This window comes from Rhamphochromis sp. 'chilingali' (genome assembly GCF_963969265.1).
Source record: "Rhamphochromis sp. 'chilingali' genome assembly, chromosome: 12".
Lineage (NCBI taxonomy): Eukaryota > Metazoa > Chordata > Actinopteri > Cichliformes > Cichlidae > Rhamphochromis > Rhamphochromis sp. 'chilingali'.
The window spans coordinates 8,355,601-8,491,365 of record NC_137939.1 but is presented as its reverse complement, the minus strand read 5'-3'; the positions used below and the strand labels follow the sequence as shown (position 1 = coordinate 8,491,365).

The 135,765-nt window shown below is 39.3% G+C and overlaps 1 protein-coding gene across 4 annotated transcripts; it reads left to right on the top strand.

Annotated features, from left to right (window-relative positions):
* The first annotated feature begins 32,013 nt into the window (after positions 1–32,013).
* Positions 32,014–125,651, top strand: sema3b (sema domain, immunoglobulin domain (Ig), short basic domain, secreted, (semaphorin) 3B). 4 transcript variants are annotated; one of them, XM_080898116.1, is made up of 20 exons: positions 96,112–96,504; positions 96,609–96,662; positions 96,765–96,853; positions 103,629–104,147; positions 106,186–106,343; positions 108,012–108,074; positions 114,072–114,191; positions 114,525–114,618; positions 114,751–114,870; positions 114,991–115,133; positions 115,225–115,339; positions 117,725–117,794; positions 117,915–118,059; positions 119,386–119,605; positions 119,695–119,786; positions 120,168–120,209; positions 120,581–120,738; positions 120,862–120,917; positions 121,749–121,888; positions 122,109–125,651. In XM_080898116.1, the coding sequence occupies exons 4-20, from the start codon at positions 103,958–103,960 to the stop codon at positions 122,598–122,600; spliced, it is 2,418 nt and encodes an 805-aa protein (XP_080754242.1). In that variant the 5' UTR covers positions 96,112–96,504; positions 96,609–96,662; positions 96,765–96,853; positions 103,629–103,957; the 3' UTR covers positions 122,601–125,651. The 4 variants fall into 4 exon arrangements, with proteins under 4 accessions (XP_080754244.1, XP_080754243.1, XP_080754242.1 ...); XM_080898118.1 differs by lacking the exons at positions 96,112–96,504; positions 96,609–96,662; positions 96,765–96,853 and adding exons at positions 32,014–32,408; positions 38,232–38,324; XM_080898117.1 differs by lacking the exons at positions 96,112–96,504; positions 96,609–96,662; positions 96,765–96,853 and adding an exon at positions 54,550–55,050.
* The last annotated feature ends 10,114 nt before the right edge of the window (positions 125,652–135,765 follow it).

The window sequence follows — 135,765 nt, the reverse complement described above, 5'->3', positions numbered from 1 at the left end:
TGACAGTGATATTGCATTTTCTGTTTATAGTTTAAGTTACAAAATACTTTAGTTGCTCAGAATTGAACTTGGTAAATTCTATTTTTCATGAATGTTGCATCCATGGATGTTTTTATGGATGCACTTGTTTTTAACACCTGAGAGAACAGACACAGAGATCAGTTTATCAGAGTGACAGATGAATTAATGAATTAAACCACTACCCAGTGGATGGCTGACAGAGGTGGAGGTAAGAAGTTGTCTTAGATGAATGGATATATTAAGAGACAAGTCCCACCACCCCTGCCTTCTTCGGGTCCTGGGTGTTGGGGCTGTGGCACCTACTATTAGACACTTACATGGTGTCTAATTGTGAACACAAGCACGCTTATGCACACAGGTATGCACACAAGTACTCACAGACACACACTATCTTGGGCTGCTACTGCCTCTAAAAAAATCTTGTATTATTAGTACTGTGTGCTGTTCATTAACATTGCCATTGTTATATGTTGCATATGTTGGTTGTTGCTGTGGTCGCTCTTCTGTTTTGTTTTCTCAACAGGTGTTGAGATGTTCAGATTCTTTCCTCTTTTTCTGGTAACTTTCTCCCCAACTTCACTTTCTTTCTATTTTTTCTATTTCATCCCACAGTCTTGTCCAATATGGTTGTAATAATCCAAAATAAGAGATGAGACTGAATGATGGAAGGGGAGCCATCCTGTATGAGGACAGATTAACTGTGAGGTTAAGTAAAAACTCAACACGCTTCTTCTTCTTTTTTTTGACTCAGCTTATTATCTAAAAGGCTTTAGATTTATGAGAGAACCCAACCTGCTTGTCGCTTGCTTTCATGATGCCCTTTCTTTCTTAGTTTAATTCAGCTGATGCTACTGCTCCTTTGCACGCTGTCCCTTCAGTGAACTCCTGCTTACTCCCAATGATCTTTCCCAGAAGATAAGCTTAAGGCTGGGAGTCCAAAACCCTGCCAGGGGCAGTTTAATTGTAAAGTCATCACATCCAGTAAATTAAAGACTTTATAAATATGTGATTTTAAAAGTCAGAAAGCAACCTGAGTCATTAGACTCTCGTGATTAATTTCCAAATGATGTGATACATTTTTTTTTAGACCTGTCATATTTACGATGCCCATCTTTTAAATTTATGGGCTTCAGACCCCTCCCCCCCCCCTTTTTTTTTCTAACAGTGCCTTTAGGTGGTCCTGTGGTATGCAGATAATTTGCTAAAGTGCACCAGATGTAGTATCTTTAATCTTGCCAGTGATACAGATTACGTAGAGTGTCTGAGAATTGGTGCAGGTGATAGGAATCAGGTCAGGGCCATACAGGTAATCCTCAGATGCACAGAACACAAAGCTTTACTTTAACTAAAGCTGATTGTCATGCACAACAGATCTTCTAGAGACATTGAACTGATGCTTCAGACACTGTTTGCCATAATTCTTGCAGTTGTTGTCACACTTTTCTTGACCAGAAAGCTGCGTAGCTGAATGCCTACTGGCAACCATACTAACTCTTTCTAACAGGGTAGGGGAAAAAGACTGATACAAAATAGTATCACAACATGTTGTGTGTCAATATTGTATTGATGCAGGGATACCAAATATCCATATTTTATTAAATAAATTTAAATATGCTGGAAATACTACAAGAGAGCCCATCTCATGCACCACCATCCAGAGATAATGACTCACATTAGACACAGTTAGCTTGACAAAACTACCTCCTAATTTCTGTCTGTGTAGACAACAACAAACATGATTTTTAACAATTTATCACTGGTAATTGCTTTTTTTTAGCAGAAACATATTGCATGTAACTGCTAGCTTGTTCCCATAAGACAGAATCACTCTATAACGCTATCAGTCTGCAGTTGAATTTTAGGAATGAGGTCTACTTCATCTTATTGGAAAAAACGGATGACAAAGTTGAACTTTGTGGATGTAGTTTGCGATTGAATAAAGGCAATAAATTGCAACATATGTTAGTGCAGTACTCAGCGTATCACAAAAAGCGGGTCTGGTGATTCCCACCTGTAGTTTCTAACCAAGGTGCTTTCTTCAAAGCTACTTAAACCTTGTATAAAAGAGCCTGAGTGGACCTTTCCAGTGCATTTCCATCCTTAGATATATTAACAATGAGATATACTTTTTAGAAGCTGCCAATCAACATGTCAAAAAAAAGTTCTAATAAGTGTAATAGTTATTGAACAGCAAAGTCCTGCTGCTAGCTTTGATGTGGATATTTGGACCCTCAAACAGATATGGATGGGTTTTAGAGACTGCCATTTCCTATCAAGTAGAAATTGTATTTTTAATAGTTTTCCTATGCATCAAATGAATATCACATACATCAGTTACAGTAAATAATCAATTTAAAAGAGCTAAAAACAGACAAAGAAGTTCCTTTTTCTATCACATTCTCCATACATGGCAATTAGTTTCAAGCCCAGATGGTCCTTGGGGGCTTGTCCTCTTCTTGACTCGTCTTCTGTCATCTGTTACTAAGCAAACTCAAATGCAGTTAGAAGCGAAAGAAATTTCAGGCCTTCGGCCTGGCCTATGTTTAAACCATATATGTCTGTAAGCGTGAATGCTGCTTAACCTTCTATTGCTCCAAGTCACCTACAATAGTTTGTGAAAACATCGCGCTCCACAAAGCTTGAGACCTTTTATTGACTGAGCAGAATACACTTCTTAATAAGCCCAAATGCAATGTGTGTATACAATGATTATAGTTGTACCTGTAAGAGAAAGGTTAATCTGAGGCCAGCAACTTTAATAAACATCTTAATGCAATATCAATGCTGTGGGCTATATTATTAATGCAAGGTTAATGATGAAAGTTATATTGTAGCTGTAAAGTAATTTCTGTATTCCCACACTGTAAATGCCAGAGACCAAGAGCAGCCAAAGGTTTTGTGTATTACATTTCATTTTTGTTTCATCTGCAACTTTTGCTTCCAGTACAGTTTAGTCATTTATTTTATAGAGTTCATTTTTTTTTGTTTAAAATTTCGTCAGTTCATTTTTATTTGTTACAGAAGTTTATTTGTTCAAATATGGGAAGTATATTGTTAATCGAATTCCAGTCTTGATCGTGATTTTGACTTACCACAATTAAATGAGCATGACTGGGTGGCATTTAAATTGCACAGATGCTCCTTGTACTGCAGAGAAGCTTGAAATTTGCTGGACTTGTCCAGATGAGTAAAACTATGTTAAAAGACAGATGTGCAACAAAACTTAAATATCTGGCACAGCAGGAAGTGAAGAGCATCCATCAAAACCATCGAAACAGATCATCAGCTCTTTTTTGGAAATACTTTGCTTCATCCATCCTCTTCCACTTATGCTTGTCAGGGTCTGGAGCCCATCCCAGCTATCACAGGCCGAGAGATAGGATACACCCTGGACAGGTCGCCAGTCTGTTGCAGGGCTAACACAGAGAGACAGAAAACTATTCACACTCACACCTATGGGAAATTTTAGAATGACCAGTTAACCTAACCCCACTAACTCCATGTCTTTGAACTATGGGAGGAAACTGGAGTACCTCCCACGTAGACATGGTGAGAACATGCAAACTTCACACAGAAAGACCAAAACCTAGGACCTTCTTGCTGTGAGGCAGCCATGCTAACCACTGCACCACTGTGCTGCATACTTTGCCATTGATGTTAATAAAAAGAATAAAAATCACACACAGGGCAAGGCCGCACAACTGACTTATTTAACCACCTGAAAGACACAAACACCGCAAAGTGCAGCATAATTGAATAACATCAAGGCCAAGAAAAGTGGTTGTAACGGGAATAAAACCCAACACCAGTTCGTCCATAAAAGCGCAGCTGTACAGTGTTCACTGAAATCACCAACCAATCGCTAAAGATATGTATTCAATAAAATGCGGCGAATGATAAGGGCCTCAGGAAAACGATCAACATACTTTGTCACTATCATATAGAAATGAAAGGTTAGTATAGTGTATACAGTGAGGCTTACAGGCAGGTGCATGCATACAAACTCACGCACACAACCACACCCTGCAGGCTCACCCTCATGCTAATCACAGATGCCTGTAGCAGAAGTGGAATGCAGCACTTTGGCTGTAAACAGGATGCTGACCCACATAGTGCTGATTACAACACTGTTCGTGCAACCACTGCACAACCTGTCCACTTGTGCACAACTACCTGCTCTTTTTTTCATACACTATTTCGCTTTGCAGGCTCCACGCGTGAAAATGTATCGACTTTTGAATATTTGCTTTGATCTGCTGATTTTGCTCATTACATTCATTATTTGATGAAATTCCTCGACAGCCTACTGAAATTCAAAGCATGCCCACTTAACCTTGATCCTCAGGTACACATCTGAGCTTGACTGATGCCTGATCAATTAGCCATTCATTTTTTATTTACACTTATACTTTGACAGATTCAACTTTAAATATACACTACCATGACAGCTTAATGTATTTTCTCTGTTTGTAGCTTCTCACCACTGCTTTCATTTCCACATCAAAGCCTGTCTGCACTATCTCCGCCTGCATCTGACGTCGTGCCAACAGACACATTGTGCTCGTTTCCTCCATTCATCTATGTGCTCATGTGGTTAAGGACGAGCAGTGCCTTCCTGACTGGATCTAAAGTATGTTTTTGGTATTTTTTAGGGGAAATTGGAAATAACTTGCTGGCATCTGTGCACACATGACTCATAATAGACTTCCAAAGTACACGTTCCCTTTATTTAAAATACAATTCCACTTCTTTTGTGCACTAGATGTGATGGATGAAGGGGTGTGTTTGGTTTTGTTTGCTGTCACACACACATATACAGACACACACATAGGGCCCCACTCTTCTGTGCTCACATCATTGATGCACAAGGCTTGATTAAAGATGTGTGCGTTCATTTCTATTTATGACCACGTGAAATCTGTATCGCCAAATGCGCGTTTCTGTGTAATTTTATGTCTGCCGACTTCGATCTCCGTGTTTTCCAGGTTCTGATACCCACCTGCGTGTGAGCACTGTAACTTGACTCCATACAGTAATTTTGTATAGAGTTTCCCCAGTTATTTTCTACGTTACTGACAGATGCTCTTTGTGCTGAGACGGAACACCTGCCAAGTCAGGAAAGGAGCTTTTCTACCGTCACTCAGCTCCACTTTATCTTCTCCATTTGTAGCATATCACACACCTTGTTTGTGTTGCGGCTGACTTCATGTGTGGGCACTTAGACGTACCATGTGCGCATTTGGTGGGTGGGAAGTGTGTAGCAGAATTATGTTATCAGGTTTCATGTTTTTCATTAAACTTTACATAAAACTTACACAAACAACAAAAAAAAGACTAAAGCGATCGTGTTTACAAGAAGCAGTTGTGTCACTGCTCTCGTGAAGGCACTTGGCCACACTGACTGTGGAAACTCTAAAAGAAGCACATAAACATAATGATCCACGTTAGCTTCCCTGTGCATTATATATGAAAATTCCCTGTTTAAATCTTGTTAAAGTTCTTGATTAAACACTAAAAAAAATTCCCTTTGGTGACTTTAAAAGTGCAAATCAAGACAATCTATTGAAGCTTACAGTGTATCATCATCATCATCATCATCATCATCATCATCATCATCATCATCAGTACTGCAGTCTTATTAGAGACTGTCATGGTGACCTGGGAGATTTGGAAACAGTGCTCTCCATCCCTCCTGATCCTTGGCTCTTCGTAGCATCTTGCTTAGTTTGATTCCAGTCCACCGAGTGATAATGTCCACCCACCTCTTCTTTTGTCTCCAGATACAGAGCCTAACAAGATGGCCATGTCAAGCTTTAATGGGCAGGTGGCATGGCTTCAGTTCCCATTTTAATGTTTGTCTGATTTTCAGCACTCACTCAATGCATTTCCTGGATCTGTGGCGAGATTGTCTCTCTTTTGGCTCCCTTTTTTAGTTTCTTCATCAGATGACTAAAATTGGATGAAGAAACCTTTTTTTAAAAGCTTGGATCCTTTATTCCATTTCAGCAGTTAATGCCCAGCTTTCTGAAGGCATAAAGCAGAGTGGAGATTACAAGCGACAGCATTAGTCTGATCTCGATTTTGAGAGTCATCTTCTTATCAGTCTGGATGGGTTTCAGTCTGTCCGTAGCTGATGTTGCTTTTGCTATATGTGCCAGAACTTCATGTTTAGAGCCTTTGTCTAACATTTTTGCTCACACGTACTTAAAAAATGTGGCAAATTCTAGTTGTTGGTCATTGATCTTCATGCAGCGCAGTCTAATATCTAAATCATCAGCCAATCAGCCAATCATCTGTCATTTTTTCATCATTTTAAAAATAAAAACACTCAAGATCAGAGAGTAGAATTATTTAGCTTCAGGAATACAAGCATGCACATGATGAACTTTCAGCAGTGAAACCAGATCTACCACAACTTCTCTCTCTGGGAACAGCACTGCTTCAGTAAATTTGGTTTCATTTACTTTGCCTTGGCTACAAAATAATAGGCTGTCTGTGTTGATCTTGCTATGCATCCCACAGTGCTTCACAAAAGGTTATAGCACACAAAGATAATAAGATGTTAACATTTACTGAATATCCTATTATTACATGACAATGGGCATCCTCCAACAATAACAACCTCAAATGTGGGGTGACCGCGGTATTATCAAGGAAAGTTTATTCAACTTTGAAACATGTTACTCTAACCCACCATCACTGGGATCCTTGAAGCACCACAGCGAGTGTGGCAAAGAATTGGATAGGTTAGCAGTCAGTGAAGGAAATCAGTAGAAGGTCAAACACAAGAAGGATGTAAAAAAATGTAGAGATACATCTAAAAGAGGACTAAAAATGAGAAAGATGTTTAAAAATAATGAATTTAAACCTAAAATTAATTTCATGAACAACATGCAGTCACTGACAACAAAGGTTTAGAATCTTGCAATGTTGCTTTCCAGCTTAAAAATCTGCTGTGGCAATCAAACTGATGACTTTTCAGTTAAGCAGATGAATTGAGATTGTTGAAAGAGGCAGTGGGATAATGAAAGGAGGAAGGAGGAAAAGTGTTGGGAGAAAGAGGAATGCGACAGAAACAGAAAACAGTTGTTGCTGCATCTTTGTGTCGGAGCTGGTGGAGCACAAGGACAGGTAGACAGAAAAACACCTGGAGACTGATGGTCATATTTAGTCAGGCGAAAGGTGTCATCACGTGTTTGCGTGCACACAAGCATTCATACGCTTGCTGTTACAGATGGGAAGGCAGGGAGTTGTGTTTGTGTGTTCCTGTTGGTGTGTTTAGAGATGGATGTCAAACCTAAAGACATTAGTGGAGGAACAAGGCTTTAGTTAACAGACTGTGACCAGCCTGCCACAGTTTGTCCTTGGGATTCAGAGACAATGAGAAATGAGATGAAACGTTTGATGGCTGGTATTATCGCAGGAAAACCAGTTTCTTTCCATTTCTCTCTCTCCTGCTTTCTTGCTACATTAATTTTACACTCAGGAAAACATCTTAAAGCCATACTACACTGTTGCACACATTTCAACTCTATATTGACATAAATTTATACATAATTAATTAAATAAATTTGTGTTGTAATAAGTTATATGGATAGATAGATATATTATAAAAGCATATTCTTTCAGTTTCATAAATCTTTGAAACCTTTACTGTAATTTCACTTCCTTTTCCCAGATCAAGCATCAGTCTTTGCAAGGAAGCTGCATGTAATGTGAAACAATACACAAACTCGCACAATTACTGTTGCATAACCGTTGTCTAATTCAATTTGAAAAGTATTGGAATATATCGATTTCCAGTATTCAATATACTAATTGAGCCTAACTGTTGAAGTTCAGTTTGACTGAATAAAATCAACATCTTTTTTTGGGCTTATGCAGAGGCTTTGACAGAATTCTCTTTACCAGCGTGCAGCTCAACCTTAACCAGCACCGGCTGCTGGTCAGTCTATCTACCCAGTGCAGAAAATGAGGATTTAGGAACTTGTCTACTCAGACTAACGTGATGCTGTCCTGGTGGAGAGAGAAAGCAGCCTTGTTCAACAACTGTGTCAGAACCATGATGTTAAAGCTGAGGATAAGTATAAGAGTAAAGCATGAAAGGTAGACCATGGGGTCATGCACGTACTATTCAGGAGCCTTAACTAGGCATCAGATTTACAGCAGTTGAATATAAAAATGAATGATGTATGGTGAATTAATGTTTTAATTAAAACTAGTACATGCTAATGCTACACAGTTATTTGTTCTGTTCATGCTGCTGACTGAAATAAAAATAATAGTACAATCAGCAAAAATAGATAATTGTAGCTGATTGCTAGGTGGTTGCTAGGCAATATGACAACAATTGTGTATTCAGCTTTTGTGACTATAAATTTGATTTTATTTCCTTGATATTAAAAAGATAGGATGATTGCACAACAAGTTAAATGTGCATAACACTAAAAAGAGGGAATTTTAACCCATTGATAGGTAGTTGTTGGGCAACCTGATAACATCATTTTATTTTACATAGATAAGAACCTTCAAGGGCCTAAGATATACTGTGTGCCAAGTTTGGCGGCTTAATTCTTGACCATATAGGACGAGTTGGCGGCCAAACAAACAAACAGACAGGCAGACAGGCAGAGATTTTGTGTATTACATTAAAATAATTATTACAAGGCCAATTATGAAATATTTTGATATTGTCTGTACAATGCAAAAAGAATGACCTGTTGTTTTTAGATTTTTTACTGATAAATGAAAACAGCAGTCAAACAGATGGGATGATAAGTGCACCTGCACTGTATAAAAAACATAAAAACAGAGGCGGTGTTGGCATCAAATATGAATTACATGAACAAACATGCACTTTGAAGAGATTTAGTACTTGATGCTTGTGTTCAAACTCGTGAATAAATCTGCTGAACTCCACTTATTCCAGCGTATAGCCATAGGCTACATAAGATTTTTTTGAACTTTTGAAGGGATTACAAACTTAAAAAGAAATTTTTATGCTTTTTTTTTAAACTTTTGACTTTATGTTTGTGCTTGAAAGTAATTTGTGTGTTTTATGAATGAATGCTGTCCGTTAGGGAAACAGTGAAGAGACTTTTCCCACAGTACAAAATCTTCCTACTATAAAAGAATTCAAAATGTTTCAAGTGTCTTCTTTCTTCAGCTCCCAAAATGTGGTAACCCATCGATAGGTACATTACAGTGCTGTGGTGGTAATAGTAATGTAGTAATGTAGCAAACTAGTCAAGCGCTCTTAATAACCTAATTACCAAGAAAGTGCTTTCCCAGTATTACTGGATGGAAGCTGGAATAAAGGAATTATCTGTCTAATTCAGCATGGAGATAAGGGCACCCGTTAAACAAAGAAGTCATAATAACATAAAGACAGTTTCTTTGGGCAAATTCTCACTAAGCTTCTCAGAATCCGATTATGCTCCATCGTAAGAGTTTGTGGAGATTTTCTGGGAGCAATTTCACCTCCTCCTCCTCCTCGTTCTCCTCGTGTCCTCTGGCCACCACATAGCTCCCATGCTGTACTTTCCTCTGATTGGATCAGCCCACCGTCTGGCTGGACGGTGACCTTGTGTGCTATTGGTCAGTTTTGGGACGCAAGGTATGAAACCACCAGCTGAGCATCATTAGGACTCGGATCAAAGTAACAAGTATTTCACTCTCTCTCTCTCTCTCTCTCTCTCTCTCTCACACACACACACACACACACACACACACACACACACACACACACACACACACACACACACACACACACACACACACACACACACACACACACACACTAACTCACTCTTGTCATTCCTCCGTTTTTCATAGAGCTTAGTAGAATTTAAACACTTGGGATTAGTTGAGACATGAAGGATTTTTAACCAGCCAATAATCCTTTTCTGTGTGGCATGATCCTTTTCCCTTTTGACAGGAAGGAAGGAAAGAAAAAAGAGTCTGGACAGAGAATGAAGGACAGTGGAGGATAGGGAGGGGAGGAGAGAAGTAAATAAAACAGAGGCATTTAATTTAAAATTTGAACCTCAGAGCACAGTGAAATGTAGGGTACACAGGCTAGATAAAATATGTGCAGTATACTAAAAAAACAAACAAACAAAAAACGTGTTTCTAAACAAAGCATCAGAAATGCCTCAATTCTTTATGGCATACATTCAACACGGTGCTAGTAGCATCACACTGCAGATTTGTTGGCTGGTCATCCATGATGTGGTTTTTCCCATTGTACCACATTCCAAAGGTGCTCTACTGGACTGAAATATGGTGAACACTGACATGTTCAAAAAACCAGTTTGAGATGATTTGAGTTTTGTGACATGGTGCTGGAAGGAGCCATCAGAAGATGGGTACACTGTGGTCCCAAAGGGAGGGACATGATTAGCTGCAATACTCAGGAAGGCTCTGGTGTTTAAGCAATGCTCAGTCAGGTGCCCAAAGTGTCCCAAGAAAATATTCCCTACAACATTACACCAATACTATCAGCCTGAACCACTGATACATGACATGATGGGTCCATGCTTCCATGTTTGAATTCTTACCATCTCCAGCAGAAATTCAGACTCATCTTCTGTTGTCTGATGTTGGTGATCTCATGTGAAATGTAGCCTCAGTGTGGTTCATGTCTAAACACTGGTGTTGTCTGCTGATATAGTCCATGTGCTTCAGGGTTCAATCTGCTGTGCATTCAGAGATTCTCTTCATATACTTTGGTTGTAAGGAGTGTTTTTTTCAGTTACTGTTGCCTTCCTATCAACTTGAAGCAATCTGGCCATTTTTCTCTGACCCCTGGCATCAACAAGGCATTTTTGCCCACTGTCACTCACTGGTTATTTTTTCTTTTACAGACCAGTGTCTGTAAACCATAGAGACGGCTGTGTGGGAAAATTCCAGTAGATCCACAGTTTCAAAGGCTCAGCTGATCTGGCACCAACAAACCCGTGCCACTCGACATCACTGCATTTTGTAAAGTCACTTTTCTTCCCCATTCTCATGCTTGGTTTGAACTTCAGCAGTGAACAAACGGTGCTTTACTGCTTTTATCTGCCTGTTTAGGATTATATTGGTATACAGTCTTTCAAGTACAAGGTTTGAAGATATGGCATGGATACATGGTCAGGGTAAACCAGGGCTTTGCTGGTGAACACTACAATCTCCCCATTGAGCTCTATGGGCTCGTGTTTTGTTGATCCTTTATCTCAGACATCACCTTTTCTTTAGTAGTTCAGGTATGCTGCAAGAACAACAGGCCCATTAACAATTGACCTTACAAACATTAAAACCCTGTGTTAAACCTGATGTTACCTTCTCGCTTCAGTCAGCCAACATGTTTGCAGTGTGTGCGTGTCAGATTTTAGTTTACTTGGCCTGTATCATCACTCTCAGGTGTGTCTGTTCTGCTAGGTTACTTGGCCTTTGTGTGTGTTTTTGCGGGTTGACAGCTGTGTTTGTGCGGAAGCACTGGCAGAGATTGCTACATGTGGAGATGAGCCAGCTTGTGGTCTGTCTGCTCTAAGGGCGAAGCCTCATGCAGCTCGCTGCGCCTTATGATAAATACTGCACTCACTCTTCCTCACCAACACACAAACACACACAGTGACTAATGTTTGTATATTCGAACCGAAACTATAAGTCCTAACCAGTACGTGCCTTAACCCATCACTCGCCTCACACTTAATCTTAATTCTATGTTGGGCGGTTCAAACAGTTTGGCTGCCACCCTGTATCTCTCTAAATTAGCACAGTTAGCACATTTAGGAGCTCCTAAATCATGTGTTATTGTAGCTCTTAGTTCACAACATTACATGCTTTTCTAACAAGTGGTAATTGGGTAGTATTTAGCAAATATCACCATAACAGCCAATAAAATTAAAAGTACAGTGCGTAGGAGGTTATTAGATTTTAAAAAGTGGATCTGAGCCAAATGTTGTTCTTAGAGATATTTTATTCCTGTCATTGTTTAAGTATAGAGAAAAAGGACATGGATGCAGATGCTATAGTTAATAATTCAGCCATTGTTGAGACAAAACGGAGGTGATGGTAAAATGTGATTGGCAGCTTATAAACTGACTTTTGAAAAGCTTTTTATAATCCCCACCATCTTCCTCTCTTCTTGTCTGAAGCCACATGAGTCATCAACCTGAGCGATGTATAAACACACTGAACAACTCAGAGTATACACTGAAGCGAAGCACTGCATAATCACACATCAAGCAGGAGGGATATCGTGGATTGATTACTAATCCTAGCCTCATTGTGCGCTTAATCCCTCTCTGGATCTCAGCATGGAGCGGCTCACTCACTCACATTTCCTTATAGCCTGTCTATCACCATGTGGCAGTTACTATGGTGATGGTGTCTGCGCCTGTCAGTTGACTCAGTTAGGGTGCTGCTGTCCCGTCAGTCACTGCTGTTTTCTCAGTCATGGGGATCAGACTAAGTGTTTACAGCCCCCTTATGGTCTCCTAGAGACGGTGACCTTTGGCATTTTGCATCCTAGATGTTTTAAAGCAAAACAAATGAAGTTTTTACATGTTTCTGGTATCTATTTGTTGTGTCTTTGGGCAGATTAGTAACTTTTTTATGTTTATGTAGAACTTTATTTATGTAATCATTAAAAAAAAAAGAAAACTTGTAAAGTCTGCCTCGGTTAACTATAAGAATACTTTTAAACATCTGTTTTGAGTGGTGTGTCTTGTACATCTATGTCAAATGAAATGTGTAAGGTTTTTCTTGGCACTCTTGGCTTGTTCTCACATTTGTAGCTACAAGACCTTCTTGCGGTTAATGCTACACGTGTCAACTTGTCAGTTTTATGAGCGAGATTGTTGATACTGTGTGGGTTTTTATAATGTATGGGTGGATGTCTGTGCATATACAGTATGGGTATGTCTGTTCCATGTATAGAAGGTCTGTTCTGACTGCTGATTTACTGACAGGCTCCAACAACAACACTCACTCTGCAAGGGCGGAGACACTGTGGAGGTTTCTCTTCGTCTTTATTTATAATTTATATAGATAATTTATATACATTTATATATTATTATGAAGCTTGTGGCTCATTCACACTAGATGCAATTGGGAAAACCGGTTATCAGATTGCAAGTAGCCGTGTGCAACATCATCAAGCTCTGGGCAGCCACCTGTCTACACACAGTTGAGATCTGTCTGGAATTGACTAAACTGGGTGCCAACTGGTTGTATCTTGGTTATATTCCTATTTAAAAGTAAAGTTGCTCAGCACATATGTCATTCTGCAGTTAAATTGCCACCCTACCGCAATTACGTCACTATTTGTGGATCAATGTCTGAATTTCTGTTTCAAATTTGTGCCTGTAATCTGGACGTAATCAGATGATGTGAAATTAAATTGATAAAAACACATTGCATGCAACTGCCAACTTGACCCCATTCAGTCACAGACCAACAACAGTGTTATGGTTATAAAGTGTTACCGTAGTTGATATCGCTTTCTTGATGCACCAAAGTTGCTTTTAAAGAAGCAAAAAATTTCACTGAGACCCAGACACAAGTTTACTGCACACAATCGTAATAGCTTTGGTCATGCTGTTGTTTCCAACCACTAGCAATACACAAAATAAAAGAATAGAAAGACAATATTCAGTAGAATATTAATGAGAATCCTATGCTTCCCATTCACTGAATGCAAGAAAGCTGTTCCATGGAAAAATTATTTTAAAAAGTCTATTTTTGTTTTTGCTATTTCCTATTATGACCTTACCTACTGGAGATCGGAAGCCTTTCTGGATCAGGAAAAAGACACTGTGGAGGTTTCTCTTCGTCTTTATTTATAATTTATATAGATAATTTATATACATTTATAAAATGTCCCACCATGTGGGACATAAAATGAACCAGCATTTTGGTTGTGCGCAAAGCGCCACGTGTAGAGTGAGTAAAGTTGAAATGAGAAGTAGAGACTAAAGAAAACAGAGCCACAGGTGTTTCGGATTCTTAGACAAGGGCTGAATTCCTCCAAGTAACACTATAGCAAGTGTGATGTAGGTCATGGAGTTGTGTTAGAGGTCATGTGGCTGTATGAATATGAGGCTTATGTGTTTGCACTTTCCCTTTTTTGTTTATACCCATTTGTATTGTGTGCGTCTGGGCACTGGGCCGTGCAGTGTGTACTCTGTCTGTGCTCCACATGCTGTGTTTTAAGGATAAACATGATATCATGCCCTTGGGGTGTAGCGACAGGCTTGGGCACATCTCTCTTTACAGCACTGCTCATCCCTCTGGCCCCTGACCTTCAACCTTTGACCTTTTATCCCCTCACAATATATGCGCTGACAGCCACACAGTGGGTTAACCTCAGGGACTACAGAGTGAATGCCAAGACAGAATATTTTAAGCATCTTGGCAAACATGAGAAAGAAATTTGTTCCCATTTCGGGACATTCTGTGCTTTAGATGAATTATGATCACACGTTCAAACAAAACCACTGATCTCAATTTATTTTTTCACATCACAAAATCTGGATAGCGTTCAGCCCGCATTTGAGCAACATGAGCATCGACTGCAATGTTGACACAACATGGATCAAATGTCGAGTGCGACCTGAAACTTTTTTCTTCCCAGTTCTTCTACACTGTCCCTCATCCCATCATCTTTTCTACACAGCCCCTGGTTCATGTGAAATGAGTTGTGACCACGTTGCCTAAGGCAAGATGAGGTCATGGGTTACCTAAGACCCCTTCCTTTCTTTCTCCTTCTTTCCTTCCTGTTAGTAAAACAGGTTTCTACCTGTCCAGGTGAGCCAAGAGCCCCATCATTTCTGCACCTACACAATACTTTTAAATCCTCGTAGAGCTTCGTGCATATGGTCTTGGCTTGAAGTATTTCATCTGTATACTTAGTAATGTAATGTTTCACGTGGGTGATCTTTAAGATCGTTAATTTCCCTTGCTGGTAATGTCAGAAAATAGAGGCAAGAAGAACCCTTTAAAGCCTGAATCCTGAAATAAGAAAATTACATTTGTTTGAAAATGGAGTGTTCGTTGAACCTTCTGATAATAATTAAAAATAAGAATATTCATTTGCACTTGAGTTTTGATTTGTTTCGTTTTCGTAAAGGTGAGCATTCAGTGTAATTACCGTTTTATCCTTGGTTATGCTGCTTTTAGACTGTAGTCAGCAATTGTTCACATAAAGTTACTGCAATTCAAGAACAGTGGCCAATTTCCTCCGATCTGCTTTTGAGTCTGAGGAGCAATTTGTATAACCTCCTATTAAAGTTTTCCAAGATTATAACCTGATATTTTCCCTATTTAATTATTTGTTAAAAAAGCCTGGGGTTATGTTTCCAAATCTATTTTCTAGCTGTGCTCAAGATCTTGTTACTAGATCTTTTGCTTCACAATGGCTGTAACGGTGCAATTAGATATATGTTTGCCAACTGATGTGTGACGTAAATTATGTGTAAATGTATCCCCACTCTACCTTAATAACCCATGTCTGCAACTAAAAAGTGTTATAAATCTTTTTTGTTGCTTTCACTGGTTCCACTCTTGGTTGCTGTTTCACATGAGCTCAAACTTCATTCAGAGGAGTATCAGTAACATCTTTGAGTGATTGAGGTAATAAAAAAAATGTATTTCCTGTGTTCCGGTTGTGCGCTTTGTTTTAATGGCAGTGTTAAGAAAATAAGTTAAGAAATAAAGCAAAAAAACCCAAAGCCTGGGAGGAAAATCATGCACACAATAATGCTGTTTATGAAATAAGTATGCTAATATTCTAACAACCATCTTTCTAGATGATTGCACCGGGAATGAATAGTTCCAAGATTTGTCTCAACAGTTGACCATCTACAAGTTCCTCTAGATGTTTACTGACTAATTAGTACAGTGAGCTATTATTTATCCAAAGAGGGACAATATTTCAATGCACATGTGTGTCTGCTGAAAGGCTGAACCTTATCAGTAAACATCTGCGTACCCAAAATTCTGCCCTTGTGTCAAATATGCTAGTGCTTCCACATTGGACTCAATACGTCCTTTTACGCAAATCTCTGATGTCCTGGACTTTTGTCCAACTCACACAAGAATAAAAACAGGATGCTATGACAATGACAAACTAGTTTTTGTGCAGTAATGACATTGAAAGTTTTTTCTGTTGGAGACTAATAGCAAATACTTACAGTGACCAACTGTTCACACCCTCAACCTCTGGGCGACCACTTTTGATTTTAAGTTGATATAGCAGGTTGACTTGTGGGAGGCGACCTGTATACAAAAAGTCACTGTCAGACAGATTGGTGATGGTTTGCAAATTATTGCCATCAGTCAGTCTGAGTCACTCTTGCACAATGAACTTTTTGCAATAGGGCATTCGAATGAACAAGTGTCTTTGCCATTTTCCAGAAAAGTCCCTGGGTTGCATTTTCAGTTTCTCTTTTAAATCTACGAGGTTCTGTCTGGATTCTCATTGGATTTGCTTTACCACTGAGCAAAGCTGAACATTCAGGACACAAAGTTCCCAAACAGGTGAGGAGCTGCACTCTGTTTGGCAACAGATTCTGAAAAAATCACCGACACCCCCGGAGGCTGTTCAGTCAGACTTTGGTGCTTTTTAAAAGAGGATCATTAACCTGCAGCCTACAACATTGTCATGGCTCGTGATTCAAGACATGGATGCCAAAAGACGCCTTGTACATAACTTGGAAATTATAGCCAGCAGCATCTGAAAACATGAAAACAGGGGCCCGTTCTTCGTACCTCGCTAAGTAAGTTAGCTGGATTTGATTGTTGACGATTTCGCCTGATCTTGGATCGTTCGGTTCCCCGAAGCTCATCCGGGACTTGCTGTCATAGCAACAGAGCCGTAAGCGTAAACCTGCTCGGGAGCAGGTTTACTTTATGTAAACAGGATTAGATCGCGGCCACGCAGGTATGTCCGCTTCATTTATACGAAAGCAACAGCGATATTCCACCACTGTTTCACCATAAATAAATAACATCAATGTAACTAAAGACAATGCAGCACTTGATCCATTTATTGATTTCACACAGATACATACAGGTCATTTCCTAAAAAAGGGAAATGTACTATTAACATTCTATCACATGTATGTGATTATTACAGATGTAATTCATATTTCAGAGTAGTAATTGTAAATTACTTCGTGTAATCAAGATGAGAGACCACGGCTATAAAAGCCAAGGTGGATTTGGGAAGCCTGTCGCAGCCATGTCCTGTCCGTATACGCGAGCCACCCATTGCGGAAGGTGCAAGATTGATAAGGAGAGTTTTCAGAATTCAGCGTATATTGCGGGACAGACAGGATCCTTTAGCTCAGCGCGACAGTGTGCTCATAGAGAGATATCGATTTTCCCGTGAGGATACTATTTACTTAACCAACTTGTTGACGAGGGGGTGCAGGACCACCACCTGTCTTTTTTTTTTGCTCTGCCCTTTTCTTGGTTGCTGTTATAAACAAACAAACAGATTATTTCAGGGTCTCTTTCCAAGAGACGAAAAGCAATATAAGTGATAAATATTACCATTCTGTAGAATATTCTTATATTTCACTTTTACTTGTTCCCATGTTCTAGTGGGTCCTGTTGTGGCTCTAATGTGAAAGGGGATATAATATAACATATTATAATATAATATAATGTAATATAATATTGGATAATATAGTGTGATATGATAAATCTACCCTACCGCCTACTGGTGTTGGCCAGAGGGGCCGATGGCGCGATATGGCAGCCTGGCTTCTGTCAGTCTGCCCCAGGGCAGCTGTGGCTACAACCGTAGCTGCCTCCACCAGTGTGTGAATGTGAGTGAATGAATAGTGGCATTGTAAAGCGCTTTGGGTGCCTTGAAAAGTGCTATATAAATCCACTCCATTATTATTGTTATTATTAAATTACTTACGAGTTTAATTTGTCAGCAACTTCCTGCCAGCCCTCTCTCCTTGCTTTTGCAGCCTTTGCAGTGTTCCCTTGCGTTCTGATTAAACTCTGAAACTCCTGAAATCCCTCACTCAAGAGTTCTTGCTCTGCTGCCGAAAAATACCGAGCCGAGCGCGCTCCGTCGACATTTTCGCCGACCAATCAGAGGGTTGCCGATCAATGTTTCCACTATCGATGCGTAGCCCCTTTTACGACACCCAGTGATGTCACATTACTGCGTCCAGCTGTACTAATCGTCAACAGCAGGTGTGTTCGGGGAACCGGATTAGCGAGCTCACGGTTAGCGCGATGGTTTGGTCTTGGATGTGTCATTTGATCTTGGATGTAGTGAGCGACGTACGAAGAACGGGCCCCAGGAGTCTGACATCACATGTTTACTATTTTAATGTGTTTTGCACCCAGTCAAGCGTTTTTTTTTTTAAAGTCCATCATAGCCTGAGAGATTTCTAGAAATAGAAATCAATTATTTAATTATGTGTGTCTGTTAGTTTCTTACAGAATTATAGGCAGAAAAAAAACTAAATAGCTGTGTTAACTCAGTGTATCTAAGAGGTGACTTTTGTGTCTTTTCTTTAGAAACAACTCTAAACCAGTAGTCATATCTGCTTGTGCCATACATGTGCCTTACAAAAGCATCAGGATGAACTCTTAACCTACTTCCAATTCATCTTTTAAACTAAAAGTAAAACCACAATCTGAAAGTAACAGAGGTGATTTACTTCATCTCAAAACGTGATATGCTTCTCTCTGTCTTACTACAGTTTCTGCTACATCTTTTATTTCCAAAACAATCTGCTCATTGGTTTGTTGCCTGACACATCTTGGCTGTGATTACACATGCAGATTTTAAGTTAATGTACTTGAGCAAGAACTACATCACTGCTATCAATTATTTTCAAACCCCCCCCCCAATACTGCAGTGGGATTTATAGTACTGTCAGTGATGACAGGTTTATGGAGCCTCATGACTCTGCCCGGTTCATTCCACAGCAAAAGAAGTTGGATGAGTAAGAGGGTGTATCTGAACAGGGTCATCGAGAAATAGGAGGGGCCCTGTCTTATGCAGGTATACACAGGCAAAGATATGCTCATTCTCATAAACACAAAGGTGCCTAAACACATGCTCAAATACTGTACAAATGCTAAAACGTATAGCCATTGCACACACACACACACACACACACACACACACACACACACACACACACACACACACACACACACACACACACACACACACACACACACACGCACATACATGTTGCAGCATGTTTGGTTACACATGTAGAAGTCTTTCTGTACAGAACTGGTATGAATGATATGATAACTGAAATGACATATTGCTTAATTACTTCAAATATTTTATTGAAATATATTTGTATATATATATATATAAGGCAGCACGGTGGCACGGTGGTTAGCACTGTTGCCGCACAGCAAGAAGGTCCTGAGTTCAATTCCACCATCAGGCCGGGGTCTTTCTGTGTGGAGTTTGCATGTTCTCCCCGTGTTTGCGTGGGTTCCCTCCGGGTACTCCGGCTTCCTCCCACCGTCCAAAGACATGCAGCTTGTGGGGATAGGTTAATTGGATAATCCAAATTGCCACTAGGTGTGAATGTGCGAGTGAACGTGAGTGCGAATGGTTGTCTGTCCCTGTGTGTTGGCCCTGCGACAGACTGGCGACCTGTCCAGGGTGTACCCTGCCTCTCGCCCTGTGACAGCTGGGATAGGCTCCAGCGCCCCCCGCGACCCTGAAAAGGATAAGCGGAAGCGAATGGATGGATATATTTGTATATATCATCTGTCCACCGTGTACCTGCGTGTCGCCCTAAGGTAACTAGGATAGGGGTTAGGGCTTAACGCCCCCATGATCCTGATAAGAATAAGCGGAAGTGTATGGATGGATGGATGGATGGATATGTACATATTTGCTTTCCTTAGAGTGAGTGTATGTGTCTCCCTATTAATTCTATATTGATTCTTATTCTTTAATCCAGGCTATACCCCAAAATGCTCCTGTATTCATCTGATGTTCTGTGCCTCCTTCTTTTTCATTTTTTTCCCTTACTCCATTTTGTTTCCGTCTGTCATTTTTGAAAGGCTGGGCCGACTGACCTTGGGGTTTATAGTAAGGGAAAAGAAAGAAAATAAAGGAAAGCGGTGGAAGCAGAGGGAGAGGAAATGAGAGCAGGAAAAGTAAAACTATAGTTTTAGTTTCAAAGTTCAGACAGGGGACTCTTGATGGTTGAGGAAAGTTGAACTGTGACACTTTTAGAATTAAAAATCATTTGTTGCTGCACACAGACAGCTGAAGGTGTGTGTAAACATGCTAATATTGTTATAAAATGATAACAAATGATAACATTAAACTGAAATTCAGCCAGAACCAGATTTGAGACAGCAATTGTTAAATTCCTCCACAAAGAGTAATGTTGTTGCTGCAAAATGACAAAGGCACTTGGTAACCTTGCTTTTATATAGGAGTATAACCTGAATACAACCAGCTGAGTAAAGTCCACTGTTGCAAAGAGACACATCACAGGTGCATCAGTGCAGCCCGGGGCAGTTTACTGACATGTGCAACCACCCATTTTTCCTAGTTCCTATTTTTACTACAGTATGACGGAGCCATAATATGTGAGAGAAAAGGATTGGGTTAATTATGAGTTGCAATAAAAAAGTGAAAACAACAACCAGCAACTTCCTAGTCAAAGTAGACAGTTCAGAATAGTCAGTGTTAATCAGAGCCGAGCCTACAGAAGAGTCTGCATTAGAGGTCATAGCCAGCTTGGATGAATGCTCACACAAGAGAAACACACCCATGTTGGAGAGAGTGACATTTTGATTCATAGACTGTTGCCAGAACCGTCACATGCTGTTTTTGTTTGGCCTAAAAAGTAGTTTCCAATCAGGTAATCACACAACTTTTCTGGAGTTCTTATAGAAATAACTGAGCTTACTCAAATCCCTCGGTGCTTAATCCTGCCAGGCCAGCAGGACTCTTTGTGTACAGCGAGCTGTCGCAGTGCGAGAAAAGTATAGGAGGAAAAATAACCTGACATGAATCTTGATGTAAAGTGCTTCGTGACACATGTTTACACAGGAGGGCCTGTCCACTCCATCGCCATTAGGTCCAGAAATCTGTGTGCGTGTGTGTGTGTGTGTGTGTGTGTGTGTGTGGGAGAGTGGGATAGAGCGAACTCAGTGCTGACTCTGCTAGAAGTGCCTGACCTATATTTAAAGTCATAAGGAGTGATGCCAAACCAAACCAGACTTACCAGTGAGTGTGTGGTTTCTTGCTTAGGAAATCAGGATATCATTTAAACGTATAACATTCAGATTGTCAGATTCTTTCCAACTCTTTCCTCTTTGCTCTTACATACTTATTGTCCTTGAAATTTTAGACCACTGCAATGCAAATGCAAGGGAGGCTGTATTTTTTGATGTGGTACTAATGATAGCGTTCAGCAATCTCCCATCTTCACAAATATTGACCTTAAATATCAAAGGAGACAGAGTACAACGCTTCATTGGGAACTGGTACTCATACAGATTTTGTGAGAAGAAAATGCTCTGAGAAAAAGGTTCTGTGGCAGAAAGAGTGGGCTTCTGGGCTTTTCTGAGCTTTACAATTTGCGTCCAGTGCATACTCCTCAGTAATAAACCTCAGTACCCAATGTTAAAGGATGTATCAGTTCCTAAACATATATCTGGGGGTCAGCGGAGAGAGAAGGCTGACTAGAGGAGCTGTAATTAAAGATGCACAGGTGAATCCTTTGGGTGTGTTTCTTTCCCTGACAACAAAAGATGTGTGGCACACAGCTGGAATGTGGAGGGAAGATAAGCATTTCTTTGTATTCAGAAGATGTTTTCTAGCTTGATACAGTTTTCCATTTATGTGTAAGATCAATAAAGAAGATCTGTAATGACTCATCCGCCTGCTTTCCTGGGCGTTAGGCTGCTTTTCTGTTCTCTACATCCCTACCTCTTTCCCACGCTGTCAATCTCAATACTGTCATCATTACTCTTGTCCAATCATCTTGCTGTTCGCCTTCTTTGGGCCAATCAGCCTCCACTTTCCATGGTTTAAATCTGTGCTCTCTGTCATTCTCCCTTTCAGACTCTTGTTTGTGCAACGCACCTCCTACCCATCTCCACCTCACAGACACCTCCTCAGTCTTCATCTTCACCACCAACAACATTTAGACTCCAGGGGATTCTGTCCTAAATCCTATCACCGCTGGGATCCTGTTCTGCCATCATGGGTCATACATTAATTTCTTTATCTCAATAAATCAGCTTCAAATTCTTCCAAGTGATCTCTCCTTAGTGAACTTAGATCAGTTTAAAATGATGGTTCAGAACATAATCATCACAAAAAGATAGCCCCCAAGAACCTGAAGAGGGAGCCTATTTATTAGGTGGCCGTTGCTCTGTTATCTTTTCACTGTGGTATATAACACAAACCTGCCTGTGGTGCCTCATCCTGCCCATCCACCTCTTGAGGATCCTTTAATCAGATCTGATCCTAATTAACATTATTAGTGAGATTTAAGGAGGCACCTTTATTCTAATGGCATGTTCATGTTTAAGCTAAAAACCTTCAGAGTGTTTTGTCGTGCAAGCTTTCATCATGAAACAATGGTTCTTTTCCAATGATGTTCCACCAGTTGAAATAGACACTACCTAGCTTTTGGAATTGACCAGAGGCCTCTTTCCATATGGTTTTGAAGATTCTTACTGGGGAGCATCACTGGTGGAATATTCCACTTTACAGTTTTTACCGAATGCCTAAACACTAACTGTGAATCCTGTAGCACAATTTCTAAAACTAGTCAGACTTATAGCAAAACCACTCACTGAGTTTGCAAAACTAAAAGCACAAAAACTGCTTTGCACTCAGTTTGCAATTTTGTAACACACACTTTGCAAGACTGTAGGCACAATTCACTGCACAACAATCAATTTCCAAATTTCCAACACACTCCTAGCAAAAGTATACACATGTATGGCTATCATTAACACTAATTTGCCAACTGTCTGGCACACTTTCACATGTGAAAACTTTCTTAGATAATTCGTTCACTTTGCAATCAGCCTAAGCACTATAATACAGGTAAGCTGTGTGTGCGGAGTACAATGGAGGGAGCAGAAAGAGTGAGAAGTAGAGGAGGCCGAGGAAGAGGACGTGGAGGTGAAGAAGTAGGATGAAGAGGACGACAAGGACAAGGAGGAGCAAGAGGAAGACGAGGAGGGGGCAGAGGAAGCATGTTCACTGCAGACCAAGTAACCCATATAGTCATTATGGCGATTGCAAATAATCCTATACTTGGAAATAAACACTTGTGTTTGTTTTGATGTGTTTGACTAAACACCAGTACTTGAAGTTTGGATCCCTCCATGCTTATGGATCTATGACAGAAGTATGAGCTCAAACTGACATAGCCTACCTTGTGCACAGGGAAGGCAAACGCCAGATGTGTTTTGTATTCATACCATCGGTGTGCAGTTGGCGCATTGTGTGCTTAGTAGATGATGGCTTGTGTGTACTGTTTGATACGGAAACACCATTTTTACGAAGGTGTGAAGAGTTAATCTAGCTGTGTTTGCTTTTGCAAGAGAACTACAATGTTTTGATGATTGGGTGACAGGTTTTCTTATTTGTGTGAAGAGTTTTGCAAAATTAGCCAATAGTTACAAAAAATGTGCTTAAGCAATCAGAAAAAACTGTAACTCTAGGTGGTATTACAGTTTTTCTCAAATGCTAAAACACAAAAGCCAATCCTGTAACCCAAATGACCAGTAGTCTAAACACATTTACTAAATGTAGCCACCATATTCCAGTACCATAAACACATGTCACATGAAGACACAATTCACAAAACACAACCCTCTGTACTCATAAATCTAAACACATTTTTCCTTGCTAAAACACATGTTGCAAAACAACTCTGCTCATATTCTCAAATGAAAGCCCATGTGATGCAAAATGCTTGCCACAGTCACCAATCTTTGAACACAGGGAACACACCTGGCGTCAGTCACTACACACAATGACTCAAAATTGAAGACACTTGTTGCTAATGCTGTACCCACATGTAAAAGCAAGTTCAGAGTGCACAGTATGCTGAAGATTCCAAACAAACACAATGGATGAAGGCAGAGTCAGGGGAAGAGGAATTTGATGCAGAGGAGGGAGAAGAGCTGGCCCTGGAAGAAGAGGAGCAGGCCAATGAGGAAGAGGAGTTCAAATGAGAGGAGGAAGAGGAGCGACCAACGAGGAAGAGGAGAAGGCCAACATGGGAGAGGAGAAGGTCCAGGAGGGAGAGCAAGACAACCTCGCACCATCATTACGGACGAGATGCGAGCAACAGCTATTGTGGTGTGTGTGGTGTGAATAACGTAAATAAAAAAACTTCACACCCTGTTCATGTTTTCAAGATTACTGTTGTGTGCAATAGATTCTGTTTTTGCATTGAGTTGTGTTACAGTAGTGTACGTACATGCAGGATTTTCTATAGATTTATACTACTCATATGAAACTCACAAATCTAAATGCCTAATCCTCTGCAGAGATCTACGACGATCCGTTACTGTATAGTTTCTAAAATATGCATTGGCAGTTATGAAACAAAGAACCTTCTCACAAATTGAGCATTGTGTTTTCAATTGTTTTGCTGTAGTGTGTAATGCTGTGTATAGTGTTTACAGTTTTGACAGCTTCGAGCTGCTCTCTTGGTGTGGGAGTTTGAGTTTTGCAGTGGGAAGGTGTGGTTGTGTTTATGTAGCTTTAGAGAAGGGTGTTGTGTTTGGACATTGGGGAACATGGTGGTAACATTTGTGACATGTGTTTTAGCATTTGGGAAAAACTGTAATAGAACGCCACTAGAAGGTTTCCAGTGCTTTAATGAAATCTGTTTAACTCCCTGATGGAAGCTTGTACATCAAAATGTGTTGGACTTCTTCCAGGTGACTGTGCCGTGAGAACAAAGGCATTTTAAATGTTATTAAAAAAAAGAAAAAGAGAAGAGTGCTCTGGAATTTCTTGTGATGTTGTAGCCAGTACAGCAGGTATTAGGAGGGTGGCAGTCTGCTCTATTTTCTTTTGTTTTTTTACCATCTCTTTCTTTTTGCTGCTTGGTAAGCCTTTGATACTTAAATACAGTTGGTTACATTTATTGCAGGTCAAACCTGCAGAGCCATACTTTGCATGTTGAAAGAAAAATGATGTTTAAGCAATGTGTTGAGGACATAGGGTCCTTCAGTGTCCATATGGCAGTGGTTTAGCTCACCAGTGCGCCGTGACTTTCCCTTAAAAAGCATCATAGTAGCTGTATCATGTCGTCTGTGATAATACTACGGTATGTTCTATCGGTGGTTCAGTATTTATTAATTTTTTTGGTGTAGTATTGCTACTATATTGCCCACCAATAGATGTTTTTTAAATGAGAACGGGCCGCTTCTTCTCACTGGACCTCACTGAAGGCTCGGTCAGAACTTCACAAGAGTTTAGCTCAACTTCAGGTTTGAGCTTCTCCATCTGTTACCCAGGAATTCAGTGTGTGGTGTAATGCAATCACTTCCAGTGAATCTGAGTTCTGAATCTTCACCTGCTCCTTTAAAGCATCTGTGTTTAAGACTTCAGTCTATAAACAGTAGGGGTTGGCATCCTAAAAGGATCAGAAATGCTGTTTTGCTGTAAAATAATCACAAAAACATTAACAATGAAAGCATGAATGCACGCAGGTGTAGCTTTTACTAATTGGACATATTGTGAGCCATTTGCGGTTCACTGCTCTCTTCCTCTCTCAGGCATACACACAGCAGGGTGCACACACACCTTGAATAGGCGAAGGTTCTTTGCAGAAATGAACGCTGTTTGTTTGGAAAGGAAACTTAGCCGAGCAGAACTGCAGACTGAATAGCAAAACAGAAAAGAGAGAGTGGAGAGGCGAAAGCGACGACAGGAGAGGAAAACAGCGTGTGATAAAGGAGAATCAGAGATGTGTGTTTAACGGGTGAGAGCAGGAGCTCAGGGTCAGACCTCCCCCGAATGCTACACAACAGGAGCACAGGGCAAGCAGATGGTTATCGACCACACGTAGATCCTGACAAATCGCATCCTTGAAATTGCTTCCAGTTTCAAAAATGGATGAGCTGGTTGGCTATTTAGCGCTCCTGGTATGCGGTATTTTTACTTCTGAGGCTGCCTGAGTAGGAGAATAATTCAAAGACTCCTTCAGTACCATTTAGCCTACAGTGGAGGGCACATTAGGTCACAAGTGCCTGCTTGGCTTCACTCTAAATAAAAACCTTCATTGACTTCTTTCTTTCTTCTCTAACAAAGAAACTGCTGAAACAAATACAGTGCAGCTTGTCTGGATGAAGGAGATTTAACAATACAGCCTTGAATAGAAAATTACTCAGAGTATTTTCTCTTTTGTCTGATTTCCCTACAGCAGTTAATACTCACCGTTTTTAACCAGTAAGTCTCAACCGGAGCGTCATACTGAATACAAGGGAAAATTTAAAAACAAATAAATGAATTCAAATAACACAAACGCAGCATTTTTGTATATTTTGATACACAATGGCTAATTGTATTGACACCAGTTGCTAGATTACTATATTAAAACATTACACTTTAATGTAATTGATTAATCTGTATTACTATAGATATGATTACCGCTGCTGCCATTGGTGCTTGAGCTTGTACTAGACAGGTTCAGGGAGATTTTGGTGGACCTCCTCCTCCTGTATGAGCATTATGCACATGTGATGGGATTGGTCTTTTTTTCAGTTTGTGTCCTCAGCTAAAATATCTGAGTCTGGCTTGCTGTTTGTCTTTATTCTAATATTTATAGTTCACACTCTTATGAGATTTGAGGGTTTGATTCTTTTGTTGGTTTTATTTTGGTTCTGGTAATACTTCACAGTTTTTTTCCTTTATTTAATTATGTTTCCTGCCTCCCACATATTCCTCGGTATTATGTTTTACTGTGAGTTCCTTGTCTCTGTGTTTACAGGTTATCTTCTGGGTTATTTAAGATTTAACTTTGATAGTTTGACACAAGAGTGTCTTGTTCTGAGTTGTACTTCCTCCCCTGTGATTGTCTTGATTCAGTTTAGCTGTGTCATTTCCCTTCTGTTCCCAATTCCCGATTACTTGCGTGCATAGATGGTGCTGTCCTTCCCCTTAGTCTCGTTCTTGGTATCTATGTATTTAGCTCTGTGCCTGCAACAGTTTTGCCTGTTGCCTGTAAGAATTCGGATCTGATTAATCACATTTAATCCTTTGTTATGAACTAGACTTTCGGACTTTACATTTGGATCTAAACGTAAAGTTTTCTTCGTGTTGTTCAGCCTACTTTAAGTGCTGACTTTGTTTCCTTCTCTCTGTAATATGTAACTTTCCATCTAAAATATTTCTTTCTAGCAGGTCACTGTGACCTGTTTTGTGTGCTAATGGTTAAAAAAATAATTACATCTGAAAACTACACATTGAGTCCTTTGATTATTGACATTAATGTTGCAGTAAATCCTCTTCTAGTCTTCTATTTTAAGAAAACACACAATTTAGTACTTCATCGTCCCAAATACATCGTGTGTGGTCTGAATATCTACACCTGCACAGGTCATTCATTCTCTTTGCGATGGGCAGTTAACACTGAATGAACATTACTGAGCACGCATGCATTGTGGACACCTGCTTATATATATGTCTGTGTTAGCGCTCTCACTGCAGCAGTGTCTCTATTCAAGGTCAATTATGTGAAACGTTTTGTAGCAACAGAGGCAGACGGAGGTTGTCTCCACTACACCGTTACAAAAAACTTAAAGCAAACCAGCGCCTTCTTTTTGTTTCTGATTTCCAGTCAGAGTTTACTCGAGGTTTCCTCTTCTGCTAGTCATTGCTAATCATGTAGTTGCAAAGTGAGTGGCAGTCCAACTTTAAAGCCTCACGGAAAAGAGAGCCTTAAAAAAGATGAATTTATCAAATGAGACGTGGGCAGTCAAACATGTATCCACCATTCCCGTGTATTAATGTGATTTAATAATTAATTTATGTCTGCTCTACATGCAGCACAAATATAGCCTTGGCCTTGAATGTGGAAGTGGTAGAGATACAGGAGTATACATCATTGAAAGGGTAGCAGGTTACAGGCTGAATGATGGAATGGAAAGTAGAAGTAAAAAGAAGTTTTTCAAACCTGTACAGCTGAAAGAGTCAAATGGGGCTCGTGGAAGTAAGAGTGGGGTTAGAGGTGCAATGAACAAGTGATTTCAGAGCTGAAAACGGGGAAAATGTGAAACTGGGCTGAGGGCAATACAGCAAGGAAGTCACCCTTATCGAAGGGAAAGGAAACAGGATTAAAATTGCTGCAGAGCCAACACACACACACATACACACACACACATACACACACACACATGCTCACTCTCTCTGAAGTCGAGATGGAATTATTTATTTGTAAGATTGTTTGTTGAATGTCAGGGGTCGTTGTTCAGTTGTAAATGCACACGTGGATTTTTGCAGGAAAGAATTCTCTCGGCATAAAATATTCAGTTATCACATACATGAGTGTGTCTGCATGTGTGTGCGCACTCAGGCAAGCTTTCAAATCAGGCAGCAAGCATGTGCTTTTTAAAGCCTCATGCTTATTATTACATCCACACTGTAGCACGCTTTTTAACAAGAGGTGTGGTGTTTAGTCAAACCTCTAAGTTTGTTAACCCTGAGGTGAGAAAAACTCTTTATTGGAGAGTTAACTGAAACAGATGTTTTGGTTTAACAAACCCAGAGTTCTGTCTTCCCTCCTTGCTGAGCCTGAAGCAGGTGTTGGGCACTGGCCGTTGTTGTCTTCCTCATTATCTGTTCATTGTTAAAACTGAACACAAATTAATTCAATTCAACCTCTTAAGCCCCAATGCCCACAGATACGGGGGCAAAAGGCAGGAGATCGGTTAGGCGTTGGGGCTTAATAGGCTAACTCGAAGGCATAAAAGTTAACAGGACTTACTGCCCCACCACGCCTCCAAATGCAGACTTTTTCATGCCGTTTGATAAGAACATGTAGGAGCGGCCTGGTGAAAAATTGCATTTGGGAAATTTGAAGAACACAAAAAATCCACGAGAAAATGCTATCAAGTAATGCAAATCAACGGGTCACAAGTGCATCACAAACTGCTGTGATATAGTCAAAACCAAGCGTGTCACAAGTGAATAGCATCTAATATTGGGGTTTTTCATGAGTCTGTTTGTTTTTCCTTTTTAAATCTCATAGTTTCAGTTACATTTTATGTCTTTTAGTCCATTCATCCATCCATCCATCCATCCATCCATCCAAGGGCCTGATTTCAGCACTGAATTTTTCATACTCCAGAGAGCCCCGAAGTTTAAACTGACTATATCCCTGTAACTTTAGGACTCATAATTCACCCATTTAAAAATGAGTTTTTTACTATGGAACCAAATGGACATGACTCACTCCTGTAATAGTCAACACATGGTCACTGGTCAAACTCAAATAGATGTATCTGGGGTGAACAAAGGAAAATATGACAGAAATGGAAGAAAAAGAATTTGGGGAAATTCACAGAAAGGGGAAATATTACCATTGTTGTTAATGGGTGGAACAGGCACGCTTTAGTCATGGGGGGTGGTGGATGTGCTATGCCAGTAAATGCAGGTTTAACAGAGACGTGCTTGAAAATTATAAGGATTTGGAAACAACGTTTATAAGGTGAGAGCAAATTAAAAAAACACCATCAAACAACTGGCAACACTCAAACCGACACCCTGTAAGAACCAAGGATGGCATATGTGTTAATTTTAAGTGATAGGTTGGGGGGAAAAAGTGTTATCATAAAGTTAAGTCAGATTAATGGGAACCAGGATGTTGGAAAAAGGAACAAACAGAGAAGAGAGAAGAGAAAGAAGACTGAGGTCATGTCTGTATTTGTCTATCGCTGTTTTAACAGGTTAAGAATGATAACAGTGATGCATCGAGTTAAAGCGAGAAAAATAAACAGAAAAACATGAACTCTGGAAGGTTGACCAAAGAAGGAGAGAGCAAAAGAAACCAGACAGACGAAAAAAATAAAGGACAGGAAAGGCTGATTCATACTTTGGGATAAATTGTGAACCCTTCATGGTATTCTCGGGAAATTGTCATTACAGTTTCTTCACCACGGTACTTTGTTCGTGTTATGCTGTGCTACAAAAGAAAAAACAGGATTTGATGGCAGAATCACAGGGTGTCAGACACAGGCAAAAGCATGTGGCTATTATAAATCACTCACGATCTGTCATGTTTAAAACAACACGAGGACGCAACTTTTAAACCAATCACTTTGATTTGTGAGCCAAAACAGCAGTTTGAGGCCAAGTGTGGCAAGTGGCACCCGAAGCTCTCACTATGTTCAGTGTAGCTTTAGCCTGATGGAAGAAAAGAGGAGAAAGAAATGGAAAAAATGACAGAAGAAAAAAAAAAAACAAGGAACGAGCTTAACAGGTTGAAAATAAAGATCCAAGAAAAGCATAATGATGGAATACCCGACTTCGGCCAAAACATCTGCAAAGTTAAATATGCAGAACAGAGAGACACTTTGCACAGGAAAGAGTGAGGGGTGGGGGGTGAACTCCCTGGTAGGGCTGGGCTGGGCTCAGCTCACTGGAGAAGAGAATCTGTAAGTGATGGAGGGGACACAGGACACAGACTTTCGTGTATACGTGCACAAATGTACGTATGATTACACACACTTTCAGGAGGAAGTAGGGAAACATTCATATATTCTTTTAAAAAAACAGGTTTTGTTGAAGCTGCTGACTGGACAAGTTCTGGTTCTCCAGTTACTGGAGTGTGAAATACCACTGTACTACAACAGATTAGGGTGAGGGTTAAGGTCATCTTACAATGTCATGTACATTTACTGCGCATTTGTCAGTTGGAGACAGGTAGTTACAGTTGGATGATTTCCTTATAAGTGGAGATTTATAGTATGTTACACCCAGTAATCCATGAATGATTCATCTAAAGTTCCACAAGAGAACTACTTCGTTATAGGCCAGGGGTAGGCAACTCCAGGCCTCGAGTGCTGGTGTCCTGCAGGTTTTAGATCGCACCCTGGATTAACACACCTGAATCAAATGATTAGTTCATTACCAGGCCTCTGGAGAACTTCAAGAAATGTTGAGGAGTCATTTAGCCCTTTAAATCAGCTGTGATGGATCATGGACACATCTAAAACCTCCAGGACACCGGCACTCGAGGCCTGGAGTTGCCTACCCCTGTTAGAGGCTTTCACACATTAAACTGTCTCTTGTAATCCTCATTAGCTCTGAGCTGTAACATCCGCAAACTTGTAGTTTATTGTTAAGTCTAATTGTTGAATGTTGTCATTGTGCTTCTTAAATTTGTAACCTCTTAGTTCAATCTATAGGATCAAGACATTCCTTCGTCTCTGACCACCTCTCCAGCCACTCTGTGCTGGGGGAGGATTATTGTAGACACATCCCTTGTGAAGATTCTGTTTGATGTTTGGTAAGCTTCCTGCCCTTTGTATGGCTTCACTGTGTTGTGCAGTTGTGCAATTTCTGTATTGGTGAACCAATACAGAAATTGAACCATATATTGGGTGTGGGGGAGATTACCATTCTATGACTAAGGATGTTGTTAGAAACAGTTGGAAGTCACGCACACAGAGACACACATTCTCACACACTCACTCAAACACACACACACACACACACACACACACACACACACACACACACACACACACACACACACACACACACACACACACACACACACACACACGTTCTTGCACATGCATACAGATGCTTACACATACACACACATAGTGCCTTGTCTTAGAACCATTGGGGGTTTTACGGTGGGAGGTGCTTGTGTTGTATTGTGTATTGTAACAGTTGTCAATAAATAGCTGCCAGCGAGCTGCTCTTTGAAGGACTTTGGGCTGGAAACAGGTTAGGAGCGTGAGCTCCAAGAGCTGGTTCTTGACCAAAGACTTTCCTCGCTAGCGGGTTGAAGATGTTCTGTTATGACTTGTTTTCTTCATGATGAATAAGTCTCTAAACTAGCGGGGCTTGTGGAAACACAGACCCAACATTTATAGTAATTTACACTGTTGTCACGCTAAATTTGAGATATTCCACACGCAGTTAAAATTGACCAAAAAGACCAAAATGCCAAAAATATCCCCAACTACAGTTGCTTTAATTATTTCGTTTCCACCGCTCGGTGAGACGGGGTGAAAGAAGGGTGAGGCAGAGGATGCTGAGTGAGTAGTTTCCAGAGGAGAGCAGCACTGCTCACATCACGGAAAATACTGGCAAAGACAAAGTGGCTTCCCTGATGGGAAGATACCAGGAAAAGAGCCGGTCGGATGAAACAGGGAGGAGAAAGGTTAGTGAAAGGTTGCTGACTGTGAAATTTCCCCAGAACAGGATCAGCTAAACATAGCAGCTAACAGTATGGAACAAGCTGGCAAAGCACGCATAGATGAGGACCTTCAAAGTTAAATTGATATTTATTTTGCTTTGCATTGTAGTACTTTTTAATGTTCGGTTTTTCAGGTAACACAGTGCAGGTGGCCAAAAGTGCGTGAGGGCTCAGTAAGAATAGAAAGGAGCTCTATAAGAACCAGTCCATTTACCATTTACCAAAAAAGAAGATCCAAATGATTTGTCCTTGGCAAGGAGCTGTAAGCATTTCGTAATTTATAGGCTGTCTATGCTGAGGAAACAATCCAAGATCATAAAGAGCAACCTTTGTTTTACCACAGAATATTTTCAGTAAATAAGACTAACAAAACTGAACAGAATTAAACCAAACACAAGCATCCAAAGAACAGCCCCACTGGGAAAAACCAGACTGTAAAAGAACAGACAAGTTTTGAAGTTAACAGCTGAGATCAAGAAGAACAGGTGGAGCAAAGCAGCAGATCAAATACAGAACCTAAAACACTGGAGGCACAAGCACGCTGCACTGAAGCTATGATCAGGAAAATGTTCAGATGGAGATTTGGCTAAAAACAGATCATTTGACCTCTGACCTTTGATATTTATATGTTTGAGTTATATAAATGAGGAAAATCATCACTTGTATTGCCTTGATGCTTTAATTATTTGCTTTTATGTGTTAACCTGAAGTACAAAAATAGTAAATTACTTAGCAAATTATTGTATCTTTCTCTAAGAACTTCACATTACTGCGTGATTTCTCCAGCTGGACTTTAAACCACCACAGGCAATAATTACTCAGACATAACCAATTCCATCTGCTTTTATTACAGCTTTTGGACGAATGCTCAGCCCGTGTTTCAAATTTCAGCCACACGGCATGAAGAGCAGGCGCTGGCCAATGTTGATGCTCTCCCTACCTGCTGAATCACACTAGGCTAGGAGAATTTAATCCAAAATCCAGATCTCAAACTGTGAAAAAACAGCCAGCATATCCCCTCTGGAAGAGATTAGCAGGTAAAGATCAAAGAAAATAAAAGAAGGAAAAAAAAAAAACTTGCCATGCAGGGTAATCAAAGAAAGAATGAAACCAGCAGGGAAGGAAAGGCACGCTTGCACCTTCTTTTTTTTTTAAAGGTGCAAGCGAGAAAGCAAGGCGAGAAGTTAAAGAGAACAAAAGAAAGTTGCAACAATTTGAAATGACAGGGGGAGATGAGGACAGAGAGGCTATTCTTAGGACACATGGTGGGAGAAGACGGGCTGATAAGAGAAAATGGGAATTAAAAAAAAACTCAGCTTAATTGTAACTCTAGCTAAAATGTTTGATGTGAGAAAACCAACGTGCACGTAAGACACATAACTTGTTATCTCTGTTCTAAACATCCATTCCTTAAACCTACTTAAATGTTACATTTTGATCATCAAGTCTGAAGAAGTGCGATTCAAAAGTTTCACCAATTAAAAAGAAAAACAATCTTTCTGCACCTTTTGACCACTTCAAGGACTGTGGTGCTGTGTTCAGGTCGCTCTGTGGAAGTCCCATTATGACCACGCACTGTTGGTATACTTTCGATATTATGTCACAATATTTCAAGACATTTTGCTGTAATGACAATAACTGCATTTATGAGGGTAAATAAATGAGGTTTTTTTTCATCCTTCTTTACAAAGTGTTAATCTACGGAAACAAGGTGCCAGCAATAGTATTACAGTGCTGTAATTTCCATCCACTGATTGCTCTTTCTGTCTTACGACACATATTGGCAGCTGCTAGCAACTCGTTCTTCGTAGCTTGACTGCACTCATCTATTTTTTGTTTTTTTTTACCCTAAGTGTTGAAATATGCTTGTTTCTGTTTTTAGTGATAACAGCCTTTTTCAGATTTATTTCAGATTTTTCAAAGTACGGTGCTTTATTGCAGGTTGTTTAACTAGCTTACTTTTCACTATAGATGCTAAATCCTCATCGGTGGCTAACATGTTGCTCCTGCTCTCGCATGTGTCTGGGCTTATCTGGTTGTTTAGTGAACTAGGGAATGTAAATGCATGGTGTTTCTATCTGCTTCTTAATTTTGACATCATTAGCCATTTCCGGGTCCAAACGCTCCTTCACTTTCCAAAATCAAACAAACACTGTGGCATCACTGAGAGTCAAAAACGGTCTTTTTAGTCTCCAATTACAGGATCAGTGTGGCTGTGCTCACAGGTGTTTCAATAAAGTTTAACATCCAAGAATCTTTGAAAAACAGGATTTACAAGGTTTAACTGACTTAGAGGTTAGCTCGCTAGTTTCCATCTAAAGATGATGTGCTGTATTCTGACTAAAATATTTCTAAAACGCTAAAATATACAGCTTTGCTATCACGTTCGACATTAATAAGGGTGTAAAACAAACACAAGCAGTATCTGTAGAATTACTGAAGTTGGGCCAGCTGACATATCAAAATTACCTGGTGGCTACCGACTGAGCTATAGCTGTGGTAATATACAGTGAAGCATTAACACAGTGAAGATGAAGTGTTATTTTTTCCCCTCAATAAAAGTTAATTTGAGGTTCCCCAGTCGGCAGAGAAAATTCAATCATATGGCAGGAAGAGGAAACAGATCAAACTATTCATCATGAGTCTTTAGTATGCTGCTGCGTATAAAAAATCTGTAATCCTGAGCTTCATCTCTCAATTGAAATCCTAGTGAGCCTCAGAGTGATTATTTCCTGCAGTGTTCAGATATTTGATGTTTGCTAAACTATGAACTGATGTGCTGTAGGTACACCTTAAGCTTTTGAAAAATGAGGTTTGCAGTAGTGTTGGACGGGAATAGTGCTAATAAAAAGCCAGAGAGGCAGACAATAACCACTGAGTAATTTTAGAGGCTTGTTTATAATCAATAAAACACAATACAAAGAATTACAACGCATTAAAAAGACAACTGCCTCAATGAACCCAGTAGTACCTTGGACCCAGAAGCAGGGTTGGGATATCATCACTTAACAACCAAAGCAATGAAACTCCGATATGTCTTTTTTATATCACATGAAAATTTATACTGGTATGATAGCAGACAATATAACATGGAGACACAGGGATACACAAGCTGGCCTTGAGTCTGCCCTGGGGCCTCCTACTGGAAGGACATCGTCAAAACACCTCATTTAGGAGGCATCCAGGAACTATCCCGGTCTGATGCCTGAACTGGCTGTTGAACTACGTCAGTAGCCAGTTGAGGTGGTTCAGGCAGCTGACCAGGATGCCTCCTGGCTCCTTTTCATGTAGAGAAGTAGCAGCTCCAGTATCAGTCCCTCCCAAGTGACTGAGCTCTCCACTCTGTTTCTAAGGGAGAATATAAACACCGTTTGGAGGAAGCTCATTTCCACAGCTTTCCAACCTCTGAGAGCTTGTGACCATAGATGAGGGTTGGAGCATAGATCGGCTGGTAAATCAACAGCTTTGCATCTTTCTCGTATGCCATAACAGATCACTACAGCATGTGCATAGCAGCTAGCAGTGCATCAATCCCTCTGTCAGTCTCCTGTTCCACTCTCTCTTCACTTGGGAACAAGACTCTGACATATTTAAATTCCTCCACTTGGAAGACCAACTCATCATATATCCAAAATGGGACCTCCACCCTTTTCCAGCTGAGAACCGGAATCAGAACTGGAGGTGCTAACTCTCCTTCCTGCCACTTTACATTCAGTTGCGACCTACCTCAGTGCAAGCTGGAGGCCACCACAGCAGAAACCCTCTGCTGCTCGACTGTGTCTGGGACACCCAAGTGTCCCAGAGGTGCTCTAAAAGACAGGATTGAAGAGGAGATCGTCTAAACTTAAATAAGCTGTAGTATTTTTATGACTAGAGTCTCATAAGTTTTAGATCACGCCTTATACAGTGGAGTCCTCACACAATTTTTCGTCAGGGAATAGTTATAATGGCATTTGTGGTTTATTCATGCTTTTTCCTTCTAATTAAGCGGTTTCGATGACATAATTGTTGAAGTTAAGCTTTGAAGGAACTCTCACTTTTTAGGTACCCCCCACTGTTTGTTATCTCTGAGGCTTTGTGTCAGAGTTTAATATCATGCAATGCCAATTAGTGAGAACCCAATTCTTTGTTGCACAAAAGCTGTTTAACTGCTTTATTTCTTACTTTCTTTCTTTCTGCCATTGCTGCTAAAAGACACTGCAGTCAGGCTATCGAACTAACGTGATGATCTTGCCATGCTGAGATAATAAAAAAGTATTATTATGACACTAATTGGAAATTATTCCTTTGGATAGGGCTCATTAAAAGCGGTATGCTGCCACATAGGTTCATACAGGAGGTGTTGGTGTTTGGTTGGGTCTAGATCAAATTTTCTGGCCCATCAAACTCCGAAAGGAAATGGCTGTTATGAGGTCTTGTTAAGCTGTTACAAATCTCTCATCTGGAATTCAATTTTAGAATTGAAAGCTGCTTTCACCTTTATGTGGTGAGCGTAATATGACACATATGCACAAGGACGCACACTCTTCTCTCTCCGTGACAGGATGCAACCAGCAAAAGAGCGACTTTGAGAGAATTATAGAAGAAGACAGAAAGACCCTTTGGATGTCTTGAAATGAATCATTCTTTTCTCCATTTGCTGAGGTCATATGGCAGAAATGATGGTCTCATGGGTCACAAATGAAGTGGGCGGCTCTGGTTAATACGCGGCCCAGATTACTCCGAAATGCGGGATAATGTGAGAGATGGGAATTTATATGAGAAATTCGTAGGACCCTTATCTCCGGCTTCCCTCGTAATCAAACTGAAATTGTTTGGTAGCTTTAGTAAGTCATCATGTTTACAAGAGCAAGAGACTGTATTGTCCAAAATTACCAGTTCAGAATAATTACTTCCTTCCTCACAGGCTCACACCTTTAATTCATCTTGGGTGTTACTTTGTCATTCGCCACGAGACGTGGTTATTTTGTCATCAGCTGACAGTTGTGTTTCACCGGTGACTTCACTGTTCACAAAAGTAAATGGGTGAGCTCACTGCTATTCATCACAACAACCTCTTTCTGTTATAATTTCATGCATTTGCTCTTTGCTATCTTTCCATCTACCAGCCTTTGGATAAGATAAATATAGTCTGTGAGTGTGTGACAGAGAAAAAGGATATATATATATATGAAGAAAGTGAGTGAATGGATGTGATGGCCATTTCTGATAATCATCATCTAGCTTCTCATGTTATTCACAGTGCTCCACATGGGCTCAGTAACTAATGAACAGCGTTCCCTGATGTACGAGGAGTGACATCATTCACTCCTGTTGTGGCTAATTTTAGGCTCTGTGAGGGTCTGCTGTTCAGATGGCAGCGTGTTTGTGTTTGAAATTTGATGTTTAAAAGATGTCGGTGTTTGTTTGTCTCTGATGGAAATGTTCTGTTGGAACGTCGCAGTGCTCGCTGGCTTGTATATTTTGTTGTATAGCTGCCTTTTAACTAAATAAACAGTTTCAGTCAAATTCTGTTAAATCAAATATGTGTTCCTTAAAAACTGTCAAACAAAATTTGTGCTTTTGAACCGTCGCCGAAACTTTACGCATGTAGTTAGACTGCAGGCATAACGAAATCTATGGCGCAGATGAGGACTGTGCTAGAGATTTAGTTGCTGCAATCTGGTGAATTTTTGTGGGATTTTGCAGGATTCAAAGCCCATCATTAAGACCTGGTCTTAACAGCTACACCCGCATTTTTTTTCTCTTTTTCCCTTTCTCTGGCTCTTTTCTTTCTCTCTCGCTAAGGCTTCTGCAGGTGTGCCAGTTTACGACGGGATTAACGATTTAACAACAGCTCTGTTTCCCCCGTCAAATCGGCTGTGCCTGTGAGGAAATCAGGTAGGACCATTAGTAAGAATTTAAACAAGGAAGCCATTTTTTTTTTACTTCAAATCCTAGTCAAAAATAAATAACTAGTATATAACTAATACCCAGGGCATATAATACCAATATGCTCTGGTTTTTGGCTGACCACTTTGTGGAGTGATATCAGCGGTGTTGCAGAAATTCTTTAAAAAGACTTTATGTTTCCTCCTAACAACAGTGGTATACCTTCTTCTTCTACACGACCGAGTTGTTAACCTTCACATGTATTATTCAACATTTTCTGGCCTTTGAATATCTTTATCTTCAGCCAGTTATCTGATGGAGCACCAAATTCCTGACCAAAGGCTGCATTTTAATGTTAATCTCCATGGACTTCTTGTTCCCTTGTTATTATCGCATTATCCCTCTTATTATCTTGCTGTGGATTTATATTCTAGTTCTTGTCTGTCTCTCTGTATCAGCATTTCTGTTCACAAAGAGTGCATTCCTCAGACCCTGGCCTTTGTCTGAATGTGTCATTGTGTTCATATACTTAGGGGAAATGTCTGGGACGTTGGCCGGTGTGTCAGTGGGTCTGCATGTGTGTACATGTGCATTTAAACAGAAGTAAATAGTGATGACTCTCGTATGTCTCTCGGCCTTACATAAGCCTATTTTGCCCCCCGAGAGGATTCTCACCTTCTTGCTCGTCTTCTCTCTTTTTACTCTTTATCCTGCTAACCCACCCACTCATCCCTTTAGCGCACAGACTTCAGCAAAGAGTTTTACCCATGCTTAAGGGTTTTTGGCCGAGACTTTAATCATGTCTGGCACAAGTTCACAGTCTTCACCAGTGTCGATACCCATCCCCGGTACCTTTGCATCTATTTGTCTCTCCTCTATCGTCTCCCTGTTCTCTATCGCTTTCTGTCCCAATCGCTCAGCTGATCCATCTGGCATCCATTCTTCCCCTTTGGGTCACTTTCTTATCCCCTTTGCACACATTCATATTCTCCCATCCTCCCTAAAACCCATTCAGCCTACCCTTGCTGCTATCTCCTCACACTCCCACCCAGCATTTACTGTACCTTCTTCCTTTCCCCCCAGCGCTCCCATTCAATCCCTTCATCCAGCTGCCTTTCTGTTGTTGTTTTTAGTTCATTTGTTTTAAGGATTGTGTGAATCCGTGTTTATTCTTTATTTATTTATAGCTTGGCATGTATGTAGCCTTTGTATGTATCCTATTAAAGGATATTCCCTCTATTTTCCATATTTTGTTTTCCTGTCTTTCACTGTCTTCCATATATCTTCTGTCAAAATTGTTCAACAAATCACTTTAACTTGTCTGTCCTTCAATTTCAAAGCCAAGCATTAAATATTGTTTTCATTACTGAGGAAAATGACAAACAAAATATTCAATGAAAGAAACAAAAGGACCAAAAAAAAGTAAAATGTTAGTTTGTTGCTAAAATAAAGAAAAGCAAAAAACCTTCACAGCTGAGAGGGTGGAACTAGGTACTTTTCCATTTTTCCAAAATTGATCTGCTATTTCTGGTGACGTGCTAAATCCAAATGATTGATTTATTTACTTAACATAGTTTAAAAAAAAAAACTGTGGTCATGTTCAAAATAAAAAAAAACCTGCCAAGTAAAACATGCCACCTGTGTGGTGAAGTCTGTGAATAAGGGAGAAGCTGAAAAAATGTTACTTTAAAAAACAAAACAAAAAAACAGTCAGATTAGAAAATTTAGATAGAAGGAAATCCTGCATGTGAAGAATAGACACCTAATGTACATCTACCTGACTGTTCGAGCTTAAACCATTTAATTTAATTCAATTTAAATTGAATTAAATTAAATTAAATGTTTTTTGTTATTTTGTGAACAATGTAATTCAGTTTTTAAAGCTTTAAAAGCTTTAACACATATGCAGAACATTTAACAAGTCAAACTTAAGTGAGCCCCAATCTTGTTAATTTAGTTAGGTTTAGTTAAGCTCGTGTAACTGTAAGGATGGGCATGGCAGTCAGAGAAAATGAAGAGAAAAAATTAAACATCCAGTTGTGAATATTAATACACTGAACATAAAATACAAAAACATTTTAGATTTATGGGGTGTGTACTCAAGATCTTAACCTTCCTGATAACAAAGATTTTTCCTTTAATCTTTTAGTGAAGTCTTTCAGTTTAATGAAACTGTTCTGTCTCATTTCTGCTGTGTGCCTTGTGTTTTCTCCTCCAACACCTATTTCTCGCTATTTATTTATTTTATTAAATGAATGAAACCCAAAGATTTTTCCACAGTCACGCATACATCTACACAAACCTTTGTTCCTGTAATAAATCAGCACACAGTGCGGTGAAGCCTCTTAGAGGATGGCAGTTGTATCTGGAGATAAAGCAGGAAAGGCACACAGATACAAAAAAAGGAAAAAAGCTACGGATGATAATAGGAGCAGACAGAACAGGGATCAAGGGATGAGAGCCAAGGACAGGAGAGTGAGAGAGAAAGTGACGGAGAAAGTGGTATGAGAGAAGACAGAACAGAGGGAAACATAAAAGACAAGGACAGGACAGAGACAGAGAGGAGAGTGAATTAACAGAGAGGGAAGGGAAAAGGAGAATGTCACCTAATGTGTGTGTTTGTGGTGTGTATTCAGACATTAACTGCTTTCTACTGTTTATTGCTGTTGCACCTCATCTTCCACATCATGTTCATTTGTCTTCAGTTTCCAGTAGCGGCCTATTTTATAACAATAATAGGAGTCAGTTTCTGTGTGTGTGCGAGTGTATGTGTATATATAGGTATGTTTATCTGTTAGCGTGTGAGACATCTTGGCTGACTGCTCCCATGGTTCCTACATGTGCGTCTGTTGTGCCATGCAACTTATCAGCATTTAAGCGTCCTTGAGTTAAACTGAAGAACATACACATATTAACACACATCCAGACAATCGCTCTTAAAGAATGTGACACACAAAGAAAGTAGAGATGACAAGTATGTGTGTGAGGACATTCAATGATCAAACCCATAAATACACTTTGTTGAAAAAAACAAAACAACATTGGCATAAAATCAAACACACACACACACACACACACACACACACACACACACACACACACACACTTGTTTCCCACAGAGTAGACGAGTGTATTTAGTCTGTGAGCGCCAGACTTATCTCTTTGTCCTGTCCTAACAGAGGTATGCTGTGACACTGTGGGTACAGCACACACACGCACGCACGCACGCACGCACGCACGCACGCACGCACGCACGCACGCACACACACACACACACACACACACACATAAAGAAAGACTTGGGCACTTGGCCTCTGAAAAGGTCAAAGAGACCTTACACAGGAAGCAGTGATATGGAAACTAATAGCAGCACTCCTCAACAAGAAACGTACACACACATACAGTTTTACTGTTTGTGCATTTCAGAGGTCAAGAAATGTTTTTGTCAGAAGTGATGAAGAATTATAGGTTATAGGTCTTGCACATGTGCTGGTTTACAAGTACTGGCTGCAACTGTGTGATTTCCAAACTTCAGGCTTTCACTTTCACCATCAGTTTTATTGAAATCTGTTGCTGTATAAAAACTGTCTTTTATCATAAAACAGGAAGGTGTTATAACTTAAATGCATAGTGTGATTTCTCATGCATCTGCACATTCACATCATATGATTTACATGGGGTTCACATGGCAACATCACATACTGAGCATTTAACATATTGTAGATGCAAGTAGTGGTATGTAACTCATTAGTCCACCTTCCCATAAGAGTTCAGGTCTTATAATTGCTGCTCCACGGAAGTGTGGTGCGCAGTGGCATGCTCCACCTTACAAAGACCCATTCATCGCCGCTTGCAGCTTTAATGGCGATTGTGACCAATTTTCACAGAAATTTATGTGCAGGGATGAATGAGGTTTTTTTTTTTAACCGTTAACCCTCTACACATTTGGAAATTGGTGCCACATGGTATCAATTTTCATTGAAAGAAGTGCTGAAACATTTTTATAGATGCAGATGTGTCTTTGCTTAAATTTGGGACCAATCTGGTGGCCAAGCGACACGCAACCATGGGTTCAGTTTGATAGAAAAGGTATGACTCTTGCATACAAAACAGACTTTTCACACCCAAATAGCTAAATTGTCTTGTTTTATCTTGTTTTTTTAATACATGTAGGTGTAGAAATGTTGTACATGGCTGTGGGATTTGTCATTACAATGAAAGAAGGTTACTTACAGTTTGAATACTGGTAACTGTGTTACTGAAAAGGTCATAGCTGCATAGAGAGCTGTAAACCCCGAGCATCAAAAGAAAGTTTGGATGATATGCTCGTATGCTCTTCCTCCCTCTGACTCTCACTTAATATTGAGTTTCGTTGATTTCTATCTCACTCACGATGTATGAGCAAATCAAAGAGATCAGGAGAGGAAAGCAACTCAAGGCTACAAGAAGAAAGGAAAGAAAAAAGGCCTTAGGAAAGACTGCCTTAGGATCATGTTGCACTGCCAGTAAGGTCAGTGTCCTACTTGGAGGTAGAAGGAAAGAAGGAAGTTAAATGTAAAAAAAACCAGCACAAAATTAAGGTGTGCAAAAGAGGGCTGCAAATACTGCCGTGTAATATTTGTCTCTACAAGACAAGTACAATTATCCATGTGCAAAGTGACAAAATGAAGAGTTTTACTCACAGATGTCTCATTTGATTTAAAAAAAGCGTCAGAGTAGCACAAACCACGTAAATTAAAAAAAAAAGAAAAAGCTCCTTGCTGAGTATGGACATCATGTGTCTGTAAAACACATTCCGCATCTTTTACTTATTTGTAGTTAAAAATAAAAACAGCGTTCAAATGAAAAGAACTTTTCAGCCTGTAAAATACATGTATAATTAATGAAAGACTTAAGACAATGGGTCTGGGAAAACAAAAGTTCAAAAAAGAAATATTTAGAGAAAAATAGAAGCAAATTTTCTTCTGAAATTATTAGAACGTTATTTGATTTGAAGTCAAAATGCACTAATAAGGACTTTGGAAAACAGATGGTCTAAGGAAGGCAAGTAGTCAGTAGTGGAAGGAAAAAGATGGCGCCAGTGATGGATGGATAGGAGTGGTAGAGATAAAGAGGTGTACCGTGATGGAAAGAGCCAACCAGTTTAACAGAGCTGGAAAAGTCAGATAACCAAAGCAGAACTCGCTAAGAGAGGAGTGATTATATATGTGGGTCAGTTATAGTTGGTACATTTAAAAAAAAAACAAAACAGTACATATAGTGTTACATTGGACAATGATTGTGGTAAATGATTCCAGTAAACAGAAAATGAACAGTGATGTCCTGTGTTGGAGTTTATTTTTATGTTCAACCATCCATCAACCGTGACCTCCTCCCTGTGTAATTCTACGTATAATACCATTACCTGTCTTTTTTTCTTTGCCACTGTAATTATTGCATGATTTAAGCTAAACTTAAACTCTGTTGATCCCTGAGAGACTTTCCTGAAGAGGGTAACGTGTAAGAAATGAGGTGTTAGACTACACACTGCACAGAAAACTTGACAGAGTACCAATAAAGAAAAATGAGAAAGCAAGAGGAGAGGAGCTGGTGACTGGGGGGGGGGGGGGGGGGGGAGGTTGACGTTTAGATACAGTAGCTACCAATTTCACTGCTTGGACAGGCAGTTTATCTAATTAAAGGGGCCCTGTGCAGTGAACTATGGCGGGAATGAAGAATGATCAGTCAAGTGTGTTTACCTTTGGACAATTCTGAATTCCTGTCATTACTTAAAGGTCTGGACAAAGGCACAATGAGAGGGTTAGAAATAAAATGAGGCTGGCACATTTGATGTGAATCTTTTTTCTGATTTTGTGCAGCAGTAATGCATTCTTCTGAAATTGATGAAGCTCACAAGCATTTGTTTTTTTTTCCCTTCTCCTTTTTCCATATATCTTTCACCTGTCTGCTCCTCCTGTTTATGGGAGCTCCTCCGTTCATGGGACTGTGCCACCGCATTCCAAAGCCATTCACCTCAAAATATTGTCTCAGCTCTGGCGCTTTGGACCTAATGTGCTCTGGCAGTGTGTATTTTCCCCTAAGCTTCATTGTCATTCAGTCCTGTCCTGGCTCTCGGTTCTGGTAACTTGGTTGACCCCCAATCCTGGGAGAATCGCCCAGAACTCTGGAATTCATAAGGGAGCACAGGGAACACTTTGTCCTCTCTTTTTCTTCTTATCATCCTCCCATTTTAATTTTTCCCAGCTTCTTCTTCTGTCTCTTTGTTCTGTACATTTCTCTTTCACGACTCACTCTTTCAGAGCTCAGAGAGAGAGAGAGAGAGAGAGAAATCTGTGGGCTCAAATGTCAAAAAGTCAAGGGTTTCCCAGCCAAGCAATTACACAGACTGCAGGACAACAGTACCACACACAGCAACACACACACATACACGAAGGTTTACATCAACATCATACAAGCATGCAGTCTACCCCCCCCCCCCCCCCCCCCCCCCCCCCAAAAAAAAAAAAAAATACAATTTCCATATGTCTAACCATGCGCATACTTTCCTGTTGGCCACCTGTCACTCATACGGAGGCCTGCAATACTCACACACACACACATGCAGTGCAGCGGTCAGGTGGTTTTCCCATCAAAGCTGCTGTGTGCTCTCCAGAGCAGTAAAATGATTTTTAGGTCCACTGTTAGCAGACTTTGATGGGTCTAACACACCAGTGCGTTCTGGTTCATTCTATCTGCCTACAAAGGCTCTGACAGACGGCTGGTCGACTGTTGTTAAGCACTGCAGATGCACCTGCTTGATATGTGTGAGAACGCACACACAGACACACACACACACTCATCAAGAGCTATTTTATAATGTACACTTACAGATTACAGGAGAATACCTCAGTGTTCTCAGTGTTTTTTCCTTGCGTTCTTTAAAAACACCCTGGCCTCTTCAGAGAAGACATAAAAAAAGGCCACAAATCCTCTGAAAATAAACGGTTAGAGAGGTTTAAAAGCCACCATATGAAAACAATTGCAGCTGTTGCTGAAATGACTGATTGTTCAAGTCTTCAATGGCAAGAAAACAACTCTTCTGTAAGAAACTGAAGGCCAGTTTACTGTCAGATAAAATTAACATGACACTGCGTCTGAATATTTTCTTTTTACTCTGCTGATATGATCGATTCATACTTCTATATCGCTTGTCATCATCTAGATATGTTACTAACTCTTTAACTGATTGTTACTCATGAACCTGGTGATACTATAATGGTCCATGTAGATCCTCATCAAGTTATGAATTTATTTATTTCAGTTTGTTCAGTGCTTTGCTTCATGAAACATACCAAACATGTGACATCACCCTGGTTATAACCAGTGGTGGACAAGTTACTTTGAAAAAGTAATTAATTATAGTTACTAGTTACTTTTTCAAAGTAACTGAGTTAGTAACTGAGTTACAGTATTCTAAAAGTAATTAATTACTTCAAAAGTAACTATTGCGTTACATTAAAAAAACGTTTAACTCTCTGGGGTCCAGGGTATAATTGGCCATTTTTCACTACTTTTGATTTTCCCTCCACATTTCACCTTTAAAAACTATTTACTTTGCCTTTTTTGGTGTCATTCTTTTCAGCACAACCTCACGTGTCTAAATTTACAGTTATGTTTTCATTTTGACATACTGTATTAACACAATTGATCTAAAATCAGACAAAAAACATTGAATCAGAGTAGAAAAAGTTATATGTTTTACTGTAACAACCACAAACACGTTTAATGAATCACATTTCATAACTTTAAATGCAAATATAAATTGTCAATTTTAAAATGCACAAGTTTTGCAAACAACAAAGTTATTTGCATCCATTAACCTTTTACCTTGATTTTTTAAATAACCATTTCAAACTATTTACAGAACAATCAGCTGTTCTGCATTAAATAAGATGCCACACAAATTATTTGTGCCACTCCAAAAAAAGAATTTCTGTCCACTATAAAGGAGAACATCACAGGCTGATACCTGCAGGTCTGACAGCAGCAGGTGTATCACTCCTTTTTCTACCTGGAGACAGCAGTTGCCTCATTGTTCTGACACACAACACAAAACTATCCACAACACTACACACTAACTACACAAGACAACACATTAACTACACACCCCAAACATGCTAAACGTCACAAATCTCTCACATCTCAAAACTCTCTCTCTCCTTTTCTGCTCTCTCTCTCTCTCTCTCTCTCTCTCTCTCTCTCCGTCACTCCTAAAAAAAGTTATGTTTTAAAACCTAAACCCCGTTATTTTTTGGTTCTTTGCTCATAAGCAGAGAGTGCTTGCTAGCGCTGTCCTTAGACAGTAAACATGACAAAACTATATATTGTTTATCATGACTCTGGTTTTACGTGGCCTATCAACACAATTTAAAAACTGGTATATATCACCTTGTTGCTTTTTCTTTAAGTGGTCATGTGACTGGCTTACCACAACTACTTTATTCTTCCTCAGTCAAACAGCAGCACTCATGCGATTGTTTTGCCCAGGTGTTGTGCTAGAAAGTGATCGTGATTACCGTCCGTGGGAGCGCGTCCAGCTGCTTAAAACTGTAGCGTTCAGATTACTGACAGCTACTTCCGTGCAACTGATATAAGCTGAACACAGCTTCAACCGTCTGTTTGTAGCAAAATAGTAACGGACCGCGTTTTCTTGTTAGTAACTGTAACGGCGTTGTAACGATAGGAATAGTAATTAGTTAGATTACTCGTTACTGAAAAAAGTAACGCCATTAGTAACGCCGTTATTCCCATCACTGGTGCTAACATGCAAACTCAGATGGGGAACAGCAGTAACGTTATGGTATTGATTTTGCATTTTAAGCATGTTAGCGTGCTAATGTTATCATTTAGCTGTTGTTTGGCTCACATTAATAGCTAATTGCGTGTGTGTGTATATATACTAGAGATGGACCGATCCGATATTACGTATCGGTATCGGTCCGATACTGACCTAAATTACTGGATCGGATATCGGAGAAAAATAAAAAATGTAATCCGATCCATTAAATATCACGAAAGCACCTCACAAAACTTGCAACACGCCGTAACTCACCTCAGAACGTTAGCACGTCGGAGCAGTATGCATCATGTGATAGAGCGGCTGTGGCATGCGGGACCTGTCGGTGGTCTGGATAGCATTTGGAGCTTCGCTAGCAACCCAGCATTTCATCTCCGACAAAGTTATCCCGAGAGAAGTAAAGCAAGTGTGTAAGTCCATCTCTGAATGTTTGTAAAGCATTCCTGCGTTAAGCTTAACAAACGACTGCCTCTCCTGCTGCTACTTCAATCATGAAACTGCTTAACGATCAGCTGATCGGCTTTTCTGTCGCGAGTCCATGTCTCTAGTTTGCTTTTGGCCCACTTTGCACCAGAAAGAGAAAACCAGCGGCTGAACAACAGCAGAACGTTTAAGCTCGATAAGCTGTTTTTAGAATTTATTTAATATTACTTTCTACTTGAGGATCTTTTTCTACGTAGCTGACGGCTGGTAACTGTGCAGGGGCGGATCTAGCAAAGTTTAGCCAGGGGGGCCGATAGGGCATTAACAGGGAAAAGGGGGCACAAAGACATACTTTTCTTTCTTATTCTCATTTAAAATGTCTAGCTTTTAATAAATAATTATCTGACAGCCAAAGTTTTAATTTGATGCAAAATGAATAGAAGTCCATTACTGTATATAGTAACTATTAAGTCTAATATATATATATATACCCTAGTAAGCTATAGTTAGGTTGCTTAATATTTATGCTAAGTACTCTTTAAAATACCAGAATAGGGAGGATGGTGTAGGTTTAAGTTTATTAGATTGATCAGTATTGCTGAACTATGAAATATTTTTTTTTGCATACAGGTATAACAGAATAGCTTTAGTGTAGTTGTTGTTTTAAACTTGAGTATGAACTTATACAAAATGCAGCAAGATATTTAAAAAACAGTTTTGTTGATTAAAAAACACTATATCGGATTCATATCGGTATCGGCAGATATCCAAAGTTATGATATCGGTATCGGTATCGGACATAAAAAAGTGGTATCGTGCCATCTCTAATATATACCACACAACACCTCACCTCACCCTAAGAAAAGAATCACTGAAGTTATAAATATGGTCAATCTTAGTGTCTGCTGGTGTCAAGATGAGTTTTATATAAGTATACCGTGTAAAAAAGAAGTACATCCTGAACTTTTATAATATAACTTCTATTTTCCTCAGTCCTAAATATAGTCAGTTACTTTATTTTTCTTAATAATCTAAAAAATGTATTTCCATTTACACATGTTGATTCAACTACTGTAAAAGCCTTCTATGATCTATTTTTAAATTTGGTTAAAGAAATTAAAATTTTATGCTCCTCGCCTATCAAATGTAATCCAGCCATTAGATGTGATGGTTAATATTTTGATGATGCACGGTCTCATGTTAGATATACATAAATATATATATGAGACCCTCTGAGATATCTTTTGGCTAAGTATGGAGCTACAGGAGTTTTTTGGAGAGCAGAATCTATCAGCTCTTCTCATCCTCATGACATGAATCATTAATGGGGTGTGTGTATCTGCCTTCACCTCTGCCTGGTCAGTATTTAGTGTGTGTATGTGTGTGTGTGTAGGAGGGATACATACATTGGGGTCTTTGAAGTGTAAAGTAACAGGCCTTTTTAACTTTTGGATGTGAAATATTTATTTGGGCAAGAGTGCTGCTTTGGGAGAACGGGGCAGAAAAAGAAGAGAAAAGAGAGACAAACTTAAACAAAAAAGCAAAGGTCCATTAATGAATTGCATTAAAACAGTTTGTTCATGTTCTGTTACGTATGTGCTATATTCTTTCTCATTGCCAGAATTATTTTAAACATTGTGACAGGTTTTAAGAATTAAAATTACACTGGAATTCACTTATTTGTTAGACCAGCTTTCTGTATTTCCTGTATTTCCCTAAGAATGAATTCTAATTATTCACATTGGAAGAATTTTTTCACTCTTCAGTAGTCTCAGACTTAAACCTTCAACTTTAATTGGTTTTAGGATTAGAATCTATTTCCTTTTTTCAGTCGTTGTCATGAAGTCACTGCATTTGTTTTTTTTTATATTCCAGTTTCTTTTAATTTTAATTTGAAGAATTAAAAAGCACTTTTTTTGCTTTTGTCAATTTTATTTTTTATTTGTTTGAATAAAGTGTCACAAAGATGATCGATTCACAATATCATCTATCCATAGATACACGTACAATTCAGGGTCACAGGAGGCTGTGGACTATCTGATCTGTGACTGGGCTAGAAACATGCTACAGCCTGCACAGGCTGACAGTGCATCACACAGGCAATATCAGTACCTTTCAATAAAATCAAATATAAACTTCAGATTCAAGACACGGTTATATGGGCTGGTTTTAATAACAATGAAGAGTATGTATTCATATTGAATTGCAGTTAATCTTGAGATGCTTCTCTAAATGTACATTTCTTTGGTGAATTTCAATTGTCAATGCTGCTCCCCTCCCTCCAGTCTAATTGAAAGCGAGTATTAAAAACTAAACCCAGCGATTAGAGGACATGACAAAAGACACAGGAGGCTGAGACCTTTATAGAGAGCCATGTGTACTTTCCGGCGCATGTTTATAAATGCATGCGTCCGTGTGTTTGAGCACACATGAGTCTCAGTGTGCATGTTTGTCTCTGTTCTGCAGGCCAGACGTCAGTATTGACAAAGGGCTGACCTGGGAGGAGACTGACTTCGTTAAAACAGGCCTTGAACAGACAGAGAATAGAGACTGAGGGATAGAGGAAGGGAGGGAGGGAATGGTGCAAGGGCAACCTTTGGTGGGGGGTAAGAGAAAGAGAGGGTAGAAAAGGGAGGGAACGGTGCAAATGAGGGAAACGTAAATTTTCAGCATTTTGGAAAATTCTGTAAAGAGTAAATATTGGCTTGGAGGTGTGTAGCAGTGAAAAATAGGACTGAGGATAGATTGATAGAGGAGTAAATGAACCAAACAAGTGGAGGCAGAGGGGGGGATTAGGGAGGTAGTGGGAAGCAGTGGGAGAAGGGGAGCTAGAGAGGAGGCAGGTGAAGTCAAAATATGAACGTAAATGGTAAGGAGGAAGAAGGAGGGCAAAAAAGGGTAGGGTGAATGAGAGCCAAAGGTGAGAAGATTGGAATGGAGAAAGCAATTTTAGATAAAGGCAGGAGAAACCTAAAGAAAAACCACAATCTTCTCTGAGTAAACGTTAGCTGTGACCAAGGAAAGGGTCAAGCACGAGTCTGTGTGTGAGTCTGAGAACGAGAGAATGAAAGAGTAAGAGACAGAAACACAAAGACACAGGAGAATTCGCTTTACTTTGCACATCTGTTTCTGTATGAAAGAAAAGGCTTGGCAGGGGAGAAAGGGGCTGAAGCTGATATGTGCGCGAGAGTGGGCTGCTGTAGAAGGAATCAATAACTGATAAATAAATTATAAGCCACAAATTTCAAAAGGCACCGGCAAAAACTAATGATCCAAGCAAACAAATGATTTGAGCTAGAAGAGGGAAAAGATGAGCGGGAGAGCTGATCTTCAGTGTGTGTGTGTCTGTTTGTGTATCTTTTGTTGCAGTGGAAAAAAAATATGGGGGACTCTGTTGTGGTGGTATTGATGATGTCTGACATCCTATATCAATTAATGTAGAACTCAAAAACATGCAGCTGCTGGTATGATCAAAAGAAAGGAAAGGAAGCAGGGAATTAAAGAAATCCAAAAAGAGGTTAAAAATGCCAGCAAGAAAAATGCTGCTAATTAATTGTTATTGAAAACAGTAAGTTGCTGTAAAAGCTAATGTCTTTGGTGCAATACTGTATCATTTCTCTGGCAAATGTACATTTTTATGGTTATGTAAATATTAAACTTTTTGATGTGCTTAAACCTTGGTTGTTCTGTCAGTGTGATGTGATTTCCAGTCAGATCCCAAACAGTGCAAAGCTTTAGCTAGGAACAGTCCAACATGACTGACACTGCTGTAGTGATTAGTTAAGTCTGGCTAGTGTTCATCTTCAGGGTCAGACACTGAATTCATGCTCCATAGGTGAGGAGACGCAGATTATTGTAGTAACAATCAAATAACAGCATGACTATAATCCCACTAAACAGCAGACAGCATTATTTTGTACAGCTTTTATTCATAAATGGCACAATATATAGTACTGTGCTGTTTACACATGAAGATAATGCTACTGTAGTTTACAGTAGGCACACTGTAAAATCACAGTAAAACGCTACCAGATCTTTACTGTAACTTAGCAGGGAGAATTGTTACTGTGTATTTGCACTATATTTTCAGTCATCTATCTTATGGGTACATTTATTTGTTAAACACCATTAATTGTGAGATATTTTTTATAGTTTTGATATAGAAAGGAACAATTACCAGGGCAGGTTTCATCCTTTGTTGAGAGTACAGACCATCTGCTGTCTTACCGAATGACATAAACAAGATTATTTTATTGCAGAACCAAGTGGACTCAAACCTCGGGTGTGCATGAGGAGAAACAGTTACAGTTTTGTACATGCTATTAGTTCATTGCACAATAGCAAACATGTTTTGAAATATCTACACAAAATTATAAATGGCACAGTTATAATTGTTCTTTAAATCAAAATTTCACTTGAGTTTTGTATGATCCGTTTTCAAGGGAAACTGCAAACTAACAAGGATGAAAAGACAAGAAACAAACAAACAAACAAAAACTTGAAGTGAAACATGGTTAACAAAAATTCCTGCCCAAATCTTTACATCAATATCTTTCTGGCCTCATAAAGCACATGTTGTAAACATTTTAAAGGAGTTTAATATTGTGTACTTTCAAAGAAATGAGGTCAACATTTGCCCCACAGTGACACTGACCTTCAACCCTCATGAAACCCTCAGCAAAATATCTTCGCTCATCTAAATTTTCTTCATTTGATCTAATTTACTATTTATTTATTTATTTTTGCAAGATTTTGTCATTAGATTATGACTGATTGAATTATGAGGCAACAGTGATCTTTGACTAGCAGGTTTTAACCCTATAATGCCAAATGTATCATATTTGATACAGGAGTTTATGTCAGTTTTTGAGACATCACTGTGATATGTTTTTCTCTGAAAACCCGAAATAAATTGTACAATCCATTTCTACGCAATAAACTAAAAAAAAAAAAAAAATACAGAATGTAGCAACGACAAAATTATATGAAAGAAATTCAAAATCGTAAATGCAAATTATAAATATACACCAAAAGAATTTCTATAAATTATTTAATGGGTCAGCCTTTACAGGGTTAATTAGTTCATCCTGTAGTCCAAGTAAATGTTTTTATTAAATGTGACGAACTGAATCTGTTAATCAAGCGATGTACTTACCTGAAAACAAACAAGTCTTTGCTAATCCTATAAAGGTAATGATGAAATGCTGGCTGGTGTTTAAGATTTAATGTATAAAATGAACTGTTGTCCAGGCTGCTGGTTTCTGTCTAAAAAGTAGAAACACTTAGTTAAACTCAGCGCAGCTGCATTAAAACTGATTACAGTAGAAAGACAAAATCAGCATCAGCTAATGGGGGCACATCTGTTGATACCACATCATTATAATCTTTAGCATTTGTCAGTTTTCTGTGATTGCATTGCCTCATTATCACATCACACTCGGTTGTGTTTTGTTGTCTAATTTGTTTCGTTTTATTCGACAAACTGATTTGCAGATTTGCATTTGAGTACCCACAAAAACATGTGTATACACACTTGTTCCCCCAGTGTGGACTCTCTAAGGACCTGCCATGTGTGTATTACATGTGTGTGATAATGAAAGCTGCTGACTGGCAGTTGTGATTGGCTATGTAAGCAGCCTCTAGAGATGGCTGTCCGAATGGTGCCAGCTAGACGCCAGACAGACTGCACAGCGTGTTTGTGTGTGTGTTGTGTGAGGTTGTTTGCATGCAGTTGTGCGTAGATGAATGTACCATCAGCAGGTGTTTGTGTGTGTGTGTTAATGAGAGTGTGTATTTGTGTGCATACTTTATGTGTGGGCTTGTGTCTCCAGGTGTAAGTGGGAATGCCCATATTGCCAGTGTCTACATAACTAATACAGACGTACACACACACACACACACACACACACACACACACACACACACACACACACACACACACACACACACACACAGATACCATGCTGCATCCAACTGTCTGGAGCCTGATTATAAATACAGTGAATTAGTCCATGTTTTTTTGTCAGTATGTCCCATGAGATGTAGGTTTCCACTCAGGATGTTTTCCCTTTCTCTTTCCTCTCTGGTTTTTACCTTGATATAAATATTAAAACAGGGCTTTAGTGAGGAGTGCGGTTGTTGTATAAGTACATCATTAACTTTAAGTGTAGACTCAATGGTTAACAAAAAAAAGAGTATTACTTAGTTTCTCTTCCTCCTCTATATTTATCATTGTGCCCCTGAGATTCTTTCCACTAACAATTTAGCGATTAGACAACACCGACGTGTGCATCTTCCATAAGTGTTAGACAGCGAGGACTGGAGATAACGAAAAATTCCCAAGGGTTTAAGTGATGGCGGTGGCTGATTTGCACAATCGTGTTGAGATTTAAAATGAGCCTGGGCTCGTTATTACCAGAATTTCACCAAATATTTTTAAAAGCCTTCTGAGAGAGCATATTTGGGTTTATTTTAATTTAATCTCATCATCTGAAATCATGACATGAGCCACAACATAACAAGGATTGAGGATTTGATTATTAAGGTGTCACTGTTGAATTGAAAAGCTTTGACCAAGAGCAACAAATTCGCAAAAGAGCAGTGCACTCATGGGTGAGATGTTTAAGATTGTGTGACCCCCGTGAGGGAACTTCAAACCAAAATGAAATCCAAGTTTTAAGTGCACCCCTATCTCCTCTCGCCCTCATCCTTATCACTACTACATCAGGCAAAAACTTTGCAGGATCACTTAGACGCACAAACACAAAGATCCGGCTCAACCTTTGAGGATAAGGTGTGCAGGATAACAACGGTGAGAAAAAGACACTGTGGCTTGTTGACAGAGCAAAGGCGACTTTACCTCTGGACTGTGGCAGAGGGAGTGGCATTAGAAGAAAGAGGAGGGTGTGAGTGTGACAGGGAGAGCTTTGCTTTCACGCCTTGCTGAGCAATGAAAGAGTATCTGTCACAGAGAACACGCCAAAAGACAGAGTGCAAAAGTTAGGCGAAATAAAAGAGACACACAACAGAGGAAGGGAAAGCAGGGGATAGAGGAACAGACAGCGAAAGAGTTGGCTGAAAGCAGCTTCTGTCTTCTGTCCCACCCCCTGACTGTCTTCCCCTCCTCTCTGCCCGGACGGGGAAAAGGAAAAAAGAAAAAGAGTGCAGGGAGAGAAAGACGGAGAGGGAGCTCAGCCACGCTCGCTCTATAGCGCAGGACTCAGGAATTCCAGGACCTTTGGAGTTGTGAGCTCACACACACACACTATCACACACACATGCTGCTTTTCTCGAGGTGATACAAATCGAAACAAGACTGAGAAAGGGAGGAAAAAAGGAAAGGCTGACAGCAACAAAAATTTTAAATTAGCTATTTCCTGTGGACTATCTGACCATGATGGCACCTGCCAAGGGGAACGTGGCTCGGAGGGACTGAGGACTGAAACGGGACACAGCCAGAGGAAGCTGCTGATGAAGGTGAGGATTTCATGAAATGGCACAATCCCTGAAACTGAAGCATCTCCCTTTGTCCTTTAGACAGAGTCACTGTTTATATGACTACAAGTAAAGTATTTACTCTAGAGACTCTGATTTAATGATAATCTGATATAGGTGGGATTATTGTTTTTATTGTACTGCTATTTTTTATTCATTTTTAAAAATGAATTAATAAGTAATAGCTAAAAGATACTTTAAACTACTGTTAAGTACTGAAGCTGGGGAATGCCCTGTGTAGGTGTTTGTACTGGAACAGATCTGAATGCGTGGCCACTCTGCTGTATTTGTGATTTCATATCTGTGTTAATCATTAGGGTGAGTTCCATGAGTAACACAATAATGCTGCTTGATGGTGCGTGCGTGCGCGTGTGTATGTTTGGACATATTGTTTTCAGAGGAAGTGAGAAGGTTTTTTTGGGCATGTCTTTAATTGGATTTGATCAGTGGGCGATTCATCTGAGCAGGAATCAGGAGAGGAAAAGAGTTTTCACGCATGTGGGACTGTCTGTGTGTTTTGGATGTTTTATTTCCTGACGGTCCATCAGTGGAAGTGGGGGATTTCGACTGAATTATTATTGCTTTTGCAGGAAATCTGGCAGCACTTATCAGTAACATTGAAGTTTCTGTTTCAAATTGAGAACATGATAAGGTCTGATAAGGCCTTTGTGCAAAGTTTAAAGCTTTGTGGTGGAATAATAGTGACTGGAAATCACTGCTGCCATTGGTGCTTTTACACCTGCTGTCCCCTCTGACCTTCATCCCACCATACTCTTCTGCTTTTGTCCTCTAATCTCATTGACTTCTACCTTTTTTGGGTTTTTTGCAGTTTTCTACTTTCTTCCACCTCTCTCTTCTTTCTTTATCTTTGTCTTTTTAACTACACCGTAAAAAAAAAAATCCTAAAAAAACAGTGATATTCCGGCAGCTGGGGCGCCAAAATAATACCAGAAAATACCAGAAAATAACTTTCTCATGAAAATACGGTTATATTCAGTAATGACAATACAGTTTGTTGCCCTACATAGGATTTTGCCTTTTTCAAGTGCTTTTAAACATTAAATTAGGAACAATTTAATGGGATTAAACAATGAAATTACCTATAAACAAGGTCAATGAATGCGGTAATATGAATAATAATATTTAAATGTACAGAAATATACAGTTAACAGTTGGTTTAAATATTAATGGATTGCATTCATATAGCAATTTTTGAAACCCTCAAAGCGCTTTACAATTCCACTTTATAATTCCCCTCTGGCCATCACCAGTAGGTGAAGTGTCTTGCCCAAGGACACAACGACCGAGAGTGTCCGAGCCGGGGCTCGAACCGACAACCTTCTGATTACAAGGCGAACTACCAACTCTTGAGCCACGATCACCCTAAATAACATTAATAATAATAATTATTTGATGTAAACAAAGTTTCTAAGAATCATTTTATATATTTTTCCATAGCATTTCATTTGAATTTAACAGTTCAATCTTTCAAATAACGGACAAATATTTGTGAAATTATGATGCATTTGTGAATGTATTTTAACAATATAAATATGCATATGTACAGACATTTAAAAAACAAGAAAATTATGTTTTATTACATTTACATTGATTTTATGTTATTTTACATTTGACATGTAAAATCACAGTCTATTTATGTGAACTTAATGATATTCTCAGTACAAAACTGTAAAATACACAGTAAACTACTTTTATATTGCAATTTTTTTTTTACAGTGTATTCATCTGCCTTCATAAAGCTTGTTTTATGTAACCTCAGAGGCCTACTTTTTAGTATTCTTTCTCACTCAGTATCCTTGGTATTTTGCGTGTGAGCGGGTGTATACGTGTTTTCAAGCTCACAGGTGTGCATTTTGTCTGTCATTTTACCTATTCAGTCCTATAATCCGTGGTGTCACGTGGTGGATTATAAGCCCTCCCCCCCTCATCTTTTACCTGCATACTAACCCTTTCATTACCATACCATTAAGTCTACACATTACACCTTAATTTACCTTTTCAGTCTTCGTCCAACTAAGAGCTAAGTGATCATTTTTGAACTTGTACACACATTGTTCTTGTGTTTTTGTGATGTCTAAGTCGATAAGCAGTAGTTTAGTTATAGCTTAGCCAACAAGTGCGTCTTGTTTAAACAGAGGCCTCGAGTTGATGCAGGTTGATTAAAAAAGATTTTTTATGACAGAGAACCTGTTTAGCCGTCTTTGCTTCCATGAAGGAAAAGAGTATAAAGCCCCCTTTTCTCTCTTATGGGAAGTGGACATTGAACTCAAAGATAGCACCCACTCGCTTACGTAAAAGCGCTTGCCTAATGCGTGAGCCAAAAAAAAGTTTTATCACTTCCATGTTTGCTTGCATGTGTGCATTATGCAGTTTGGTGCGCATTAATGTTGGTGTGCTGAGCCGCCAATGTTGTTCACATGATCGACTCTGGAAAGGTGTGAAAATATGAAACCTCTATGGATTTAAATAAATTATGTTGTTTGCAGCTGGGGTAAAGTTTTGCATATGTCTTCTGCATACTGGTAGTCTAAAGGGAAAATGCTTTACAGAAACTTTTTGTCGCAATACCACAAATGCCCACTGGGGACTGCAAATCGAGGTCACAACTAAGTGTTCATTGTGGTTGAGGATGATAGGTACAACAGTGAATTGTTTTGGGATGTGTTGTTTATTGAGGGAAGCGAGGGTCCCAGACATTTCAAGCCTCCTTCTCGTCTCTGCCTGAGGTATCCCTTTCTTAATATACTAAACTCTCTAAATAAACCGATCAGGTTGCATTGTTGGTAATTCAGGCATGGGAGAAGAATTTGCCGAAGTACTGAAATATTTATGTTTATGATGGACAAAAACTGTCCATTTGGGCAATGGTTGAAAACCAGTCACTCAATGCATTAGTCATATATCTCTGATTTGCACTCAGTTATTTGTTTATCAGTGTGATAACATATACTATGGTGAAAGCAGATATGGAGTGATACTTTTGTGACTAGGCCTTTCACTTTAAGGAACATACAGCAGTCTAGTGTTTGTGGTTTACCAGTGTGTAATATAGGTCCAGTGTTGTGGTGAGTTAAGTAAGTAAGTACACTGTGCATGCCTACAGGGTTGTTTAAGTGATCATCCAGTGTCAGATATGCTTAAATATTGTGTGTTCTCCTGTTAGAAAAGAAATGTTTTAAACAGTAAAGATCCAACCAGACTGAATACAAAAGCTTGAAAAACTAAGTACATGCATGCTGCCTGTCTTCTTATTCAAACATCATGTCAACCAAAAAGAAAAAAAAGAAGAAAAGGAGTGTTTGAGTCATCACAATGAACGGCCAAGTCCAATTCAGCTTAGAAAATTATGGATCCGCTTCCACAGTATCCATTGTGTGTTCAAAGACATTATTGGAGTGCAAAAATAGCTTGTTGAAGTCCAAAGGCAGTTACGCTTTGCTTTGGTGGCTTGTCTTGATATTGAGCAGAAACATTTCCATAGTTGACAAAATCTTAATAAAGTGTTGGACAAAAGAGCTTTCCATTCAAAACAAAGGAAACTGGTTCTGTATTGAATTTGTTAAAGACTGTGATTGGTTATTAAGCTGTTAGCTGAATTTGATGAAACATTTGTCTGACTAAGACAGACAGAGGCAGACTCAGTGAAGAACCTCTGAAACGCCGTCTCTGCTCACAAATTGAATGTCCTGCTGGAAAATGTAGTTCTCAAACGTCCTCTCTGTTTGCACAGAGTAGATTTAAATCTGTGCAATTTAGACTCTTTCACTTAAGCTGACTGTAAACTGTATACAGAAAACTTACAGACTAAAAACAGATATACTAATAGAGATAAAAGCTTGGAAAATCTTATGGAAAAAACGTAATAATAATAATCATAATAATAAACTAATAATGATTTAACATCAGAGTGCACAAAATGTATTTAACCTAGAGTTCAAGGTGGGTTTGCTGATTGTCTGCTGATGAATCGACTACCAAGGTAACTGATGGTTAAGGTGGTTATACACTGATCAATTGCCACACCTTAAAACCCATTAACCCCTATCTCAACCCTTGCTGAACAGAAAAACACATTAACCTTGCTCTTAACCTTGTGCTAAGCTGGAAATATCTACCAGGTCAGCGGAAAGTAGGTAATAAATGTATAAAGCAAAAATATAAGGATTAAGATAAGTTACAATACCTATAGGATATGTCTGTGTAGGCCATTGCTTTCATAGATCCTGTTATTCTATCACGTGTTCTCTTAATGTGTATGAAGTAAGAAGAAAACTGGACAGACCTGATGAGTCTAGGTGTGTAAGAAAGACAGAGAGGCCAGGCAGCGATGTCTTTGTTTGAAATATTCAATGAGTGCCTCTGCTCTCTTGAAATATTGACTTTTCCCCCATATAGCCAGAGGGGACAGGCAGGAGAAGAGGTTGTTGTCCCATTCAAATAAAAAGCAAAAGGCTGTTAGCATCAAACTTTTATCAGCTTTTCCTTTTATTATTTATTTTATGTTTTCTTTTTCAAACCTTCTAATTAAACGTGATACTAGCCCTTAATCTGAATGCAGCAGCTAATGAAGGGTGTAATCTGTGCATGTGTGTGACAAAGTGGGAAAGAGAAAGCCTGTGTTTAGCTCTTAATTCAATTTGCTGTTAGCAAATATGGACATGTACAATATGTGGAAATTTGTGTGTCCTTTTTTGTGTGCATATCAATGTGTGTCTGTGATGCATTTGTGAAAATGAGCATATTACAAAAATTGATTCTAAGTGTTACGCTGTCTCCTGATCTCCTCACACGTCTGAAAATTGCTCTTTTCTTCTACATCAGCAAACATTTAGTCTGCGACTTACAACACTGCTGAGGAAAGAGCTCAAAATCTCCTTTAACGGAAACAGCCGTTGTAGTATGCTGCAAGTTAGTTAGAGTCCTTCAAGTATATGGTAAACCATATAATATTACATAGTGTGCTTTAGAAATGGATTAGTGCTACAATTATGAGAGTATGAATGCCTATGTACACGACTTATTGTCGGCTGCAAATGTCGTTAAAGTTTAATATCACAGTTTACCCAGTCATATGTGCGTCAAATGAAATATGTGCATTATAACACATAGACAAGAGATTTGCAAAAAAATATGGAAATTGTGGAAAATGATCAAACTCGTGTTTTAAGGGTGTCATTTGATATGTGTGGCTAGCCTAGACCTTAACGGATGGCTGGATAACAAATGGGTTGAGCTTGAGGTCAGCGAGGATAGTTTCCCTAATTCATCACTTTGTTAAAAAGGTAGATAAAGCATGTAGGTACCTGATTTTCTTGAATGAAGCTCAGCCTTTCAAGGTGGCGTGATCCTAAAAGATAAGACATTGTGCACAAACACTCAACACACAGCATTTGTTTAACAACTATAAGCTAAAGGAGAAAAAAAAACGGTGGCGCCAATATGAAAGGATCGACTTAGAAAAGTAAAGTAAGTCTAAATAAGGTTAATTAAGATCAGAGTGGAGTTAATTAGGTTTGCTTGTGTGCACAGATGTTGCAGATACAGGGTGGTTAATGGGGCCGTGGCTCTATGTCATCAGATAAAAGGAGCTCACTTATACACCCCGATGGCCTAAAGTAAAGGTTAGACTGGGGACAAGCACGGTCAACTCACAATCAGTAGACGGCTGAAGACAAAATGATGTATGATCCAACCATATGTTTTTCTATTGACAGTTATAAGGACTAAGAAGTTAAAAATCAAAGAATTAAAGCTCTTCGGTGCAATCGATTTGTTAAAAATGTGTCCGTAGGTTGATTGAGTAACATATTTTTCATTTAGATTCCACTGGGTTAATGGTTTAATATGCTGTACTGCTTTCCTCTGTCAGATTGTTGTACTTAGTTCTGCAGAGTAATGGACTCCGAATTACAGAATTACATTTTATACTAGTCAAATAGTTGAGTATCAGTCATTGCACCATTTTGTCAATGAGCGCAGGAGAAAACCTGCATTAGTCGAACACCATCTGATCCAGTCTGCCTCAAACACTGAATATACAACATTTTAACTGAACAATATAAGCTTGTAATGTATTCTAAAACCCAACATCATTCCCTCTAAACCTTCTTCCAGAGTTACCTTTCCTTCTTTTATGGCCTTATCCTCTGATTCCCCTTCCTGTACGCAAAAATACACACACACACAAATACTTGCTGTCCCTCCTAATTTCTTCTTTTTCACCACATGCTCCAGCCCATCTATCAGTGTTGCAGAAGAGCTTCTTGTTTGCCAGACTAACCTGTAATTGCTCTCTTGATTTGTGTAGCTGTGTGTACGCATGCATGTGAGAGAGTGTGTGGGTCTGGACTCCAGTCCTGTCCTGTCCTGTCACCTTGAGCAGTCATGCAATTTGGAAGGTGAGGTGGAATTAGTCAGCTTTACACAGGAAGACAGGAAAATAACGAGTTTCTCACCGTCCCTGTCACACACACACACACACACACACACACACACACACACACACACACACACACACACACACACACACACACACACCTTACAGTTTCAGGAACTCTTTCTCTCTCCATACACATACACGTTGGAGTGTCCCAGTGGAGTGCTCGAGGGGCTTATGCAGAGGATTTTGCTGTTCTGCAGTGTGCCTGTCAGATAAGGGAAGGAGATGCAGGCGTGCCTTGTGACACAAGACTGAGCGTGAGCAGTACAGCCTCTTCTCTCCTTCCCCTTTCCTCTTTAACCTGTCACTCAACTACCTGCCACACTCTGCTGCCACTGGTGATGATACCACACGCAGGAACCGTCTGGCATCTCATTTAGTAAACTCATGAAAAACACACACACACACACACACACGCACGCACGCACGCACGCACACACACACACACATTGGAGGGGATTCTCCTGAGTTCCCTATTTTATCTGTGTCTGATTGGCTGATTTGGGGAATGACTGCACAGCAATCACCAGACTGACATATAACCACACCTATATTTTAACATTGTAAACAACCCTAATGACCATACTTGATGATAAAAGACAGACATTTAATTTTCAAATGACTATTTTTGGCTTTTTTTAATCTCTTTGTCATTCCAATGATTATTTCATCATCAGCCTCTTGCTCCTTTGTACTCGCTCTTCTCCTCCATGCATTCTTTCATACACCCATACTGTTTCAGGCTTCTTTTACCCTTTCTCCTATATCTACCCTTCCTTCTTTACCCTTTCTCTCAGCCCCCCTTCTTCTCACCACCTGTAATTCTGCTTAACGCTATTCTGCAGCTGCTTGGGATAGCAAATACAGTGTCATAAAGACATACCAAGTTTGCATATCTGTTGCAAGGATCTGTTTATGTCACTGTTTTGGGAGAGGCTAGTTGCCAGTGGTGATGTTGGTACATTAATCCACTCCATGGATGGCAAGAAATTTGCGCACTGTCACTGTTACATTATCATCCCTATATTTCTTTTTATTCTTCATCACTCCGTTCTTGGATTTCCCCCAAAATCCTCAGTTCTCGGTCTCCGACCCAACAATGAGAGGAAGGTTGTTATGTTTTATGAGGATTATAACTGCAGGATTAATCAAGAAATAGTTATTTTTGTTATCTTGAATAGAATTTGAAAAGATTAAGGATATTGGTTTTACTACAGATCAGTCTGTCTTGGATCAGTCTATTCTTGGCTTATTGTTTTTACACTTTTTAATAAAAAACTACGAAGATATGAAACAGCTGGGAGGCTTGCAGTGAAGGGTAGATGGAGTGCATCTATTCTGTCACTCGGCTCATTCATCTACTTACACACTGGGGACAGTGAGTGACTATGAAAGATACTGGGCTGACCATTGGGAGCAATTTAGGATTCAGCATGTTCCCCATGGACACTTAGACATGTATACAGCAGGGACTCTAATTGAACTGCTGGTACTGAGATTAGTGGACAATCTGCTCTACCTGAACTAGACACGGAATATATTTGCTATGTAATTAACATTTTTTTTTTGGATAATATTCAAAAGCAGGATATATTTCTGTGTTTGGTAGACATGTACAACCCCCCCACTCCCACCCCACCCTTGTCTCTGTTGGGATTTAGTGCCCAGTCTTTCATTGAACAACTGCAATTACATATACTGTAGGCTCGGTGGGAAGGTCTTGCACTTGCTCTACAGACATCAAAATATATCACCGTTCACCTCTCATAGTCTCAGCTTTCTCAGGTTCTCACAGTTTTCTCAGTGCGCAGCAAGATGCACGCTGATCTATTCTGTTTATTCTAGCTTCGTACCCTCTTCATATTCCATGGAAACCCTCCTTTCTACCGATGCCTTGTCCTGTCTCAACTCGTCAACGACCAACGCCCCCATGTCTACCATCACCACCCTCTTTACCAGCACCATCCCCCCAGCCCAAGCCTCTTGGCAGCTCCTCCAGGCAGGCTAATTGACTCACTCCCAGGAGGGGGGGGGATCATGCCACATTTCTAATTTGGCTTCCCCTCCTCCAGATAAAAGCTGCATACATCCATTCTTCTAAACCCCCCTCGCTTAAAGCCCTCAGTCTCTATCAGTGTACCTTATCTCTTCTCTTCAATTCCCTTTATCTCTAAATTTTTGTATGTATTTATCCTTTTCAAGTTATGTTAGTTTAACTGAAAGACAAAAAATGAAACAAAATAAAAATATATATACCGTATATTCTTTTTTTGTTTCATTCATTTTTCTTTTAGTTAGCTGTCTGATCACTAACAGCCTAAAATACAGATATTATAGACAACTGAATACATAAAAGGGCAGATCGAGACACACACACACACACACACACACACACACACACAGACACACACACACACACACACACACACACACACACACACACACACACACACACACACACACACACATAGAACACAGCACCCCGCCTTTGCTCACCATGGGGTTCACCTTCAGAGAGCCTCCATCTTCACAAACCGCACCTGGGGACTTTGATGGGCGTGTTTCAGTGTGTGAGTGTGTGCATGCACATGTGTGCCTACAAACCAAGCTTTACCCAGCTAACATGCAGACTGATGGAGAACAAAGATGCTTTCTGATTTCCAAAATCTGTAGAAATAACAAAAACATCTTCGATTTCTACATTAGAGAACATAGCAACATATTAAATGTCACGTTATTTATCATACAGTGCATTGGTTGTGCATCCAAAGCTCATGCTTTTGTTATGTGTGCATACTCATTGCACATAGCAGAAGTGCTATGTGACCTGTTTGGTTTAGAGTAAGAGCTGTAGCTGTCAGTGAAATGGTGTTTTCAGATGTACATAAATTTTCTTTCAGGTACTTTAGCTGGATGGTTGGAGTCAGCTTGTGCTGTGGAAAGGACATTTGACAAGAAGAGAATTGTTACCTACAGTGCAATATGTGGAAAGAGTTTATGCCTGCTCTACATATTTTCATATTTGTTGTGAAATACTTATTATGTCATAACAAGTATTTTATTATCTTTATGGCTTGACAACTATAGTAAAAAGAAAGTGGGAACCATTTAACAGTTGTTGTTTTTTTCAGTAATTTTGCCCTGTTTCAGGTAAGTTGTGAACTTATATGTAGTGGGAAGTGGTAGTTTGTGTCACTAATGACCAAACAAAGAGTTCACTAGAATTTTTAAAGGTCATCTACTCGTGACAACTGGTACATAGATCCATAAAACGTAATGGTGCGCACATACATAGTAGAATCTATGTCACTACTATGTTGCTGTCTAAGGAGCTTGGAAAGAAAAGCGTCTGGACTTCTTTAAGTTGCTTGAAAAACCAAATGTGAACCCGAGCAGTGCAAAGCAATAAGAGGTAGCCAACCAAAATCTTATTGTATTCTTTGCTTTGACGATACCAGAAATGCAACTGATTGCTGTTCTTTTTATTATTGTGCCCAGTTACAATATCGCCTTTCCTCCAGGTTAACAACAGGGGTGTCACCAGAACCAATCCTTCCACTACCCTTTCAATGCCCAAATTTTGATAACGGGTCAGTACTTATTTTACTTTGGTATTGTACAAAGACAGCTATTCTTCCAGAACTGAAGGGGGCAGCATACAGCTACAAGTGTTCTAGTCGACCCTTATATAGAAAAGAAGAAGAATAAAGGCCACAAACATAGGAAAACCCTACAAATGGAATATAAAAAGCCCACATGTAAGATGGCAGCTAGTGCAGTTGTTGTGATAGCAAACAACTATCGTGTTTTACAGACCAAGGGAAGAAATACTTCAATTTAGCGAAGCACATGTAAGTCTGACATCCAAGTCTGTTCAAATAATTCAAGCTGAATAAGTTTAATTCACAGTAACATCATCCAAAGTATTATCATTCTTATTTTATCCTGAAGTGCATACAGAATGATGATGGCATGATAATTTTGTTTTGGTATCAAATTGGGGGTTTGAGAACTACATTTCTGGTATTTTGACAGCCCTAATTAAGAATGCACTTGTGGACTGTAAGGGTATAGTGTGCTAGTGTTCCCCAGAAACTTCAAATTCAGCCAGTCTGTATTCACAGTAACAAAACAACAATTCGAATGTGCTCGTGCAAAGCCATGCAATAAAGATATAAAATACCATGAAATAAGGAAGCAGTTTCTCTTTTACTGCATGAAAGTGCAGAACCTGAGATATTTCCAGAAGAAATGTTTGTAACAAAAACTATCATTATTTTACTTCCTAGTTGGTTTATTTACTCTGTTTTCTCCTATATAATCATCTCACATCATTACTAGGCAGATGTTGATTGGTTTGGTTATGTAAGAATAATGAAAACACGCTGATAGTATCAGGGTTTACGACATCCCTTGACATGTGGGTATGCTTTAAAGAACTAGTAAAGCATTATCACCTGCTCATGCTAGAAGGAAAAAATGTTTACAGCTGCTCTGAAGAATTACTTGACCTCTAGACACCTGGCAAATCATCGTGTGAAACGGGTGTGAACATCTCCGGAAAGTTTCAGGAAACTGTCAGAATTAGCCCCAAGTTAGAATATAGGAAAGGTGTGGGGGAGTAGCTTTCTCATCCCATTGGACAATCCAATATCCTTTCTGTAGGAAAATACCATTGCCTTCAGGGACACTGATAAGGAGGTTGGACATCTGGTGGAGCTTGCAGGAGGACAGCTTTTTTTCTCACTTAGAAAGGACAATTAAGATACTTTAGCAAGGACTTGTAAAGGGATTCTTGGTAAGTCCAGCTTGAGGGAGAGCCCCAGGCAGCCCTGTAACACAGTATTTTATATCCCAATAGGACTTCCATAACCCCTTTACTGACTTAACTTAATTTATAGCTAATATGGTTTAAAATAACTTTGTACTAACAAAATGATACAACCTATAACAGCTGGGTCGTTTGCCAGAAAAAAGCATATACAGATATGCTGAGATGGGCGCTCGTTGTGTGTCTCAGTAAAGCTTTTGTCCTTTTCTATACTCACATAACTTCTGTCGCTGCGATGTGTCATTAAACACCCCACATGAATAATGAATAAATGTACATTTAAATGAGATAGAAATTCACAGTCTGGACAGTCATTAATGTGACCACTAACTATAAAATGGAAGAGAGTTGGCCAGTGCTTTATGTGTGGGTGAGGCAGCTTCAAACAGGAAAGCCTTTCATGCTTCAAATCCCATATGTTTATATACTGCTCACTGCATCCCTCATTAGCAATGATCTAGTGTGTGTGTGTGTGTCTGTGTGTGTGTGCGCATCTTTAATGAGCATCTATATGAATTTTCATGTTGATAAAAGAGGAAGATTCTCTTATTGCATATATGCATTAAATTGCCCAAATAAACTTACCCAAATGCATCTTCAATGCATGTTTTTGTGATATAGCACGGTGTTTTACTAATTACTGGAACTTACAGGAAAAAGTTTCCCTATGATCATATTTTTCTTAATTAAATTATATATATATATATATATATATATATATATATATATATTTTTTTTTTTAATTGATTTTTGGTTTAAGCTTCCTTTGAATCACAAATATAGACAAACACAGTCTGGCAAAACTAGTATTACATAAACAGTATATTTCATATCTGTGGTGTATGGATTACAGGCCCCTATGAGCAAGCACTTAGTGACAGTGAGAAGGAAAAACTCCCTTTTAACAGGAAGAACCCTCAATCAGAGCTAGGCTCAGCCATCTGCCATGACTGGTTGGGGGTGAGAGGAAAAAGACAAGACAAAAGACAAACTGTGGAAGAGAGCCAGAGATGAATAATAACTAATGGTTAAATGCAGAGAGGTCTATAAACACATAATGAGTGAAATAAAGTGAGTGAAGAAGAAACACTTGGTGCATCATAGGAAGCCTTCAGCAGCCTAGACCTATGGCAGCTTTACTAAGGGAGGGTTCAGGGTCACCTGATCCAGCCCTGGCTTTATCAGAAAGGAACGTTTTAAGCCTAATCTTAAGAGTGAAGATTGTGTAGCACTAAGATCTAACTGTTGGAAAAAAAAATCTACATGTCTTCTGTTTCACAATTTCTGTTATTCTTTGGGTATACTTTGGGTAATTGTCTTATATTAGCAGCCTCTCCTAGGCTTTAAGTGATGGACTGCTGCTCCTGACATTCTCCACTGATTACAAGGTGTTCTCCCTGAGGTGGTAAAGCAGCTCCAAAGCCTCTACCACTATGTCTGACAGAAATTGTGTGAGGTATTATAATAAGTTGATAGGTTTATGGCCTTCACTGTGTGTGTGTGTGTGTGTGTGTGTGATTAGTGACAGTAGTTACTTTAGTCAGATTGCACTTGTCTAAAATTGTGAAGGTTAAGGTCGAACCACATAGTCTATTCAGGACAGAAGTCCTGTTACATAAAAAGGCTCTCAACCTTTTCTTGAGAAAAGAAAAGAGAAAGAGAAGAAAATGAGGTGGAAGATGTGAGTACGAGCGAGGATAGAACAGTGACAGATTAGAAACTTGCTGCAGCAGGTTGTCTGCTGCTTGGCGTAAAGATGATAAACCACATTATTCTCAAGCAAAATTCCTTGTTTAGGACAGAACGTTATTGGTGCTTCTTCTCCATGAAAGTCAGGAAAGTTTTTCTTCTCTTCTTTACTGAAAAGACCTTTTCCTCACTTTGTATTTTCTTAATTCCTTGCCTTTTCTCATCTACCCTCTCATGATTTTTATCTCTTCTCTTACTGTTTCAGTTTCAGTCTTTGTATCCCAAAAAGAAATGGAATGGGAAAGAAGGGAAAGACTGATGAATGATGTAAGGAGGGTAATGAGGCGGGTAAAAACTGGGGCAAGTGTTTGCTGATAGGGTCAGAGTAAGAGGTCATAAAAGTGATACCTGCCTGAGGGCAACATAAACACACCCTGTCCATCCTCTTTAACTCTCTTTTTATCTTTCTTTCTCATTTATATCACTTAATTGCCTTTCAGTGAATGCAAAAGTGTAGTTCATATGGTGAATGTATGTTAGAAAATTTAGTTTCATTTTTACTCCAGTTAAAAAAGTCTAACTAATTCTGTGTTCTTGTAAATTCCTTTACGTGTGGTTTTGACAAAAAGCCAGCGACTTAGGTAGTGACTGTCGTCCTACAGGGGGCTTAGTCTGTGTGCAGAAAATATAATTGGAAGGGGTTTGTGGGGGAGAGCAAGCAGTGACATGTTGGTTTCACCTACATACCTGGACACACATTCATGCTGCAGACAAGTACTTTCAATGGACTCTTATGAATCTATTTGTGTTTAAAGTAGAAAAACATCTCAGAGTGTGAGAACCCTGTGCTTAACGTGTACAGTCAACATGTGTGTGCTTTTTATTAAGAAGTTCAAAATCTTTGTTTAACTCACGTGTAAAGATAACATAACTAAGATAACCAGCATTGCTTTTGAGTAGAACTTTTTCTGTTGTTGTCATGATTGTAATATAATAATAATAAAATAGTGGTTGCACACATGCACGCACGCACTCACTCACTCACAGACACAGTACCTGTTATTAACATGTGTAATATAATGCATAATGTAATATATGCAGTGTGGTTACTTTACGGACAACGCTAAAACATTGGTCCCTTGTTAAAAGTTTCAATTATTGCTAGCAAACTCCTGAAAATCACTGACCACTTAGCTACCACGATTTTGTTTTCCCAATTCAGAGCAGTTGTTGTACAACTTGCAGGGATCATTGATCTTCTTACTTATGTTGGAAAAATGACAATTGAGCAGGAGTAACTTGAAATATGATTTTAACCAATTTTAACCATCTCTCACATTATTGCAAAGGAATGTTGGTTTTTCACTTGTACTGTGGATGGAGGTTTGGACATTGGCTGGGTCATTGCAACACCTTGATCTTTTTTTCAGCCATTCTGCTGCGGATTTGCTGCTTTGCTTGGGATCATTATTCTGTTGAATGACCCAATTTTTGCCAAGCTTTAGCTGTCAGACAGGCGACCTCTTTGACTCTATAATACTTTACTAGTACAGAGGAGCTCATGGTTGACTCAGTAACTTCAAGGTGCCCAGGTACTGCGGCTACAATACAACTTCTAATCATCACCTCTCAACATTTTGCTTGACAGTCAGTGTGAGCTTTTTAGAGATGTGACCCTTTTTCCTGACAACCTTTTAAAACAACTCATAGTCTTTTTGGCATTGTGCTGTCCTGAACTTCAACGTGCTGCATGAACTTTAACTGCTAATTAGTCTTTTAATTCCTGTGGAAGCAGCAAAGGTTTACCTAGTTTTTCACACAACTCCATGGAATCCTGTGAAAACCTTTTTCAAGTGACTGTACATTCATGTGAAATCATAGCACCCAGTATTGGATGGACATGGTTTTTCTTTTACAACCAATGGTCTATTGGTTTTCCAAGAGCATATACTCAAACTCTGCCGCTAAACATTCACTTCCACACAGCAGTCCCACAAGATTGATAACATACACCGTAAAAAAAAAAAATTCCTAAAAAAACAGTGATATTCCAGCAGCTGGGGCGCCAAAATAATACCATAAAATAACAGAAAATAACTTTCTCATGAAAATACGGTTATTTTCAGTAATGACAATACAGTTTGTTGCCCTAATTTTACATGGGATTTTGCCTTTTTCAAGTGCTTTTAAACATTAAATTAGGAACAATTTAATGTGATTAAACAATGAAATTACCTATAAACAAGGTCAATGAATGCATCAATATGAATAATAATACTTAAATGTACAGAAATATACAGTTAATTTAAATAATAATGGATTGCATTCATATAGCGCTTTTTGAGACCCTCAAAGCACTTTTCAGTTCTACTTTATAATTCCCCTCTGGCCATCACCAGTAAGTGGTAGGTGAAGTGTCTTGCCCAAGAACACAATGACCGAGAGTATCCGAGCTGGGGCTCGAACCGGCAATCTTCTGATTACAAGGCAAACTGCCAACTCTTGAGCCACGATCGCCCTAAATAACAATAATAATAATAATTATTTGATGTAAACAAAGTTTCTAAGAATCATTTTATCATATTATATATATTACATATATTACATTTTAATTTAACAGTTCAATCTTTCAAATAACGGACAAATATTTGTGAAATTATGATGCATTTGTGAATGTATTCTAACAATCTAAATATGCATATGTACAGACAAATACATTTAAAAAAACAAGAAAATTAAGTTTTATTACATTTACAGTGATTTTATGTTAATTTACATTTGAAATGTAAAATCACAGTCTATTTATGTGAATTTAATGATATTCTAGAAGAACAGTACAAAACTGTAAAATACACAGTAAACTACTTTTATATTAATTTTTTTTTTTTTACAGTGTAGTTTGAGAACAGCATATGCATGTGCGTGTGTGTGTGCACGTCCGGGCAAGTGGGTGTGCACAAGTCCAAGTTATTTGTGTTTTGACAGGGGTGTTTTTTTGACAACCATTCAGCCGATCAACTTCAAGTAAAATGATAGGAAGCCGAGTATGTGGAGTATCTCGTTTGCGCTAATTCAAATGAGGGATGATCCCATTAATGGGTTTTCCCCCTTATCGGAGTGTGATTTCATCTGAAGACTGATGAACTAACAACTTGAATCTTGTTAATTTGGATCTTATGGCAAAATCAATGAGCAGCAGTAGTCAAGCCTGCTATCTGATGTTGAAGAAAACACAACGAGGGCCAACAAGATAAGTTTTTTATGATAACAGACAAAAATAAATCGATCAGAAAAAAAGAAAGTACAGAGATCTGCTGAAACCAAGCCCGTATTTAGTTTCTGGCCTTTTGTCCTCCTCTCTGCTCTCCTTTCCATCCTGACATGAAATAGTCATTAGATGTAGTGGTAATTCAGCCCAGCCGTCTTTCCACATTAGCTAATGTGCATCAGATAAGTCAGAAGGGTGTAGGTGTGTGGTGTGTGTTCGTGTATACAGTATTTGGAACCCTGTATATGCAGGTCTGTGTGCGTCAGCATTCAAAGCGTGGTTCTGTCAAGACTACAGCTTTAGCACTTGTGTGTTTCTACGTCAGACAGCTTGCATGACATGGTTTTCTGTTCTGTTGTTGACAGGTGCTAAATAATAAAAGCGCCAAGAACAAGTACGGATGACGGAAAAGGCAAAGAAATACACGAAGAAGAGACACGGACAGGCAAGAATAGAAAATAGAGATGAGAAGAAAAAAGTGAGAGAAGGCTGGAGATGTTACTTTTAAATGCAGTTGCATAATCATCATGGCTGCCTTTCATATCCTGCATCCATTTAAAGCATTTGTCATGTGCACCATTAGAAATAAGTGTTCAAAATACGTAAAATGCAGCTCTTGAAAATGAACAGTAAAGGTAGTATGGACATATGTCCATATCATATCAGCATATCAGCAGCACAGGTCACGAGGAACATCATAATGACGTGGAAAAATTGCAGTGTTGGCAAATAGTGGAGAAGAAGAGTGAGGATCACAGGGATAGTATGCTTCTCGACCAGTTAACAAACAACCCTTTGAAACTGACATTAGTTTTCCAAAGAATTACATGAAAATTAAGCCAATGGAGACAAATGCAGTTCCTCTACTGGCCACTTGGGGCCAACAGAACAAGAGCTCGTAGACCTTACCTATTCTACTTTGTCTCTTTGAAGTAGACATTTAAACCATGTTTGTACCTTTGGTGGCTTTTGAATTTGGTTTTCTTTTTTAAATTGCAATTACCTAACATATATTATGACTTGGTGGATTGCACCCATACTGTTAATACTAATGGAGCTTGCATCGGCTGACAATTTGGTAGACCCCTCTCTGTTCTGCATGTGGTCACTTGGCTGCACAAAAACCCAGAGAGGCTAAAGAGAGTTGCACAAAGACATTTATAGCCTGTTGTTTATACTGTAGGTGGTTAAAAAGCAAATCTCTGGCCTGAAAGTCCAAACCTCTCATTCACATTATAATATTCTACTTCTTTGATACTTTTCCTCCCTCCTTATCTCTCCCTACCTAATGAAAGCATTTTTCTTCATTCCTTCTCAGCTGCTGCTGATGAGAGGTGCCAAGCAGCAGCAGCAGAGTTCTTGTAATTATGGATAAGAGAGGAGTTTGTGAGAAGTGGAGGGAAGCCAGCACTGAAGGGCATACCTGATGGTTTGTTGGTATTGTGTGACTTGTGTGTGAAAAAGGTAATTTCCCTCTTTGCAACATGAACTCCTGCCATAGAGAGAGGCAGAGAGTAGTGTGTGCAGCTTAAACTGGAAGAGAGACACAAAAGAGAGAGGGGGACATCACAAGGTGACATCACCTGTCAGGTTTCTGCGTGTCGCCTCTGTGCCTGTGTCCTTAATTGTGTGTGTACGATACATTTGTGGGTGCATTTGTATAATAGTCCAGTATGCTGTCGAGTCGAGTCTGCTTTCAAATGATTGTGATTTCATATTAGTAGTTTCGTGTCTAACTCAACCAAAGATTCACCTGTATCTGATGAAATGCAACTGCTCTGCTCAGCATTAAGCAGAGGGCACAATGACAGTGTGTCAACAGAAAGTGTCAGTTATCTACCAGTGTTGCATTTCATGGATTTAAGCAGATCTAAGACAGCTGTACTCTGGGGCCCCTTAGTAACTCTATACGCAACACACACATGATCTCAGAGGCACACACCTGGGCACGGTGAATCCTATCCCAAGGGCAGCTTTGAGTGGGAGAAGGAGGCCAAGATGAAGTACCGGAAGGGTTAAGTGTTACTGAGAAACTTAAAAGCTACCACACTGAAGTGCTACTGTTTATAGTCTCAAGATTGTTGATTACAGATGAATAACGGTGCTAAAGGTGGACACTTTTTCCAGCTTCTTATTAGAATTAACGTCAGTAATTTACCCTCTACAGTTAGATAAATAATTTTACAATTTTTTATCATTTGAAGTTAGTTCGCCGATTCACATTTGGCTGGTGATGTCAAAACAACTCCTAAATGAATAAAAAAACAGCAGCAAGCAAGAAACCAAAAAAATAAAGCCACATATCTGCCTTCTTCATGAATGATAGGAGGGTTAGATAAATCAATACATCCCACCCTTTCCAAGGCCATGTAAAAGGAGCTTCTGAACTCATTTTGATTTCTCACAGTTGGCCAGGAAAAACTCCGAGATATGGGATTTACTGGAGGTTGGCAGTGAAGCATTGTGTAGACAGAATGATTGCTATGTATGCATCTACAGTGTGTGTGTGTCAGGATGGGTGAGTAGGCTTTGGCCTGAGGCGCAGTTTGGACAATTAAAAGAATTCCTGACTGCATTCTTTCTCCCATGAAAAACTCCCATACTCACCACTACGCAGTATCTCTCTATCCTCCTCCCTTACGCTGGCCCTCATTGTTGCTCTCTTATTCACATAGTTACTCTCTGTCAGTGTTTTCGTGCTCTTGTTTCATACTCTCTTTAAATATATTATTTTACTGTACTATTTTACATTAACAAAATACATAAAAAAAACTGGAAAATTTGAATAAAACCAACATCCATTACCCTGCAACTCCTTAAACCTTATATTTAACTGAAAATAGTAAAACGGCACCATATTACATTGAAGTCAGAAATATATGCTGAATTTGACTTAACAAGTTTGACCAGGGGCACATTTGTCACTGTGTAGTATTATTTCTTCTTTTAACAATCCTCTGTAAGTGTTTGGGAACTCAAGAGGGGCGTACCACGAAGTGAGAATAATGAATTAGTGACGTAAGTTGCAGTTACAGTCAAAGTTTTCAATGTCACTAACACAGTTGTCTCTAAACCTTGTTAAATCACCATGGTTATGCCGAACACATTACCTGGTTAGGCCCAAGTTATGTAGTTTATTGCCATTGTAGGTTACAGAAGCACAAACTGCCCGTTGTATCATCACTTTCTATCTAACATGTGTGGTGAACACACTAGGAGTAACTCAGGATTTGGGATTCTTGCCCAGGAATACTTTAGCATGCAGACTGGAGCAGGGATTGAACCACCATTCTTCTGATTAACAGATGACCTGCTGTACCTCCTGAGCCACAGCAGCTCCAAAATGCATGGATATCTTTTCATATTTGGTCCTGATCCGCTTCCTATACCAATGACAAATGACACTGCTGGGATTGCAGCAACACAGATTGCAAATATAAATAAATAATTCAAATTGCCACAACATTTTCCCTCATAGTACTTGGTGTTTTATTTAATTTGGGCTAGGAATGAGTTGCTAATTTTCACTACTTGCTTTACCTCTCTTCCTCTCGTTCTGTTTGACAAAAGGATGAAGGGACAGAAAGAGAGAGTTAGTGACAGTACTGTGCAATTCCTTCCACCGTATGTGTGTGTCACTTCATTATGACACCATCGCACACAGTGAAGCTTATTACCTCCCTGCTGCTTTCCTCCCCCAGCGTGTTTCGTGCATTCCTCAGCGACTATAGATGTTAGCTTGTGTTTACAGCGTGTATGCATGAATTTAACATGTGATTTCAGATTATTTCTCAATGAAAGCCCAAGGTGACTTTATCTTTACACAGCATATTCTCAAACTGCTGACGGCAGATACCCCGTGTTGTTGCTGGAATCCATTAATGCTCCACTGCCATGTGAATACCCCAGCATGCAACACTGGCTGACTTAATGTACCAGACACATGCATCTAATCTGCTTTTGCTGTAACTTCTTCTTTTTCTGCAAGATTTTCATAATGTTGACACTTATGGAAATGAAGTGAGCTGAAGATAAGGGGATTTCCGTCCCATCCCATCTGTCATCTTTCTAAGTGGTCTCGAATCCCAGCTTGCAGTGACGGATTATATACTAGTACCTCTGAGAGGATAATGAGCAGGAATGTGACAGAGGCCGTTCACAGGTTTCACTTTTTACTGCTTATATTGAGAAAACTATCATTGGAATGGCTATATTCCCAAGAGTGCCGTGAAAAGATATGTGAACAGCTGTTGGGATGAATTGCTGAAATGTGTTACTGTTGACTGGTTTTACAATCGCAATTCTAAAATTTCCACACCATTCCTGGTTCTTTGGAAACAAATCTGTAAATCGCAAGAGCTCTTCAATTAATTTATTCCGAAGCTTTATTTTCTGATATTTATTTACTCTCGTAAAGACTTTTTAGTTAAAGCAAAAAACAAACAAACAACAATGCAAAAAGTCTTCTTCTGCCCGTTAACCTTTAATTCTTCACCCTCCTGAGTCAGGTCTGACATATTGGAGCTTCTTTGCAGACGACTATACTTCACGTTGTCACTATAGGAAATGAAATGAGCCAGAGCTGCTTTGGATTTGTTATAAATCCCATCTGCCATCCCTTTTAAGCATTTTCAAATCCAAGGCTGTTCATCCTTACTAAAGCAATTACATTTTTAGGATTTTATCGCTAGTGTTTTGACAGTAGTGGATGTACAGCATCTTCAAAGTAGCTTCTTAACAAGTGCTGCACCTGTTTGGTTTCACTGCCAGAGGATATTTTGTGGTTTATTAACCAATTAAATGTCATAAAACATCTTGAAAAATGTGCAAATACTGACATACTGGTAAGGATGCAACACGTGAATGTGATTGTTACATATGGCTGAAGTTATGTTCTTTTATTTAGTCATTCATTTATTTATTTATTACAAAGGAACATTTTGAAGATTTTATAATTCATACTCTCCATTTTCTCTGTTGTCACTGTCTGTGGACACTGCAGTAATGAATACACCACAAATACTGCCCAGTATGCAGTATTTATTTCACTCTCACTTCTTGGTCAAATATGAAACAGGATATTTTAATTCAGTGTGAAGTCAGTTGCATTTGCAGTTGATGAGATACAATCGGTGGATGTGTTCAATGTGTTTCAGACTCATTTCTCCAAAATGGCCACAAGCACGGTGGACCTTCAGTTAGCCTACCTCACTGTGATATTCTTCTAAAGGAATATTAAAAGTGAGGGCAGCAAAGGAAAAGCCTCTATCTGCCCCTTCATGTTTCAATTAGCCTTCTTGATCATGTTTACAGAAAATGTGAAATCAAAGGGAAACAGTTTCATGTTCCTCTGACAGAGGTTTCCTTCTGGTCTCAGGATTTAAATTGCTAACTCAGAAATTGAAACTGCACCGCTAACCTTTTGACCCATTCCTTTCCTTTACTCTCCACCTCCTTCCCATATATTATTAAGCTCACATGACGCTTTTCAGAAAATGAGTAAAACTTGTGATACTGGTGTTCCATGTTTTGCTCCAGAGTCAAAGTGAATTATTTTGGAGTCTCTCCTCACTGTTGTCTGATCCACCCAAAATCAGGAGCATAAGCCACAGCGAGGCTTAGCTGGCAGACCGAGATGGTTAATTGGCTAATTAACTCCATGAAGCCCCAATCAAAGAGCCAATTAACATGGGACACATGCAGTTTGGCATGGCCAATTAGTGCCAGTGTTCGTAATGAACTCGTTATGTATGAAACTGTTAAGTGTGTTAATGAATTAGGCAGGGTGAATGAGGGGAGCAGTGAGGACCGAGTAATCACACATTTTATTTCTTAAGTATCTCCCTGTGAAGCAGATACTGCTGAGGCTTCTGTGTATGCATGTGCAGCTTTTAAATTTGTGTGTACTCGGTACAATGTGCAGATTATAATACAAAATATATGCTTTGCTGCTCAGATGTGAGTCTTAAGAGCCACATTCACTGAGGGAAATTAGTACTACTTGTAGTTTTTTGTAAGCTTATCTTTGTGTTTTCATCTGAATTGTAATTATATGACAGTTGGAGAATGATCTAAATATATTTAGATCATTCTCATAAAAGTTAAATTATGTTTTTGTATGGCTCACCAAATGATATGCAGGGAGGCATGGCTCCCTTCAAGCTAGAGCAAGAGCTCCTGCACCAATTTTTCAGTAGGTGCTTATTTGAAGAAGATTCGCCAAATGGGGTATTGCTATGTTTGCAACAGGGAAGTGAACTGAAGTTTGTAAGTATGAAGCCTTTAAGTGTCACTGTGCATGCATGATTGCAGTAATCAGGGATGACTCAGCCGCGCTGGAGTAGGAACAAGACAGCAACTTTCTGACGACTAGGAAAAATTGGTCATTGCCCGGTGGTTGCATTTAATCTTTTGCTGTTGGAGACCAGTTACCACTACAAAGTATAGTTGCAGCGACAAACTGCTCGGTCAGATGATCTGAACTGTAATGGTTATTGAACAGAGTGACTAAAATTTCACTTTTTCAACAAATAAACCCACAAAATCAAATTATAAAAATGAAATTAAATTAAATTAAGAGACACAAGGTTTTGTAAGTGTGCAGTAAAAACTATTTAATGGTCCAGTAGAGGGGATCAGAGGGAGGTTTCTGCTCTGTGAATCTCTTTGTGAACTACTTATATTAAAACCTGAGAGAAATTCCTCTGCTCTGCTCTGACCTCTTTGTGTCTTTTTTTTTTTTTAGCTCATTAGTTTAAAGATGGCGTGGCTGACATAATTATTCAGCCATACCAGGTTATGCTGGGGTTTATTATTTCAGTGCTTGGCACTCAGTGTTTGGAATAAACACTGCACTGGCATTACTGTCATTGGGGCACACACACAGAAAAGGGTTTGCAAAGTACGGCAGTATTTTTAACACAAAGAATAAAATGAGTTCACGCTGTGGAGTTTCAGTCGCAGGTGTCATCTGTCAGCCAATCCCGGCCAATCGTTTCATTCAAAAGAAAGCAAAGTAAAGCAGCAGTAAAGCAGGAAAGCATGAACTGGGAATCGATTATATTACCTTATATAGCAGCTGGTGAAATAAAGTAGGAATCCAGACATTCACAATATACAGTAACATGTCACAGACTGTTACCTTAACTGATGTAGTTATGTGGTGCTCCAAGTGGGACTCTGATATTTGGCAGCCTGAGAGCGCCACGATTGAAGAGGAGTGAGATGTGTAGTCAGGAGGGCAGAAAGTGGAGAAATAAAATGATTTATGAGTCGGCACTATTATTCTTTCCCTGGTTATTCCTCGGAGTCTCCCGTCTTTCCTCTTGCCAGCTGTTTTCTCTTTCTCAAAGTTTTTCTACTGTTTTTATCATCCCGTCCTCTCCTCTCATTCCTCCATGTTGTCGTCAGAGCCCACCTCTGTTTATAGAGCGTGTGTTGTTTGGCTAACCTAATTAACTATGTGTGGCCTTTAGCCACACATACTCTCTGGTGAGCATAGATAGTAGTTCCATTATATCACCCGTCAGCCACTGCAAAAAAGGGCATGGGAAATTAAATTACAGATAAGAGGAATAATCTGTTTTTATGACAAGTTTCCATGCAGAGGAAATAATCATTCATAATAAGGATTGTCTTTATGTAATGCTATCTGGCCTTTATTTCGAGGAATTGATTAATTGCACCAGTTTGCCGTAAGTTTGGGGACTAACAGGTTGTTTCAGATTTAAAGATACTATTTTTTAAAACTTTTGCCTCAGTAGTCTTTTCAAAGATAACAACAGACTGACATAAAGTAAGACTTCAGATTGACTTTTAAAGTGATATTTATATCCATTCAGATCAGAAAATAACAGTTAACTGGAAGATCTTGCTTCCTCTTTTCCTTGAATTCTGTCCATATGGATTCAGTTCAGTCTCTTATGAAGTAGAAGGGGCATAAAAGCAGTGCGGCCCGTGTTTCACGTCTACAGCCTTTTGTTATTCAAGATGGATATTTTAACTAAATTACTTCTAAGCTCTGAAAACCTTCTATCTTTAACAAATCTTTGTTGCAGGTGTGGTGTGTTTATCTGGCTTTGGATAGAGCGCAGATCCGAGTGGTTGTCAGTTTCCGCAGATCTTATGGTGTCTGATGCATTCTCCATCTGAGGGAGTGAGTGGATCCACTGGCCAGAAGCTGCACGCAGGGAAATCCGTGGCAATATGAAAGGCAGAAATAATTAACCACAGTGGATATGGGCTGCATTTGCAGTTAGTTTAATTTATACTTATTTCATTTCATTTTATTGTACGAACTCTTTTAGTGGAAAAGACAGGAAAGGGAGAAGATAAAAAAAAGTCACCGACGATGGAAAGTTGATCTTTCGGGGCGGAGGAGAAGCAGGCAGAGGAAGATTAAGAGGGAGTGCAAGAAGAAGGAAAAAATGAGAATGACAAGGAGGGGAAAAAATAAAATGATTTGTGAAGAAGAGGAAGACGCAGAGGTTCAGGACATTTTAGAGGACACGTAAGAGATTCAAGAAAAAGGAAAAGGGGAGTCAAACCTACTCTGATCTTCTCTAGATGGCATCATGCTCTTGTGGTAGTGGACCGTTGCCAGACTCTGCATGTGTCTGTGTGTGGTTTTCCTACCCACTGTACAACTTATTCACAACTTTGCTCCTTCATTTTTTCCTCTAACCATTATTGGACAAGTCCTGACCACATATTTACAGTTTTGAAAGGCACCACCTATTTTACAATCTTTCCTTAAACATAATGGTGGAGAAGCAATTTGCGGGCGAATTGCTGTGCTGACCAACGTGCTCGCTATCAGTTTGCTGTGGTGGCCTTGACACGTGGGACATCACTCATGGGGCATCTCCTTTTATGAATTAGTCTTAGATTTAGAATAAGCCCACCATGTGATGGTTTTGCGAAAGTTACACTCGTGAGATGCACAAAAGGGCGGGGAAAACATGAACACGCTAGCATGCTTGAAAACTTTGTTTATTGGATACTTGATGAGCCAAACCGCTTATATGTAACTGTTTTACATCTTTAAAAATAGAAATAAAGACTAAAGCCACTAAAAAACATTTACAAATGAGACAGACCCTAGCAAGCAAGCTAATCACACAATCGCACAGTGCTGCATTACATGAAAAAGTTTGCGGTAAAAGAAAGAATGTATATGTTGGCTCATTATCTCTATCTTGAAAATTCACATTTTTTATTTCAAGGGCTTTGACCAAGTCTTGGTAAACCACAGGCAATGTTCTTTCAATATCCTAAAACACTCAGCATATGCAAGGGTTATGTGAGGTTGCATCCAACACACACACACGCAGAAGGAACACACACTGTCATAACATCGTCTGAAAGCTTGAGTGGAAAATTGAAATTTACCACTTCTGGGCTCGTGCCAGTTATCTATCATGTGGAAAAATCTGAAAAGGGAAATTAATGTAACATATTGTGCATCGCATTTCATCCTCTGTAAGCTTACCTACGTCAAGCGGCTTTGAGATCGTAACCCCCTAGTTACTGGTTGTCAGCACAGAGTCTTTTAGGAACCTGTGTTGAATATTATATGTTACATTAAATATTTTCTTTGGGGAAGTTTATCCTAATCACTTTAATTTAAATCATTCCTAAAATTCATCACATCAGATTGTGGTTTTGGAGAGAACAGAAGCTCGGAATATGATAAATGGTCAAAGCACAGATGCCAAAGGGGAAAGTGAGTGTAGTGTAGAAAATACTGAAGCAAACAGAGGAGCGTGCAGCAAGAAAGAAAGCAGGACAGAGAAAATATCAGAGGGAGAATCCCACTAATGAAGAACAGATGTTTGAGATGACACACACAGCTCACTCCTGCTGCAATCACACTAGAGAAACCATTTGTTGGAGAACATGGCACAGCAAAAAGTTCTGCACTGAACTTAAGATCTTGTTGCATTTGAAGACAAGGAAGAGGTCTGCAACCGCCTGCAGTTTGATGCCAATTTTTGTGCATCAACACAGCATTAAAGGAGCAATAAGACTGAGTCAGTCTGCTGTCAGTCTGATGCCAGAAGCAGCTGAATGGGGTCTATTAACATGCCAATTACATACAATCTGTTATATATATAAATGATAATTAGAAATCTGTAAGTATCAAAATTAACTATGTACAGCCAGAGCCCAACCGGAGATTCGAACTGAAAGAGAAATTCATAAGTATCTCCACAAAAGTGACAAAGTTGCTGCAAGATGGCAATTAAACTGCAAAAATGACAACTGCTCGTCAACCTTCCTCTTATAAAGCAAAATAGTCTGAATACAGTATAGTGGGCAACCAGCTGTCTTGAGTCCCTTTTGCAAAAAGAAAGATTTGCAGACTTGTTTTGATTGTAATGTTTTGATAACCTGTGTTCAGAAATTAGACAGCAATATTTGCAAACCGTTTGAGTCAGACTGTGATTATTTATACTCCTACCAGATGACCTGTGCACTTGGGAATGCAAGGCGTGCTTCACGCTCAACCTCTGGCAACCAACTTGCCAAAGGGTCCACACTATCAAGCCAAATGAAGTGTGTCAAATGAGGCCTGAGACTAGGAGCATCCTCATCAGATTTGTCTCTCTGCAACGTCATCCATGCTGTAAAAGTAAAAATGGATTTCAGGCATCACAGTTGTGACACAGCTGGAGAGCAAGGGACTTCCACAGAGAGATCCAGAAATAGTAGCAACACTAAAAATGGTCCAGAGGTGGATAAAAATCTATCCCCACAATGTAAATAATGAACCGCACTGATCTGTAACCTTAAGACCTGTCCACATGTCCATCAGAATTTTTTAAAAACAAAACTTTGTCTATTTTTAAAGGTAGACACTTTTTTAAGGAAACTGAAAACTGAGCTTGCAGAAAAACAGCTTGAAGCATGAAGCTATTAGGAAACTGTGTTGACTTTGTTCATGTGTAGACATGAAGAAACTGATGCTTTTGAACTCAGTGAAGTGACCACCAAACCTTCGCTTCCTGATTGGGTCTTAGGCAAAGCTCAACATCACTTTCCAATGCTGTCCCCACAAGTTTGAAAATGATCTTGACACTAAAAACAACCCATCTCCCATACACGCAGACACACATTCCTCTTTATCCACGTCATCTGCTCTATCTCTTATGTGTTTAATTCAGATTGTGTGCATCGTATTGGAAGAGAGATATAGCCAACAAATTGTAGCCAACATGGCAACTCATATTTAAGCAAAAGCACATGAGGTGAAGATGTACTGTTATGTTTTTTATGGGAGCGGGTGTGCTGCGGTCGCAGGAGGGAGGTTGCAGGCTGTGTATTTAATGTGCTCGGGAGTAGTCGCTTCAGCCAAGTTGGCTGCAGTGTGTTGGTGAAAATGGCTTTGTGGTTTCATTTATACAGAAAAGGGGATAACGTACCATGTGAGGCACTACTGAAAGGTCTTGTGTCGTGTCCAGGTGTCCTTACTTGCGTTTCCTCCCAAATAAAAAATCCTTTTTTTTGGATAAAATTATTTCACTGAAACCTTTAAAAACTGCTAACATCTGGGTGTTCCATAAATGATCCACTCAACAAAATTCAGCGAGAGCTGCACACAGAACTCAACTTTGATAGAATACTGACACTATGAAAGGATGGCACTAAATCAGAGACAGATGGCCTCCAGAGACCCTGCAGCTGCTGGATGAAACGAAGTCTCTGTATAGGTTCTGAGGGAGTGTCTTCCAAGTTTTATGTTTACTTCCAACCTGACTGAACTGATTATTTCAAAAGAAATGTGAAATTCGTCTATTTAAAAGCTAAAATGAAGGACTGTGCGTGTGTTTCTCGGATGTTTATTACGTGTGACCCATCCTGACGGTGACAGTAAAGCTGTTTGCTGACTTGAAGAGTCAGTGTGTCCTGTCCCAGTGTGGTCGTGACACCACATTGAGACCAGACCTAGATTTTGATTGGTGCCTGCCATGTTTTTCCCTCTGGTCTGCAGATTTTTGCATTTCCATTTCTTTTATATTTGCCATACAGATTCACGTTTAAATCCAAGATTTTGACTGACTTAAAAAAAACACTCACGTTCAATGCACGTGTTTATATTGACTTCACTCACTTGTTGAGAAATGCAAGAGGGAAATAGAAATAGTCAAAACAAGATCGTGCAGCAGATTAGGCAGGGTGTAATGTTGCCGTCCTGGCATGTTTGTGGAAAATTATGAAGTAATACAGCTCTTAAATCTTATGATTGACTGCTGTGTTCTGTGCAATAATTGAGATGGTTTGTGCTGTTCTTGCCACTAACACTTATATTCAGGATGCCAACTCTAAATCATGCCACATCCACTTTATTTCTAGCATTGATTCTTAAAGGTCATTTGGTGTCATTACTTTACTATTAAGATGTGTTTCTTGTGTTGAAAAGATGTCAGGAAAAGCGAATTAAACAGTGAGGATTAGTCTGTAGTCTGAACCAGAGGACTTCTAGTTATGAAAAGTTATGACATGTGTATGACATGTGTAAAGGTAGGACACATCATTGGCGAAACTTTATGCTTACCTATTTTTGCAGCAAGATGACTCTACAGAGGATTAACCATTTTGCTGGAAGAAATATTATTTTTATAGGATTTGAGCATTGCCTCCCTCTGTACCTTTCTCCTCTCCTCCTTCCCTGCTCCAAGTTTAAACAGCTTTGTTTTTTTTCTCCTTGACACGTTGGCTCTGAAAAGAGGGGAGGAGTGGCAGGAGGGACAAAAAAAAAAGGGGGAGGAAAGAGAAGATTTTCAGCCAAAACAGAGAGAAATGACAGTTTGTTTGGTTAGGGCAGCCTATTACTTAGAACACACTAATCTTCCTCCACTTGGCTGGCTACCAGGAACCTCAAACAGGAGGCATGGAGGGAGCCTGCAGACAGATGCTGTGGTGTAGAAATAATTTCATTATATACTTGTATATTTAACCCACTTTAGCACCATAAATAGAATAAACTAGCAGGTTCTGCTTGAAATAGAAGCAGCAAGGGTATTTCCATAAATTTTAGTCTTAAAATAGCTGGGACACATGAATGAGGCAGGAAATATTTGACTTATTTTATAATCAAAGGAACACAAAGATGACAAGATTACAGACACGAGCAGATATTCAACTCTGTATATTTTATATATTTTATTATTATTATTATTATTTTATTTTATTTTTTTACTATTTAATTTGTAAAAATGTGTATACACACACACACACACACACACACACACACACACACACACACACACACACACACACACACACACACACACACACACACACACGTAGGAAAATATTTAGTATACACATCCAGAAATGCATACACTATTATATATTGTACATATATTTATTAGTTTCAGGTTGGCCATTCTTGTATTTTGCTCGTTTGTGTTGTTGTGTTTGCACATCTCTGTTGCTTGTGGGGCTCGCACACAAGAATTTCACTCGCATGTGCTGTGCCAGTGTGCCTGCACATGTGATGTGACAATAAAAAGTGATTTGATTTGAAGCACCACATTTGTAACTTTCCTGAACTCAGAGTTGCTATGTGATGCTTCAGTAAAGCCTCCTGTTAGCCAGCTGTGGCCGGACAGCTTGAAGTGATATGCTTGTCCAACGCAGAACATGTTTTTCTATCTTTATCTAAGTTTGGCATAAGATGAAAATGAAAGTTGGTAAACACTTTTTTCTAGAATATATGGATTCCAGATTTTTGGTGTGTTTAGACATCAGTGGGTGATCATGTGGTTCTTTTTTTGGGGGGGAGTGTTTATGTTAATGACAGCTGTTACCCCTGCAATAATGAGGTGATTTCCTGTTCCCCCGGTAACCCAAAATCTCACCTTATGTCCTCTACTGCTGTACAGTGTGTCTGTGTGTTTGTCAAACTGGTTGACAGACTTCTATTTGCCCTGCTTCGTGTCTGGAATAAATATGGACTCAATAGTTCCTTTAACAGCCTTGCCACTCAGCTGCACGATGATAAAAATCTTTTGTTCTCTGTTCAGGATCTGTACAAGGTCTTAAAATTTGAGGGGCATTCAAATCCTAAACATGTGGAAAATTTTCTGCAAATTCTCATTATGACTTTGTTAAATTCTTGGTTGTGTGAGAAGTTGTCATTGCCAGTCAACAGAATAAAAAGATGGTGTGCTGAACATAATAAAGAAGAAAAGGTTACTTACTTTTTTTTTTACTTTATTTCTCTACAATCAGACATCAAGTGTGTCCACCCCATTCTATTCCTAGCGTGCCAAATGCTGGCGACACACAAAGTGTCCTTTGGCGTTTAAGCAGCTGCAGTGAGTGGGATTCAAAAACCAAAAGCTTCTACTATAAAAGAGCAAGTGTCTGCTTAAGGGAGCAGAGGGATAATAATTTGTAAATCAAATTCATGCATGAGAAAGCAGTTTGGGCAAAGACAACATGCTGCACTCTAAAGGAACATTAATGCCAAGTGGCGCAAGTGAGGTTGACACACAGATTTAAAAATCACTGCAAATACTTTAACTCTATTGCTGTCAGATGTTATTAGTACCAATTATTTGCTGGAGATCTTCTCTTAAGAAATAGCACAAAGAGCATGAGGGGAGTTTAGGGACGAATTAAACCATGATCCTGTTGGCTTACTGTAGACTTGCTGATGGAATGTAGAGTAGAAAAGAACTGTATCATCTGCATAAAATAAAGAGCAGCTAAAAAACATTGTGAGGCAGAGCGTTGTGTTCACCGCTGCAAAAGAAAGTTTCTTAGCATGGTAACAGTGTTTTCACATTTTGATTTTTCAAACTTCTGCTTGGTGTTATGCAAGTTTTTTTGGTGCCCATATTTAATGCACTACTAGATACTTTGTGTGTCAGATTGTAACCCCTAACATGTATGTATGAGGTTAGCAATATAACTCTTTATTTCTCTTGTGCTGCCAGGGAAGCTTTCTGGCAGTGCTATGTTTACTAAGTACATTTTTGGATTTGAAGTTATTTATTTTAGTAGATACATGTTTTCCTATGCAGATGTTAACTGCTGTCTTCCTGAATTAGAACTTGGTCTCAAAAACTCAGAGAAACCCAGTATTACTGCTGCGTATTTTTCTGTAACCATTCTGACCTGCAGTAAGACAGTAATTAACGGCCTTGAAATGTTCACATGATATTACTTACAGTACCATGAAATAAAATAGTCTGAAACTGAAATGTTTTAGGTTTTGAAGATTAAGAGCTCTGCTGTACAAGTAAAGTTTGTATTCAACATCACAGAGAAATATCCTTCGATTGCCTGCAGCATAAACTGCGCCTTGGCTGTGCATTTGAACAAACAGCTGCCTGTGTTAATGGGTGGCGGTCTGGTGCAAGATCATGCCCTTGTCAGTGCATTAGTGGTCGACCTACAGAGTTGTGTTCGCTCTAGGATGGATATCACCAAGGAAACTCGTGTGTCATGACATGTTTCCACCTTCAGCAGTGAAAAGCCCTGCAGTGCGGGAGAGGTGGACATTTTAAAATGTAACACAACAGGCGCACAAGTCTGCAGCAAGTCTCTCCTTTTTTATTTTATTTACATACTTTCTTAATTTTTCAATTTGATGAATGATTATCATGTATTTGTCTTTATATTTCCACATACGTTATGGATGGCCTTAATAATAATTGTATAACTATTACATTTCATTTAACCTTCCACTCATCCATTCCTGCATCTCCCACCCACTCCTTTATTCATTCGACACACTTTTTTTCTCCCCCTCTAACTATCCTCAATTACTGGTTGATGGTGGGGATTTCTCTTCCCTGACAGACACAGACAGCTGTCAGTGCACCTGAGAAATAAGTGTATATGCGTGTTTTTGTCTAATTGTTTGTTTTGTGAGCAGCTGTTTTGACTGCCTAATTTACAGAAAAGTGAAATTTTGATTATGAAAAGCTGAAGCCCTTCAATGTTGCCCTCTGGCCCTCTGCGTCTGGCATGTCAAGTTTTGTGAAAGTCAAGGGTTTGTTCACAGTGTAAGGTACTGAAAATGGGTTGTAATGCATTTGTGTATATATATATATATTTTTTTTTTGACTTTAATCTCAGAATTCTGAGATTAAAGTCAGAATTCTGAATTTTTTCTCAGAAAAGAAGGAAAAAAAAGATGTGCCCACTTTTTTTTTCCAGTGGCCCTAATCCTCTTCCGTATATAATAGCATGTAGCATGCATAATCTTGAAATCGGGAAATTGGATTATGAATAGTAAACTCACTCAGTTACTCAGAATGTGGTTAATTATAATACACTTCATTAAAAAAGGGATTTTGTAAGGTATAGCCAAGCTGTACAGAGACATTTCTTCATTGTGTTTATATATGTATTTAGTGGCACTGAAGAAAAATTTCAAGCTTTAATAAAAATTCTGAAAAGCAAAACTGTCACACAGTAGCAAAAATAGGACTAATACACATTATTAAAATTTGTGGGATGACCAGAATTATTGCGATTGAGACAGCAGTAAAACTACAGTAAGACTGAGTAAGTCTGCTATGATTGAATACGGTCAGTTACATGCATCCTGTTTCTAAAAATATGGCAAATAATTGTGATAAATCAAGAAAATGCAAAGAGAAATCTGCATAGACCACTTTTATTCAGAATTCAGGAAAAACTTCATAGATTTAAAACAAAAATCCAGAAATTTCCCCACAGATGGAAACAGGCTTAACATAAAAATGATGCAGGTGCTTAGAAACCTTTCTTTCATGCAGAAATAATCAGAATAAACCAGTTTAAGTCAGAGATGAGTCTTGCCCATCAGTGCAGAGTAACTCTGCATTATATGTCTGCATTTATAATGGAGTTATTTGCGGACCTTTGACAATTTGTCTGTGACTGACAAACTGAGGGACTTGTGCAATCATGATTAAAAGTGATCACCAAGACGCTGTTGGAACCAGCTGGTTGCCCGTCTACTCGAATCAATTTGCAGAATACAGATAAATATGATTCAATCAGTGGATGAGTACTGTCTGTCTAGTGATTCAGGTTTCTGTCCTATTTTCACTGTAGTGTGACTGAATAAATACTTTTTATTGCAAGTTATATTCACCCATTGAAAATGGCATTCATACAGTACTTTGTTCTACTTATACATCATATTAAATTGAGCAACTTTGTCAGCTGGTGCCATTAGATCTGTTCATTACTTAGCTTGTTAGATTTTCTCTGAGGCGGGGCAAATGTGCAAACTGTCACACTAATAACTGCACATTCTAGTGTTTCCACATCCCCTCAAGAAAGTGTGTCTTTTCATGCGGCTGCGTTTATGTGAGTGTGTGATAAATCCTCGAAGATGCTGAGAGTGGCCTGTCTGGGTGGATCAGTGCCCATCAGGATCAGGAATCATTTCACTGGATCTGCTCACTGCTATCACGGCTCAGGTCCTAACGAGGCAGCACAGCAGTACTGCAGTAGTATCTGCGTGCCACATTTCCTTCAGCCTGTATGTCAGCAAAACTGTCTCTGCAATCCAAGTCCCTCTAAGTCTCAATTTGTGTCAACAACAGCTTGTCAATTGGACAACTTTTGTAATAAAAAGACATGTCCGTGGGACGATATTACAGATCCCAGATCGGCTGCAACCACTGGTTCATTTAATCACTACAGTTATCAGAGAAAATATTCTTCATTTTAATGAGCAAATGCTGGCCTACAGATTTGCTTTTAATCCTAATATATACATGTAACATCCACTAACATATTTGGCACTATGTGAAATGTGCGCTAAAAGCAGAATTCGCTGATCTTATCTGCCGCAGTGACTCATTAGAAGCAACATTTTCTGTACTAGAAAAAGTCTGCATCCTCATTTTTATCACAGAGATTCACATCAGACTCGAGGAACAGGTTGAGTTGAATCACAAAAGGAGGAGGTATGTGTATGAGATGTATATGAATGGACCATGCGACAGGCATGATATGAGAAATATATTCAGAATATTAAAGGCAGAATTTCAAAGCTTCTGTGTAAATAAAAATAACTTGTGGCATCATTTTATAGCATGCAGGCACTGATACATGTGCGGGCTTCTAAAAAATGTGTGTTTGACTGTCTGCGTGCGGGCTGAAGTTTCAAGGCTGTCTTTAAGTAGGTGATTTCCCCATTTTTTGTCTTTTATCCAATCTTCACTGTGATCTGTAGAATTTTCCTCCGAAATAGTAACAGTGCACCGACAGCACCACTTTGATTAAAGTGGAGCTCAGAATTACAGGGCCCTTTGTAGAACATCTGGCTCAGAAGCACCCTGTGCCTGTAAATATGACTGTAACATTCGTCTGTATTTAATAAAAAAACTAGTACCTTTAGTCCGATTTTGTGCACCGATGTCTTAGTGAGTATGCTGATTCATCATAATACAGTATTTCAACTGTCAGTGTGACAATCCAATAACAGAGCGCACAACCCAAAACTTATAATTACATTAAAAAAATAATACATCAACTGCGACATGTGCCCTCAGTGCAGAATAGCAACTGTCACAATCAATGTTGACTGAAAATGATTTTAATATATATATATATTTTTATCTTTTTGTCCAAAACTAGTTGAACTAGACCTTCATTATCTCCCGATTAGTCATTGAGATTTAATAGTGGTGGGAACTAGTGCAGAAATGTGCATTCCACTGAGAAGTAGTTGATGTGCTGTCAAGCTGTGTGTGTGTGTAAAACTATATTTGTGTGAAAAAGACAAAGCCTTGGTCATGCAAGGTGCTGTAATCCAGTCGGTGACCTCCAGAGCCTGCTCGCTATGTGAATGTGTGTGTGTGAAAATGTGTCACCAGAGCCTTGCTTATGTTTGATGGTGGTCTTATCCACCCGATGACCCTCTGAACCAGATGGTGTGTGACTGCATGCCTGTGAGAGTGTGTGTATGTGTGTGTGTGTGTGTGTGTGTCCCACCTCTGAGCCTCCTGGCACTCCAGTCAGTCCCCACACCCACCAGTCCTCCAACACCACACACCCCACTTCCCGCCCTCCTTCATCCTTTCAGTTGGGTGTGATCACATCAAAGCAAAAAAGGGAGGATTACAGGTTTGTGCCCCAAAGGAAGCTAGCATCCCTCTAACTGTAACTCTCTCTCGTTCTCGCTCTCGTTCTCTCTCTCTTTCATTCCTGCCACTTTCCCAGTGGGGCCCCCGTAATCCCTACGGTGTCAGAAGGTCAGGGGACCGTGTCATGGATAACCCACTGGGGCACATATAATACAGCTAATAGTTAGCTAACATGAACATAAAGACAGATCCAAATTTTTTTATCTTCTCTTTTTCCCCTAGGCTCTATTGTTCATTTTTTTTCTTTATCATCTTTGTTTTATTTCAAGTCGTAGTAAAAACCATAATTCCCAGCAAGAATGGGAGTTTTCTGCTGTTTAGAAACACTTGTATATGGCTACAAGTGTTGCTGAACAGTAGACAAATGGTTCAACTCCTGCTTTTAAACATAAATTCACACATACGCAAACACACACATGCAAATAGATAAGATCGGTATGGCGATACAACTGGCAGAATGGACTCGACAGTTGTAATGACGCTAATAGTGCACTTAGTCCTGGCATTTGTTTTATGTTGGGTCAGTGCGCGACACGCACATAGCCTTCAAAACACAAAGAGAAAAAGCAAAGCTCTTGTTTTGGATCAGTGTTATTTTATGCTCTACTTTTGCAGCCGTGGCATCTCGGCCCTCATATTTATGCATCTGTTGAGCAAATGTTTATGATGCGACGCCGCTAGCAGGTGTCACTCTAGTCTCAGATCAGTTTTCAGGGTACGGTTGGTCCACTGTGGATGTAGGCCAATTGAAACTATTGTTTCCTGTTACTCTTGAAGAGTCTATTGGACCGTGCATCTGTCCTCGAGGATTTTCATAACATTCCACGTCAGGGTGCAGCAGCAGTGTAATGCACGTGTGCAAATTCGTCTCAGTTTCCAGATAAATTGAAAGAGTTGTTTAGGAGAATGGATGTATGGTCACTGGTCGCAGTGAATGCCAAAAAGTGCGTGAAGTTTTATTCTGGGTTCCTCACCCATCTTCATCTATAAGTAGGAAAGGAGCCTCTGCTGAAACAATTCTCCAGTCTCGATTTCAGATAAACACTCGACCATCTGTTAAACGGTCATGTGGCCTTATTGCAACTGTGTGACAATTTAGTGACAATTCACCAGATGCATTAAGATTTTTCAAAAGCCATGTCCAGTTAACTGAACTAAAATGAGTTACTTGCCAGTGCTTGCCTTCTCTTTTGAGAAACAGGAAGCTGCTCAAACTGGACACAGCTATAAGATGCCCTGTAAAGCCCAGGACCAGTGAAGTTCACTGCTGCATTGAACATGTATGCATTTTATTGTTAAGATTGTTGAAATTACCACAAGGTTCAATATTTGGCCAAGTAATTTCTTTCCAACAGCAACCCACTGCTTCCCTCAGCACTCATGCTAATGGGTGCACCTTTTAAAGTCAGTATGGCGTCATGAACTTCAATGAAGTGTAGAAGCACTGGCAGATTTTCTTTGTTTCTGGCTGGTTTCTTTACAGTTTCCTTCAGAAATCCTTCCTCAGAAATGTTTCATCGCTACATTAATATTAGTAGTGTGGATGCCTCATGCCATTAAATAATCTGGCTACCTTGCAGACTTATTCTGGGGTTTGGCCTTAAGGACAAGAAGCCAGACTCTAGCCTGGCTGTACTTTTTTCAAGCACCAGAAGTTGTAGGCAGCAGAGCTTTAGGCAGCTTCTGTTGTTCCACATCAGTATTAGTGCTGTTCTCACAGCTGAGTAACATGTTTCCATAAAGAAACTACATCTAAAAACTACAATCTTCTACAATATAAAGGTGATATATATGCAGGCTTAAGCAATTTCTTCTTATTTTTTCAGGACTGATGTAATTCAAAGTGTTAGCTTTTGGTGGTCATGGTTTATCATGCCGTCCATCATAAATACGGTGCTTTATATAACACAGAGACATGGTAAAGTTAATTAATCATCCTAAGAAACCAGGAGTCTGTGGATCCATTTCTGTAATCTTAGAAAAAGATAAATATTTTTGTGTCATAAAATATGCACTAAGCATATTTCAAAAACCCTATAAATGTTTCTGATTCATCAAATTAAGAAATCTTTCATGAGGGCGAGGATTAGAAATAATGTGTCGCTCTATGAATAACTATGTATGAAAGGAACATCTGTCAAAGTATAATTAATTATTTCATTATAGTCAAATTAGAAATCATGCCCACATAACGTGCACTGCTTAAATGGTCTTAAATACATACAATAGCCGAATTAAGTCCTAGGCTCTCCAGTCTGATTACACAACATGAAACTAACACAACCAAATCCCACCCTCAGCTTATGAAACTCAATCCAGTTAACACACTTTAGCTCAGCAAACCCTGTTTTTGTAACAAACTATTGAATCTAAATTACTGCCTGTATCTATATTTTACTGCGAGTAATAAGCATCGTGTCATGAAGAAGCATTTTTTAATTATTTATGATTTCATAGTTTGTCACACTTGTTTCAGATCATCAAACAAATGTTAGTATTAGACAATGATAACCTGAGTAAATACAAAACACTTTTTAGATGATTACGTTCATTAAGTGTAAAACCTGCAAAGCCAGAACTGCAGTCGAGCATTTGAGATAACTGGTAAGGAGTTCATGTTTGGATCAGTTAGAGCGAGTTATAGGAGGTCCTGAAGAAGCAAAGCAGCCCAGACCATCACACTACCACCACCCTGCTATGATGTTGTTTATATGAAATGCTGTGTTTTACACCAGATGTAACTGGAGTCAAACCTTCTAAAAAGTTCAACTTTTGTCTTGTCAGCCCACAGAATATTTTCCTAAAAGTCTTGGGGATTATCAAGAATATTTTTTTTGGCAAATGTGACATTAACCTTTGTGTTGTTTTTGGTCCGCAGTGGTTTTTCTCCTTTGAGCCCAGTCTCTTTCTTATCACTGAATCATGTAGACTACACTAACTGAGGCAAGTGAGGCCTGCAGTGCTTTAGATGTTGCTCTTGGTGCCACTGTTCACAATTTAACAACTGCATTTTGTATTTCATCTGGTTATCTTTGCCTAATAGTAAAGCTTCTTTGATCTGGAACGTTTAAGTGTGACAAATATGCAAAGAAACGTAGATCTCCAAATGGGCCAAATACTTGTTCACAGCACTGCAGAGCACAATGAAGACCCCTGCGTGGGAGACACTTGTCTGATGGTGATCCCGGGCAATCTAAAAATCATTTCAGTTCAGTGACTTGTAATAAAACAAAGATTCACTAAGACGCTATTAGGAAACTGAGCCCTCATCTTCAATAGCTCACAAGCTTCAGCTGGGACAAAAGCCTTTGTTGGGACACAGAGCTCACTGCACAGCCTGTAGAGACATCAGACTAGTTTATGACAGACGGGTCAGCAGGGGGTGGGCGGTGGGCTGAAAACATACATATAGCTTTAATTGTACTCATGGCAGTGTGCATGAAAGTCTTTAAAGCGCTGAAGATAAGTGTGCATTGTTTGTAAAACTGCGAGCAATCAGGGAGACAAGACACACACACAAACTTCAGTGAACCCCTAATGTGAGACCCATGACCTGGTGAAAGGGGTTTTCTAGGTGTGTGAGAGAGTGTATGAGTGTGTGTGGGTCAGGGTTGCCAGGCACAGTATGCCACCTGCGACTGGAATGAAGACTAAAGGAGTGGGACAACAGAGAAGAAGATGCACAACACAATGTGACTGTGAGTGCTACACTTTCAGTAGACAGGCCCTACAGAGTGCTTTACATCTTATGAGTGAAATATCTTACTGATGGGCAAAAAAACCTCCTACATTAGAAGTTGAAAAAATAACTAACTAAATAAAGAAATGGCACCCTCTGCGACTGTCCTGCCCACCTAGTTAGCAAGGCATCAGTTTGTACTGCCTTGGTAAAAACTTCTCTCGTTAAAACTTTTCATTTATTTCTTTGTTTATTAGAATTTCCATTAGCTCAGCTCTAAAGTGTAGCTACTCTTACTGAGATTGACTTTAACAGCAGTAAATTAAATTAGAATTGAATTCCAAACTTGAAGTTTCAGTGGCTTCTTGAAGGAAACATTTGATGCAGATAGAAGTCATATACTGTAATCAGTCAGTGTGCACTGTATTTCCAGCTAGCCAGTAGTAACTTGAAGTCTTGTATGTCCTTGTTGAAAATCCTGTATGTCAGGAACTACATTTAACTACATACTCACATCTTTTATCGGTATCAAACATCTAAATTGTCAAAAGTGAAACTCTGTGAGCTTTCAGGTTTTTGAAAGGAGGCTGTGAAAGCTCTGTGATTAGCTTAATACATTAAAAAGCCTTTGGAAATGACCAAACTCCAACAACGCTCTGGTCCTGCCTTGGAGTATTTGGGATGTACTGACCGTTCTGTTTGAATGGACGGACGAAAACATCGTCCTGGAGGAGTTGTTGCAGTTGAATGAATGCTTTTATACTTTTTTCCCCGTGAAAATGTATCAAAGGAATACATTGTAGCTTACCATATAGAGACTGACCCCAGAGAGCGAGAGAGAGAGAGAGAGAGAAGACAAGGCTTCTGAGCCCACCATCACATCAAAGACTGTCACTAAAGATTTTGCAAAATATACATTTTTGGTCCATCTGTAAACCTAAAACACATGTAAGCTGTTTGAAAAAAAGAAGCATATTTATGAATTTGTGTATTCAAAAGCCCGGGCATCATGAATGGTTGACCAAAGCTTCAACTCTGATATGTGTCTGAATGATGTAAACCCTCATGTTCTATAAATGTGTGCCAATTACCCTCTTACCAGCTTCAGCGTACGTGTTCTCCGCATCAGCCTGAGTCACTCTTATGTATCTGGAAATCTCTGTTTCTCTGTGTGTTTATAGTGACTTTAACTGATCTCTTATCTAAATGCATCAGTAAACCAAGCCATGAGTCATTCACTGTAAGTGTCAAGTCACGTCTCACAGCACCTGAGCTCGCATGTTTATGTGCATGTAACAACACCAGGAACGCACCAAACCAAACCAAACAGTTTTTAATAGAATGTCACAAAATGCAACGCAAAAGCAATGTGAAAAGAAGAAAATCTGACTGGTTTATTGGGATAACAGCTGGTAGCATGAATTCTTAAGGCTCATACCATTAGACCTGTAGCTCTCAAACCGTGGACTGGGCCACACTGGTGTTGCAGAGAGCCATTCAGGTTGGGTGTCGATGGCTAGGCAAAAAAAATGGTAAAATTCAATTGAACAAGTATGTATTTTTGTATGAAAACTGGTTTAGCCAACTATATTAAAGCAAAATTTTAACATCAGTTCTAAATAAATTATCAGGTGGGTGGCGAGGCTTTTGGCTTCTGAAGCATTGCGTGTCAGAAAAAGACTGAGAACAGCTGCATTAGAACAGCTGCATTAGAACAGCTGCATTAGAACAGCTGTAGAATAAGTGGAAGCAGTTTAACCTGAAACAGTGGAAAAAATGTTGGTAATGGTAATGATGGACTCTGAAAAAGAAAACGTTTCAGCCAGGTCCCATCACAGATACACAGTAGCATATCCACACACACTACGGACAGCTCAGTGTGTGTCTCTGCCCCCTTTGACGCCCCTCCTTTAACCTCCCACCTTTTCTTCAACCCCTCCCTCTCTCTCTCTCTCTCTCTCTCGCTCTCTCTCTCACGTTTTCCCTCTATCTCTCTCTCCCTCCCTTGAATTAAGTCCATTATCCCAGCCCGCTCTGCCTCTGAGCAAGTCTACTCTGCTCAGCTGCTGCGAAAACTCCGTGTATGTGTGAACTCCTTGCATGCATGTGTTAAGAAGAGTTTTATGTGTGTGTACAGGCTTGTGTGTTTTTGTAAGTAGAGCTGAAGTGCAGCCGTTCATCAGTGGAGCTGACTGCAGGCAGGGGGAATACTCAGATCTCGCTTTGCTGCTTTTTAACTTCACTTACTTACTTTTTGGACTTTTTGAAGACTCACTGGACATATTTTGCACCACAGTGGAACTCTGCTGTTATTCTCTTTCTGTTCATGCACCATTCCCATAACTGGAAATAAATTATTTTTTTCTATTTTTTTTAATCAGATTTCTTAAAAGTATTTTTCAGGTATTTCCACCTGTTTAGCTGATCTCAGCTCTCACTTTCTGGACTGGTCAGTAACTGTTTTTTCATTACTCCATAACTTGTCTTATCTTTCTTGCTTAAATCAGATATGAAAAATCTTGGGAATGGGTTTTTGAAAGCACGCAACAAAAACTGAAAAGGTTTGTGTTCAGTGATTTCTGCATATAAGTAGAGGAAAGACTATGAGAAAGTAAAATGAAACAGAACAGTGTGGTAACAATGGATACTGTCTGCGCTGCCAGAGGCATGTTGGGCTCAGGTGGATGCTGATCCCGACCTGGAATGTTCTGAACTCCTGTGGAATTTGGTTCCCCTGGAAACGGATAGGCAGGTAAGTTAATTTGGACTCTGTTCCAGTAAGATCACCATTTAAGTCCGTAAAGTCAATAAAATTAGTTCAGTTTAGTGAAAGACACTTCCAACCACAAACGGACTTAACTTGTAGATGAAGTAATAATGAAATCATGACTCCTGCTGTGCCGTTAAGTTCCCGGTTCCCTGAGCCTGCTGTGCCTGTGACATGACCACCACGTGCAGCACTGCTTATCCCGCACCACTTCAAAACTAAAATATCTTTCTAAAAGTCATGCCGATGACATGTGGGATTTCTCTCAGAGTGTTTACTTGAAATCTGCTCTGTTGTTTCATTTGAGAGAGTCAACTGAGTTGTCTTTCCTCTGGGAACAGTTTGGAGCAGATCCAGTCAGGAGACCAGAGGCTGCTCTGTAAGGTCTCGCCTTACTGCTGCTTCAGGGCTTAACACAGCCAAATGGATAGCTACCAGGGACCAGCAGGCTGCCCTCGCCTTAGTGACTCCTTCATTATCTCTTATTTCAGAGTTTCTTCCATGAGATGAGAGATTTAAGCTGCATGACCGCAAGGCAATTTTCCCACAGTAATTAAGCAGATTTCTTTCTTCAGTAGTATCACTCCAATCACCTCTTCCCATCCCGGCGATACAGGCAAAACTGGTGAAAGACTGAAAAGTTATCCATCCTCACAAATGAGACCGGTATGAGCATGAGCATAATTAGTGAGGACAGCAAACACCCAATTAGCAAGTTTTAGTGACTCCAGTTTCAATATTTATTTTTTCCCTTCACACTCTGAATAATAAGAATAGTCAAACTGAATAAATGCTAGCCATGGGGTTTGTAGACTGGGAAGTTTTCCATTTGTGATGCTGGGCCAAATGGCTCAGGACCAGCGGACTGCCACAGCATCTCCAGCTCCTTCATTCACTTACACTCTTTTAAAGGGACCCGAGGACTCTGCTTCAGACTGTTTCGCTTTTCTTTCTCAATATGTTTCAGCTTAAATCCCATAAAGACCGGTGCTCACTTTTGGCTTAAAGCTAGGGCTTACTTTGTTTCTGTTGAGTGTGTGTGTGTGTGAAGCTTCACTTTGCTTCTATGACTAGCATTGCCCAAAGACTTAAAACACTTCAAATAAGAATGAACTTCTGAGATGCTTATTAAATTCTTTTGTAGCCTTCATATGACTCAGGCTTGTGCCCTTTTTTCCTATGTACTTTAAAAGTTTTTCAACTCAACTTTTAGTTGTAATTTTTTTACATTTATGGGCCATTTATATCATAATTATAGCAGAAAACCATCATTTCAACTTACTGCTTTTTCACTATAGGTGGTCTGTCTTTATGAATGTTTATTTTTATAGTTATCAAGGGAAATGAAGCGCTGCGCACCTCGTTGTCCTTCCCAGAAAAAGCAAAACGCTGTCATGCTTCAGACCAAAGCGCTGTCACAGCTGTATTCATGGTTAAAGTCACAGTTTTGCATGACTCTTGTAGAATTTGTTTGTTAAAGTCTGCAGCATTTACATTAAGCAACGCCTCCCTGCATCACCTGCCCCGTTCACACATCTAAGACTTTCTGCTTCCGTGCTTCTTTTCATTCTTGGAAATGGGGCAAAAACTGGCAAGCCAAAATTTTTCAGTCAGAACTGAATCAAAACACAACTGTGCTTTAAAAAGTATTCTTTAAATGCCAAGGTGGTAACTTAGGTCCACGATTTGACATGCTCACTATACTATGCTACTATATATTGTACAGATGCATTCGGTCCCTGGATGGGTTCACTCTAACCATCACATTTACACCCTGAATACCATTTCCTTACTAGTGACTTAGCTGTCACTAGTTAATATTTATCCTTTTAATCCGAGAAAAATAATGTGACACAGACTATTAGTGCTTTGCGTTCTGACACGTATTATGATCACTTCATCAATACATGAGTCAAATTTATTGCAAAACAATTTCTGAATTTGATTAAAACAGCAGTAAATAACCAGAAGGAAAACAGCTGGTGGCATAACATTTGTGCTTCCAGCTTCAATTCTTTTCAGATGTGTTTTATTATGTCAAAATGACATGTTTCAATGAGAATGCAGTTAACTCTTTTATGTGGTCATATGATTTCAAAACTATAGACTTTATAGTATTTCTGGAAAAACATCTTGGTTTCTTTGGAAAAGACTTATCTGTTCACCTTACCAGCCCTCTTCTTAACCTTCTTCTCGCTCTTTGCGTCCATCCTCTACTGTCTTCTCTCTTGCATTCCTTCCCTTCCTCTGATTTACTTCCACTATTTCACAATTCAGCAGTACACATAATTATAAATAGCCATAGATTAAAGGAGCTGCATTGTCAGTGATAATGGGAGAGAAGCAGATCTTTCTCTGGACTGACTTTTAATAAAGGCTTTTGTGTGCCAACATATGTTTTCCATAGCACTGACTGCTTTCCTGCATTCAGTGCTCCACAGAAAACCAATCAAATTAGATAGTATAGATGGGAGGGGGACTCATCACCGTGATGATAAGCAAGTATCTCTTTCACAGTGAGCCAAGTCTTTTCTTAAACCTGACCGAGTTGGGGAGCTAAAAATCATAAAATAAGATGGAACTATGGAAAAATACATGGAACTCCTATGCTGTTCTCCTGCCGTATTCCTCATTCATATGTAAAACACACTTTGTAAGAAACAGAGAATTCAAGTGAGAGCTTTGAATTACATACGAACTTTTAAAAAAAAATCTTACTGTATTCTCTTTCACCCCGTCGCTCGTCCCATCTGTCGCCCCCTTAGCAAATTAACTGGTGCAAAAGCCACCAGTTACCTGCTGTTACAGCTATTTTGCTCTGTAAAGCTCTCCCTCCCCTCCTCACCCTCTCCACTTATTCTTCATCATCATCCATCCATCCCTCCCGCTTTTCATTTCTCACTTGCAGGGAGGCTTAGACTTATTGCTCACAGGCCAGGGAACTCTTTTTTTCCCCTAGGGGAGAAACAATTGGCTCCTTTCTCTCCATCACCTCCTGCCTCACTTGTTTCTTCTCCATTCCTCCCTCCCTACCTCTGCTGCATTCTCCTTTTTTGTAAGACTGCATGCATGCAGGCTGGCTGCAGGGTTGAAGTGCAGAAATGTCTATATCCTGTTGTTTTGTTCACTCCTTTCCACGTTCTCTCTTTTGTTGTCTTTCCCTGCCTTTTCAATTCTCCCCTCCCCTCCCCGTTCTCCCTCCTTTTAGACTTCTAATTCTCCTTTCCTCTCCCTTTCATTCACATTGCCTTACTGCTTCATCCACAATTCATCTTTCAACTCTTTTCACACGTTTTCCTTGCTCTGCTCCTGTTGTGATTCCCCTCTCTTAACCGGCCTCTCAACAACTTCTTGCCTTCTGTCTCTACATCATTTTGTCATCTCTTCATTCTTCCCTCTGTAATGTTTTTATTTGTCTTTGCTTCCTTTTCACCTACCTGTCTCTTCATATATCTGACCCTCATTGTTTCCCCCTCTGGCTCGGCTTGCTCTTGATCTCCACTGTGACCTGTGGCAGTGGTGGTCTACAGGTTAAACTGCAGATATCCATTTATTCATTACTGCATACAATACAGTAAAGTTGCACTCTAACCCCACTCTGAAAAAGCCGTTTCACCCTGGAGGCGGGCTGCTTTGTCTGCCCATCTCAATTTACTCTGGTTTTGACAGGACAGCCTGCTCTCTCCCCCCCCCCCCCCAGACCCCCCCACCCAGAATCTCTCTCTCTCTCTGTCTTTCTCTTTACTTTTAATCCATTCCCTCTTGGCATGCTGCTGCTCCATGTCTATTGAAGCTGAACTGAATGCAAGTGTCAGCGGCCCCAATGGCTTTTTTTTATTATTAAGATCCATTATGGAACATGCAAGGACTTTGTGTTTGCCTCTGCATGTGCATGCATGTGTGTGTGTGTGTGTGCTGAGAAGGGCTAGTTTTTTAGGTGGGGATATATTCTCCTACATCCTTGTTTATGAATACATACAAACGTTTGTGTGTGTGTGCCTGCTCACAGGGCTGTGATGTGATGTGATGAAGAGGAACAATAATAGACTCTTCAACTCATGAAGAGTTATAGGATGCACACAAACACTGCAACACACAGCTCGGGGTGTCTCGGAGGAACAATGGGACCAGTCGTTCCTTTTATAGCAGCCAACAGGAGTGTGAGGGTTTCGCTGCTCCTCTTGTCGCTTCCAGGGAGTGTGACGTGAATTGCGCGCGTGTGCGTGCTCGCTTCTGTTCTTGTGTCACGTAGCTGCAGCTGATGAGAGTGCTGATGTCCTTCCCCTTGAAATACTGCAGCATCTTTGCAGTTCAGTGCAGAAACTTGAGCGTGCATAGACATGCAGCCTTGTGCTTCGGCCTTTCTGTTTCACAGACCTCAGCACAGTTTAGTGCTCTTGTGATCACTTCTTTAATGCTAGCTGGGAAACTTTGCACTCAGCGAACATCTGTGAAATCACCCAAGACCTCTTCAATTCGAAAACAGCGAGTTAAAGTAGCAGATAGCAGGCTGTGCTGGGATATAGCCTTGCATGTATGCTTTTGTCCATTCACAAATGTGCGTGTGTTTAGATACTGGAGGGTATGTGAGAGTTTATGTTCCTGTTAAGCTGTGTCTTGTTGTGTTGTGGCCTGGGAGCCTTGAGCTTATGAGAGCTCTCCTGTCTCTACGCTTCAATAGCTCCATTATTCATAAAACTCTGTGCCAACAGCGCAGACGGGTCTATGTCTGTATAGTGTATATGTGTTTTCTCATCTTATGTATATTGTGCTTTAAAGTGATTCTTTAGTTTTCAGTGATAACCAGGAATTTGAAACTAATAAGAAAGTTGTTCCAGCTTAGAGCAAAGTGCGTATTTGAAAGCTTGGCATGCTTTAAATATGGCTGAGATGATGTTGGTGATGACAGGCCTCACTCTGTTCACACAGTCATCCTCGCGGAACGTAGACACAACACCTCTACGTACACTGAGGTCAGTGGCATCCCACTACAACTAATGGCTGACAAATCTCAGATTCTGATATTAAACTTCTGCCTGCATCTGCAAGCCACTTTACAATCCAAAATCAACCCATATGTGTCTGACAATCAGTATCATGTCTGTTGTTGCAGATGCCTAGTCTATTCTTCCCACCTTATTGTTTCTGTAGTCGTAGAAAGGTGAGGAGGGCTGTGTACAGCGCCATGCTGCCAAATCTAAATTACTCCAGGGAGAAATACTGCTTCTTCTTTTTCTTAGTTGCTCTGACTGATATCTTTTTCTCACTTGGATCATCTTTTGTAGTTATTAGTGGAAAACAAATGTTGTATTCCTTTATAGTGCATTACAAAGTCAGCTGATTTGGCTCTAGTTGAAAACATATGGCTAGCAATAGACTGCAGTTTAAATATATCCACAAATCTTTTTTGGCCTTACCCCTCATTTAAAGTATCCCAAGCAAAGAAAGACACTGTTATTTTACGTCTAATATTGCCCCAGTCAAGACAGGGAGATCTAGTCTGCAGTAAAGAGCAGATTATTATTGAACAGCTGATTTTATTGCCAAGACACAAGAGGGGTTTTTATAGAGGGTGACAGATGAAGGGAAGTGATAGAGGTAATTGTTAGAAGGAGGAAAATAAGTAAAGATTGAAAATGAAAAGAGGGGAAAAGCCAACTGTCTGCCTGTTACTGAGTGCCAACTGTGAGGTGCAATATAATAAAGGAGACTGTTTCTACTGAAAGGCTTTATTGTTCCTGCTGCCTGCAGAGTCCAAAGTACTGAAAGAGAGGTGTGTGTTCACTGCGCACTTTTTTTCCCTTTTTTTTTTGCAGCACAACATTCATATAGATGTAGGACTACAAGCCACTGACCTCCCTCATGCTTTGGCATTGACAGTGCCGTAAGATGTTATTGGGGAATTTTCTGAAACAATAGCAAGTCTGTCTCATTAATTTCCGCAAATCCAATACATCAGGAGACCGAGAAAAAAAAAACATTATAGAAGCCATGTGTAAACTAGATTGGGGGAAAAAGCAACACTGTAAATCTCTAAATAACTTGTAATTTCATTTATCTATTACTGTGTAAGTCAATATTGATATCAGAAGCCAACAGTCGCTCATTTTGTGAGGCTGGATTCGCTCACAAGTGACACTGTTGTAAGAACTGATGTGCTCATCCATTCATCCATCTTCATCACTGTCGGCTCATTAGTCCCTCACAATGAAGAGATCTCATTCAGTGACACTGTCTGCCAGTGTGGAGGGAGCGAGGAAGAGTGTGAGCAAGCAAGCGAGTGTGTGAGTGCTGGATGCGTATATGTGTGTGTGAGCTGGCAGTGCCACAGACATGGAGAGTTTGCGCTTGGCTTGGCAGTGCGCAAAGCATATCTCTATCTCGCACACACAGTATTCATCACACAAGGTCAGAGATTATGTGTGTGTGTGTGTTTGTGTGTGCGCGCGCGCTTTGGATACTGTCCCTGAGTCTTGCTGTAATGTGAAGAGATTATAGTGTTGCCATAATGGAGGCTGGCATTAGCATAGCCTGGCAGGAGCATCAATCTGAGTCTGACTAAAAATACCTCAGACAGCAGTGTGTGTGTGTGTGTGTGTGTGTGTGTGTGCGTGTGTGTGTGTGTGTGTGTGTGTGTGTGTGTGTGTGTGTGTGTGTGTGTGTGTGTGTGTGTTTGTGCATGGGGGCATCCCTGGCATAAGCACACGTGTGCTAGCAGTGCATATTTCTAAATTTGTTACTTCTCTGTCTTTATTTTCAGGTCTATGTGTCCATGTTTAATGTTTATGGCCCATCGTTGATGTGAGAGTTCAGCTTGATCATCCTTCAGAGTCCCAAGAGAACGACGTTACGCTGATTATTGAGACTCTAAAAAGAAGACTGGAAGAGAAAAAAATAGAAGCCAACACTTTTTCAAGGATCCTTCCAATAAATCCTTAAAAGGCCGGTCCCTGCTTCTGTCACACAGATTCTGAAGACTGAATCAGAACCAGGACACAACTATAGCTTCTATTAATAAATTAAAACTTAAATAAATAAATTGACAGACTCCGCTTTTGAAAGAAAGGAGTTTGCTTTACGTTTGCCAAGATGATGACTATGATGATGATGGTGGTGGCCACGATGGTCACCTGCAGCTCTCTGTTCCTGCTGGGGCTGGCCGCTGCCCATGTGTCCTCCAGCACCGTGACCCGCACCTCCTCTTCAGCTTCTTCTTCTTCTTCTTCTTCCTCCTCCTCTTCATCATCCACTTCACCGCGCATGAAGTTATCATATAAAGGTAAGAACAAAAGCTTTGAGGATAAAAGTTCTGGTTCTTTCTAAAAAAAAAAAGGCAATTTCTCTCTTCCACTGCCCGTAATAGTTAGAAAAGTATCTACACAAACCACACGCACACACACACCCCACTTTCTCTGTTTCATGTAATATTCAGCTTTATCCTTTTGAAAGTATATGCAGCTGAACAGTAGCCAACTGTAATTTGTGGCTGCTGTGATTCACAGCCATAGACACACACACACACACAACTTAAACACACACACACACAACTTAAACACGCAGTAGCACGGTTTTGTGTTTCATCTTGGGTATTGTATGTTAGAAGAAGGCAGCTCAATGCCCAACACAGCCACATAAACCAAGCTGGTAATTACAGCCTGAATGAACTGGCCAAGGCCATGAAGCTGGCTGCAGACCGTTTGCACAGCTGAGACATGTACCCGCCTGAATTTGGGCTGAAGGTAACTTGAAGCATTTATTATGAGAAGACTTAAGACTATTCTAGTTTTATTTGAAACACAAATGACAAATGAGTGTCAACAGTGAGAGTTTCTTGGTTCCTAATTAGGCTGTAGGCGGTTATTAAAATACTACTTTGACATAAAAGTAGAGTCCTATAAACAATTTTAGCCACTTTAGCAATGAAGCTAAATTGCTGATGCCTTTCTGTGTGTTTGGTAATGGTGCTGTTGTTAGGATTTTAGCAAACATAAACATAATATGTTAAACATTAAAAACAAGCGTTTCACAATGACATGCTGTACAGCTGATCTATCTGAGAGTATATTAATTAATACTACATTTTTTGTTTTTAGTTAGCAATGTAGCATTAAATGGCATTTTTGACTGCTGCTTTTTATTGAGTAGAAAGCATTATTACTTGTTTAAAGGATGAAGTAACCATTACTTAACTTAACTCAACTACTTAAAGTAGATTTGGGCTGTCAAATAATATTTTCTTGACAGATATTCTTTCTTGAGCGCTGGTATACCAGCGCTCAAGAAAGGAGCAGTAAAATATTAAACACCAATACACTTGGATCTTAAAGTAAAAGTAACTGCATTTAGCAGAAGGCAGGTATCATACGCATGTTTTTAACACACTATGCCCTCAAGCCCAGGGTTATTGCCACCACAGTATGGTGGGGCTGAATAAAAGTCCCTGATGTCATGCTGGCGGCTATTGGGTGGCGTCAAAGACTTAATTAAAGTTATAAATTCACATTAGAACAATGGCAGACTAATAAAAGACATTTTAATGTCGAAGTGAGGAGGGCTTTGGTCTTGTTTTCTTAAGCTCCCAGTTTGAGCTGAGCACGTAGGGGAGGATGTAGTCCCTTTATTTCTTAGTTTCCTCAAGCCAAGAACAGTTTTTAATTCTTTTTTTTTTCCATTAAGCTTGGGGTGACTATTATAGTTTAAATTTACAAATACAAGCTAAATTTTCCTGGGCACTGTTCCTCTAGAACTTTTTCTTGCCAGTTTGGAAATGGTAAAGACATTCAGTTTTTCCACTGAAACTAATATAGTGTCATTACTGTCAGAGGATTTCATCCTGCTCGTTTCACAAGTCACTGGCCTTAGGACACAGCTCAGAAATATACTGAAATACATAAGATGTTGAGGGTTGTTTTTTTTTAGCAGCGTGACTTGTGGAAGCCCTGTAGCCAACTAACTGATGTGGATCTGAAGACGCCGATGACAGCTTTGAATGCAAAGATTTTATGATTCTTTACTTACTTTCTGAAGAACATAATTAATAAAAAAGTTTACTTCGCTATACAACAAAAAAGACAAGTAAAGAACAAAAGACTGGTCCAAAACTAAAGCCCCTGCAAAGTTATCCGAGTTATCTCTTTTCTGTATACATATAAGAACATTTCTCCATAAATACAGGCAAACACATTGGCACCTACACACTAACACAAATGCATAGGCGGGTTCTCCCATACTTAATATCTTTATCTTTAAGTTATGTGGAAATCATCGACTCATATCAGTGTTTGACTGAGGTCCACCCTGTAAATCTACATTTTCAGAGTTGCAGCAGTTCCACGGAGTGCGACGGTTTGAGCTGGAGCGTTCCTGCTGCTTTAGTGCCCTGCTGTTGGATGAAGAGAGGGGTCGACTGTTTGTGGGAGCCAAGAACTTCCTGCTGTCTCTGTCGTTGGACAACATCGCCAAACAAGAACACAAGGTTGGCCAGAAACAACCCCCAAAACCAAACTTGTACAGCTGTAAAACATGTGGGAGTGTGAGCGGTCTGTTGATCAAAACTAAGTTACTGCTGCTGAGATTTCAACATTTTCAACTCTGTGTTTTAACGGTTATGAGTAGATTTAATTTTAGATTCTCATGTGCACAAGGCTTTTTAAAAAGTTATCCATAAAATAAGGAACTGTTTTATAAACACAGCATTTTCCCTGGTAATACACAAACCATTACCAGAAGAGATAAATCTCAACAACTCCAAATACATTTGCCATGAAAATATTTTGTGACCTTTTGTTAACTATCTTAGGTGATTATACTGGCAGAAGATGAAAGTGAGTCATTCTTACAACCACTGCAACATTGTTTACTTTCTAAGAATCATTTATTATTTTGACTCACAAAGTTAGTCACCTGTGGTTTGTATTCTTGCATTCCTGAAGGAAATATTCAGAAGTGTGGAAACATTTTTACAAACATACCCTTTAGAAAATAACATCCGTGCACATATGAGTCTACTTAAGTGTCTGACCTGAGGGGAAAAGAGAAGTGTTGTAGCCATAGAGGAAGGTAGAAAATCAAAGAGCTGGACGGAGATAAGAAAAAAACATTTATGCAAAAGAGGTTATGATTCATATCAAAAAGGTACACTTTGTGAGGCCTTTGCCTTTGGAGTATAATCAGAGCTGCAAAAAGACTTGAGTATACAGTACACACACTGGCAAAAGAACTGAAATGTATAGACACTAGAGTTACACACAAAAAAAGCCCACAAAACACATCCGTCCACAGCTGCTTGGAGTAAATTGCAAGTTTCTATCTGTCAGATATGAAACCTCTGTTGGTTTTAGGTAGATGAGGGAGTTTGATTTATGAGCTGGGTGTGCAGATTCACTGTAGCTCTTCCTGTTTTTTTTTTTTTGTTTTGTTTTTTTGGGGGGGGGGGGGGGGGGGGGGGGTTGCAATGTTGTTGAATGGCTGCAGGATAAAATAGGTTAGAAAGAAAGAGATGGATCAAACTGTTCTTACACTTGATGGTTTAAGTCCTGATATTAGAATAGAATAGAATAGAATAGAATAGAATAGAATAGCCTTTATTGTCATTGTACAGAGTACAACGAAATTGGAGTGCCACTCCCTTGGTGCAAGTTTCAATAATAAATATAAATGTAAAATATAAAAAGTACAAAAAAAACAATCGTAAGTACTGAAACAATAGTATGTACAACATATACAGGATAGCAGCATTAATATAATGACAGTATGAATAGCAGCATAATATAATGACAGTGACGGTATGGAATAGGTTCAATTGTTTTTGTGCTTATTTACTACGGTGATAGCTCTGGGAAAGAAGCTATCCCTGAATCTGTTTGTCCTGGTTTTATGTGACCTGTACCGTCGGCCTGACGGTAATAGTTCAAACAGTTGGTTGCTGGGGTGAGAGTGGTCCTTGATGATATTGCCAGCTCTGCTGAGGTACCGAGAGTTTGCAGTGACCTCCAGGCTGGGCAGAGAGCAGCCAGTGATCTTCTGGGCTGTGTTATATTATGAGGGAATGCATCTCTGGTACACTCTAAATAATCTAATTTAGCCAAATTAAAAATCCAGAGTAAATTTACAAGATGGACTGATCTTTGTCTGCCTGTTTCAGATCTATTGGCCTGCCCCTGTTGACTGGAGGGAGGAGTGTAACTGGGCTGGCAAAGACATCACTGTAAGTGATCACACCACACGTCACCTTAGCCCTGTGATTTCATGTTTTCATTTTTACCAGAGAAATAAAAATTGATGTGGGTACTGTGATATCACCTGGTAAAGCCCTGTTTTCAAGCCTTCCAATAAATGTTTTTGCTGTCACCAGCTTGGTTGAAAAAAGTAAGGGCAGGTCTGACTGTGAAACCACGCGCTCATTCACTAATGACTTGTGATTGACAGCTAGTTAACCAATGAGCTTGTAGTTTCATACCAAAGATAATCCATAATTCTGAAGCATAGAAGGACTGAGATTTGCAAGGTAGACTTCATTTTTTATTCAGTATAACACAAAACAAGTGACCGGGAACATAAACGAGGCAGGAAATTGCTTACAGAGGTAAAGACAGAGAGCTGTTTCCAGATAGGCTTCAATGGGGCTGGAAGTCCTTTTGCAACCACAGCTATCACCATCCAGAAGCCTCAGATAGAACGATAGAAAGTTTTTAAGAACACCAGGTATTGGCTTTATTGGCCCGACCCCACAGCTACGCCTGTGTTTTATCTTGTCTGTGATCTCTGCTTTGATTTATAAAAGTTTACAGCTGATACAGTTCAGATGTGGAACCTGAAAGTTTTTAGAAGTGTGTTGTCATCATCCTATGCAATAATACACACTGCATTATTATTATTATTATTATTATTATTATTATTATTATTATTATTATTATTATTATTATTACTCAAGGAATATTTAACTACAACCTGTTAGCTAAACTGAGTTTTTATGAGACATAATGCATCATAACATCCACTTTAACCATGTCCCATTTTACATACAGTTCAGTAAGCATTGCTACTGAGCTCCAAGTGCAGAATGTAAGCGTCCACTCCTACCCAGCCTAACACAATGCTACCTTTTAATCCACTCGAGTCATGGGAGTCATCACAAGACAGAAACACCACATTTAAACAGATAACATGTAATAATAGGTGCAGCACTCCTACTTTTGGACCTGCCATGTGGTGAGATTACTTCCTCCAAATTTGTTTCTTTGAGCCCTATTTGAATGATATCCACACAGTCTGATGTCTAACCAGACAGGTTTGGGATCAATGCAAACATTTCATTTTTTAAATGTCACTTAAATATTAAACTTTGTATTGCACTGGGTTAGTGAATCAGAGAAACTCAGTTGGAAACACAGTTCTTGCTGAAGATCTTTGATATATTCACTATGAGAGCAACTCACTGGGTTCTTCCTCACTGGAAGAATATGTGCAGCAGAAAATAACAGTTACATACCTTCGCTTTGACGATATGATGCAATGCAGTGAGGTCACAGAAATCTAAATATTTACCCGTTGCTTGTAAAAATGTGGCTCGTTACATTAGGTTGAATTGGATGTTTATTATCTATATGAGGATGGACGGACTGAGTGAGGTTAATAAAGAGCATCTTGGACATGAACTGCAGCAGTAGCAAAAAGATGCAGATTAACAGGAAATGAAGCAAAACCCTGATTGTTAAAGTGTTTCTATTTGGATGATTTGATCTGATTCTGATTCCGTTCTGAGATGACTGCATGCACAAAGTCTCCATGACTGAACTCATGACCTGCTGCAAAACTCACAGCAGAGTTTACCAAAAGATACGCCATCATCAAGTTCCCTTGACTTATTATTTAAGTGCCAAAAAAAGATTTTCTGTGTAATGTTCTGCATGTGGATGTAGTGTGGGCAGGGGGGGCTTGGCTTCACTGACCAACATGTAGAGGCCACCAAGAACCTATAGACCACCCAAGATTACAATTAGATAACTGTACAGGTCAGTGTGTGTGTAGGTACTTCGTGGCTTTAACTGTTTAAAACAGTAAAATCACATCTGCTTATGCAGATATACCATAAATGTGTCTATTTATACTCAAGTGTTTGACAGTGTCTGTGTGTACATTTATCCCTGTATGTGTAAGTTTCCAGTGTGTGTGTCTAATGTCTGTGAATGTGTCTTTATGTGTGTGTAAAACAAACCCCTCATCAGTGTGATTATACAGCTGTAGCAGACAGACAACGGGCTCCATTCATACAAAAATCCAGGCTCTAATTTCACCTGACCAGGAGTCTGTGTGTGTGTCTGTCTGTGCATGAGTGTGTTCAGTTTTCTGTATGCATATGTCCTGTTCGAAAGTGCGAGTAACTGTGGAGACTGTGAGTGATGAAGAGAATTAATGTAATGAAGAAGATAATGAGTTATTGTGGGAGAAAGAAAGTGATAAGACAAAAGTTCAAAGAAAATGACAGATTTTGCATTAAAGTAGTTTTTTTTACTCACATTTCTATCCTTTGAAATGTTATTTTTATCCTCTTTTATCCTTTTCTGTGTGAAAACTCACCCAGACCTCCACCACGCACTATTGACCCTAATTACAGAGAAATGTGTTTTCTATAGGAAGAGGTCAAAAGCTCTCCCTGCCACTTGATCTCTTCCCTCCATTCATTTTCCATGTTTGGTCCTTTCTTCATATTCCCTGTCCTCATCTAATATTGTTATTTACAACCCTCCAGTCCTTCAAACAGTAAAACCACCTTGCATGTGCCAGGACACTAAGACAAACACAGACACATGCAGATAAACAGAATTAGAGCGGGGCAGTAAACAGTTGACAGTTTACCCAGACACTTGGTCTGACTCAGCACTCTGAGGCGTCACTGTAAGGCCGGAGTCATATTCAGAACCGCAGAAGTGATAGATTGTGTGTTTATGCTGTCATTTCAGTACCCACTTGGTAACTTTCAGTGCCTTCCAAGACCCATTAATAAATCAATGGGTAGGAATTAATAATAAAAATCCTTTTCTTTATTTCATAAGTATATCATTCAAAGCAATTTCTTATGTAAAATGCTCTGTGGAAGATGCATTAATCACAATTGTAAATCAAAATTGATTTTTTTAAAGGTATCCAAGAAGCTGCATGTTGCACAATGAGTTCTGGGACATTATGAATTAGATTATGAATGAAGTCCAATAGCTCAATGGGAAGAATTAATTTAAAAAGGAGAACTCTTCCAAATACTCATGTTAGTCTTTCTGGAAGACACAAACTGAATTGTGTTAATCTTTAACTACTGAGAGAAGAAGCTCAGTGACCACCAAGTATGTCTGAAACCACCAAAGAACATTTTCTTTTCCAGCATTGTGTAGACGATCACTGTGCAGGAATTCACACACAAACAACGGTGAAAAGAATTGGAAACAAATGGAAAGAAGGCACCCTCTTATGTATATCACTTAGAGAGTTGGATTCCAGAAATCAGTCCATTTTTAGGAGAAATGTGGCCTGCCAGTATCCCCTGATACTGCATTGTCCCGTTTCACAGAGATGATCAAAGGCATTCCTATGTTATTACACTGTGATATGTTGTGTATCTAATGAACATCACCATTCCCATCAAGTCAAACCCTCTCTGCCATTAACTTTATTAAAGCTTCCTGCATCTCTTGGAATCTTTGCTTTTACACAAATTCAAACAGTTTGTTCTGGTTTTAACCAAATGGAAAATACAAGCTTCCAGCAGCTTTTATAACAGCCTAGTTGTTTTTTAAAGTTAAGTGACCTCCAGAAACCATGTCATGTCTTAGATGGAGTGCATCTAGGCACCCTGGTAACTTAGCCAGTGGAACGAGCTAGCCAAATAGCTTTGGTGCCTCAGCCTAACCAAACAACAAGTGAAAGCAAAACATAAAAATGGTCTCACAGTCAACACTCCAGTCTCAGTGAAAAGTCAGTGATGTTTCTACTTCCACACTCTTCCTGATCTCTCTGATCGTATTATGGATTTTCTTTGTATTTCAAAAGCAAACTACCCTGTATATATATTTAAGTAATCCTTACTTGAAGTGTTTCAGATGTCGAGGACAAATGAAAAAATCTGATTTAGTTCAAGGACATCCTGGTAGATTAAATTTTATGCACCTGACAAACACAAAAATAGCCACTGAACCAGAACACGTTACACTTCACATAAAATGCTCAAAGAAGCATAGTTTATATGATAGCAATCGATATGGAGCCAAATACCATAAACAGAGCACAGATAGTGGCTAAAATACTACATTAATGCTGTAGATCAGGTTAATCATCAACAGAAGGAACAAAGAGAAACAGAGAAAAAGACATCTACAGCAGAACAATGCAGCATTATAAAACGTGAAGGCAAGACTTAGAGCTCAAGCTGCTGTAAGGTCACAGCCCTCATTTTGCTCACTGTTTCAACTAATGAGTCAGTGGCATGTCAAAGGTTGTCCAGGGAACCCGTTAACCCCCCCCCCCCCCCCCCCCCCCCCACACACACACACACACACACACCCAACCCTTCCACACACCCAAACCCTTCTGTATGTATGCACACACACACACACACTGATCAGACAATGAGAAAAAGTGATTGCTGTCATCATTTCACCTCATTCTTTTTGTATCTTTTCAGGGTCGCTCATGCATCTTTTCCCTACCCTCCTGATCTCTCTCCTTTGTCACATCAAAGACTTTTCTCTGTCAGCCTCCTGCTCTGCTGAGTGCCTCACCTTTCTCTGCCCCCTGAGACACACACACACATATCTATAACCTTCAGTGGTTTAGAACAAAGGCTTGCCATTCAGCCTTTAAAACCTACCAGGGGATTAGAGATGGAGTTGTTGTGTGAATACACAAGTTTACTTGTTGTAGTGTATACACGCACACATAAAGGTGTTTAACCAATCGATTGGCTGACTAAACTGTTGCCGTGCAGGAGACCTGGAAAACAGCAGGCCAAACAATTCACTTTCTATGAACGCTTACACAGAAACTGATATTCTGCATATTTACTCCAAAAATGATTAATTTGTCTTTTAATTGTCCAAATGATCCAGGCTCTGAGCTGTTTGCATTATGACTGTCTGCTGTTGACAGTGAGATTCATGTCTTTCCAAACCTTTAGATCCACCAATACTCACAACAATCGACAGACAGATGTTACAGTGACCTGTCTGGGGAGAAGTAGACAAGCGCAAAATGGAAAGATAAAAGCTTAAATGTGTGCTACAGTGTGTGAATATATAAGAAATAAACAATGTACTGATGACATGTTGTTTTGAACACTTTCGTAATCACAATACAGAAAATCATTTATAAAAATTCATATTCAATATAAATCTGTGGTGTGAGATTCTCATGATAATGGCAATAATTGTAGTATCCACAGCAGTCCACATATAGTATCATCTCTTTATGGGCTAATCACCTCAAAGCGTGGTGTTTGAAGACAGGAAGAAAAATGTACCATCCATTATCTTAGTATACAGTAAATCCTTTTTTTCCAGCACTCTCTTGAGATCCATCTCAGTGTAACCTGATTCTGAGATGAACAGATGTGTCTATGAATCAATAACATGCTCGCTTGTTATTAGAAAGAAGCCAGGATAATGGAAATAAGAAGACATAGAACAAAGATTAAAATGGTTTGAAAAGATATAAGTCTGGCAAAAATAAAATGGATAATGAAATATAAGTTTATCTTATTTCTTTATGTAACTATTTTGCATTCTTTTCTATAAATGTATACATATAAGTCAAAGAAACTTGACAGCAAGGTTATTATAGAGATTGGTGATATTATAGCAGTTTAGGAAACATGGTTAAATTACGTGTGGATATTCATTTGACCATTTGATTGTTAGTCAGTCGTATTAACCAGGACACACATGATGTCAAACCTGTGAGTAGGAGATGGATCTGGGGACATCATAGACTAAATGGCAGACAGCTATTTACTGTATTTAAAGGTAAACACTACCACTATGTCAGGCTTGGAAAAAAGGGCATTGTATTTCATGCAAGAATTGTGTTTCAGTAGTGTACCTAACACTCTGTCTCAGAATTTGTAGAGTGCCAATCACAAAACAGTTTCCTTCCTAAAACTTCCTAAAGATCAGCCTTTAAGTTAATAATAAGTACTATATGTGTGTGTGTCTTTCAGTCTGACTGCGTGAACTACGTGAAGATTGTACACCACTATAACCGCACCCACTTATACGCCTGTGGAACGGGTGCTTTCCACCCCACCTGTGCCTTTGTCGAGGTGGGACACAGGATGGAGGTGAGGAATGTACAAAACACAACCTACACGACACTCACTATGCAACAGTGTAACAAGAAAGTCTAAAAATATTATACAATGTCTTTATCTGTTCTCATCTGCTGAAAATAAGATGTTTCAAACACAGAAACTTCAGTCCTCTGCCAACCAATTTAGTCTCTATTCAGTGTACCTGTCGACAGACCCTTAAAATATGGTCTTAAGTGTATAAAGAATTTGGCATTTACATCTACTTTACAACAAATCTCAAAAATAAAATTAAACCCCCAATTTATAGAAGGACTATGCAAATATAATCACGCTGTAAAATCCCTTCCCTCCTCTGTCCATCAGGACCACGTGTTCAGGATTGACCCCTCTGAAGTGGAGGACGGGAAAGGAAAGAGTCCGTATGATCCTCGACACAACGCTGCATCTGTGCTCGTCGGTAATTGCACCCATGCAAACTAATATGAGATGACTGAATAAGAACGTTCATTTAATGGGTCTTGAAATTGGGCTGATTTGACGTACTACAAATATATTATCCAAACAGTCGTTGACTAATTCTGTCTCCTAGGTGATGAGCTGTATGCAGGCGTGGCCACAGATTTAATGGGAAGGGACTTCACCATCTTCAGAAGCCTGGGGAAACGCCCCTCTATCCGCACTGAACAGCATGATTCAAGATGGCTTAATGGTGCACTTTTGTCTTTTTTTTTATCAGATTATGTGTTGAGACGACTCACATGAAGAATTACACTGTGTTGATAGGAAAGGTTATTTTTGACTAATTTTTTTCTTTGATTTTCTTTACCAGAACCAAAGTTTGTTGGGTCCTTTTGGGTCCCTGAAAGTGAGAACCCAGATGACGATAAGGTATTTTTCTTCTTCCGGGAGACAGCGGTTGAGGCTCAAGGGTTGGGAAAATCTACCTACTCCAGAATCGGACAGCTGTGCAGGGTAAAATCCAGCAGCAATTCCAGCTGGATTGTTGACAAATATAAATAAAATATCCTCTTAAATTTATCTTGGCTATTTTTTCTCCAATCAGAATGATATGGGCGGTCAGCGAAGCCTGGTGAACAAGTGGACAACATTTCTGAAGACCCGTCTGATCTGCTCGGTACCAGGAGCTGATGGCAGCGACACGTACTTCGATGAGCTGCGTAAGTACAGCTGTGCAAACTGTCAGAAGTACAAGTATGTACTGTGTGAACTATTTTAAGATGAAAATTGTGCTGAGTAAAAATATGCTATAACATAAATGAAGTAAACAAAGCTTTCACTCGACATCCTCCTCCTGTTAGGTTGTTTGCCACTTTCACCAAAAAACTTTGGTCATTACTAACGTTTTGTTTTTCCTGTCACCGCTTCTAAGATATTGTGCATTATAATCTGGTAGTCTCACTTTTCAGTAGACAGAGAACAGAAAAGCAAAAAAAAAAGTGCTGATTTTCCTTTTTGGATTTTTATCCAGAAGGACATTCTGCGGGCAAATGGAGAAAAGGTCCTGGAACGCATAATAAAAAAAAAAAGGATTTCTGACCTCAATTGTAGATTACCATTCAGTCTAACATTCCTGCAGACTTGGAGCAAGCATGAGTGACAGATTAATTGGTAATAGATTCTGGCCTGATCGAAAGCCAATGTTTTTGCTGTGGGTTTAGAGAAAGTTAGAGGCTCGTCTCTGGTAACTCTTCATATGACAAAAACCTATAATGTGTTTTCAGGAGATGAAATCCAGAAGTGAGACTAAATTTATAAAGCATATCAAATGACAAAGAAACCACAATTTTCCTGTAAACCTATATGAATTTCCACCGAGAAGTTATACTTTTCATTATATATATATGTATATATGTGTATATTTTTAAAAGCCTTTTCTAAAGACTGTCCTGTACACCTTGCACACCAAGCACACATTCCCAGTTTTGTGGTCTGTTTAAGCTCCAAAACCTTCCATATCTTCCTCTGACATGACGGTGCCACTCTTTCAACCCCTATCCTTTGGCTCCAGGAGGAGATTTATGAGTTTGGCGCATAGACGCCAATTTCTAACCACATTTTGCAGTTGTAATAAAATGAATGTCTGGGGAAATATAGTGTGATTCTATGAGGGATCCTTGGACTCAGAGGACAAATGTAAATCATGTTTGTTTCTCTGGAAAAAAATGACCCTTTTTTGAACCCATCCTCAGAGCAGTGTCCAGTACCCATACCCATAAGAAGTTATAAAATGCAAGTCAAGCTGATGAGTATCCTAAGAGCAATGTTAGGCACATTTTTTGCCTTTTAAAGCTATCTGTGAATACAAAATGGACATAGCTGTGATGTTTGGTAGTTTGGCACTCCTCATCTTGTTTTTTTTTTTTTTTATAAACTGAAATAGTCCTGTTTATAATAAATTTAGCATTAACCCGCAGTGCAAAAACTAATTGTGGAAGTTATTCCATCAGAGAATAGACACTAACAGTGAGTCTGTCATGAAGATCAGAAGACCTCAGTATCACTTTAGCACAAAGTCTGAGTTTTTATCAGAGACCTGACATTCAAACATGATTTACAGTCGACATTCAGAATTTTTCTGTTGTAATTTTTAAAATCAGCAATAGTGCTTTAAAATATAAACAATAAAGCATTTAGGAACCTTTTTATGGGGTTTTCACCTTCATAATGAGTCAGTTAGGTGTAATAAAAAGACATGCAGGCCAGTTATTTAGCTAACTATACCTGAGATGACCAGAGATTTCTTTCAAATAAAAAACAAGTTGCTTTTGGTTTGTTTCACTCTATCTGGAATTCAGGATTTACTTTTACCAAAATGAGAAATTACTTATACGTATTAATAAAATTATTATTGGAATATATTTTTAAAAGAAGGAGCTATTTGTTGTTATACAACTACTCCCCGAACCTGCAGTCATGTGGTTTGCTGAGCAGCTGCACGAGTTTCAGCTCTCAAGATGTTTCCGATAGAGCTTTCTTGGCTGTATCTGTGGGCTATAATATGATCTGTCTTTGTGCTTATCTCATGACATAGTGAAAGGAAAAGTAAGTGGTTTAGGCTAAAGTCTAAATTACCCTTTGGCCACATCTGTCCATCACATTCCCTCATGAACTTTCAGTCTCTTGTCTTGACCTTGATTTTTTCCAACTATATCCATGTAAAAATAAATAATTATTAATCTGAAGTTTTTGTTCTATTAAAGTATGTGCACCATGTTATGTCTTTAGAAGCAGGAATTTCATTAAAGTACATGGAAACACATTTTGTGGCTCAAGACTAAGAAATACGCTCTTGTTTATTATGGAGATCTCAAACCTGACAATTGAAGCAAAAACTTAATGAAACTCAGTTTGTTTAAAAGATTTTTATAAGCTGCATGAACCTGTGGTGGATTTTGTTCCATGTCATGACCCTCAGTTATCAGTAACATGTCTCGTTAAGGTTCTTAGACATGGCCAAAGGGTTTTGTTTATCTTTCACTCAACCTTTGACCGTTAGTCTACTGCCACCTGACCAGTGTGTGTGTGTGTGTGTGCATCCTTAGGCGATGTTTTCCTGCTGCAGACGAGAGACAGAAAGAACCCTCTGGTTTACACCGTCTTCTCCACTTCCAGGTCAGAATCTGTTCATATTACGTGTGTATGTTTGTGCATGTCTGTGTGTGAGGAGAGACGTTTTTGTGTATTTTGCGTGTTTTTGTTGCATCTAACCCAACTCCCTCTGTCCACCAGCAGCAGTGTATTTAAAGGCTCAGCTGTGTGTCTCTACTCCATGAATGACATCCGGAGGGCCTTCCTGGGGCCATTTGCTCACAAAGAGGGGCCCAACTACCAGTGGGTCCCCTTCCAGGGAAAAGTGCCCTATCCCCGCCCCGGAATGGTATGTCAGTAATCATAAAAGCGCATCAGCGTCACAGTATCTAGAGTTTCCAGAAGTGCAGTGTTGGCTGATCAAGTAAATGTACACATATTTGCGTAATTGTGAGAAACTTTTACTTGGAAGTGTATATTTTAGATTACGTTAATGTTTAGTTATTACTTAAAATCTGATTTTAAGTACAAAACATATATACATCCTATAATATATAACACATTGCCATAAATTTAATGACCCAATAAATTAATAATGCTAGACCATCACATACAGTGGAATATTCTTTAGTATGTCTTCAGTGTTGAATTTGTTGCCTCAAACTAAAACTCAAAACAAAACAAAAAAGTTGTAAAAAAATGGCCTCATAGTCACATTGAGACAGTATTCAATATTAAATATTTTTTTCTTCCAAACCCCCTTTCCTTTCAATCAATATGTGCTCATTATGGGCCTTTCCATTCAGCTAAGCACACAAGTGTAGCATCAGCATGATTTGTTATGCAGAGCTTCAGCTGTTACTGCTGCTGGAGAACAATCCCTATTGTATGAATGCAGAATACTAATTGTATTTGGCCTACAGAAAACCCTCCCTCACGCCATCATTACCTCGCTGGATTGTAAAATTAGCAGAACAAATCAGATTTTAAGAACGCGATCTTGCTTACAAGTACATTTACGCAAAAAGTGCACATAATGCACATTCTGATTTAAAATGCATAACCCACAAAAAAAACAAAAAACAAACAGTGTGGCTCAATAAAGTGCAAATTAGTAAAAAGAAAAACGTGGAATTGTATGAGAATAGACGCTGCATGATGCTAAATTGAGTTTTCAGCATTTAGAAAATCCAGGACTGGAATTTTAATTAAAGAGGGTGGCTGGACTCTGACCTGGTGTAAATCTCTTTTAAGTCCTTGAGACCCATCACACCATAATCACCTCTCTGTTGAACTGTGCTTTGTGTACTTCAGGTCAGCTAAAGTGCTGAGAAGTTCGGCATTTAATTTCAGTTTACATCCAGAAAGACAAAACAAGTTTACTCATCAAATATCAGTCATTGTGCAATGACCGAGTCCAAACATAGTAAATAGGAGAGCACTGACTCAGAGTCAGCTGTTTTTTGCAGAGCTTTACAGCAGCCGCATGCATGCACGTTCACGCATTCAGGTCCTGAGAGAAAATGTGTACTCACTGTAGTTTCACTGTAGTAGTAGTTTTTTAAAATCCTCTTTTTATTTTTATCCCCACTGATGTTCAGTAAAGTGCACTAACCTCAATGTAAACTTTTTAAGTTCCCAAAATACTAATTCGATTTTTTCTGCCCTTCTTTAGTGCCCCAGCAAGACATTCGGCAGCTTTGAGTCAACAAAGGGTTTCCCAGATGATGTGATTCAGTTCGCGCGTCACCACCCTCTAATGTACAACCCGGTCTACCCTATGAGCCGAAGGCCCATCTTCATCAGGACCAATGTGGATTACAGCTTTACACAGATCGCTGTGGACAGAGTCAATGCTGCTGATGGACAGTACGATGTCATGTTCATTGGCACAGGTGAATGAGCAGTAATCATTTCTAACTCTAGGGTTAAACAGGAAAATGATGAAATTAGTTATTAAGCGGTTGTGTGTGTGAAATTTCAGATAAAGGGACAGTACTAAAGGTGATCAGTGTCCCCAAGGAGAGCTGGAACAACATGGAGGAACTTTTACTGGAGGAGTTGGAAGTTTTCAAAGTAAGAAAACTGTGTACATGAAAGTACATGTATTTAGCACATTTAGTCATCATGACATGTTGTATTCTTACAAGCATTAAATCTCAATGAAGTGTTGAAATTAATGGATCATTCAAACTTGCATGCCTTTTATTAAGTGTACTGTACTCCCTGGACACGACCTAAAGAGGAAAACAAAGGATAGTTTGAAAGAACATTGTATACATATGCATGTATACATCCATTGTTTATTGTATTATTGTAGTATATTTACCTTACGATATAAAGCACCTTGAAGTTTTGATTTGGTGCCATATAAATAAAATTGAACTACATACTGATAATTTTGGTCAAATCTAAAAAGTATGTTATTTAGTTTGGTACATCTCTTCTCCTTCCCAGGACGCCTCATCTATCATCAACATGCAGATCTCCTCAAAGCGGGTATGCTTGTTTAATTCTTAAAAGCCCCAAAATCATGTTTTTAAGAGTATGTCAAACAGTGCAGCACTGTATTATCTTTAGTCAATTATTTCCTCTTCACAGTGGAAATGGTTGACATATCTAGACTTAGAAATTAATCGACCTGTTTATCTGCACAGCAATATATTTATATGCCCCGAAAGAGCAATATAGTATCTGAGGCTGTACTAAATCAGAATGGTGATGATGGATAATGCACAATATAACCAAAGAGAGCCAACATAAATTGCCATAATGGACACATGGATGGTATTTCTGGCACATAAGCTGTTGTGCTGTTTCAGAATAAAGCATGTTTTAAATGCTTCTCTTTGCTTGCTTTGTTTTCACAGCAACAGCTGTATGTCGGCTCTGACACAGGCCTTGCCCAGATTCCACTTCACCGCTGCAGTGTATACGGGAAGGCCTGCGCTGAGTGTTGCCTGGCCAGAGACCCGTACTGTGCCTGGGATGGAACTTCCTGTACTCGCTACCTGCCAAACACAAAGAGGTCTTCGACATTAACATGACCTATAACAGATGATCTTTACTTAAAAGAAAAAAGTGAATTTGCAAATACTGTCGTGCAATAAAACATTCCTTTTCTTAAACTAAAATGTCAAACTTTTTACAGACGTTTTCGCCGCCAGGATGTAAGAAATGGAGACCCTAACACTCTGTGCTCAGGAGGTACAATTCTTTCATCATTTCCATATCTACAACAATGATTTTTGTATACATGTTAGGAAAACTGGTGTTATTCCTATTTGTTAAGACTAAACTATGCAAGCTGTAGTCTGATGCTTCTTGGACTCATTGAGAAGCTTGCCATCTGAAATCTTACAGTCCTTATGCCAAATAATCTAAAATATCCCCCGCTTTCACCCCTGGTGACCTCTGTCCGCTCAGGCCACAATACCAGCATTTTGTTGCTGTCTTGCTGCCACAAAACTGAATCAGGCTAATCGCTCAAACTGAAGGAGCTCCTGAGTAATGCGATTACATCATTTGGCATGCAAGCTGTGTTGTGTAAAACTAATGAAGGTCAGAGTAATTGTCTGTGATGAGATCGGCACTACCCCAAAGTACCATAAAATGCTGATCAGGAGTCTGTTTGGCAGTTTGTAGACCATTGTTTCACCAGTAATCTGTGTAATCCTCTCCCCACCTCTGGCCTTGATGTAGGCTGACTTTTAAGTCTTTGAGTACTTTTGTGCAATTTTATGGCTGTGGTTAAGATTTAGGGTCATATCACTCATTTTAGAAAATGTTATCAAGTCAAGTCAAGTCAACTTTATTTGTCAATTCTGCCACATGTACAGGACATACAGAGAATAGAAATTTCGTTACTCTCAAACCTGTGTCTGCCTGTCTGTTTTTTCTAGTAACATTTCTGGATTCACCATCCTATCCTTCCAGGTTCCTCTGTCTTATTCTAACCTGGACATGTTTTGTTATTAGTGAGCACATGTGCTGCTCTACATTGACTCATTTTGTGTTTGTCTCTGCTGCCCCCTGCAGATCATCATAAGCATCGTATTGCAGAGAAGAAGCTGTATGGTGTAGAGGGAAGTAGCACTTTCTTAGAGTGCGTCCCCAAATCCCTTCAGGCCAGAATCACCTGGACCTTCCAGAAACATCCACAGAATCGACGAGAAGAGGTGAGAGGAATGGCTGACACTGGCCAGAGATGATGACCGAGAAGTCATTAAAGTATACTGTGGCATTTATAGGTCATGAAAATGTTTTGTGTGTGTTTGCATCATCAGATCAGATCAGAAATCAAATTCTTTCGTTTATAATTACTTTAGCAAACAACAGCTTTGCAGCTTTAGAGCTTATTTCTTTTCATGATTTAAGTTGATTTTTTCTTGCTTATAGGTCCGTCTAGATGATCGCATACTCCAGACAGACAGAGGTCTTCTGATTCGCCGTGTCCTGAAAAGAGATATTGGCATCTACCAGTGCCATGCAATGGAGCACGGCTTCACCCAAACTTTACTAGGCATCACCTTAGAACTCGTACCTTCCACACCTTCATTTGTCTCCAATCTACCCTCCGATGCCCCTGTTCGATTAGACCCCCGCAGCGGAGGCGGACCCCCAATGACCAATCAAAAGCTTTGGTACCGGGACTTCATGCAGCTGGTGGACCATCCGAACCTAAACACAGTTGACCAGATTTGTGAGCAGGTTTGGGCACGCAGGAACACCGGTGGTGACCAGGTGGGTAAGGACATCGCACCTCTGCGTCCTGCTGTCCGCCCACCTAATAAGAAATGGAAGCATCTTCAGGAGATAAGGAAGGGGAGAAACCGTCGGACCCACGATGGGAAACCAAACCCGCGTGCGCCACGCAGTGCAGGGGAGTAACGATGTGGAGAAAGAAATGGAGGGAGAAAAGAATGACTGAAACAAGAAGAAAGCAGGAGAACGACAGAGACTGAGAAACCAAGAACTCCTGGAGGTGTTCACGCATACAGATACACCCACATACGCACACACTTACACACACGGACACACACAGCACCTCCTCTATTGTGTATATTTATCTATGGATGCCCCCACTATATGGTAGTCCAATCCCTGAGTCCTCATCCCACTGGCCAGTCCCTGCATGTGCTGCTCTAACTGATTCTGCACGATCCCTTTATAGTTCCACTAGATTAGTGAGTTTACTAGCAGATACATGGGAGTAAACACACCTTTATGTGTGAGCAATAAACTCACTTACCTGTCATGGGTTCATAGCAAAGGATTTCCACATCTCAAAAAATCCAATTACACATTGCGTGTAGTTAGTGCGTCACAGTGTGCACACTGTTTTAAAGGACTGAACCACAGAAACAAATGTAAGCCCAAAAATTTTGGATTAACTCCAAACGGCTTTTCTGCCCTGAAGATTTCCTGCCAGCGTAGCAAAAGTGTGGACTCTTGTTTTATGCACAATGGGACCGAACGGAGCAACTGGAACGTACAAAAAAGTAACTGGAAACACATTACTATTTAAGTTCAATTGCACAGGCAGTTAAAAAAAAAGTAACATTTGAAACTTGTTCATAGAAATGAACAACTTCCTGTGGTGTTGTACACAGCAAGTGCATTCATAATAATGTCACCTTTCCATGGTTTTGCGCATATTACATAAAGCTGTCACAAAAGAAAGAGCTGGCATCCTGGCATCACAGCAAATAACTGGTTATGTTATATTTTGCTGTTTAAAAAAATATATTTTGCAGTTTCCTCGGGCAATTTAAGGCATGTCACAGCAAACTAAATTAAACAATGCAAAGCAGGTGGTCATAGTTAGAGAGCAGGCATATTTGGCCTGATGTGATTACATATATTGTTTTACATACTGGCTTGAACCACTGTAGAAAGAGTAGAGGAAAATCTACTCGGAATTCCATGAAATGACAAAAAGATGTTTACAGTACAAAGACACAGATGGAGCACAAAGAAATCAGTTTGAAAGCAAATAATAACCTAAATAAGTATGTCTAAAACTAACCTGGTATCTGTTATGTGTAAAAATACAAGAAATACAGTAGGAAGAGCTCTGACATAATCCAAAACCTCACTCCAAAGATTAAAAATTAGCTGATTTCAACATTTTGTGCGTAAACATTAAGACGAAATGATGACGGGTGTTTTTTGGGTGAGGAGCATTAATATGGCAAGCAGGATGAAGAGGAAAAGGAAAGATATTGGTGGACTCCAAGTATGACAACCTGTGTTTCTGGGCTACGTTGCGGTATATATATTAGCATGATATTTATGAGTGAGTCTATAATTTTAATTTTAATTTTTTTTTTTTTTTGGTATTCGAAGCGGTACTTCTTTTGTTTTACACTGTTCTTGCATATATTGTTTGTTTTTAAATAGTTATGCAAAGATTTAAATTAAGCGAGTCACAGATTCTTCGTCTAGCACGGTTATAAAAACCACAGCGCATTTTCACTGCAACAGAAAAGAAAAACAACTCTATCTGACTTCATACACTGTTGTAATCACTTCTCGGTTTGGTGTTCCGGTCATTAGTATTACTGATTTCTGCTGCTTAATGATGTCATCCCTACATAATGGACAATTAGTACTATAAGGTCTTCCTTCTCATGTCTTAGTCTAATCTCTCGCTGTGTACTGTCTGTATAGAAGTCTTTGTTTGTTGGTTGTCTGTGCTAACATTGTGTGTGTAGCCCTGCCCCTAGTGTCCATTGTGTGTACAGGCTTAGGTGAAGCCTACCTGTGGTACCATACTTTAATGTATCATAGTCTATCCACATGAAAGAAAGTGAAACTGGCTGGCCTTGTAAAATAAAACATGCTTTTTATTTGCGTTCAGTCTGTTTTTCATGATGAATATGTGGTCTGTTTATGTTTCATGGCATAAACTAGACCTGTGAGTGGACTTTTGATGTTTGGATTCATTGTTGCTGTTATTTATATACCTTCTTTATAGAGATGTAATTAACTCGTTAAACTGAACTGAACCGACTGACTCCTGTAAAAGGGACACTCTGCATTTTGACACCACGTCCAGGTAGAGAGGGGTTACTGCATAAGTAAATAAGTAAACTGATTTTCATTGCAGGAGCATGCTGCTAGTCTCTGCATGTGCCAACGCCTGCTTTTTATTCACAGAACTACTTAAGTTGTGCTAATATTAACTCTATAGGGGTTTTCCTTCTTACAAAACTGCATTTTTTTTTACACTGGTAGTGATGTCAAACTGCCTGAGTATTCCTTTTAACCCAGCTGTTGTTTTGTGCTTGAAATTGCATGACCAATGTTAGTGGCTAATGCATTTGACAAAGGTGTGGTGGCAAGAAAGAGATGGGGAGAAAGAAAGCACAATGTTGAATATTATTATTATTATTCGTATGTATTTATGTGCAAAGATAAGCTGATATGTTGTGGTGGATTTTTATTTTTCCTATACATGTAGATTTACATCTGTGTTGTTTGTGTTTTGCTTAAAATTACTCATCCCCAACAATTTTGTACATTACAGCCAATGGAGAAGCTCTTCCTTAAAGACAGTGTCCACTTAGAGTCTTTGATGTGCACACAGTCCTCCAATCAAATAGTCCTGTTGGATTCCATGTCATGTGACGCACCCCTGTTCAACAGCTCACAAGGAGAAGCTTGTATGTGTGTGTTTGTGTGTGTGTGTGTGTGTGAGGGTGGGTGAATTGTATGCTTCTGTTTTATGCGTGTGTGTCCGTGTGTGAGTCTCGGGGGGGGAAGCAAAGCTCTGTATATAATGGCAAAGGAACAGCTGTGTGTAGAGTGGTCTGTAGATGAAAGTTCAAAGGTCGAAGGCCAAAGTAACGTGGTGCACTGTAATACTCCCAGTTATTTGTGAAATGTCTTGTCATGTTTTTTTTTCATTAACACAATAAAAATATGCAGTTACTTCCACATTTGCTTGTAATCTCTCCTGTTCAACTATCAGAATGAACTGATTTCATGAAGTTACATAAATATGAAAAAACAGGAAGTTAGCTGCACATAAAATAGTAACTAAATGCACTTCACACTACAAAAACATTCAACTACAGGTTCTCAGTACCTCAGAATGATGGTCCAATAAAAATGATGACAATTTTAAAGAACAGAAAAAAGGAAACAACTAAATTTCAAACACTGATTTTTAGTCTCCTTGCAGGTTAAAGAAGTGTAAATATTACATTTTTAAGTGACTTACTTGTTTTATATGTTTTACAGAGAGATACATTTAGATCAATCTTTTATTAAATTTAGTTTATTTCAACTTTTACAGTTTTTTCTGAATGCTTAAACCCTAACTGTGATTCCTGTAGCACAATCTCTAAAACTATTCAGACTTATAGCAAAACCACTCACTGAGTTTGCAAAACTAAAAGCACAAAAACTGCTTTGCACTCAGTTTGCAATTTTGTAACACACACTTTGCAAAACTGTAGGCACAATTCACTGCACAACACTCAATTACCAAATTTCCAACACACTCCTAGCAAAAGTATACACATGTATGGCTATCATTAACACTAATTTGCCAACTGTCTGGCACACTGTCACATGTGAAAACTTCTTTAGATAATTAGTTCACTTTGCAATCAGCCTAAGCACTATAATACAGGTAAGCTGTGTTTGCGGAGTACAATGGAGGGAGCAGAAAGAGTGAGAAGTAGAGGAGGCCGAGGAAGAGGACGTGGAGGTGAAGAAGTAGGATGAAGAGGACGACAAGGACAAGGAGGAGCAAGAGGAAGACGAGGAGGGGGGAGAGGAAGATGAGGAGGGGGGAGAGGAAGGGTAGGAAGAGTAAGAAATAGAATTGCTGATGACATCAGAGCTACAATAGTGGACCATGTAATCAACCGTGGAATGACCCTGAGGGAAGCTGGCCAACAGGTCCAGCCTAACTCGAGCCGCTACACTGTAGCAAGTACCATAAGGACATCTTGAAATGAGAATCGGTTAGTACAGTCACTTCGCACAAAGATTTGTAGCACTGCCATATGCCAATGAGAAACACACCAACACCATTGATGTAAAAATACTGAAATTGTTACTTTACAGAATTGCTAGATGACCAGATGCTGGGGGCAGAGGAAGCATGTTCACTGCAGACCAAGTAACCCATATAGTCATTATGGCGATTGCAAATAATCCTATACTTGGAAATAAACACTTGTGTTTGTTTTGATGTGTTTGAATAAACACCAGTACTTGAAGTTTGGATCCCTCTATGCTTATGGATCTATGACAGAAGTATGAGCTCAAACTGACATAGCCTACCTTGGGCACAGGGAAAGCAAAAGCCAGATGTGTTTTGTATTCATACCATCAGTGTGCAGTTGGCGCATTGTGTGCTTAGTAGATGATGGCTTGTGTGTACTGTTTGATAAGGAAACACCATTTTTACGAAGGTGTGAAGAGTTAATCTAGCTGTGTTTGCTTTTGCAAGAGAACTACAATGTTTTGATTATTGGTTGACAGGTTTTCTTATTTGTGTGAAGAGTTTTGCAAAATTAGCCAATAGTTACAATAAATGTGCTTAAGCAATCAGAAAAAACTGTAATTTACCAGGACTGGAGTGTCATCTGTGTTTTGACCACATGGTGGCAGTGTAAGAACGATCATTTTTGTTCTAGTCGCTATGACTACGCTGCTATAAAACTGAGACTCCACATACAGGGCTGGACATTGGAAAGGCTGAATGGTGATGTTTTATATAGTAAAACTGATAGATGTGTAACATTAACAGTGTTAATCATTCCTAGAAATCGGAAGCAGAAACACATCATTTGGATTTCCAGCTGCCAAAAAGTGAACTATAGCACTCAATAAAAACACACCAACAACAAGCTGCTAATTGTTGTCTTACTACTATTAAGCCCACTGACTGTCCTGTTATTGCTGATGAAAATTGTTACTTGTTCAGATAATCAGTGGTGTTAGTGCAAACAAACACAAATACACATTTAGCACAGACATGTCGAATAGAGAAAGCAGACAGCTGCTTTGCATGGTTGACCTCTCTTTTTGTAGCTCTCCCTATTTAACTGTTTAACTGCATCTACATCTTTGACATGTGGACCCACATTCTTCATCCTGAAATCGTCACGGCAGGCCGCTTAGCAATGGGAACATGAACACACATGCACACTGGGACTTACAACACAGCGCACACAAAGAAACGAGCAAGACCACGACCATTCCTTTACGCATGAAAAACATTCACATATGTTCAAGTTTTCAGACGCTTACACACACAAATGGAGTATGCGGTCACCAGTCATAAACACATAGGAAGGCAAATTTGGTCCATATTACTCAAACTGGCAACCCATTAGTTCCCCAGTGCTCTCAATGAGCTGCATTATTCTGCAAGTGTTAAAATGGGTCTGCTGTGCTCTGTGGAGTTATAATTGAGGTATACTGATTTTACTGGTTACTATTTACCACTCTGTTCCTATTTATGTGTTCCCTGACTCGTATGTTGAGTCAGGGTTGAGATTAAAGAGTGAGGTTATTTTGAAAGAAAAGAAGTCAATTGTTGGTTCACTAATGAAGCAACAGGGGTTTAATGATAAGAACGTGGATTAAACATACACACAGTTACCTGTCTTCTTAAACTGAGGAACCATTGTAGGGTGCAATGGTCAGTACTTATGTGCATGTGTATGTACACTGTATGTTTCTAACTGTGTATCTTTATCAAGATACCGATCTGTATGTGTCTGCATCAATCATTGGCTCTGGGTCGTTCTCTAGTTAACAAAAGGTATGAGCCAGTGATCTGTTAACACATAGTAGACAACTTTTTGCTAAAATTTGTTACCAGCAGCCTATTAAAATGTCATAATTTGTTCTCATTTAGTTAAATCCACGAACAATGTCAAAGATAGGACAGTTTAAGTGACATAAAACAGTATTTTTATAACAACAACGTGATTCCCAAAGAGCTATTAGGTGAAAGTTTAGCATATCATAGCATGCTGTGGAGTGTTTCTTTAAACGTTTTGAGGAAATTGGTCTTCTGATGAGGGTTCAGTGAACAGTAGTTGAAGCAACTGAAGGGCTGGATGGATCTCGCAGGTCTTTTGTCAGGTCTTTGCTAGATCATTTCTTAAGTACAAGTACTTCGTCACTCTACTTAAGTAAAATGTTCAGGTATCTGTACTTTACTTGTGTATTTATTTTTTGGACAGCTTTTTACTTTTACTCCTTACATTTTTAAACAAATATCTGTACTTTCTACTACTTCAAAACAGGCTTTTGGTTTAAAACAGTTGTTTCAAGTAATTTTTATGTCATTGTGGGCCTTCATATATCAAACCAGTCTGAGCCTGAGTTACACATGAAAGGCAGATCAATGAGGCAAAATCAAGTGACACAGTAAGGGGTTAAAGTGTTTTTATGTTTTTTAGCAGAACACTGTGATGAATGCAGATGTTCATCAATTGTGGTTGCGAAACCTCAGGATCTAGCTAGCACTACATAATTGGAGTGAGAAGCATAAAGGGAGTCATGTTTTAAGTAGCAGGTAATTTCAAATGCAGCGTTTCTATCAGCTTAACAAACATCAGCAAACACAAACTTTGCGTGCAGTTTGTCGCACAGTGTGTTGCTAGCTAAAGGTCCAGCTGCTGGTTTTCACAGGGAGAGAAAAAAAAGAGAGCAAACTTCACTCAGAGATGGAGAAAGATAAGAAAGACAGGATAGATCATATTTATAAGGCAAGGACTGCTCAGTGCTATGTGCAACACTGGAATTTTAAACCTTCAACTAACTCCTCTAGTCAGTACGAGAAATATTAATTACCCCACATGCTGAATTTCACGTTAACCCCTTCCCTACTCATTTTCTGTTCAAAGGCAAAGTCACCTTCTACCATTTTGGCAACAGAAAATAGAGGATTGTTAAGAACGGTTTACTTCTTTTTTTTCTGCTGATGTTCTATTTAACTGATTCAAGCTGAGTAACTTTATTACAATTAAAATTTAAAGATGTAAAGTATGTATTCTGATTTACATAGCGCAAGGTTCAGGTAGCTTTCCACAAAAATAGCAGAAACATCAAGTTTAATTCATTGCAAAAGTCAAAACCAGCACAGGTTTTTGGAGCCACAGGCAGATGATGAGAGGTGAACCAGGTTTAGAAGTTTTATTACACAAGAGAAGGTGTTGCAGCCAAAGGCAGACAGGTGAACATCCACAAGTGAGTTGTTCTTTCCCACAGAGAAGGATTGTTTTCTTTGGGCACACCAGAGGGAATCTAAGACAGATGGAGAAAAACAATCAATGAAGACAGTTTTCTAAAATGACACTAGTTACTGCAGTGAGTAAAAAGCTCTAAGTCAAAGTCTAAGAGTACTGCACTGGACAAAAAGAAGCAAGTAAAAGTGGACATGCAATCACTGTCAATAAAATTATATAGCTAGGGTAGCTTCTGTTATGATATGAGTTGACATGAATGTAGCTTTTAACTGAATTCGTATCACTATAAACATGCATTACATTTTAGTGACAGACCACAAAAACAGTCTCCAATGTGATATCCTGTGTTTATTCTGCACAAAAACAGGAAGATTTACAGTATATGAATGAGAAAACTTTAATGTAAAAGCAATTAGTTAGCATTATGTCCTGATGCATAGAGTAGAAGTGTGAGTTTTTAATTGCTTTAGGTAAAATGTACTGCCTTTGTGTTGTTAAGAGACTGAAAATAAACACTGTGCACTTTTCTCTGCTTATCTCATTTGCTATAAACAATTCCTTCAATTTGGAATATTGTGATCACATTACTGAACCTTTCCCTTAGATTTTATAACTAAAGTGCCACTCTTTACAATTTTTGTTTTTTCTTAAACACCACAATGGGTACTAATTGGCAATTAGGTTGCTGTTAAAAGTCATATTTTAATGTGTACTTGATTGATTTAAGGTGTGTAAATGTGAAAAGGACTGAATATTTTTTGCAAACAACATATTCCATTAATAATTTTTGCAAGGCAGTGTAAATATGACTTTATGATCAGGGCCTGAGCCCTCCCGAAAAGTTTGATCCTAGAGGTTCCCCCCTGCTCTGTACACAGACACAGGATATCAAGACTTTTTTTTCCAAAAAAGTGAGCTGATAGATTTGCAGAGATTTTTTGTGATAACTAGTTAATAATGAACACAACTTGTGCAGAAGAAAATGGTTAGTAGAATTGTCCTTTACTTTCTTTCTTTGAGTACATTTCAGAGCCTTTACTTTTTCACTTGTACTTGAGTAAAGAAATTTAATCAGTACTTCAGCTTTTGGAGAATTTTTACAGTTTTTTCTGATTGCTTAAGCACATTTTTTGTAACTATTTGCTAATTTTGCAAAACTCTTCACACAAATAAGAAAACCTGTCACCCAATAATCAAAACATTGTAGTTCTCTTGCAAAAGCAAACACAGCTAGATTAACTCTTCACACCTTCGTAAAAATGGTGTTTCCATATCAAACAGTACACACAAGCCATCATCTACTAAGCACACAATGCGCCAACTGCACACTGATGGTATGAATACAAAACACATCTGGCTTTTGCTTTCCCTGTGCACAAGGTAGGCTATGTCAGTTTAAGCTCATACTTCTGTCATAGATCCATAAGCATAGAGGGATCCAAACTTCAAGTACTGGTGTTTATTCAAACACATCAAAACAAACACAAGTGTTTATTTCCAAGTATAGGATTATTTGCAATCGCCATAATGACTATATGGGTTACTTGGTCTGCAGTGAACATGCTTCCTCTGCCCCGAGCATCTGGTCATCTAGCAATTCTGTAAAGTAACAATTTCAGTATTTTTACATCAATGGTGTTGGTGTGTTTCTCATTGGCATATGGCAGTGCTACAAATCTTTGTGCGAAGTGACTGTACTAACCGATTCTCAAAATGTCCTTATGATGCTTGCTACAGTGTAGCGGCTCGAGTTAGGCTGAACCCATTGGCCAGCTTCCCTCAGGGTCATTCCACGGTTGATTACATGGTCCACTATTGTAGCTCTGATGTCATCAGCAATTCTATTTCTTACTCTTCCTACCCTTCCTATCCCCCCTCCTCATCTTCCTCTCCCCCCTCCTCGTCTTCCTCTTGCTCCTCCTTGTCCTTGTCGTCCTCTTCATCCTACTTCTTCACCTCCACGTCCTCTTCCTCGGCCTCCTCGACTTCTCACTCTTTCTGCTCCCTCCATTGTACTCCGCACACACAGCTTACCTGTATTATAGTGCTTAGGCTGATTGCAAAGTGAACTAATTATCTAAAAAAGTTTTCACATGTGAAAGTGTGCCAGACAGTTGGCAAATTAGTGTTAATGATAGCCATACATGTGTATACTTTTGCTAGGAGTGTGTTGGAAATTTGATAATTGAGTGTTGTGCAGTGAATTGTGCCTACAGTTTTGCAAAGTGTGTGTTACAAAATTGCAAACTGAGTGCAAAGCAGTTTTTGTGCTTTTAGTTTTGCAAACTCAGTGAGTGGTTTTGCTATAAGTCTGAATAGTTTTAGGAATTGTGCTACAGGAATCACAGTTAGGGTTTAAGCATTCAGAAAAAACTGTAAATGTAAGTATCTGTGCTACTTAAATACAGAATTTCTGCTTACAGTTTTTTCTGAATGCTTAAACCCTAACTGTGATTCCTGTAGCACAATCTTTAAAACTATTCAGACTTATAGCAAAACCACTCACTGAGTTTGCAAAACTAAAAGCACAAAAACTGCTTTGCACTCAGTTTGCAATTTTGTAACACACACTTTGCAAAACTGTAGGCACAATTCACTGCACAACACTCAATTACCAAATTTCCAACACACTCCTAGCAAAAGTATACACATGTATGGCTATCATTAACACTAACTTGCCAACTGTCTGGCACACTTTCACATGTGAAAACTTTTTTAGATAATTCGTTCACTTTGCAATCAGCCTAAGCACTATAATACAGGTAAGCTGTGTGTGCGGAGTACAATGGAGGGAGCAGAAAGAGTGAGAAGTAGAGGAGGCCGAGGAAGAGGACGTGGAGGTGAAGAAGTAGGATGAAGAGGACGACAAGGACAAGGAGGAGCAAGAGGAAGACGAGGAGGGGGGAGAGGAAGATGAGGAGGGGGGAGAGGAAGGGTAGGAAGAGTAAGAAATAGAATTGCTGATGACATCAGAGCTACAATAGTGGACCATGTAATCAACCGTGGAATGACCCTGAGGGTAGCTGGCCAACGGGTCCAGCCTAACTCGAGCCGCTACACTGTAGCAAGTACCATAGGGACATCTTGAAATGAGAATCGGTTAGTACAGTCACTTCGCACAAAGATTTGTAGCACTGCCATATGCCAATGAGAAACACACCAATACCATTGATGTAAAAATACTGAAATTGTTACTTTACAGAATTGCTAGATGACCAGATGCTCGGGGCAGAGGAAGCATGTTCACTGCAGACCAAGTAACCCATATAGTCATTATGGCGATTGCAAATAATCCTATACTTGGAAATAAACACTTGTGTTTGTTTTGATGTACTTGAAGTTTGGATCCCTCTATGCTTATGGATCTATGACAGAAGTATGAGCTCAAACTGACATAGCCTACCTTGTGCACAGAGAAAGCAAAAGCCAGATGTGTTTTGTATTCATACCATCAGTGTGCAGTTGGCGCATTGTGTGCTTAGTAGATGATGGCTTGTGTGTACTGTTTGATACGGAAACACCATTTTTACGAAGGTGTGAAGAGTTAATCTAGCTGTGTTTGCTTTTGCAAGAGAACTACAATGTTTTGATGATTGGGTGACAGGTTTTCTTATTTGTGTGAAGAGTTTTGCAAAATTAGCCAATAGTTACAAAAAATCTGCTTAAGCAATCAGAAAAAACTGTAAGTACTCCAGATCCAGACAGTCGTCCGTAAAATGCGGTGGAGGCACTGTGGCTCTGCGGTTCGGGGCTGCAGTTCAGCCAGTGGTGTTGGAGATCTTGTCAAAATTGAAGAAAAGTGCCGTCAGATTTTGATCCACCTTGCAACACGGTGCATACCATCTGGAAACTGTTTGATTGGAAACAGCTTCATATTTTATCATGGCAATGATCCCAAATGCACTGCCAATGCAGTAAAAGCATACCTAGATGCAAAAAACACACAATTGAACACTATCAGTCATGGATTGGACCTCAACATTATTGAAGCAGTTTGGGATCAGCTCAACAGAGAACAGAACAAAAGGAGGAAAGATCCAAAGAAGAGCTTTGAATGTCCTTTGAGACGCCTGAAAAACTATTCCTGAAGACTAATTAAAGAAATTACAAGAAAGCTATATAGCAAATATTAACTTTCAAGCTTGTTAGAGCTATCCAAGCTCTGTTTTTTACTCATATACTATTATTCCATTTATATTTTCATGATTCAATAAATCGCTGCACCTGTTTCCCATTTTCCCAGAAAAATCTAAAAGAAGGGGTGAATCAGTACTTTCACACAGAACTGTATTTTCATATATAGCTATACAGAGAGCATCATGATGGAATGAATGGAAGCTGGCACACAGTGACCTACAGGAAACATGATATCACTGAGACTCCTACACACGCAAACTAATGCCCCCTATATTCACTGTTTTCATTCAATTTGTCCCACCAATACTAAAAAGAGTTGAATCCTGTACATTAGTGATCTCATAACATATTTTAAATAACAATAAAAAAACAATATTTTGATCTAAAAGTAAGGCAGTGGATATAAGACACAACTCTGTAGTGTTGATGGAGAAATATTTAAATATATTGGAAAGTTTTTGGACTTGCAACAGTGTAGCGAAAGGATATATCCATGGCAGCTTGTATTGAGAGAGGAGAGCATACACAAAGACACTGCACTCCAGTACTGAGAAACATCCAGAGACATAATCAATAGCTTGCATCAACAAAATTTCAGAAACTTCCCACCATGCAAAAAATTACATTTTCTTTTAAGCTTATTAGTGTATCAACTTTGCTTCCTTAGATCCTCCACTCTGTTATCCATTTCAGAGTTAGTCGGGGAGGGTCTGGAGCTGTCTTAGGGCGAGAGGCAGGGTAAACTCTGGAAGGTTCACCAGTCTGTCACCATTCATACTCTCACTCACGGACAATTAAAAATCAGCAATTAACCTAACCCCACTAACTGCATGTCTTCAGCCTATGGGTGGAAGCTAGAGTATCTGGAGAAAGACCCCAGCCTGGTAGCAGACTTGAACTAGGAACCTTCTTGCTGTGAGGAATCAGTGCTTATCACTGCACCACCGTGCTGCAAAACTTTACACCCTTCAGAAGTATAATGTTAAGATAATCTTTATTAATACATTAACATTATTACGATCATGTGATCACTGTGTCTGGTTCTGTTGAAGGCTTTAATATAGTTTACATTAAATGCAACAGTAAAATCATGTTGTATCACTAAAATCTTTATATTAAAAAACATCAAACTTAGTTTAGAATATTGAGTACATAATTAATTGTAAACCTGGATAACCTTTTACTTTAAGCCTTTCATACTTTCACAACCAAAGAGAGACACAGAGTTGTGTGCTACTAATAAAATCTCTTTTTGTTAGGATGTGTGCTGCCGAGATTCCTCCATTAAAATTTTTATTTGTAAATTTAAAAAGACAAATTACCTTTAGAAAAAATATCTAAAAAATTGAGTTAATATAAACATAACTCTTTGGAAATCTGAGGATAAACAGAACTTCAACTTCAAGGATATACAGGTAAGGTAAACAAAAACAAAAAACAAACAGTATGCTCACCAGCCACTTTGTTAGGTACACCAGTTCAGCAGGTTGTTGTCAGTCAGTCACATGGCGACAACTCAACGCATCTGGTTATGTAAACATGTCCAAGATAACCTGCTGAAGTTCAGAGCTGAATCTGGCAGGTCAGACGGTCAGATCTGAGTATGTCAGTTTTTAATGAAAATGGTCAGAGATATGCAGCAGAGCATCTTTGAACACACAACACATGGAAACTTGAAGCAGATGAGCTGCAGC

Coding starts and splice junctions, on each gene's coding strand:
- sema3b (XM_080898118.1), top strand. CDS start 103,958: ATGATGACTATGATGATGATGGTGGTGGCCACGATGGTCACCTGCAGC. Junction 114,871..114,990: donor TGATTCAAGATGGCTTAATG/GTGCACTTTTGT, acceptor TTTCTTTACCAG/AACCAAAGTTTGTTGGGTCC. Junction 118,060..119,385: donor CCTATCCCCGCCCCGGAATG/GTATGTCAGTAA, acceptor GCCCTTCTTTAG/TGCCCCAGCAAGACATTCGG.